This window comes from Chenopodium album, chromosome 6 (genome assembly GCF_948465745.1).
Source record: "Chenopodium album chromosome 6, dcCheAlbu1.1, whole genome shotgun sequence".
NCBI lineage: Eukaryota > Viridiplantae > Streptophyta > Magnoliopsida > Caryophyllales > Amaranthaceae > Chenopodium > Chenopodium album.
Window position 1 is genome coordinate 77468271 of NC_137839.1, and position 121896 is coordinate 77590166.

Genomic DNA, 121896 nt, shown 5'->3' on the forward strand with positions numbered 1-121896 from the left:
CTGTATTCGTCTCACTTTACTTGGATTAGTTAGCTAGGTTCTGTTCAGCTTTTAAACTATTAAGCAGAGCAAATCAGATTTCAGCAAAGTTTAATAATACAGGGTGTCAGCAAATCAGATCAACTTATTTACACTCAGCAAAACAAATTTTAAAGAGTAAACCTTAACAGCTTAAAAGACTAAAGGCTAATTCAATCATCTCAATTATACACATATAAGGGAGTGATTTCCTAAAATCCCAAAATAATGTAATAATATAAACTAATTCCTAATATACATTGGTTTAAAAACTATTTTCCATAATACTGTTCACATGGTATTTGCAAGTATAAATGTTAGTTAATATAGAACCTCTACTAGTACCTATAGAATCTTTATTATTATTAGCGGTTCTTTACGTAATACCTTTTATACCATTAGTGGTTCCCCTATATTATTAGCGGTTCAATTTAATTTGGATTATCATTAGTGTTATTAGATAATCTAGCAGAAGTGAAAGCTAAAGTGAACGAGATAGCTTCAAAGTAGAACCTCTAATGATATTAGCAGTTCTATACGTAGACCCTCTAGTGGTATTAGTAGTTGTATATGGCCAAATTCCAAACTTAGAAACCGATCCTACATAGACAGTGTTGTGGAAATAGTTTGTAAACCGTCTTATATAGCAAATTAATTTGTATTTTATCATTATTCAGGAAAGGGTATGTTCTCATACGTTTATTTCCAGTTCAGTTCAGTTCAACTCCTAATTTCCTTCTCTTATAAAATATGCATTTCAATTCAGTTCAGTTCAATTCAATTCAGTTCAGTCAATAAGAAAAGGCCCTAAAGAAGGTTTATTCTCGATTTAAAAAAAAAAATGAAGATTACAATAATAATAATTAAATAATGGTGATGGATAGGGACACCCTAAAATAAGCAAAAAGCATTGAATAATAATCTCACTTATTAAAGCTCAAAATTTAGAATTTGCAGAGCTAGCTATGAAGTTGAGATGAGATGAGACCACTCTCACTTCTCTTTAATTTTCTTTTGCACATTTTCTCTCTCCTCTGCTACTGCACTCTTACTCTTTTGAGCTGGCCATAATTTAAATTACACTACAGTATTTTTATCAGGTAAAAAATGTACTAGAAACTGAGATTCTCTTCTTAATTCCCATCAATTTTTTTGCTTTTTTTGGGTTTCATTGGATCTAATTTAACCTCCCTTTCTTTAAATTTAATTATTTTAGTGTTGAAATTTTAAAATTAATTCAAATAATTTGGTTAAAGTTTTTGTCTTTTTGCTCTGACTTTTGCTCTGAAAACTCTATCTTCTTCTTTGCAGGAATCAGGATTGATCAGGCAGCTTCTACTTCTCTTGGAATCCGTGATTTTTTTTGGAGCTATTCATTTACTTGAATGCCACGTATATCATCCTCGGAATTTCACATTTTTACTCAAAATTAATTGGAAATTAAAGTGGTGAGTTTCAGGTCTTATAAGACTTTGTAGCTGTGTTTGAGTATAAATTAGTAGTATATTTTAATTTGTACTTCGTATGTTTTTTTAAAAAATTTAATGCATTTTATATTCATACTAATTAAACACTATATGAACAAGTATTCGTGAATTTTCTTCGATAACGTGTGTATTCTATATTTATGAATTTTCTTTGATTATATGGTGTCTTATTTGCTATATATACTCGTAGATATGATCTGACCCTCAAATTACATGTTTTCTTTAAATCTTATTTAAGCGTTAGATAAACTCCTGAATTTGAAGTTGTGTTCGAGTATAAATTAGGTGTATATTTTAATTAGTACATATTTTTACAAAAATTAACGTTAGCATTCGATACTCATACAAATTAAACACTATATAAACAAATACTCGTGAATTTTCTTCGATAACGTGTGTATTCGATATTCATATTAACAAAATTTCGTGAATAATTTCGTGAATTTTCTTTGATTAAATGGTATTTAATTTGTTATATATATCATATGACCCTTGAATTACATATTTTTCTTTTTATTCTAATAAATAACAGATATTGTAAAAAAAAAAATAAACATTGATCAAATTCAAAACATGTTAATTTGAACTATGAGAAATTTGTACTCCATATTCCATAATGAACTTCAAAAATATAAATACAGGTAAATAAATTACTGAACAACTAATTTTCAGATATATTATGACTTAACATTAATAATACTGTTGTTTTAATAGGGGAAAAAATCTTGTTTTAACAGTTACCTAAATACCTAGGTAGCCCAATTTCATTTCCTTTATTTGGAAGTTCACTTTGCATTAACTTCCCTAGGTTTTTGTTTGGAAGCATTTGCCAGCTAAAAGCCAACGGAAGATTCCTGGTTTTATTCCTTTTCACCAAAACAACCAATTATGACTACCTAGATTTCAATCAATTTAGCTCATATAGTTAATGTGATTTATAGACTTACTTAATTTTGTACAACAAACCCAATTCATTTTTCCTTGCATCAACCAAAAATGACCACAAAAAAAATATAATAAATATGTAAATACTTAGTATATTATATAAATGATTTTTTTTTTAATTTAAATAAATTAAGTATGATGAATATCATGTTTTATGTGATTGTGGTCATGGTCGTTCATTGCTAAAAAGAAAAGATATAAATTACACCAACACACGCTTTTTTGCAACTAATACGGTGTACTCCGTAGTATATACTTATGGATAATGTGATCATCTAACAAATATAAAGTACTCTCCTTATAGATATATGTGACCACTTTATAATAGTTCACTAAAATCTTCAAATTAAGTTGTTATTTTAAAATTAAATTAATCAGTATCTCCGTATATACCTCTGTAGTGTTTATTTTATGCAATAAAGTGAGCAATTTGTTTATTATATGCAATAAAGTGAGTGAGCTCCCACCTATTTTATCTTTAATAAACCCACTTTATAAATCATCACAAGAAAAATACTTGCAACATAGAAGCTGTACTTGTAAGTTGTAACCCTTAACCCCAAAAAAAAGAAAAAAGAAAATTAAAAAAAAAAAAAAAGAAAAAAAAAAGTCATTTTCTTTCCTATATAGAGAGTGTATGAACTCTCATTTCCCATTAAACTTTACTTTCTGTTGCTCCTTTTTCAGTTTTTCCTCACACCCAATTCATCATTTATATAATTTCCTTCAAATTTGTTTAATTTAATTAATTTCTATTTGTATTTTCACAGATTAAAATTCCAGGAAAAAAAATATGGCAGGGAGAGTAGGCAGAAAATTTGCTAAAGATGAAGACTTTGAAGAAGGAGAAGTATGGAATGTTCTAGAAAGCAGAGAAAATTCAAGTCCAAAACTAAGAAAATCATTGAAAAATTCATCTTCTGCTACAAAAAAATTTACTGCTTCTGCAAGAATGATACCCAAATCATCATCATCAACAACATCATCATGTGAGAAGATGTCATCAGCACCATTGGAGATTCCTGATTGGTCAAAAATTTATGGTGTGACATCAAAAAAGAAGAAGAATGGTGGTTCTGCATCATCATGGGTTGATTATAATGCTGTTAATCATCAAGGGTATTATGGTAATTGCAATGGTAATGGTCATGGTCATGGTTATGGTTATGGTTATGGTTATGATGATGGTCATGTGAATGATGATGGTGATGGGTATGTGTATGGTAATGATGGTGATGATGATGATGTGGATGATGATGATGATGATGACATGGTTCCACCACATGAGTATTTAGCAAAGAAGTTAGCAAGAAGTCAGATTTCATCTTTCTCTGTTTATGAAGGAATTGGAAGGACTCTTAAAGGAAGAGACCTTAGTAAAGTAAGAAATGCTATTTTAACTAAAACTGGTTTTTTAGAGTGAAAATTTTCATGGTTAGTATGTTTTTACTTTAATTTTTATGGGTTAGTAATATTAATTTTATTATTAGTAGTTATTATTATTATTATGTGGTGTGTGCATGGATATATACCATGCAATGGCATCAAGGAATCATAGGTTAAAAAAAAGAGATTAAATTAGGATATAATTAAAGATTAATTAGTGCATTATCCAAGTAAGACATCATCAATTTTGTATAATTGGGGATAATGAAATCAACATCAACATGGGTTCATCATGAACAATGGATGTCATCTATTTTGTTGCATAAGGGGTCCCATGTAAGTTGTTTTCAATTTTTTAGTCCTTAAGTATGGTTGATTAGCTTGATTAAGTATGGTTAATTAGTTATTTTTCTTAGTTGGTGAGTTTTATCAGAGGAACTGCCTAATTTTGTTAAATTGTGTTTGGCAGTCCTCTGAAATTTTGTTAGGGAGGAAGTTCAATATTTAATTATATAATATGAGAGATTTTAATGTGACTAGTTTGTTGTTGTTTCTACTGTAATTTTTTTTATATGTTCTTGTTTTATGCATCTTTTGTTCTATGAGTAGCCTATATCGTTGTTGTCCCACTACACAGTTGGTTAAAGGCCTTTAAGCCTTTAGAGGGCCATACAGGATTACAGGTGCATTTTACATTTTTCGAACTTCTCGTGAATGGAACACTTGGCAATGGACTAATGGCCAAATGACGTACTATCTCTACCGTAAATACTTATAATATTCAAAAGTTACACATAATAGATAACGGAAGTAGCATATATAACATAAAAGTTTGATATCAAATAATTACATTTTTAAAACGTTTAAATAAATATTCATTGCATAATCATCTGTTATTAATTTTCGAGTCAGATTGGTTCATGTCAATATCGATTCTAGTCTAGATCATGGTATCTACATGTCAATATGTCATACTTTTGTTTGCTTTAGCTAAATATAGTTTCTAACGACCCTTGGCTAAGATAAACTATTTAAGGTATCTTGAATTAATGATGCTAGCCCAATTTGGATAAGCTACCAATTATTTCAATTAATTATGAATTTAGGAGTATAGAATTCAGGATATCGAGTTTAATGGGTGACAGATGTTTTCATTCCACTCAAAAAGAGAATTTCGATTCAAATTCAAAATAAGATGAAAAAGCTATTGGATGTTGGTTATCAAAAACAATTGTAGGGTTTTGGTTAATGTGATAAAGCCTTGAAGTTTTCTTTTGATTTTGTTGGACTGTAGTACAAAAATAGTAACATAGTCCATACCATGCATGATGCACATTCTAAAGTTCAAGAAGAACCAATGCTGGGATAATCTATGTGACTAGTTGGTGTAGACAAGAACTATGACGGAAGATTAGGGTTCAATTCTGTATCCAAGAATATATACTTCGTACATGTGAAAATTACACAATATGTGCTAAAAGAAAATATTGCATAAACTATTCTCCCTCATTCTTATCTTGTCCAAATTGAACATGTGCAAAATGTGTATAAGCACCGACAAACATCTCAATCAACAAATTGAGAATTTATTTAATTTGTTTTTCACTAATTGAATCCAAACTTTTTTAGCCGTATATTTTCACAATTTTCGATCTCATAAACTATTACAGAATAATTCTATAAGCTTTAAGCTATGAAAGTTCCTAATAGATCGAAGCACTAATTACCTTTTTCATTTCAAAATAATTTAAATGTACTCATGCTAATGCATAGCATTTATATGTATATATATTAGGGTTCAATTCTATATTCAAGAATATATACTCCGTATATGTGAAAATTATATGTAGTACAAGAACCTTTGAACAAATAAAGTATACTTCATACATAAAGAAAATATCGCCTAAACTATTCTCCCTCATTCTTATCTTGTCCAAATTGAACATGTGTAAAATGTGTACGCACCGACAAAAATCCCTATCAACAAATTGAGAATTTGATTTTTTTTTTTTTTTTCAGTAATTGAATTCAAACTTCATTAACCGTATATTTTTCACAATTTTCGATCTCATAAACTACTACTCCGTACAGAATAATTCTATAAGTTTTAAGCTATGAAAGTTCCTAATAAGAGCATTAATTATCCCGTCAAAAAAAAATAAAATAAAATAAGAGCATTAATTACCTTTTTCATTTCAAAATAATTTGAATATACTCATGCTAATGCATGGGATATATCATATATGTATTAAACATAGAACATATGATAATAATCTTAAACTTCATATGTAACATCTTAGACGTTTAATCTATCTCAGCGTTAGACGTATAATTTATCTCCTCAAAGATGGTATAATATGCTACTTGCATAGAAGATTATTTAAAACGCATCTAAAGGTGTATACTATAATCTAAACCAAACCAAAACCACAAAGTTTGCAAGAGTATTATGGATTTATGGGTTAAAAACCCAAAATAAGAAACGAGTATTGGATCATTTAGCATAGCTCATCTATAAAAGGGGCCTTTTGAAACCCAAAGCGTGAAAGTGTCTATACAATGGTCAATGGAACAGAATCTTTATCAAGCGGCCTTATGGCCATATAACCGTATACTATCATACTCGTAAGTATCAAGAATAAAATATAATATAGTCATATGCGTCATGATTTTATATTTGTAAAATTTAAGACCGTTTTATAATTTAAAATTTTACGAAATGATTTCATGTAATGATAAATATTAAATTCGAAACATTGTAATTATAAAAATAAAAAATAAAAAAATAAAAATAGATAAAGTATGTAAAAGGCGAGGCAAGACTTGAATTAGATAATTTTGGGCACAAAATAAGCCTCACGAGGCACTTTGAGACCTCACGAATGGTTTCAATCAAGTAAATGGTCTCACAAGATTTCATGGGATACATAAGAAATACATTATCATCTTTTCTTTTCACGCATGAAAAAATCAGAAGTTGTCAAAAATTAAATGTTATAATCTGCGTTTTTAAAGTGTTAAAAACACTCATAAATTTAGTCACAATAAGTTTAATCTAGATAAGTTGAAGATCTAATGGATTGTCACAATAAGTTTAATCTAGATAAACGAAATTTCTTACTTTTGAATCCATGGTAGTAGATCTAATGGATTGTCGTGAAAATATTTCGTTGGTGAAAAAGTTATCAAGTTTTCAAATACGAACAGATGAATCAGAAGGAAAACATCCTCACGACTACAAAAGATCGTTAGATTGTCTCTCCAACAAGACTGTAATTTTCAGCGATATAAGCGGGAGATGCTCTGCAATGCAAGATCTACTTGACGATCGTAATTTTTATGAAGGAAAATTCTATTTGATTCAATAATATCTTATGTATTTGTTAACGTCGAATCTCTATTGTAGATGTCGTATGACTTTTAATTCATGAAATATTTTTGTTATTAAAAAAAAAAAAAAAGATAAGTTGAAGAGAATAAATCACAAGACTTTTAAAATTAATTTAAAATCTTGGAAGCTCATGTAAAGAAGTTGTAAAAAAAACAACTTTCAAACCTACAAACTAGCTTAGGGGAGCATTTTGTATATGTAATGACACGAGTTTGTAATTTGGTTATCTGGTATGAGGTCGGAATTTGATTATTAATACCTTGTGTTTAGAGCTAGATTAGCCCTAGGTTTAAAATTCTAGATGACATCATCATTTTCAAATTTTGTGGTTTTAAGTAGATTTGTCAATTCGGGTAAACGGGTCGGGTTTGGGTCAGGTAAAAGTGAGTCGGGTCAACTCGAGTCGGGTCAATTTAGATTAATTCCATAACCTATGCAGGTCGGGTTTGGGTTGGGTCATGCTTGAGTCAGGTACGTCGGGTCATACTTCTTATCGGGTTTGGGTAGGGTTTAGGTCGGGTTAATAACAGGTCGGGTTACATTCGGGTCGGGTGAACAATAGGTCGAGTACGGGTTAAAACAGGTTCGGGTAATTCTCGGGTTCGAGTCGGGTTCGGTTTAAGTCAATAATTTGCGGGTTAGAATCAAGTCGGGTCATTCTCAGGTTTGAGTAGGGTTCGGTTCAAGTCAATAATTTGCGGATTATAATCAGGTCATGTCATTTTCAAGTAAGGTCATTCTCGTATTTAAGTCGGGTTCGGTTAAGTCAATAATTTGCGGGTTATAATCAAGTTGAGTCATTTCCAAGTCGGATCATTCTCGGATTCAAGTCGGGTTATGTTCAAGTCAATAATTTGCAGGTTACAATCAGGTTGGGTCATTTTCAAGTCGGGTCATATTCGGGTTTAATTAACTATAAAGAGATAATTATCATTTTTATCAAGCTAATTATTTCCTTTGACTATAATATATGACAATATAGTCTATAATTTAGGAAGATAATTATCACCTTTGACCATACAACAAATATATACTATTTTTAACTCTTAAATTTGAGGATGATGCTCCTTGTTGGCCTGGACCGACTTGGTCTCTCTAGCTAGACAAAATACTTTGATCAACACTAATAAGGTGGTCTAAATTGCATTTAAAGTGATTTGAAATCGGGTCAGGAACAATTTGGGTTGAATTTAGGTCGAATCAATAACAAGGCGTGTTAATTTAGAGTCGGGTTAGTAATAGATCGGGTTGAATTTATGGGTTGGGTAAGTAATAAGTATGGTAATATTCGGGTCGGGTCAATAACAAATCGGGTAGAATTTGGGTCAGGTCAATAACAAGTCAGGTTGATTTCGGGTCGGGTTTGTAACAGGTTGTGTTAAATTCGGGTCGGGTTAGGAACGGGTCGGGTTGAATTAAGGTCAGGTTAGTAACAAGTCAAGTGAAATTCGGGTTTTGACGGGTTTGGGTCAATTTTGGTTCAAGTCGGGTTCGGTGCAAGTTAATTAAATTGGGCATTGTAAACCGGTAAATTGGTGCAAGTTGTAAACCGATAAATTGGCTGTTTAAAAGCAAATTAAATGGTTCAACACATCTAATTGGACTCCCGAAGGATATTAGGGACCATGATAAGCATTTCGTCAATTTTTATTTCTGGGCGAAAAAAAGTCAAAAAATTCCAAAATTGAAGGTTAATATCCATGTTTTTTGAGAAATTTTGGAGGTTTCATGGCCCGATGTCGAAAAGTCTTGAATAACTATGGGATACATCTCAGGGTCATATATGCCGTTTGGAACCATATATGATCATTATTTGTTGTCGTAAATGTTCGTGGTAGGCTTGAATTAATGAAATCGGTGCAAGTTGTAAACTTGTAAATTGGTCGTTTAAAGGCAAATTGAATGGTTCCACCCACCCAATTGGACTCCCGGAGGGTATTAGGGACCATGGTAAGCATTTCGGCAATTTTTATTTCCAGGAGAAAAAAATCAAAAAATTTCAAAATTGAAGGCTAACATCCACGCTTTTTGAGAAATTTTAGAGGTTTCGGAGCCCAGTGTAGAAAAGTATTAATATTTTAGGGGATACTTCTCGGGGTCATATAATACCGTTTGGAACCATATAGGATCATTATATATTGTCATAAATGTTCGTAGTAGGCTTGAGTTAATGAAATCTGTGCAAGTTGTAAACCGGTAATTAAATTGGACGTTTAAAGGCAAATTGGATGGTTCCATCAACCCAATTGGACTCCAGGAGGGTATTAGGGACCATGGTAAAAATTTCGGTAATTTTTATTTTCGGGCGAAAAAAAGTCAAAAAATTCCAAAATTGAAGACTAATATCCACGTTTTTTGAGAAATTTTGGAGGTTTCGGGGCCCGGTGTCAAAAAATCTTGAAATTCTAAGGGATACATCTCTTTGTCATATAATGCTGTTTTGAACCATATATGATTATTATTTGTTGTCATAAATGTTCGTGGTAGGCTTGAGTTAATGAAATCATTGCAAATTGTAAACCGGTAAATTGACCGTTTAAATGCAAATTGGATGGTTCCACCCATCTTAAGTGACCACCGGAGGGTATTAGGAACCATGGTAAACATATCATCAATTTTTTTCGGGCGAAAAAAAGCAATAAAATTCCAAAATTGAAGGCTAATATCCATGCTTTTTTTTTTAGAAATTTCGAAGGTTTCAGAGCCCGGTGTCGAAAAGGCTTTAGATTTAAGGGGATACATCTCGGAGTCATATAATGCTGTTTGGAATCATATGTAATCATTATATGTTGTCATAAATGTTCGTGGTAGGCTTGAGTTAATGAAAACGGTGCAAGTTGTAAACCGGTAAATTCACCGTTTAAAGGCAAATTGGATGGTTCCACCCATCTAATTGGAATCCCAGAGGGTATTAGGGACCATGGCAAACATTTCGGAAATTTTTATTTACTGGCAAAAAAAAGTCAAAATTTTCCAAAATTGAAGGCTAATATCCACGTTTTTTGAGAAATTTTGGAGGTTTCGAGACACGGTGTCGAAAAGACTTGAGATTTTAGGGAATATATCTCGGGGTCATATAATGTCGTTTGGAACCATTTATGATCATTATTTGTTATCATAAATGTTCGTGGTAGATTTGAGTTAATGAAATCGGTGCAAGTTGTAAACCGGTAATTGGCCGTTTAGAGGAAAATTGGTGGTTCCACTCACCCAATTGGACTACCGGAGGGTAGGGGTGTTCAAATCTGGGTACCCGGGTTTTCGGGTACCCGAAAACCCGGGTACCGTACCCGAAAACCCGGGTACCCGGAGTTTCGGGTACTTGTTAATTTGTCCCATGTCCCGACCCGGAGTTTCGGGTACTTGTTAATTTGTCCCATGTCCCAGTTCCGGGTACCCGAGATATTCGGGTCGGGACATAGGGTACCCGGATCTTTTTTATTTTATTTTATTTTTTGATAAAAAAATTCATGAAATGAAAATAATCCAGTAGAATAACATATCAAAGACACTAATCTTCATCCTTAATTCTGTAATCAAATAATTATATTTACTAATTTACATATCATAAAAAGTTAAAAAAAAAAAATGATTATGGGGATTTAGATGAAAAGAATTCATTCAATATACAATTTGTAGAATAAAACCAAAAATTAATTACTACTAATTGAATTGTAAAACACTAAAACCCAGATTAAATTGGGTAAACATATTCATCCCTAATTAACAAGTATACTCCATCAATATATTGAAAACTTGTAGATTTGAGCATGAGAAGTCATGACCATTGACCAGCCACCTTATCGAAGCAAGCACATCACCGCACCTGCCACAAAGTTGCTTCCATTTGCTATGAATTATAGTTGTTGTTTGGGTTGTTGTTGCTTCGATCTGCTGGACGAAGAAAGGGTGACGGAGAGAGAGATGGGAACGGAGAAAGAGAGACACAAAGGAGAGGGACAGAGATGAAGGGAGACGAAGGAGAGGGACGAAGAGAGAGGAATAGACACAGGAGTACAGGACATAGAAGATGGAGGAGAGAGATAGGGGGGATGAAGGAGAGAGAAGAAGGTGGCTGCTAATAGTGCTAAGTGAAATGCAAAAAACCCTAGCAAGCTGTATTTATATTTTATTTTTTTTAAAAAAAAACTTACCGGGTCAGCGGGTACCCGTCTAACATACAGGGCGGCCCATGTCCCGACCCGGATAACATGCATTTTTCCCGGGTCGGGTACCCGTTCCGAAAAAACAGCATTTTCCCCCAAATTTCCCATCGGGTATTTACCGGGTCATCGGGAAATCGGGTCGGGTTTTTTTGAACACCCCTACCGGAGGGTGTTAGGGACAATGGTAAACATTTTGGCAATTTTTATTTTCGGGTGAAAAAAAGTTAAAAAATTCCAAAATTGAAGGTTAATATCCACGCGTTTTGAGAAATTTTTTAGGTTTCGGGGCCTGGTGTCGAAAAGCTTTGAGATTTTAGGAAATACATCTCGGGGTCATAAAATACTGTTTAAACCATAAATGAGCATTATATGTTGTCATAAATGTTTGTGTTAGGATTGAGTTAATGACATCGATGCAAGTTGTAAACGGTAAATTCGCCAATTAAAGGCAAATTGGATGGTTCCACCAACCTAATTGGACTCCCGGATCATATTAGGAACCATGGTAAACATTTCGGGAATTTTTATTTACATGTGAAAAAAAGTCAAAAACTTCCAAAATTTAAGGCTAATATTCACGTTTTTTGAGAAATTTTGGAGGTTTTGAGGCCCGTTATCGAAAATCCTTGAGATTTTAGGGGATAAATCTCGGGGTCATATAATGTCGTTAGGAACCATATATGATCATTATATGTTGTCATAAATGTTCGTGGTAGGCTTGAGTTAAAGAAATCGGTGCAAGTTGTAAAGCGGTAAATTGACCGTTTAAAGTCAAATTGGATGGTTCCACCCAGCCAATTGGACTCCCGAAGGATATTAGGGACTATGGTAAACATTTCGTCAATTTTTATTTTCGGTTCACAGGTTGGGTTAAATTCGGGTCGGATTAGGAACTGGTCGGGTTGAATTCAGGTCAGGTTAGTAACAAGTCGGGTTAAATTCAGGTTTTGACGGGTTAAAATGGGGTTGGGTCAATTTCAGTTCGAGTCGGGTTCGGTTCAGATCTCGAAACCTTAAGCTATGAACTTTGGTTGTACAAAATACTCCAAACTCAGGAAATTAGTTCAATACAACAAACTGGTACACACCAAACCCAACCCAAGTGACCAACCCATTTGGTATTTGAAGGATATAATACTGTTAAGACGTCATGTGGTTGGTGTTGTTGGTAGGGTATCCATTAATTCTTGATTTTGGATCTTAATCTCCCAATAATTGTCTTGTTGGAAAAAACAAGAAAATCCACAAGTAGAAAATACAAGTGTTAATTAAATACTCAAATATAACTCGTTTTCTTATAATGTAATATTATCTCGTATGAATTGGAGAGAGAAATTTTAAAAAACATCACCAAACCAGATCATCAATTTGGTTTTTGACTTGAGAAATAAGTACCAAATTACTTACTTGCAGTGTCATAGTTTCACTAAAATAAAGTTGCAATCTTTTTCCTTTGTTCTTTGTAAATGAGCTTATTGAGAGAAAACCCAGAACAAAAATGTCGGTGAAAAATAGAGCTGGATTTGGTGGAAATGAATCATCTTCAAGGAATTTTTTACCACGGAATTTTGTAATCTTGCTATGTATTGGTAGCTTTTGTGCTGGAATGTTCTTCACAGAAAGGTAACTTTTTTCCTTTTTTCTAATTTTTGTTCCTATATTTGTGATTATTTTTTCTGTGTTTAATTTATTGTGCATTTAATTAATGCTGTAAATTTTATGATTATCTTAATTTGGGAAAGGGTATTGAGATTTGATTTTAAATGGGGTTTTAAGTGATCAAGAATTAATTTTTATAATTTGATGAGTTGGAAATTTGGAATATTATGTGGAAATGTGTTGTGGATTGAGCAGAGATCATTGCAGTAGAAATTGTAATAATGTTGTTTATTGTGTTTGTTATTTTAGAGCAGAAGAGTTTCTGATCTAGTAGTAGATAGATTAGCACTTTCTTAGTTAAAAAGTAGGATTTTGGGGAAATTTGCAATTTGCGGGAAACCAAAAACCTAGGATCAATTAATGCTCCCTCTATCTACAAACTGGTGATTATTGAGCAATGATTAGAGAGAGTGTCAATGCCGCATTCCATGGAGGGAGATCATTGGCGAACCGGTCAAGGAGGTGTGAGAGTGAAATTTATCACCCTTTGCAATTGCAAGCTGAAGGAGTAGTTGAATGATGTCTACTGCTGCAGCACCCTGGAGGATTGCCAATTGGGATAGGTTTGCTATGGCTATTGACTCATTGGTGGATATCATGGGTTCTCCGAGGTTGTGTAAGGAGGCGCTATGATTTTTTTTGCTTGAGAGTGGTTTGCTGGTTGGGTGGCTGAGCTCGTAGAGTCGTAGGAGATGGAGATTGTATGATTAATGTGAATTAAGGTTGAGATGCCTTTTCTTTATGATCTCTTTCTCAATTGCTGTGTGCAGAGGATTAACAGTACTATCTTAATGTGATATCACTGGTACTATAATAGGGAAAGTTGAATCAACTAGAAGTGCATGAGGAAAACCTGGTTAAGAAAATCCTGTTCTAATGCTGCAGTTGCAAGTTTATTGTTGACTTATTATGATAACTATTGGATTGGTCCGCTGTGATGTCAGTCACTCAGTCCTTAAGGCAGTATAGGTGCCAACTTGCATCGCATATGCGTTACTTTAAGTTTTTCTTGGGATGCTTCATGCGTGGAGTACCATTAGCAGTCTTCATACTCATGTTGATTCTGTGTTCAAACTTTGAATATCTGGGCATTATTGGAAGTCAAGTTTCTGTTGAGAAGCGGTTGTAATGGCCTGAATATGTTTGCCAGATCTGAAAGCTATAATATTCAAATTAAGACCATTATTGGAGATTTTGGGATATGGTGTCGAGAAAAATCAAGTGATGGTAAGGATGTTTCCTGTGGTCATATTATGTTGTTTGGAACCATATACATTAACATAAAAGGTCCTTGGTGTCCATGAGTTAATGTAGAGAGATGTGCTTGTAACCGGCAAATTGATAGTTAAGAGGCATAGTGGATGATTTCAACCACCCAAATGGCCTCTTGGGGTCTCGTGGGATGTATGGGAAGCACCTCATTCTCTTGTATTTTCCAGATCTGGGAAGGCTGAAAATTGTCCAAAATCAAAGGCTATAATCTACACTTTCAGAGTCTCAGACCAATTTTGGAATTTTTCCAAAATTGAAGTGGATGTGGGGTTGTCCGCGATAGTCATAAAATGTTTGGAACCACAGAAAGCCCATCAATAGGGCAATATAGCCCTGAGAATGATAAATATCTCATTCTATGTTTTGATTATCTCCATAATAATAAATGATAAATTCTTATGTGTTTGGCTGAGTATATAGGGTAACCACTATACAGGGAAAAAAGGCTATGCTTTCTAATGACACTGTATTTATGCTTATTCTACAATATCACATTAATGATTGATTTTGGTTATTTTTTCTCTAAGTATGCTTTTGTAAGATCATCTAAGGTCGATTGATTTTATTATAGCACAAGATAACATATAGAGCAACATACGAGTACTGAAAATTCATGTTATTACATGAAATCTTAATCCATGTGGCCCTATATCAATGTTCTAAAACAATTTTGTGTTTTCATTTGTGCAATATTGTGCCTGAATGTATAATTAACCCTTACTTTACCTTAATGGGGTATTCAATAGAAAAATTAACCAAAAATTTATCATCATTGTCATGCTGTAGAATATCCGTTAATACAGGGTCATTTAAAAAAGATATACTAGTATATATATTTTTTTCCTTTGTGACTATATATAATCAACCAAAATACAGGGCTACAATGACAATTTAACTAAAATTTTGTTGCTTTGTATCTGAGTTTCACATTGAGCATTACATTCTCATGTTTCGAGTGGCCACAAGCCCACAACCACAAGCATCCTTCTCTCGAGTAAAATCATGGGCCAAAGTTTGAGTAGATTCCAAATCGTTTCTATCTTTCTTGATGCATGTCAATTACTATGATTCCAACTGTCCTTTCACTGTTAAAGCTCTCACCATGTTGGTACTGTCACTAAGCTACTCACTTATAGGCTGCTTGGATTTGTAAAAGCAAAAGGGCGAACCTTTTCAGTTAGCACTTCATTTTTGTTGTCAATAGTCCAAGCAAGTTCCTTCATTGTTAGTACTTGTAGTTATACTAGTTCTAACTGCGATTGCACAAGTACAATGCTTTGGTGAATGATACCAAGAGATTCATGTAAAATTGGTTTGTTAAATGCACACTGCCTTAACCTACAATTGTGAAAGAGGTTTGTGATAAACCTACATGTGAATTTAGTTGAATGGTTATGCATGATTTAAGGGCTAAGAAAGGTTTAGTTTCATGTGGTTAAATTATATGCATCTGTTACGATATAATTATGATTTATGAATTTATGAGTATAAAAATAAGATTCAACAATAAGCTAAATAGTTGCCTTTACAGTTTCTGGCATTGAACTTTTAGTAGTTTCTTGTACATTCTTGTAGAACTGTTGTGGCGATTATAACTCTTCTCGTGATGTATGTTTCCTAACAACATTGGTCATGTCCCAGGATATGGATGATGCCTGAAGAAAACGATACTGTAAATACAAGGAGTAGAGGTGAAGGCATACGGACAAAACAAGAGCAGAAACAGGTGTCTATCCTCTTAGGATACTATCTTCCAGCCCCAATTCAAATATATGAATGAAATTTGCTTTTGAAATCTTCATGCTGATAGAACTCACCCATTCTTCTAGCTCTGCCACTAGAAAACTAGACCTTTTTCCTGTTCCACTGACTAATTCGCAGAGCTTTGGCTCTCCTGTTTTGTAGAAAAGTTCAGTCATACCTTGGCTCTTGTAAATTATTGAGCTCTTTCAGTGTGGCTTAGACTTGGACTGATTTATTTAGTAATAGTTTAGCTTATTTCAATTATCAGTGCAATGATGACTTGCCTTTGATGTTATATAAAGCGCATATCTCTAAAGCATTATCCAGATATGCTGTGAAGGTGGTTAAATTCGTATGCAATCATCTTAGCTGCACAATATCTAAACAAACACCTAATATATTAGTATGGCATCATAAACTATTCTCCTCATCAAACTACTGAGTGACTCATGCTCATATTTACAATTTTCACTTGTCAAGTTTTAAGTAATACTTGCCTCTTTATTCCAAGCTTATCCTTCTTAATATGTAAATTACCATTACATCTAACCCAACATTTCCTATCACAATATGAAGGTTTTTCGGCATGAATCTAATCACGTCCCTAGGGAATCCTTGGTGAAAGGCAACAGCATACAGTAAGCTCTCTAATGCTTGAATAATCTTTTCACTTATGCATCTTTATTTTTGCTCATAACATGCACCTTTATTTTTGCTCATAACTCCTGTGTAATGAACTGGATGACTTATTCTGATACAGTTCATTGGATAAAACAATTTCAAAACTTGAGGAAGAATTAGCTGCTGCAAGAGCAGCACAGGAGTCAATAATGAATGGATCTCCTGTAACAGAGAGCTTGAGAATTGCTGACTTCACTTCTAAACGAAAATATTTGATGGTCATAGGAATTAACACTGCTTTTAATAGCCGGAAACGAAGAGATTCAGTTCGTGCAACTTGGATGCCACAAGGTGCTTACAATAAACTTGTGGTTGGGCATTCATTTTGTAATATTTCTTCTTTTCTTCTATAAATGTGCTAACCTATGGATCTATTTTGTGATATCAAGGTGACAAAAGAAAGAAGTTGGAAGAAGAAAAGGGCATTGTTATACGATTTGTTATTGGCCACAGGTAATCTTGAAGGTTATGCAGTTTAAAGAATAAATGTTATGCTGTACCTTCATATATTTTCTTCACTTCCCCCACCGTGGACTTTTATTCCCATGAAGTTTGATCAATGTATAGGAAGTGGTTCTTTAGCCGTTGGCTTTGTTTGTAAATGGGTACAGATTTTTGCACTTGCAGGAACACCAGCTGGTGGTGAAGTGGCTTTTTTTAATTTTTTTTATGGGGTGGTGCTGAAAATAGATCTTTGAAATGGCCACATAATTGAATCAAACTCATTTTGAGACTTTTTAGACCTTTTGGTAGGCTTAGTATGGTTCTAAACCAACTTTTATGACGCCATTAGACACCCCCCAATCCACTTCAATTGTAATTTTTTTTCTTCCTAAATGCATGGATTATAGTCTTCGGTTTTGGAAAATTTTCACCTTTTCTGGGCCCAAAAAGGAAAGAAGACGAGGTGCTTCCCATGGACCCCACAAGACCCTGGGAGGCCACTTGGGTGGTTGGAACCATACGCTTTGCCTCTTACTGTCAATTTAACGGGTTATAAACACGCTATCCTTCATTGACTCAAGGTCACCTCAAGCCTTTATAATGTTATGTTTTCGTAATCTGATGCTGACCTTGGCTGGTTTTTCCTTCTGTTTTTCTCAAATGATTAATCTATGAGAGATTCTTTTGTATAAGAACAATTGTACAAAAAATGTAACTGTGTGAAACATCTTTTGTCATCAGTTCAACATCTGGTGGAATTCTTGATAAGGCAATCGAAGCAGAGGATAACAAACATGGAGACTTTTTGAGATTGGTGAGCTCTGTATCCTTTTTGATCTTAACTATGATACATGAAAACCACTATTTTTTTCTCTTTTAAACTGTAAATGTGTACTATAAGCAGGAACATGTAGAGGGCTATTTGGAACTCTCAGCCAAGACAAGGACATACTTTTCCACCGCTGTTGGCCTGTGGGATGCTGACTTTTATGTAAAAGTAGATGACGATGTTCATGTTAATCCAGGTAAAGAGTTTATCAAGTACTTTCATTCTTTAAATCCCTTCCATAGGCTTTTTCAAGTGCCCACATTTTCAAGCCAATTTTTTTTAACTAGTATCTAAAATCAATGCATGATGTAGCATCTAGCATGATGTGTTACTGCTAGAAGAGGGAGGGTTTTGCAACCATTTATAAATTTTAACTCTTTTTGTCTGGCTCTCATAGTAGTTTGTGCAGTTGAAGATGTTCATGAATAGAATAGATTTTATACAGGAACATAATAGAAGTTTCAGCCATTCTTGTCCAAGCATTTCCCATAATTTTTTTTACACAAAGAATTAATGTACTTTGTGTAGTACTGACTGAAAGACCCAATGGCCTCTTCTTTAATGTATTCTGAAAAGTAAATAAAGTGGAGTTCAAGGTAACCTTTTTATCTCTAGCTAAACATTTTGTGGCCATAATGATTAATTGTTTAGAGTTACAATGTTCAAACACAAGGATAATGTCGGCTGAAGGCAGCTACTGTAGTCTAAACAAATTTTGATGAGGGATGTCGGCTGTATATGGATTATTCTTACTGGGAAAATGTGAAAATTGTGCTTTGAATCTTAGTTTTTTATCGCTTCATGGTCGCCATGTTTTATACAGAGTACTTCGTAATGTATAGCTATATATTCGATTGTTTTAGCTAGGTAGTGGAATTCATCTCATCCTCTTGAGTCTTGACCTCTCAAAGGAAAGCCTTTTTTGATACAACCATATTCTTATTTTCAATAAAGCAAGACAGTTTGTTCTAATGATAATTTAGTTCTCATAGCAACAGATTTATGCGTCTATACTTTGAGGTTGTGTTTTTTACCTAGATTTTGTTGATGCAGGCACATTAGGGAAGATTTTATCCAGCCATCGCTTGAAGCCTAGAGTATATGTAGGTTGCATGAAGTCTGGTCCAATCCTTGCTAAAAAGTAATTTGAGTTGTCCGTCATTTTTGATATACTATAAGGGACCATTAATTTATAGCTCCTAACGGCTGCTTATCATGAACAGGGGAGTGAGATATCAAGAACCAGAGCATTGGAAATTTGGTGGAGAGGGAAATAAGTATTTCCGACATGCTACAGGACAGCTATATGCTATTTCAAATGACTTGGCAACCTATATAGCCATTAACAAGTAAATCCACAACTTTAAGCATCTTTGTGAGTTGTCATTTTATATTTTGAATGATTTGGCTACCCGCTAAGTCCACAACTGCTAGCTATATGATATGCTAACTCTAAATGTGTTTGGACCATAATTACTTAAAAAATGGACAACTCAACAGAACAATGTTTCTTTTCCTAATTAGTAATGTGATTTGTTTTGGTGATGTTTATGATTTGCCAGACATCTGCTGCACAAATATGCGAATGAAGATGTTTCTTTAGGAGCATGGCTTATTGGTCTGGATGTAACACATGTTGATGACAAGAACCTATGTTGTGGTACTCCCCCAGGTAGGATTTTTTCCCATAATTTTAATTTTTACAATTTTTTTTTTTTTTTTTTTTGAGAATAGAATAACAAATGTTTGTCTATGGAGATGCACTTCTAAGACAACTATATTAATGAACCATTCCGTGAGTAGTCATATTCTCATATACAATCTTCATTACTATCCCATACAAATTTTATTTCTAGACCAGTAGAAGTGTACTTGTAATCTTGGTCTCCTTCTGATAGATAAAGAAGATACCGACCTCAACTTTATTTTTTGTGCTTATTGTATCACTACAGATTGTGAATGGAAAGCTCAGGCAGGAAATGTTTGTGGTGCTTCATTCGACTGGATCTGCAGTGGCATTTGCCGTTCTGATGAAAGGATTCATGAGGTTCACCAGCGTTGTGGGGAAAGTGAGGATGAACTATGGAAAGCCACTTTTTGAAAAACTCACGCACAAGCTCAATAGAATACAGCAGTGGTATCATTCTTTTTTACTTTGCCTATGTATATGAGACACATATAGAGCAATTTTGTGTAAACACGTCCTGCATGTGAGATAAAAATACTGGTGGATGGGTTAAAGGAAAACTTATATTGGTGGTGCTCCATTTTGAATTAGTGAGGAAGCGACAAGCAGCATTTTGGGGAGGCAATAAGGACTTTCTAAGCTATTGTTCAACTGGTTAGAGAACCAATATTGAGAGTTTCTCTACCATTAATTGCCCTTTTGTTTTCGTTCAGTTCGGATCAGTTAGCATGTTAGAATTTTTTCTTTGTACATGTATTATATCAACGAGAGCTTCGGATGGTAGTCTTGTGTAAGTAGGTGTGTTGTATCAGATGTTATCTCAGGTTGATTCATTCTTTCTCCACCTTGTTGTATGACCTCTGCTCCGCCGATTTTGGTAAGTATGTTGGAGGTCAAACTGTACTATAGAAAGATTTGTAAACTGTTTGTATCTTTTGTACCTTTTTTTTACACATCAAAGGAAAAAGGCAATTCTCTATTCCATGCAATAAAGATCAGCTCAACACCAACTTCTGGTTCCAGTTGACATGGTGATACTTCTATTAGGACCAACCTGTTCAAACATGCATCCTCCAGGAGTGAATTTAGCACTCGCTGTTCGATAGACGGGAATAGATTCTGTTTATGGCAATATGTTAGTGATTAGCATTGCAAGGGAAACCTCAAACAGCTATCTTTGATAATACAATTTCATCTCCAATATGTATGTGTTCTTTTCATAAGTTTCCATTTCCAATCAAAGCATCTATAAAATAATCTCTCAAACTCGATCATTGTTGAAGATAGTTCAAGCTTCATTTCTCTTAATTCCAACACTCTCCTCAACTTTGAAGCTTCAAGTAGTAACGAGTGGTCATATTAAGTCAATTTGATGCCAATTTTAATGACTTTCTATTCTAGTGAAGTTAAAGTAAAGATACTTTCTTACCTTTACCTTCTCTTTGGGGGTGACTTTAGCTCTCAAAGAGATTACATTAGCATACAAATTAACTCTCTCCTCACTCCTTAAAACATGTTTAGATTGAGCATAATGCAAACAAGATAAAGAGAATGACAATGAGTTTAGGTGGTGGTCCGAAGTGCTATGCACTCCCTCTGTCTCAATTTAATCGTTACAATATTCAAATATGTATGTCCCAATTTAACTGTCACACTTTTTTTTTTTTATGACGTTATTCAAAGTTAGAATCTCACACATCCTCTTTTCTAATATCTCCCATCACATCTACTTTGTAATTAAGTTTATATACAACTAGAGTATTTAATAAGCCAACAACCATTACGTCTTCACTTTTTACACATGTTATTCCATTACGTTGCTCCTTAATACGTTACCCTCATTCCAAGCATTTTTATCCTAGATACATTTTAGGGACAAAAAATCACCTATCTTCTCTTTCACTAGATTAGTAATAAGTGCCCAAAGAAAGAAATAAAGGATCAACCCATTTTCAATTTGCATAGAGAAACATCTATCAATCAAATTTGGGTCCACAAGTAAAACTTGAGCTCAATATGTTGGACATAGCTTTTATAGTCCTTACCAAATTTACTTCTAGATCAGTGAGTACTAGTTATTCATTGAATTCATCTTATTAGGATTTTTGTCAAACTCATGATAGTATACTCATTTCAAACTGCTCTTACATCAGAAGATTGTACTTAACGGAATTTAAACTCAATTCACCTCCTTATTTATGTTATGGTTGTCTTGCCTTTCATCTAGTCCGTTATATTTAATAAATAAATAAACCCAGTGCATTAGCAACTTTGATGAACAATTTAACACAGATACTAGTTCATAAGAAGACGTATCATGTTTCATTTTTCTTTGCAAGTTTGATGTATCACGTATTCACATGACATGCATTAGCAATTTAACACGAATACATTCTAGTTTATAAGTAAGATAACGCTCAAATATAACTTGATGAGAATGAGTTCAACAAGGTCTTGATAAGTTCAAATCATTTTAAATAGATCTAGCTAAAAGTATATTTGATAAACTCAAATTAGTTCTAAAATACAAGATTTACTTGGCCACTGATAATAGACATTTCTCTGAATTAAAAGGTTGGTGGTTCACTTTTTATTAGCCATCTAAATCTTAAAAACGACTTTTGTGTGTATCACATGCGCTAATACACCATAATTGCATCACTTGTTTTTACTTCGACTTGAATTAGTTGAATATGTTGACATAAGAAGTGTTCTTATTATTGTAATTGTCAACCTTGTTCGTCAATTAACACTCTATTTGTTTAATAAACTTTTCCACATTTCGACTATAAGTTATGTTATGTTATTATTTCTTTTTTGATTTCTTTGCCAAATCATAATACTATTATTACCTAAGAATCAGTCATGATATGATATCAACAAGAATTAAACATCTCAATCATACACGATTTGCTAAGATCCCATCATATAATCCATAGCCCTTTGAAAATAGAAAGGGTGGTTAGTTAAAAAGGTGACTAATTCCAAATCAATTTCAATACATTACCAAATCTTAATGAAAAAATCAAATCATATAGAGTAAAAAGCAATAATTTCTGACCTCAAAAATGGACCATAAAAACTCAGCTGCCCCCATTTAAATCAGTGTTTTATTAGTTCACCTACCAAAAATATAAATATTAAATCAATAAATAATTTTTCATATCAACCCAAAATAATTATTTTGAATTTCAAAATTAAATACAATAGCATCTTTTTTGACATTCATCTTGATTCTTGCCCCCCTCTTCCCATCCTTCCCAACTCATCCTCATAAATACCAAACATTTAGAGGCTTTTATATCATTTCCTTTTTGCCCTACTCATTTCATTTTTCCTCCCCTCTCTTATTGTTTTTTTTTTTTTTTTAATGTATTTGGTTGTTGGCATATTAATTCAATGAATTCACTCTCAAAACTTTCAAATTTCATTCTTCCTCTTTTCTCTCCCCCTATATCAACATCCAAAATTCTCAAAACTCTTTAACAACAACAAACCATTAAAAAAAAAAAAAAAGGTTTCGCCTCAAGTAGGGTTTCTAGGGCTGTGTCAGATGTACGCAATTTTATCCTTAGGATTCCCTACACATCCCAAAATTTAATTTCTTGATCTTCAATAAAATGAGCATTTCCCTTCTTCCCCCCTTATGGTTGGTTTTGGTTCACACGTATTTTTTTGTTTAAAGTCATGCATGGGATATTGGTACGATTCAATCAGAAAACCGGGTTCTCGTACAAGAGAACCTTTTGTATTTGATTGAGCCGTGCCAATATCCCGTGTAGTAATGAATATTGGTGGTGCGTAGAGCACATTAATTTTGTTGTATGCAGGATATGGGAGAGCAACACAACACTGCCTTTTTCATGTTCTCAACCACCGGTAAGTCATCTTTTATTGGAGTATGTTTCTTTTGGTTTTATTATTATTATTAATAAAATAATAAATAAAATAAATAGGTGGGAAGTAGAGTAGGTTATTAATGTTTATTCATCCCAAGTAAATGTGTAGTAGCTTTTCAATTAAATAGGGAAGTCGGGATAGAAAATTGTACAGAATTTATTTAATGGTACTAACATTTTTATATAGGAAAATGTTAAATGTGAGTATAAATTATAGAGTAAGTAGATGTAAATAATGCATCCATGCATAGTACTCCGTATTATTTAATCTTGATTATACATACTTAGGGTCTGTTCTCTTACGTTGAAATTCAGTTCAGTTCAGTTCACCTCAGCTCATAATTTCCTTCTCTTATAAAATGTTCAGTTCAGCTCATTTCATTTCAGTTCAATTCAGTTCAGTTCAGTTCAGCTCAATTCAGTTCAGTTCAGCTGATTTCAGTCAATGAGAATAGGCCCTTAGAGTAATATTTTTGTTTTAGGCTCCATACTAACAACCCTAAAGGTTGTATTGACAAATTTGTCATGATAACATATGTATATCATCACCCAAAAAAAAAAAAAAAAATCAATTAGGGCTATATGTGAGAAATTGTAGTTGTATACTCTTCATTTCCATATTCATGTTAAAACATTAAAAAAACTTTGACCTATAATTCTCATTAATACTCCGTATATAAAAACATATAATATTATATTGTAGATTCATTGTGTAATTTTATACTGATAATTTTTTTTTTAAATAATAATTCATATAGTATTGTTAATTTGTAAATAAAGAGAGTAATATATAGTTAAAGGTATATATTAAGTTAATACGAAAACAATTATATCATTAAACCATGATTTTTTCTTACCTTCAATCAATATTAAGGAAATGGATTAAATGATTTATGTAGCAATGAGGAATTGAGGATTGTATACCTTGTACATTTGTACCTTCCCAAAATGGAGTTCATTTGGCAATGCGCATAATAAAATCAAGCATTGGTCGATACTCCGTACTATTTATGTTTAATTTAAGATTAATAATTTAACTTTTAGGCTAGTTATATACCTAAAAGAAAAAAAGTACTCCATAGGAAATTGATTTTAGCATATTTGTTTTATTGATTTTTGTAAACGGATGATTTTGACCATATTCACCACGAGTGTCCACTATATAAGTCCAAGTGTTTCACCTCAAAATAAACCATATGGCAATGAGGGAAGCAACCCCTTAACCTTATAAATTGAATGCAATTTCTTTACTTTTTTTAAAAAATGTGAGATACAATTCTAATAGTCCTCTTCATTTTCACATTCTACATACATATATATCGGGTGTGTCTACTTAATATTGGTGTGCCAAAATCAGTTTCATAAACCATAACTATGTGATAGATTGTTAAATTTGTCTGGAGAGTATAATTTATAGAATTCAAATTAACTAGTGATGTTGTAACATTCTTATAAAATGAAAGATAAAACTTAACTTTTTTATGTTTTATAATTGTTGCAGTGTTTTTAATTTAATTGTTGCACCGTTTTTTAATTAAGAAAATACTTTCTCCGCCAGAATAAGCAACTAAACACACAAATAAAGAGATAGGGTAATGAAAGTTGGTTACAAACTTTTACAAGATTAAGAGAGACACAAATTAACAAGTTTAAGTTTATAAATAAAATTATGTTATTTTCATATGATAAAAAAAATGGTTTGTTTGGTTGATAAAGTTGTATTTCTTAAGTGTTAATTAATCATTATTAAAGAAAAAAATAGTAATATAATTTCATATTTAATAAATACTCCAAACTATAAGTATTGGTAATAATTTAGTTGTATACTACTTGTATGTGATTTGTGAAAATAGGTATACAATAATGTTAAATTTGACATTACATCATAATGAATTAATCATTTAAATTATAGTGTAACTACAAGAATTACTAAAACATTATATTATAGAAGATCCCTCTTTGATTATAAATTAATTCTATAAATCATATAATTAAATTAGATGCGCCTAATTTGTTCAACACCATTTTTTTTACAACTTGTTTTATGTCAATTTGGGAAGTGCATTAGTTTTGTTAGTAATATAAATAATAACATTTGATTTATACTTAATCATTACAATGTTTAGATAGATTTATGTATACCATGTTTGTACGGACTAGTGTATTTTATCTTTGAAAAAAATTACTCTATAATTTTTTTTTCAAATTTATGTTATTTTTGTAATTTTGCATTTACTAAGAAATTGAATGCATGCTATATATTTAATGTATTTGGTATATCGAAGTGACGTGTAATATTGTATTGATACTATTCAATAAAAATACAAAGTATATTGTAACGTTGATTTATTATGAGTGAGGTCTATTGGTATCGTAGATCAACATATATGTATTTCATCTTATAATTATGTACGAAGTAGTGCCTATTTCAGTTTACGCTATCTTCAAGACGTATCATTGAGATCAAACTTAAGATGAAACTAAATTTCGATGGACATTATATTATGGGATGACTGAAGTAATAACTTATCGATATGACTTGTGTTTTGGATATAACGTGTCGTAAAAAAAAAAAAAAAAAAAAAAACATTTTAAGTTGTTATTCTATAATTGTTGCTATTCAATTTCATTTACTCGTTGTCCTGACAAACTAACACATATTCTTTCGTTGCATTTTGTGTTTTTTTAAGCATGTCAAACTTTTTGTTAAAACCAGGATCAAGATAATGTGCACAAACAGCTAAATCCAATGTAAGAGGCAATTGTTTTTTTTTGGTGTTTAGAGAGCCATAATGGCGGGGGTGAGAATCGATCCCAGGATTTCCTAAAATCAGGAGGGAAGTTCGAACCACTTGAGCTATCCCTCATTCTCATGTAAGAGGCAATTGTTAGAAATCAAGTATTTGTATGTCTTTGATGCTAAATAAAAGGAAGTGGTAAAATTGACATTTGATTTGATCCCTAATGTTAATTATCACATCCCAAGATTTAAACTAAACTATTCATCATTCACATTAGTCCCTCCGTATTTTAATAAGTATTACAGTTCGTTTGACTTTTTTCACTATTTACATAATGGTTTTGAATTGATTAATTTACAAATATATATATATATATAAAAAAAACAAATTTTATCATACAATAATACATTTTTTAATTCGTTATAATGTATAATTTTATAATATTAATTTTCTTATAATATTACTAAGGATTTTTTTGTCAAAACTACCTAATAAAGCCCAAATTTTGTGAGAAATTACTTAATAAAAAATGTTGTAAAATGCTACCTAATAAAAGGTAAAATGTTGTAAGAAACTACCTAACAAAATGTTAATTGTTGTAAAATACTACCTCCGCCAAAAATCCACCATTGACCCACCTCAAAGCAGCCTCAAAACCACCGCTTTCACCCTTAAACCAACACAATCTACTTGAATTGCCTTCACCATGCCGAAATCACCGTCCAATCCCAAAACCACCACCACTAACCCCAAAAATCAACATCCCGGATCACGAAATTAAACCACCCTCACCAACTTGGAATATCTTCTAACCACCCCCAAAAATAACCTTACCATCTTGAAAAGCAACCTCTGTGGTGGTTTCGGTGGTGTTTTGAGGAAGGTTAACGCCTTAAAATTAAATTAACGGTGGAAATTCGGCCAAAATTAGTACCTTACAACATTTAACCTTTTATAAGGTAGTTTCTTACAATTTTTTTTTTATTAGATAGTTTCTCACAAATTTTAGGTTGTATTAGGTAATTTCTGACCAAAAAAAAAACCTATTACTAACACATAACTAGATAAATTAATGGTCAAAATCATATCTCGACATGTGTATTTGGTTAAATTGTAACACTTATTAAAACACGGAGGGATTCACTTATTCATTAATAATACAAAAACTTTTGTATACATCCGGTTTACACTAATATTAGTGTACATCGAGCAGTATAAGAGTAACTTTTAGCTAATTTTAGGGTAACTTTTTGCCTGTTTTTGAGTAACTTTAAACATAATACAATTTTTATATAAATAAACAGCAAGAAAAGTTTTATAAAGGTAATTTAATTACATTCAATCATTAATAATTGATTTTTAGTCATTTAAAATGTGATTCTTTACTAATAAAGTGTAGATAATTTTTATTTGAATTGAGTTACTTTTACGCATATTGGGGTAACTTTTATTCATTTCAGAGGTAATTTTTAATCACTTTAAGCTATATTTATAATGGATGTACAATAATTATTGCCCACCTGATTTTTTTTAATGTTTGTGTTAATAATATTGCATCATATTGCTATACTAACACCAACGAGTACTACTTACGTCGTCAGCCCGTCAAGCAAATAACAAGCACTTTAGTCGTAGCAGATTTAATCTTTGTTATTTCAATAGTTAAGCAATACCAATCCACTAGTAGTTTGACTTGCCACGTAAACTTATCAATTTTTTTTTAATTAGATACGTCATAATGTGAACTACTTAATAATTTATATCAACCATCCAAAGTTCTCTAATAAGAGGTACAACACTTGCATTTTGAATGATTTAACCTCCACATTAATTAATACGAAGTATAACAATTTATCTTTAAATTGATAAGATCACTTGTGCCCCAATCGAAGGCTTTTATCACAGGAAGTCTGGCTGGCAATACCTTAGGAGAGTAAGGGGATGAGATTTATGTCTGATGAGAAGAGAACCTCGTACAGTCGTACCTCAAGGATGCGAGGCAAACTCCGGATCACTGCTCCAAGAGGTCATTTATCTTGCTTGTTTTGGTAATTATTGTTACACACTCAAATTTAAATACAAGTTAATAGGGATTATATCGATCGACACATAATCTTATCTCGGTTCATCGGTTATACATAACAGCAAGGCAACACAAAAGATTTAAAGTCCAAATGTTTACCAAACACCAAAGGGAGAGAAATAGAATTAAGAATAGCTTGATTACTACGACAATCCAACAAACAATCCTTTTGATCACCCCGCAATTCCGTAACCCTTTTCCCTAAAATATAAAATTATCTCCATATAAATACATAAATAAATAAATAAAAATCAGAACACTATATAAATATCCACAAAACCCTTGTTTCTCCCTTGTTTTTTCTTCTTGATTGCCTTTTGGATTGCGACGTGCTATTAAGAGTTCTTGGTGAAAGAGGTTTTTCAATCCAAAAATCTTCCCTTTTCTTGTTCCGGGTAATTTCAATTGCCAATTTATGATTTTTTATGGAATTTTATTTTTATAGTTGATTTTCCTTAATATTGTTTGATCGTTTTTTGCAGATATCAATTCTAGCTTATTGAGTGAAGAGATGGCTAAAAGTTCATTCAAATTCGAGCACCCTTTTGGTTTGTTACAATTTCTTGCCCCCTTTAAATTTTGGTTTTGTTTGGTGTTATTTGTATGTTTGATGATCAAATTTTGTGAAATATTTATCTGGGTTGGTTCTAAATATGAATCTTGGAAGCAATTTTGGTTGTTTCTAAATATTTTGGTGATCAAATTATGTGAATTATGCATCTGGGTAGTTTCTATATATGAATGTGGAACCAATTATGCTTGATTATGTTAATTATTGCAGTAATTTGTATCTTATAATTTGTAATTTTAAAAGGTTTTGCTTGCAAAGTTAAAATTCTTGTGTTCATAATAATAAAATATAGTGAAGGATATTGATTTGGTTGATGAAATAAGGAAAAGGGGAATTTTGGTTGATCACGTCCTGATTCTTGTACTACGTATTATTTCTTTAGTAAACGTGTTATTGAATAAGACTCTTTCTTTGTATATTTTCGCGTCGAAACCCAGGTAACTTACTAGAGTGATAATTGTTGTAGTCCTGCTTCAGTTTAATTTGGACCATTGGCTTTCTAAAGTATTGGATATGATAAACAATAAGTATTGCATAAGTTAAGCAATTTTGCTCTTTTCTTGAAGGAATATCCTTAATTCATTGTGAAGGAAACTAAAAGACATTGAAAGTTTCAATTGGTATTGATGAAGTTACATTGCTAAGTCTAGTCGAGAAAAGAAGATAAGATTTTCGCTAAAATTCATCAAATTAAGCATCTTGCTTGTTTGATAAAATGATTTCTCTGTTTTTTCCTGGCTTGTGCATTGTGTTTGTAAGATGCTGTTCTAAATGTGAAATATGTCATGGTTAGATGCCTTGCTTGGAAATTTTCGAGACAAAAGTTTTTCTAATGTGTATTAAAGGTTGTTGCTTCTTTTAAACCATGTTACAAAAATGTGATTTAGTGTAATTATTCCCATGTTTGTTGTATTGACTTAGGGTAAGTTTATCCCCAGACCAAGACTCTTAATTCAGACTCTACCATGTCAGCTTTCCACTAAAGTTAAAATATTTTTTAACTATAAGACTCATACCAGACTTTCTCCACTTTTAACACAATATCCCAAGACTCACTCCAGATTCACTATTTATATATCTATTTGTTTTATAAAAATCAACAAATTTTTTGAGTTGATGAGTTGGCAGCTCTTTATTGGCCAACAAAAAAAATCAGATTGCCTTTTGTAAATTTGTAGAGTCTTAAGATGAGTTTTAGAATCCAAAACTCATCTCAGACTCTACCATGTCAGCTTTCCACTAAAGTTAAAATATTTTTTAACTATAAGACTCATACCAGACTTTCTCCACTTTTAACACAATATCCCAAGACTCACTCCAGATTCACTATTTATATATCTATTTGTTTTATAAAAATCAACAAATTTTTTGAGTTGATGAGTTGGCAGCTCTTTATTGGCCAACAAAAAAAATCAGATTGCCTTTTGTAAAATTTGTAGAGTCTTAAGATGAGTTTTAGAATCCAAAACTCATCTCAAGACTCCCCATAATGTTGCACCACTTTATTGCAAAGATTATATAGTCTTGTATATGAGTTTTGAGTTAAGTCTTGAGTTAACACAATAGCTTTGTTTTCCATCATGTATCCGTTTTTTTCTGTTCTGTTTTTTTTCCCCCTGAAGAATGTATTATTTGATTGCTAAAGTTGCTGGATGCAAGCATTGAAGCTGTTTCTTTTTTTGTTCAGAGAAGAGGCAAGCCGAAGCTTCTCGTATCAGGGAGAAATATCCTGATAGAATTCCTGTAAGACACTTGTATTTGTTAATTAATTCTGATGATGAGCAGATTGCGTCTTTGGTTTTCTATCAATTGGTTAACCTCGCCTATTTTTCCAATTTATGCAGGTGATTGTGGAGAAGGCTGAGAGGACTGATATCCCTGACATTGATAAGAAAAAGTTAGTCCCATTTCTTATCTGTCTTCAATTTCCAATATTTGAGGCTAAGTAGCATGATATTATGGTGATATTGCACCTGTTGAACTGGTTTCATGGCACATGCACACTGTTGTCTTGATTTACAGTTTGATATTAATGGAACTTCTCTCATTCGTTTTACATTGACTTGTAATTATCAGTTTATAAAAGTCTGCTAAATTGCAACTACATCTAACTATTCGTAGATTGGCACATCTGAATAATATTCGTATCATATCATTGATTTAGTGATTTATGTTTGGGATACCTGTTGTAAACTCTTGCAGGTACCTCGTTCCAGCTGATTTGACTGTCGGACAGTTTGTGTATGTGGTGAGGAAGAGAGTGAATCTAAGTCCTGAGAAAGCCATATTCGTATTTGTCAAAAACATTTTACCTCCCACTGGTAAGTTAGAACAATCGGTTAAAGTTGATTGATACTGTACAATTTTAGCAATCTTACATGCCTTTTCATTTTCTGGTTTGTAACTTGGTTGTTTGGTTGTGCTATAGCTGCTTTGATGTCAACAATTTATGAGGACAATAAGGATGAAGATGGGTTTCTTTACATGACTTACAGCGGGGAGAATGTGTTTGGATTGAGGTGCATTGGCGACAGCTCTGACTGATGTGCTCGTAAATAATCAAAGTTGACCTAAACTAGAAATGTAAATCCTCCGTTGCTTATCATACTGCTGTTTTCTTAGAAGCACAATTTGTGTTCCTGACTGTCAGGCTTGACTCTGTTGATATTATTAACTACGTATTCTAGAGATTCTTTAGATTGAACAGCTTGCTGGTTTATATGTTCTTTTAGTTTGATGCTTTGTCGCTACTTCACGGTCACTGTTGTTCATCTTTTTGCTACAACTTACAAGTCTGTTCTTTTCGTGCTAAAGCATGGGCGCATGGCTATGCTTCTTGAGTCATATTTGAGTTTTGTTTTTGTTTTTCCCTTTGAACCATTTTAGTGAACCTGTGAACTGTTTGGCTCACCCAATCGATCGGAAAGAACCATAAGCTAACCTCTCTTGTACTTGCCATAAATTATAGTATCAGTCCAACAATCCCTACTTAATGATATTCAAGTACAAAGAATGTATACTGCCTTTAAGTTTGCCATTATTGTGGTACTAATCTTATTGATTATTCGAAGTTGTGTTCAGTGGGTGATTGTTAAGTTAGTTTGCAAATGTTTATAACCTTAATTTAAGAAGTAGAATCATCTCCGATATCTAATTGAATAGGAATCACAACATTCTTTAATACTTTGTATGTTATACTACCTCCGGATCGTATTATATGCAACTTTGAAATTACGATCCGGAGGTAGTATATAGAAGTATAGAAGCGGGAATGGTTTTGAAAATATAACATAGTACAAGTGTAACTGTATTAGGACATTGTTCGGATTAGTTTGGGTCGTATTTGAGTGATTGACCATTTATGCTGGGTTTGGGGTTGTATTATGAAAAATGATCAATATTAGTCACACTAATTTGCAATTCTAAGAACAATTCGCGTTAAGGTTGGTAATCATATATGGATTTTCATGTATTTTGAGCCCTGCAGTTTTCCAGTAACCTTTGAGATGCAGATTGTTCTCCTAACTATCTTATGTACACCAAGTTTTTACACAAATTGATCAAAAACTTCATTCATAATTAAGCTGATTTCTCACAAAAGGAAAAGAGATTAACAAGCAAAACATTGAGAAATGAAAAAAAAAAAAAGGAAGCAATTTTGTCATTTAGGAATAGAATCCTTCTTATCAAGTTGTTGCTTTGCCCGCTTGATTCCTACCAATGCCGCGACCTTGGCCCCGAATCCTCCTAGGAAACTCTTCTTCTTCTTCTTGTTCTCCATCTTATCAGTTGGATTTACGTCGTCCATAGCACCAAAGCCTCCTTCACCCCATTGATCAGCCCACGTAGGCGCCTCCGATGCCATACCAACCTATGAGGAGAGATTTGAGGTGTAGTAGTGCTTTCTCTAGCAACAAGAAACTAAGAAGCAAAAATATGGTACAATGTCTCTTAGAAAAATGGTTTGATTATGCATGTGGTTTGGCTGTTTTATGCTGCTTTCAGTGGACATTAGACAAGCCAACTTACTTTTCTTACATGTACCTTTTCCTTCTTGTTAAGCAAAGTGTTATTGTATGACAACACCTTTATTAATCTTTCTTTCTTATTTGTTGTCCAATCATTCTTCCTCATTTGGAAGTTGTTACAATTATTGGCTAGTTTTATAGATAATTCCTATTTTCTTCTTGATCTTAAATAGCTAATTTAGTTAACATCTTTAAAAAGATAAATCCATTTTAACTACTTTTTGTGCTTATGAGGTAGAGATGGCCATTATAGGCCTTAAAATGGGCTGTGTAGCTATCATAGTGTTCAACCATGTGTTCTGGTCGATCCGTTCGACCCAATTGCCCCTAAGGCCCTGCCCTTTTGAGGTTATAAACACTCCTAGGACTATTAGTGAGCTATTGAGCTCAAGTTTAGAAGGTAAGTGTATTATCATCCTAACTAAATACTCGACCCTTTAAAGTAATCCTTTCAACAAATCAAATATCAATGCTACTGCTACATTACCTTTCACTTTAGAATAACAATTGATAGAGTTTTTTGCTTTGAAATTTCAATACAATACTAGAAGTACATGTATGTTATTGCATGCAACTATCCTTCATAGCTTAATGTCCACTAAAGGAAAGAACCAACTCATTAGCCACCCAAAACTAATTCATATAAGTCGTTTCTTGTAATATTGAATCTGCACTGTTATATACTTACTTTGTTTTTAAATACACGTAACAAACTGACTTACAATTTTAATCATCAATATTGTAACATGTGAAGTGATATAAGATAGTGACCGAAAGAAAATTAGCATTAAATTTATCATTAAAGTTATAATTAAATCATACTTGGTATATGGCAACCCCAAGTTCATAGGATACAAGGTCTCTTTCCTTGAGACTGATTATTCACCCGTTAAAACAGTTACCCTTTCCTTAGCTTGCTGAATTAATGTGACATCCTGGATGTAGTTAAGGTTTGGTATTTCTATTTAAGAATCAGATTTAAAATTCATATTCCAATATTTTTATTTTATTTTTTTATATTCCAAGGTCATAAGAATGTTAAAAACAGAATTTAACATGAATCCTGCAAAGAAAAAGCAAAAAGAAAAAGATACAAAGAGAGAATCACTTCATTGAAAGGGAAATCGAGAGCTCCAGATATTCAAAGCTAAATTCAGCAGTATTTTTTTTTTTTTTTTTGGAAAGATATTGCATTTTACTCCCAAGTACAATATTTTGGAACAAATTTTCAACCTTTGAACGCTTTTAGATAGCTGGATACCCTGTTCAGTACGAAGTTTAACATATGACAATTTTTTTTTAGTGCAAAGTCTTACATGAGACGATCTCACAAATAATAGACTGCTCGTCTTTATCATGGATGTGCTAGAGGAATTTATACAAAACCTACTCCGGTTAAAGTACTTCATGGTTGATTGCGCCAACTAAGATTAGCATCTAACGAAAGAGTAGCTTTGAGCCTTCGATGTTCAGCACACCCAAAGAATAGAGTGAGCAATTGCATAAATTTTTACGTCCAAGGATGAAATGGATGTAAATTCAAGAGACGTGCTTGGGCCGTAGAATTCGTGTTTCTTTCATTGCTCTCATTCTCTGCAGCCTATGGCTGATAAATATTTGTTATATCTACAACGTATGCAAGTAATGCAACTTGGACAACAAAGAGGAAGAATTGGAAAGCAAAATTAGCAACTACACTACAATTCTGTACTTGCCTATCTACTTTGCTTTCCTAACTGATTTAGATTTTTTCATTTTACGGTTTTTACTATCAATACTTTCCCAGCTGTATCCGCTGGGAATTGCAAATGGGTCTGAAATCAATGCCTCAGGACACTGCTGCGTCTTGTTAGATGATCGACTGCTGTTACTTCGTCTTAGCCACGAAGAAGTTGAAGATGCAGGTGTGGTGCGATTTTCTCCCTCTTCGGAAGCACTATTTCCGTTGCTCAAGAATCTGGGACTTGACAACGGAGTGTAGAAAGACTCGGTTGGTTGCAACTCGACGAATTTAGAAAATGTAATCACTACTCTCACAGTTGGAACCACAGGGATTGCAATCTGCGTCATCAAGACAACATTGCATGCATTAATTCAGAGTGGTAGCAATAATTATACAGATGGCAGAAACAATACAGGACCACTAGATTTATACAGCAAAGATGCATACTTGGTTGTTGAGATTGGTACCACCAAGAAAGAAACCAAAAGAAGAAATTCATCACATTAAGATTCATAACATCCGTGAGCTATAAAGTTCCGAGTCTTTAATTTAAAGCAAATAAAAGAGAAATTAGGTACATGATCACAATTCGTGACCTAAAAACTCCCATCCTTCCGAAAATGAGTTACTTGTTGCAGTATGACAGGATTGACAGCAGAATGTAGTTTGATCGCTTTACATACACAAATGACATACTGAAACAAACTAGATTCATTTCCATTATTCAATATTCATAGCATCTCAAGCTGTTCACAGCCAAGTTTTGAATCAGATCAACTAAACTGTCAGAAACCATTGCAGTTCATATTAATAAGCTGTTCACAACCGGTTTTTCACTTTGACACATAGTTATAAATTTATGATTAATTCCAGTTATGATAGATTCCATAATAACTGGTCTGGATCCACAATAGTTATAGCTAAGAGTTGGCCGAGCCACACCCAAAATGGCCCAGATGCCAACCTGTTCTAGTCATTTGTACAAGGCTGGAAATCTACCTCCCAAATCTAGCAATAGCAGGCCAAACCGCCTAAGACAAAAATGCATTCCGGCCAGGCCACACCCTAAAAGATAGTATTTCACTGCCCAAAATCAAGATGGGCAGGCTTCATCAACACCGGGACAAAAGAAAACTATGGTCTCTAGAGTCTAAACGCCAAATTTTGCTTCTTAACAATGTTTGCAAGATTTTAGTAAAATGAAGAGTCCGAGTACCATATTATTAAAAAATACAGAGTACTATTTTAAATGTTTCAAAAGCATCACGCAAATCATTAAAGTCTGATGCACTCAATTCCCCTAGATCCAGCTTGATGATGAAGACAACTCCTCTCACAAGTCATACAAACCCCCCAATACACCAACAACCTGGAATACCTTGAAAACCAATCTCTCATAAAAAGACATAATCTACATTGGTTGTACAAATAATTACTATAGAGAATGCCACATGCCCACATCATTCCTTAATTTTGGTAGACTATTTCACTCCATCTCAATAATCACAACACACTAAGTACAATTAACAATGGATGGCCCCACATACTTAAGGGGTGACCCACATGCTTAAGGGTGACCCAAGTCCGACATTAAAAAAACAATGGTCCTACAAAATAAATTCCTTAATTATACTTTAATATTTTTTATTTTTTTATTTTGTTTAGGTAAAATTCAAAATCAAACGGTCACATTTCCAAGACAAAAACATCGGATCAAGTGGACCCATTTGGAAAGCATTGTTTTGATCCTTCTATATCAATTCATCCACACACACACCCCCACCAATATTCATTCTCCCAAATCTCAACACTCCAAATATTGTAAAAAGTTCCAAACTTCAATTTTACCCTAAAAAGCCTCAAAACTATCCCACATTTCCCAATTATCAATAAATCTATATACTATTTCTATAGATAAAGCAAACCAACACTAGCAAATAAAGAGTATAGTCAAATTATCAAGTAGGAATTATGTAACATGTCCAAAATACCCTCCAAATTTCACATTTTATGAAAAATATCTTTTAATACTAATAAAGTCATAATATCTATTATATAATCGTTGTATTATACGAAGTATTATGGACTCATTGATTCCTTGTAACCTCATTTGGATTACAAAAAAAATAAAAGTATTATGGACATTGATACTTATACTCCCAAAGCAAACAAGACTAGCAGTGGTAATTGAATGAAGTTAAAAAGTATACTGTATATAGTTGTATATTGGATAATAATTGAGTGAAATGCCAAAAATGCCCTTTTGTTTTAAAGGAAAGATTTTGGCACCCCACTCTTCCCATTTTTCAATAAAAATTAAAATATCTGGTGAATAAAGCAAAGTAAGACTAGTAGCCAAAAAAAGAACAAAGTTAAATATCACTATATCAGCCATCAGGTACTATGAACAGGGTAAAATACCCCCACTGCCCTTCATCTTTACTGTAACAGAACAAGGAGGAAACCTTGCAACCCCACATTTGACATTTCCCAAGTATCAATAAATCTATACTAGTAAGCTCTTTATGAACAAAACAAGGAAAACTAGTAAGCAATGAAACTAAGAAAATTTAGGTTAAGAATTACAGTAAATACTTAAAAGTTCCCTGTAGAGTTCTATCTATCTATAAATCGTATCTTCAAATTATAACACCTAAGGTAGAAGAATAATAACCTACAAAAACAACCTTAATTTTCCCTTCACGCATTACCAACCATCCGTCGAACAAGGGGAATCCCAATCCTGGAGGAAACTTGGAAAGTGAAAACCCACAATTTTTAACTAGACTATAAACCAATTGATCAAAATCCGAGGTAGTTACATTTGCTTCAATCTCGAGCTTGTTTGTTAGGTTGCTACAAACTTGCACCTCTATTTAGTTCGAAAACACGACACATCATACACACCACTTGATATACCCAAATATCAAACAATGCAAATTTCAGAGATGATTTATCATTTCTTTTAGGTTTTAAGAAAAGTTAAAGCAAGAAAACCTAGCAAAATAAATTGAAATCAATTGTCACAATTGAGCAATTGAAGTGTAGAATCAATAAAAATACCATTTCCCAGTAACACATGACATGACACTGACAAAACTTGACAACCCCAATATTTCCCAATCATCAATAAATCAAATCCACATTAATTAATTTAATTTATGAAAATTGATAAAGCAAGCAAGAAATACCAACAATAAAAACTAACAAAAGTTTAAAAATTAGGTAAAATTATTGTAAAATGCCAAAAATGCCCTTACCTTAACAGGAAATGACCCTGGTGGAAACTTGGTAGTGAGCAACTCCCGCAACCTCCTCACAGCCTTAACCTTATTAGCCAATATATCAAGCAACGGCAACACCTCCTCCGTCTTCAACGGAAAATCATCCGTCAGCCACACCGTCGGCCGCAAACTCTTCACATACTCTTTCTCCTTTGTCTTCACCTCAGCCGAGGATGCCGCCACTACCGGTATCCTCGACCCCTCATTCACTGATGAAGCTCGCCGCCTCTCCGGCACCACCGGAATCCTCGACGCCTCATTTACACTCGAACCTCGCCCCCTCTCCATTACCGGTATCCTCGACGCTTCATTAACACTCGAACCTCGCCCCCTCTCCAATACCGCTATCCTCGACGCCTCATTGACACTCGAACCTCGCCGCCTCTCCGCCACCTTAGACGACGGCGCGAAATTAATATCGACGCTTTTCCTCCCAACCGACACCCACTCTCTCTCCTCCTTAACAAAACTACTATGCCTCCTCTTATCATCAAAATTCAACTCAAAATTCTCTGCCACAAGAAAATCATCTTCTTCATCAAGCTCTAATGGCAGAACTTGTTCATCTCTAGAACTTACTTTCCTCGACCTAAAACTAAACACTACATTCTGTACGTCGAAAACCTTCGCCTTCCATTCTCCGACGCTTTCAATCTTCTCTTGCCGACGCCAATTTGTGCGGGGAATTAGCTCCGCCTTAGTGACGTCCATTCCCGGTCGGTAAACGCTTGTTTGAGAACAAAACGCCGCCACATCATCATCCGTCATCGGTGATCCGGCGTTTTCAAAAGCGTCGAAAATTTTGCCGTCGTCGCGGTTGAGAACGATAAGAGAACCTTCTGGAATGTCCTTTTCAGGGTCTCCATCGCCGAGGAAGAGGAAGCTTTGATCAGCTCGTTGGATTTTCATTCCGTCGAATCCGGCGAGTGTTGTGTCGGCGCGTAAGTTTCCGTCGCGCTTCCATATTCTGTCATTATCAACATTAATTTAGCGTTATTAGTACAATCTTTATGAAATTTTAAAGATTAATGCAATCAATTATCTAATTAATTAGTTAATTAATTGTAACTTAATGCTGGTTCAGTTGAACGTTGAGTAATTAAAAAACTTAAATGTTGCAAACCTGTAATTAGGACGAAACTTAAGCTAAATTTGATTGATTATATAAAATTAAAAATTAAAAAATTTGAAATTTATATTCAGTACTTTTTTGTAACGAGATGAAATTGAACCTTAAATTTTCAAAAATTCAAAATTATTTTCCACCAAACTTCATAAAGTCTTGCATAATTGCATTGTTTATAGAAATGTCGATTAAAATAGATTTTAAAATCTAACATGGTAAAAATGTAGATTGACTCTAGTTACTTTCCACTACACAATTCATGACATTTTTGGTCGATACCATTTAAATTTAACATGGAATACATTATACTCCGTACTTACGGAAAGAATGTGAGAGGGTGTAATTTTATGACCCGGGGTGTAACGTGACAATAATGCCCGGGTGGTGCAACTAAAATGTAGAATCGAGGAATAGTGATGGAATTACCGGTAAGTATCAGAGGGGGCAATTTTGCCAATAAAAGGAACAAAAGAGGATTCAAAATGAAATTGAATCTCCAAATAAAAATCCCTCATTCTCCTAAGAACAGCAAGTAACCTCGGGAGACGACGGCGCCACTTAGCCCAAGCAGCAAGATGATGATGCTGAACAAGAATCCTAGCAATTTCAAGTTTCCGGCGACACACGGCATCCTGAAGAGGGTTCCACCCGGAGGAGTTTTGAAGTGACACGTCAGCGCCGGCGGAGGCGAGGAGTTGAGCGGAGACGGCGTCGTTTAAGCGGACAGCGAGGTGGAGGGGAGTGTCACGGAAGGGGATATCGTCGCGGCGGTCGAGGAGGGAGGAGATCTGATCGGAGAGTTTTTCTTGGAGGAGTGAGTCGGATTCCGAGGTGACTCGGGTCGGGTCAGCGAGTTTGGGGAGGGTTGAGAGGAGGCGGGTTAGGGTGGGGTGGTCGTGGAGTGCGACGGCGTAGTGGGCTGGGCTGTGGGAGTAGGAAGCTGGGTTAATGGGCTGGGCCTGGGCCTGGGCTGATGAAGGGTGAGGTGGTGGTTTCGACATTGGAGAGGAGTGAGTGAGAATGGTTAGGGGGTGGAGAAGGGGAGGAAGAAGGAGGTGATAAAGGGGAGATGAGGGTAGTTTGGTAATTTCAAGAGGAGAGAGAAAGAGAAAGGGGAAGAGAGTGTAGAGAGAGAAGTGGACAACACGCAAGGACAGAATGGAAGAACAAGAGAGTAGAGCTGGGCATGGGCCGGGTTAGCACGCGGGCGGCCCGGGCACGGCACGAGGATGGCCCGGCACGGCACGGCCCGAAGGCAGGCCCGGCCCGGCACGACGGCACGCCCCTCGTGCCTCGTGCGGGCTGCGTTTAAAAAAAACCCAAAAATGGCCCAGCACGGCACGAGCCCGTGAAATGGCCCGTGGCACGGCCCGCGTGCATGGCCCGCAGGCACGGCCCGCGGGCTAACGGCTATAAACGGCTGCACTTAAATTATGAATGAACAATAAATATTAATATAATTTAAACAATATTTAATATAACTTAACTCCATAAAAAATTTAATAATTATTAAATTCAAATATTAAATTGTATAATTATTCAATTCAATTTTTTCTTTCATAAAAAAAATTCAAGTTTTATTAAAGTTTTTTTTAATTTTTTTTAAAAAAAAAAAAAAGAAAAAAGGGTAAGCCGTGGGCCGGCACGACGGGCGGCCCGGCACGGCACGACCGGCACGGTGGGCCGTGCCGTGCCGTGGACAGGGGAAGCTTGAAGGCCGGCACGGCACGGCACGGCCCGCCTCCACCGTGGGCCGGCACGGCCCGGCACGACACTGTTCATGGCCCGCCTAGGCACGGCCCACGGCAGGCCCGGCACGGCCCATGCCCACCACTACAAGAGAGGGAGAGGGAGAGAGAGAGAGCGCGTCTTTTGTTGAGGATGTGAGAATATCAAATACGGACGTCTTGGATTTTATTTGTCTCTTTTTATTTTTCTTTTTGGATTTCTTTCTTTTATTTTATTTTATTTTATTTTATTTTATTTTTTATGTTATTTTTTTAGTTATACATATTTTTTAGAGATTTTGTAAACTAGAGTCTAGAGGAATAAGGAAAAAGTGATTTGTTTGCCGTTTTTAAGGTTAGCATATTTTTAGTTTCATATGGACTTTTATAATTTTTTTTTTTTAATTATTTTTGGTTTTGATAAATAGTAGACATTTAAATTCAATTATCGAAAGATAGAGTTAACTACTAAGAGCTTGTTTGACATCGCTTTATTTTAATTTTTTAATTTATTGAAAATAAAAAATCATAAAAAAAAAAAAAGAAAAATTCCGATAATAGTTTATCAAATAGGAGTAACATTTAATTATTTATATTGAAATGTGAAACAATTGGCCTCAAAAAGAATGTGAAACAATAATTCCAAAAAAAATAATAATAATTGAATTGAAAATTTATTATAGATATTTTTGGAGTCTCAACTAAACTAATAAAAGGTTTAAAGTCTAATCAAAACGAGATCTAATTTATTGAGAATATTATAAGCGAATATGAATATATAACTGTACAATTAATTACACACTAATTTGAGCTTTTATGTTTTGTGGAAATTTATATTGTTCATTAATAACGATTAGATAATGGATACCCTTCGATACACCTAACAACTTGCTTGTGAGTGTACGTCTTAGCCTATTTGTTCATTAATAATAACGATTAGAAGAAGGGTACCCTTCGATACATTAACAACTTGTATGTGTGCGGTACGCCTTTGCTTCTATGTGTTTATCAAGCTTAGGTTAGTATTAATTAAGAACAAAACTATTCAACGAGGTTAATAATTAGATTATGATGAAAACATAATTATATATGTTAATTTTCCATTGTACTTTAATTGTTTACACTTCTTTATCATTTAATACAATTTTCATCAACCAAATTAGTTGAAAGAATTTTAATAAAGTGCAATTATTTCAAACTTTGAAAGATTGAAGAACATAAATAATTTCTCTTGTAGAATATGTACTCTTAATATTTGTTACACCTCAAAATATTTAAAATAATTGCAATTTATTAAAATTTCCTCCGGATGATTTCTTTAACCAACAATATTTATAATTTTTTGCTACTCTCTTTTTATTAATTAAAACATTGTTCTATTGTGTCTTGATTTACCCTCTTTCAAAGATGTACGTACAGAATCACTTGATGTGAACTTTTCAATTACGTAAAGTTTGACCGAAGAATTGAGATAATCTAAAGCAAAATAATCTCATCAGGTCAAACTCGTGCAAAATAACCTGTAAATTGTCCTCTAAAAAGAAGGTCTCAAATATAATCAAACAAGATAAGTTCTAATGAATAACACTCCATTTCAGTTAAAGAGTTTGTTATATTTTTCATTGTTCTAAAAATTTACATTAATATATACAAAAAAAAGGTACTCCGTATATATGATCATGTGAGATATCATTAGATTTGTTATTTTGTTTTCACGTAATGTTATATATGACTAATATATTCAAAATAGCCGGAATGATGAGCTATTACTTGGCACGATTATAAACTTAGCTTCCTGTATCATCAATGATTTAGTGCACACAAAACAAGTGAAATAACATAAGTTTGTTGAGTAGTTAAATTCCCAAAAAAAGTTTGTTTAAAACGAGTGTAGAAAAATAATTGAAAGGAGGGAGCAAGAGAAAGAGGCCAAAACCTTTGAAAAGAAAAGGAAAAGGAAAGGTGAGGAGGAAGAAGGGGTTTGTCAGGTGGAATGGTAACCAAAGCCAAAAAGAGCCAAAGTTTAAAACAGGGTTATTTGTCTCTGATTACCTAGACCATTTCTCCCCTATTACCAATTTCACTCCCTACTATGCTTACACTATAAACCCATTCTCCTTATTTCACTCTTTCAATTGCTTACTCTTACAATATGCAATTTCACAAAATAACAACACGCGTGTATCGTGTCTCTCTACACGTATCATTTTAATTTTCATGTCTGTTAATGTATAACTTCAATACCCCAAGGTTTTATATAGTTTGTAAATATATGTACTCTTTATGTTGAAACTTATCCCATAAAAGTTTGCTTATTAGCATTGATTTTTTAAATATTAACCAATAAATGATGCAAAATTTTAAATTATTTAGTATGTATGTACTTTATATTGTGTATATATCAAAGCCTCAAAGGTAGTTATATCCTTCTTTTCTTCAAATGGTATGAACTATGAAGTACTACTTATTTTAGGTATAAAACAATTACAAAGGCATGAAATCAAAAATAATATGAAAAATTAATCGTCTATTGGTACGTACTTATATACACAAAAAAAAAAAAAAAATAAAATAATAAATAAATAAATAAATAAAAATAAATAAAAAAAAATTATGTTAGTAAATCTTATAGATTGTTTTAGCAATTAGTATCCGGATATGAAAATTTCATGATTTACATTAGTACGAGTATGAGATTAAAATGTAAAATCAAGTCAAACATCTGTGTTGAAATTAACTCAAAATGTATGTCAAAAAAAATATAAAAATAAATGTGACTCTACTTTTGAAATGGCTGGCCCTATTTGGACTTATAATGGTGGGCCTAATAACAAATATGTACTGGGCTGGGCTTTAAGAATACCATTATTTATACTTCATATACCACGTATAATAATGTTTTTTTCCACAATGCACATACGTAGTACGGAGTATTAAAAAACGAAGGAAGTAATTATTTTAGGATAAACGTCCTAAATATGATACTCTATAAAAAAAAAAATGTGACTCGCTTGTGTGTAGAGTCTTCAACACACACATTTAACTTTTTGAAGAAATATAAAAAAAATTTCATATGACAACTGTTTTTAATCGTATGTATTTATTTTACAAAATACTGTTAAATCCACAAATTATACCCGATTAATATACGAGTAGTTGGTCAAAGAATCCTGAGTATAATATAGATAACATGCAATAAGACGTCCAAAATATGAAATTTTATCTCAAAATTTCCTTATTGTTTTAGTGTTTTATGTTTTACTACATTTAACCGAGTGGAATTACATGATTGGTTATTTTGCATCACACTTTCATATTACTATTTTTGGAGTAATGCTCCTAAAAATTTCCACCTAATTCAATACTTGAACTAACATACATGCATGCAATATGACATAAACTTTTTTACTTGTCATCATTGGTATGCCTAAATTTACCTTTACTCAACGTCTATTTATAAACTTGAAAATCAAAGCATATTTGCAACAATTTACTTATCATTTTTCTTTTCTTGCTAATTTGTCAAGCTAGCTTATATAAACACTACTTGCAATGTACACAATATATTTGAAAATTGCTAAATTGTAGAGAGAATATGATAAATTGAATAAACTCAATCACTTGATTCCCATTGATACGGCCATAGCCAATATATAATACAAGGTTTCCCTAATGTGATAAAATTAGGAAATATCACCAAGATCTCAAAAGATTATATTCTAGGCACAAAATATAGCAACTAAATATTATCATATAATTTCCTAAAATATAATATTCCCAATACCCCCCCTCAAGTTGGAGCATGGGGATTGTAAATGCCCAACTTGGAAAGAAGATGATCAAACTGAGACTTCCCAAGCGCCTTAGTGAAAATGTCTGCAAGTTGTTCCTTAGTGGAAACATAAGAAGGATCAATTAAGCCCTCTGTAATGGCATCACGAACAATGTGACAATCAATCTCAATGTGCTTCGTACGTTCATGAAAAACTGGATTTCGAGCTATATATAAAGCAGATTGATTATCACAAAACAACTTGATCGCCTTAGGGTGTTCAACACCCAAACTCAAAAGCAAGGCCTTCAACCATTTCAACTCATGTGTGGGTGAAGACATGCAACGATACTCAGCCTCAGAAGAGGATGTGGCAACTGTGGGTTGTTTCTTGGTCTTCCAAGAAATAGGTGATTTACCAAGGAACACAAGCCAACCTGTCAACGAACGACGAGTAAGAGGACATGCCGCCCAATCTGAATCACACCATCCCTGCAAAGTCAAGTCACTATCTGCACTCAACAAAATACCCTGTCCTGGGGTACCTTTTAAATAACGCACCACCCTGAGAGCTGCTTCCCAATGCTCAACCCGTGGCTCGTGCATAAACTGTGAAAGAATATGAACCGAATATGCCAAATCCGGTCTAGTCACCGAGAGATAAATCAATCGCCCTACCAGTCTACGATAAGACTCAGGATTCTCAAATAACTCACCACTAGCAAGACTTAGCTTGTGGTTCTTCTCAATCGGAAAACCACTTGGTTTCGCACCTAATAGCCCTGCTTCAGAAACAATATCCAAGGTGTATTTTCGTTGACACAAAAACAAACCTGATTTACTACGAGCAACTTCAATGCCCAAAAAATATTTCAAAGGACCAAGATCCTTCATCTTGAAACAATCACCAAGATAAGCTTTGAACACATTTAATGCAGCGGAATCATTCCCAGAAATAATAAGATCATCAACATAAACTAAGACATTAATCTGAACGTTGCCTTTAGTGTATGTGAAAAGAGAATAATCAGAGTAAGACTGAATAAAACCGTACCCTTTTAGGGCCGTAGTGAGTTTTTCAAACCAACATCTCGGAGCTTGTTTCAACCCATACAAAGACTTTCGCAAACGACACACCAAACTTGAATCCGAGCTCTCAAAACCTGGGGGTAATTTCATGTACACTTCCTCTTCTAGATCACCATGTAGGAAAGCATTATGAACATCCATCTGCTGAATTTCCCAGTTTTTTGAAACTGCTATAGCAAGAAAAGCACGAATAGTAGTCATTTTTGCAACCGGAGCAAAGGTCTCACCATAATCAATGCCTTCTCGTTGATGATTACCAAAAACAACCAATCGAGACTTTAGACGCTCAACTTCACCATTAGACAAAAATTTCGTCTTGTACACCCATTGACAACCTAGAGCTTTCTTACCGGGAGGAAGATGCTCTAATGTCCAAGTCCCATTATCCTCCAAAGCCCTTATTTCTTCTTTCATAGAACGTCGCCAACCTTCAGATTTCATGGCTTCTCTAAAAGATTTTGGATCCTTTCCCAAAACAACAGCTGCAAGAAATTTGCGATAATTTACAGAAAACATGTCACAATTTATATAGTGTGCCAAAGGATAAGGCGTACCTGAAGGAGTATTGGATGACGGAGAGGAAGAAGACGGACTATTAGCAAAAACAGAATGTGTCACATAATCACGCAACTTGACTGATGGAATTTTCACACGATGACCTTTACCTAACACCTCCGGTTGAGGCTGCTTGGAGGTATCAAATTGCTGCTCGGCCTCTGTGTTGCTGCTGTCGGGCTGAATACGAGACCCAGCTGTCGCTGGAATTCCGGCGCTTGAGGCAGCAGCTGGGTTCAATGGCTGAGGAGTATACCCTGCGCCCGTAGGAATTGCTGCGGGGGAAGCTGGAGCAGTCTGCTCAGCCGCAGGTGCACCCGCGTGTGAAGGCTGCGGGGTGGCAGTGGGCACTGTGTTGGGGGCAGACTGTTCGAAGGTCTGAGCTGCCTGTTGCTCGACATACATACCTCCATTAACACCCAATTCAAACTCACTGTCATATCCCAAAAAATCCTCATGTATGTCATCATTATTATCAGAAATTGGAGAAGTTATATTTACATCTTCCGGGGAACTAAACGGAAACACCCCTTCAACAAACTTCACGTCTCGTGACACAAAAAAAACTTTTGAATCAAGATCATACAATCTCCATCCTTTCTTCCCAAAGGGATATCCCACAAAGATACATTTCCTACTCCGACTGGCAAACTTGTCCCCATTTGTTTTCTGATTATGAGCAAAACAAAGACATCCAAAAGTACGAAGAGCATCAAACAAAGGTGGTTTGTTGAACAAAATTTCAAATGGAGTTTTATTTTGTAACAAGGGAGTGGGTGTGCGATTAATTAGATGAGCAGCGGCAAGGACACACTCCCCCCAAAAATAAATAGGCAAATTGGCTTGAAACCTCAAAGCTCTCCCAACTTCAAGAATGTGTTTGTGTTTTCTCTCAACCCTCCCATTTTGTTGAGGAGTCCCCACACAAGAGGCTTGGAAAACAATACCGGTAGCACTAAAATAATCATGCAAGCAATTAAATTCCGTACCATTATCACTTTGCACAACTTTAATATTTTGAGAAAATTGCCTATCAACCATTGCAACAAATGCTAAAAACATTCGAAACACCTCAGTTTTATCAACCAACAAGTAAATCCAAACAGCTCGGGAATAATCATCAACGATAGTCAAAAAATAACGAGCTCCGCATGATGAGACATGTCGATACGGACCCCACAAATCACAATGTATTTTCTCAAAAATCCTAGAAGCTCTACCATCACTTAAAGGAAATTTATCTCTAGGATGTTTAGCACGCATACATACCTCACACCCTTTAGCAAGATTATGTTTATTTCCACTGACATGAGGAAGTAACTAAACCACTTTTTCAGAGGGATGACCCATTCGACGATGCCACAACTCCAAGGTCGACCTAGCTTCACCCACATCAACATGATTCACCGAATCTGAATTACTAAAATAATATAGTCCGTCTCTCCTAGCTCCCGTTCCAATCAACTCCTTCGTTTGATCCTGTACAACACACATATAAGAGTTAAATTGGACAGTACAATTAAGCTCATCTGTAATTTGGGACACATAAAGCAAATTACAACTCAAATTAGGAACATAAAGAACCCCGGTTAGGGTGAGCTTGTCCGACAAACGAACAGAACCAATTAAAGAAGCCAATACGGTGTCACCATTGGGAAGACCAACAGGACACTCAAAACCCTGCGTATCAAATAACCAAGATTTGTCTCCGGTAACATGATGAGTTGCCCCTGTGTCAATGATCCAAGAGGTAACATCAAATTTTCCTTTCAAACAATTTTCGGGCATATGAACATTACCAAACAATCTTGTTATTGTCTCAACTGTAGTACTTGAAACGACATTAGCACGAATCAAATTTCGTGGGTCTGGATGGTGCTCGGCCATGTATATGGTATTGTGATGTGTTTGTAGTGGAGGGAATGCATGAAAATCACAATTGGCCACCACATGGCAGCTTTTGTTGCAAATTTTATCTGATTTATCATTGAAATTGGTAGCTTTGAGTTGGGTAGAAGTTAAACAATTCCTAGGTTGACCTTGCAACTCAAGGGACAACGGTTTATTGGTTGTAATATCGAGATAATGAAGTGACAATAATGGAGACGTGTCTCCGACCATTGTGGGAAAAAAAATTCAACCTGCTCTTGATACCATGCTAAATTGTAGAGAGAATATGATAAATTGAATAAACTCAATCACTTGATTCCCATTGATACGACCATAGCCAATATATAATACAAGGTTTCCCTAATGTGATAAAATTAGGAAATATCACCAAGATCTCAAAAGATTATATTCTAGGCACAAAATATAGCAACTAAATATTATCATATAATTTCCTAAAATATAATATTCCCAATAAAATGCCTTCACTATTTTCTAGCTTGTTTAGTTGCTTCTCAACTTCCACCCATCAAGTTGCTTGTGAAGAAGCATCAGCAAGCCTAAAGAAAACTAGTGAGTCCAAGAGCAACTCTGAGATCAAGAGATCTTCGGTGCCAATTGTGGTGCCTTATTTTCTCGTGGAAGCAAGATTATCTTGCTTATGATGATGAGTGATGTTCCAACAATTTCTAGGTGTTTAATCGTGTAGAGATATATATCTTTCATGCAAATTAAGTGTATAGACACCATATCGCGTGTTCTTATATATAATGTGCAACATTATCGATTATAAAGCTTTTACATTAAGCACACATACGTGCCTACATAATAATATAATATAACGCTCTCCTACATGGCAATACGTGGAAATAGTACTGGGCTGGGCTACAAGAAAACCTAATATGTACTGGGTTGGGCTCTAAGAAAACCTTTATCTAAATTTAAAGCCATTTTAACAAATCCATATAACTAGAAACCAATTCCTTGTCATTGCTCAACCCATTACTAGTACTAACTGATGTGTGCATTGTAGGCATTTGTAGCCCACTAGATTGCTGATAGTTGAACCATTACATGCTACAACAAACATAATCATATATAGTTTGAAATAAAATATAGTGCATTAGTGCACCTTCCGTTCTTTTTGAGTACTAACCTTTTTTCTAATATTGAATTATAAAATTAAATTGGCTAAAACTTAATACAAGTAGCTATATTCAAAATATGGGATAGAACGTCCAAATTTTGATTTTTTGTATATTATACTTAAAATTACATTATTTGTTTATTACTCGATTGATACGATTGTGCAATCTATAACATACGGAGTACATGATAATTTGGGAAAGCTAGGGGTACATCTGGTGTACAAGGGAAAGAAAAAAGAGGATGACCTAGTTCAAAATAAGATTCCTTTTCTGTCACTAAAAAGATTGGTGTTTAAAAATTTTTGGGTTTTTCTAAACTATACCCCCAAGTTATTGAATTTCTAACCTGTACTCATGCTTTTTCAAAGTTATAAGATGTGTCATTCACGTCACGATATTTTATCAACAATACCCTTTGACAGTCATTTCCGTTAACGAAAGTTAAATCATTTTATCAACAATGGTGTCGTGACGTTATTAATTTGACATGTGTCCCGTTAGTTCGAATTGGTTTAACGCTTTAAAAAAAATTAAAAAATCAGAAAATAAAATTAAAAAAAAAGTTATTATTGTTAACGTCAAAGGTTATTGTTAATAAAAAATTAGTTAGGTTGAGGGCACAACTTAGACATTAGAAAAAGTATGGGCGCAACTTAGAAACCAAGCAAATTTGGGGGCATAACTAAAAAAAAAAAAAAACTTTTATTTTACACCAATTGTACCCCTAATAACTCCCAAAACAAAAAAAAAAATACTCGTAACAAAATTTCATATGATAATTGTTGGACTACTTTTATTTCAGCCGGCCCTTCTATTTCATGATTCACCAACTTTGTTTGAGGTTGAAATTTGACTTATCCAGGTCAACTTCAAGAGCATCAAGACTTAGTCATCTTAACCGAGTGGAATCATATGATTGGTTGTATAACATCACACTTTTCATGTTACTATTTTTGAAATATTCGTTTATTTTCCAAGAAATTTCTACGCAATTCAACAATTCAACATATATACATGCATCATGCCACAATCTTTTATTCTTGGTCCCCACGTATTCCTAAATTACCTTTCCTCAACATCTCTATATATAAACTTGAAAATTGAAACATAGGTATCATTTGCAACAACATATCCTCCTTTTCTTACTAATTACTTTGTTAAGCTATCTCATACTCCGTATTAAAACACTACTTAATTGCAACAAAAATATTATTGAAAATGCCTTCATTTTCTAGGTTGTTTAGTTGCTTCCCAACTTCCACACACCAAGTTGCTTGTGAAGAAGCATCAGCAAGCCAAGCCAAAACTAGCGACGAGTCCAAGAGCAACTCCGAGATCAAGAGATCTTCAACGCCGATTGTGGTGTCTTATTTTCCGGTGGGAGCAAGATTTTCTCTCTTATGATGAGCAATTTTTTAACAATTTTGAGGCGTTTAGAGATATCATATAGTTTTGGGTAAATTAAATATGTTTTGACACCTTAGCGAGTGTTTTTAAAATAAGGCAACATTTTTCCATCTTAATTGTTGCATCATCACATAGCTTATATATTTAGGTGCATATGAATTATGAAGTATAATATATGATTTGAAGCTCTCCTTACATGGTGACCCATGACGTTTCTTTAATTGGCTAGAGTATTAGAAGTATTACATTTTTTAGCATCAATAATTTTCTTATTGCTACGGTTTTGTTAATTGTTACTCTATATACTTGTATGTAATAATATCAGGCCTTTTATAGTGTAATGAACTAATGATAAAATTGTTATGCTGTACCGTTTTGAGAGAGAGAGAGTTATGTAATACTCGGTACATAAACCTGCTTACATAAATAATCGATACAAACTAAATATATACTCCGTATATGATAATAAGCAAACAGATACGAATTAAGAAGACAATACATCATATACATGTGATATAATTTTGGTCTAATTACGATAAGAATAAGTAATAAGAATATGATAAAGAGAACAGAGCTTAATTTAGCTTATACACTATATTTATTTGTTGCCTTAAGAAAAATGGGGAGTAAGGGCATGGAGATAATGCATAGGGTCATGAAAGTCGATTTGAAAACATATAATAAGTCGTACGATATGCTTGTAACTACCATTAATCCATTTTTTTTTTTACATTCTTATAACGTATTCTTATATATAGACCTATTAGTGGGCCTTTTATGGGTCCAAATCGAATTATTACCCATAGAAACCTCTCGCATTAAGTCAATTAATTTTCCATCCAATGCACATCATACATTTATATATTTTCATTATCTTTGTACTCAATAAGGAATAGATAGATTTGCATAAAAAAAATATAAGGAATAGAAAGATAATTACCATATTTAATGGTCTAAATGCATGCATATTGGACTTGGTGAGCAAGGCTTTCAATTACTCATTTTTCTCTTAGTAACGCTCTAACTCATCCAATTATAAATACACCTTAAAATAAAATAAAAGCAATATATATGTACAATAATTTATCCTTGCTATTAAGAAATATATTCTTGAAAATGTCTTCATTTTTTGGCTTGTTTGGTTGCTTCCCAACTTCCAAATACCAGGTTGCTTGTGAAGAAGTAGCAAGCCATGCTAAAACTAATGAATCAAAGAACATCTCCGAGATCAAGACGAAGAGATCCTCGGCGCCGCCGATTGTGGTGCCTTATTTTCCCGTCGAAGCAAGATTTTCTCTCTATTGATCTATGAATGATAATAAGTGTAGGGCATATTAGTAGAGTACTATGGTCTTGTGGGTATTGTAGTGGAGAAGGATTTTTGAAAAATTTTGAGATATTTATTTTGTTGTTTGGAGGAAATTACTTTTCGCACCTTATATAATAAAACTCTAAATATATTTAGTTTGAGTATTTAGTTTTTATAGAAATTGATAGATTTTAGAGATATAAGATAATCTATATATTATATATTATTATTACTTTTTCTTGAGGCAAAATTGATAAATAGTGTTTGGTCCACAAACAAGGCTTAAGAGATTTCATATTAAGGGCCCGTTCACATTTACTTAATTTCAGTTCAGTTCAGCTCCAATCAGTTCAGTTCAGTTCACTCTTAATTTCTCTCTCTCATAAAATATTCATTTCAGCTCAATTCAGTTCAGTTCAGTTCAATTCAGTTCCAATCAGTTCAGTTCAGTTCAGTTCAGCTCCAATTAGTTCAGTTCAGTTCAGTTCAGTTCAGCTCCAATTATTTCAGTTCAGTTCAGTTCAGTAAATGTGAACAGGCCCTAAAACTAATTGACAATAGTAGAAGTGACTCATCTACCTAGTGGAACTACCTCTCCCTCTTTCTCCAATGCGGTACACTCACAAGTTGGCTATAATGAGTTTCAACAAACCAATCCATTCGAGTGATTATACGTATAACGTATTGTCTATTATTTGATATTATTTTAAATTCATATATTTGGATTGCATTGCATGCAAATCGTGCTGGAATCAAACATACTTAGGGCCTGTTATCTTTAGCTTATTTTCAGTTTAGTTCAGCTCCAATCAGTTGAGTTTTGTTCAGTTCCTAATTTCCTTTTCTCATAAAATATTCATTTCAGTTCAATTCAGGTCCAATCAATTCAGTTCAGTTCAATTCCTAACTTCCTTCTCTCATAAAATATACAATTCAGTTTATTTCAGTTTAGTTCATCAGAATAGGCCCTTAATAGATTACGTTTTGATAGAGTATAAAACATATTCCTGGGCCTCAACCATCAGTTTAAGCTTTTGGTTGAGATGGTCCACTAACATGATATCGGAGCCAGCTTGACACAAAAGTCATGGGTTCGAATCTCATCCGCCCCTCCTTCAAAGTGGAATTAATTCGCACCAGCTTAAACTTTTGATTGAGTTGGTCCTCTACTTGTCCAAGGTCTCACAAAATACACTACCGTAGTAATTAGGAAAGCTTCAATCGTAGGAACACTCAATATGTGACATAGTACACTAGAACCTGCTAACAACCTATACCTTTTTTTTTATATATGTATAAAGTCAAATTCTATACCTATTATTGTTTAGAAAAGCTTGTTAATAAGAACTTCAATTGTATGTAGGAAATCGTGAGGTATACTTAGTAGTTCGTACTCCGTACTTTATAATTAAGGACTGGTTGATGAGCTAACCTCAATTAAAAAAAACGTTAATTTTTGTTATTTGTTAAAGGATTCAACAATTTAGCCCAATCAATAACATAGTCAAAAGATTTGTCTCTTAAAAAGACTTCACATCACAACGTCGGTGTCATGCATGCATGATTCATGAATTTTAATTTAAGAATAAAAGACTTTTCAAGTATATATGCTTTGGCTTGGAGGCCAAGTATATATTTTTTAGTTGATTAGGACCTAATATCATAGATTATTAGGCACTTCAACATACATTAATATATTAGGAAGTTTCGGGGGTTTGAATGGTCAGCCTATTCGTGCTCATCACTCCTCCTTATTATATAAATACTACTAACCATTTCATTCTTTTGACCAAGATTACAATTTTGCAAAAATGGCTTTATTTTCTAGGTTGTTTTGTTGTTTCAAAAATCAAGTTGATTGTGAAGAAGCAAGCCACAAAAAATCCAAGTCAAAGAGCAATTCCGAAATCAAAAGATCCTCAGCTCCTATTGCTATGTCATATTTTCCTGTTGGTGCTAGATTTTCTCGCTTGTGATAGTGCTCGTACACATGATTGATCAAAGGTCGTTATATGGAGAGTCATTGAGAGAGGCAAGGCCCGCCTTTGGAGAGTTATAATGAAACTCGTCTTAAAGGTGGGCAAAATCATCAAATCTAGCGGTATTAATTGAAACTTTTTCTTTCGAGAAATAATACTCGTATCTCTCTAACTGTCTAGCTTAGGAAAATGGTCCATGAGTTTATCTGTTAGAGTATATAACATATTTCTAGGCCCCAACCATCAGCTTAAGCCTTTAGTTGAAATGATCCATAAACATAGTATCAGAGCTTAAGTTGATAGTTAAGGCCCAAGAATATGTTAGATACTCTATCATTATCTTTAGACTATTATATCCTTCTACCATTGTGCAGGAGAAGTTGAGAAAGTGACATAAATGATCAGTGCTTAAAATTATAAGGAATGGTTATTAATGTTAGATTTTACATTATTAAGAGTTGTGCCTAATAATTGTTTGTAGATGGTGTGCTAAATAGCAACCAAATCAATGGCACACGTTGATAGATCACTTTAATATTGTAATATTCGACGAGATAACTAGTATTATATACTTTGTAATCGTGTATTGTACCGGCTTATGTACTATCAAAATGTAAAATTTGTTAAATTACTATGATCACTTTCTCTCTTTAAATGTATTGATCCATAATCAAATTAAGGGAGTTTTACGCATTAATTATCACACGAATGAGAGATTGATATCGATATCATGTTACTCTATATACGTAGTATTAACTTTAAGCTTAATTGAAAGTGAGGGATAGCTCAAGTGGTTAGAGCTTTCTTTCCAATTTGAGGAGATCAATTCTCACCCTTTGGATTTTATTTTTTAATTTTTTAAATTCTTATAAAAAAAAAAATAAAAAAAAAAAAAAGAAAAAAAAGAAAAAAAAAAAAAAAGAGGATTAATTGTCAAAATGATCATATCCTCATATTCTCCTAAATATGTAGGCATTGGATGAGTGAAAGTTGGACATTTGTAAGTTTGAACCCCTAAGTTTAAGCCATCTAGAAATGATCAACACTCAATTATTAGATCTAACGTTTCTTTGTCGATTTTCCTCGTCGTTTGGAAAATTCAACATCAAGATCGTGTATACTTTTTCAGCCTGTATAGTGTCTCACCCTTATATATACACCCATAAAACTCAAAGTCAGAAATAAACCAATTAGGGTAAGTTTATCCCCAGACTCTGATTAAGACTCCAGACTCTGCCATATCAGCTTTCCACTAGTTTTTAATTACTTTTTTATTATTCAAACTTACACAAGACTCTCTCCATTTTCACACATTATCCCAAGACTCACTCCAGACTCACTTACCTTCCTAAATACTAACATTAATTTTATAAATCTATTTATTTTATAAAATTATTTTATATGCCAAGTGAGTCTTGAGTAGAGTTTGGTTTTTAAAGACTCACTTCAAGACTCCTCCAAATTTCAAGCAAGATTATTGGTAAGACTTACTCAAGACTCTCCACAAGACTCCCAATAAACACACCCTTAAGCTTTATTTAATTTCTCCATATAAGTAGGTTAAATTTCTTATCATTCTCACTACATTCATACTCCGTAGTAACATTGATTAACGCGGTGTATGTGTTAAGGTTTTCTTATGGCTTTATTTATGAACTTGTTTAGATGCTTTTTGATTTCTAAACATGCTACTTGTGATGAACAAGCTTCAAGCTGCAAAGTTGTTGATCAATTTACAAAAATAAAGGCGGACGAATCTAAGGTGAAAATATCAGATCCGCCAATCCCCGTATCTTATTTCCCGGTTCAACATAGATGTTTACTCCAGTGAGCAATTATAGGATCTACAAATGCTTTTAATACATTAATAGTAACTATAGTATTTTGATTTTGCGTGAATTTTTCAATAATAAGACAATAGTCCTCCTTTATTTTGTTATGTTCTTTCTGACTATTATCATATTATGTATCAGAATGTTGATGTTTTAGTATTACAAAACAAGTAATTTTAATGATTGTATTTCTTATTCTAAAATAGCAGCAAAATGGGCAAAGGATGTGTACATAATTTTACATATAGATTACACAAATTTTGTTACAGAAGAGAAAAAGAAAAGGAAAGTGGGCTTTAGGAGTTAGGACTGTTCAGCTCAAAGACTAATAAGTCGGATTTACTACTTTGTTGCTTTTGGGTTAGCCCAAAATAAGATGGGTCATATTCCTACCCTCTTCTCCAAAACTATGAGTAAGGTCAATGGCCCATATAATTTGGCCTTTGGACTTTCTTAACCATTGGGCTCTTTTAAAAAAATTGGGAAAAAACATGTATTCTATATTTCTATTTAACCGAATTCTTCACAACGTGTCCTCGTCTGTCGAATAAGACACTTTTTAAGGAACATAGGGAGTAACAATGTGTTAGATTTCTTAAATTTATCATGTTTGTGTTATCATTTTTTTAAGGGGTACAAAACAAAACTTGTGGAAATTGTTATTGTAAGGTCTTTATAGTTTTTCAAAGTTTTTACTTTTACTCGATTAGTAATTTGTATAATATACTTTGTATTTGTTTATCAAACAATCTAACAGTTAAAAACTTTAATTTTTTATTCTTGTTTTTCTACATATCTCTACTATATAAATTTTTAGTTAACCAAATTCAATTTCCAAACACATTGTAAGAGTTTAAAGTTTTCTAATTAATTCAACAATTGTCTTGTGCAAAGCATCTCATTTAAATCATCCCACGTAGTAGAATGTCAATATTTTCATTAAGTATATGTAATAAATTAGGAGAGTAAGTAAATAAACTGTAGGTGTAACTTTTAAATTTTAAAACGATTTTAATGAAAACAAAAAAAAATTGTTAACATGTAAGATTACGTAGTATTATACTCCACCAATTAAATGTTGGTGTAGTGGTGATTTAGACTACACTTGATAGGGAAGACCTGTGTTCGATCCCCCGCAAAAACAATTGGGAGAGGATTGAAACCTAACCACCCACAACTGATCTCCGATTCCGAATTAGCCTAAGGGGTGAACCGGATTAAACACCAAAAAAATAAAAAATAGTATTATACTCCATATTATGCAAATGCGTTTATAATGAGCAGAGTAAGACAAATGTTCTTTTTGGTTAAGACAAATGTGCATGAGTTGCCTTATTGGTAAGCAAGACAAGTACAGCATAACGGCAACTATCAATGATTAATTGATTGTCATTAGTTGCTTTCGACTTATTACTAATTAGAAATTACTGTACCAATCATACGTATTAAGTCATCATGTTTCCTGCATAAATCGAATATATAACTAAGAGATATTATTGGACCGACAACTTTCATTTATTATTTCCTTTACACATCAATATCATACCATTATTACCATGTACGTACTAACTTATTAGAGACTTTATAGTAGTATAGAATAGTACAGTAGTAAAAATAGGTTAATTATGCACTCAGTTAAAAATAATACTAGCGTTAGTTAGAATTGTAGATATCTGACAAATTTGGGGTGAAAGAGATAATAGAATGAATTTGTATTGCTTGATTATTACTGTATTCATTAGAGTATTTATACAAAACCTAAGTTCTTAAGATAGGAAATAATAATATTCCTAGAAGATATACTAATATAACCATATATCTAATGATATATTGATCACTGAATATTACCTTCACATAATAAACCTAAATAATATTAGTCTCTTAATGATATCTACGCACAAATATATTTTCTGATATCTCTAACACCCTCATGCAATCGTAATGGCAATAACAAGAATGTTGCGATTGAAAATTCTTCACTTTGTTGAAGTCAATACTCTGCCACATCTTATATTTATAGTTAAAAACTGATTTGATCAACCTTTGAAATAGACCCGACTCAATCACACCAAATTTTTCGATCTAAGTATCTGAATTGACACCTCTAATTATACATATAGTTTTACCTTCTTCTTCTTCTTTTTTTTTTTTTTTTTTTTTTTTTTTTTTTGTGTGTGTGCAAATGAGTTCTAGCAATATAATAAGGGGTTTTCCATGACATAACTACAAAGATTTCATGTTTGCCACGAACGTCAGCAAAATCAAATATGTAGTAAAAAATTTCGGATTATTATAAACATATACTTCGTATATACTTTGTAGATATATGTATTCCTTATTACTAAATTTGAAATAATTAGTATGATTGTATGACTATGAATACTACAATTATAGTATAACTAGTAGTCATCTCAACAACATACTTGCCATGTTATAATGTAAAAACACTATCTTGAAAACAAACAAGTGCGTTGTAAATAAAACCTACTCATGATCCTTTAAATAAAAATTATTCTATAGTATACATTATTATACGTAATAATCATATATTATCATCGTGAATAAAACTAATATACTACGTAAATGCTTTTAATAAGACCATTAATTTGATTCAAGAAGGATCTTTGTATTAAAGAATTACTAAACATTTTTTTTTTGAAAGAAAAAGGATTACTAAACATTTGGTAATACACTTAATGAATCAGTGAGACTTAGCGAAGTCATGCGAATTATACTCTGTCAAGAAAAGGCAAGAATTATTACGAATATATAGAGACTTTGGCACATGAAAAATGGTGAAGTAATAAGACTAATAACATCAATGTTTTGTTATAATTCCACAATTTTTCCTTGTCCACTCTAATTTTCTAAAGTTCATCTAGAAGAAAAAGACAACTCATTTTTAAAGTCCTATGTTTTTTTTTTTTTTTGGAGAAAAGTCCTATGAATTCTTTAGTCATTTTCTTTGTATTAATAATTGTCTACATTGTATGACTAATAGTCTAATATTCTATATATGTTTACCTTTTGTTGTCAAACACTTTACTTTTGTACCCCGTTATAAACAGTAACGTACTACTTAAATTCTTAATTTATTTAAGACTGTTGAATTTTCTCCATACCCTTAAATGTATCTTCATAATTTCAATTAACAAATTGTTGAAATAATAGGCTTCTTAGCTAAGATGATGTATTTATTATATATTGTTGATTACAAATACATTTTGTTTAACCGCAATTTCGTAAATAACTAGATGTTCCATAACTTATAGAATTTTTTTTACAGAATAGCATACTTTGTATAGGACTGATTCATCGAGTACATAGTACCAACCAAGTTTGGTGAAGTTTATAGGGAACTTATCTTAACCCTTTGAGGTCACAACTCACAATGCAAAGTTGAGTCACACTACTAATTATATTTGCTCGGGTATACAAAAAAATAAAAAAGAGACTAAAGTTATTTACTTATTTTTCGATCATGAAATACAATATGATTTTTTTTTGAAGTAAATGTTAGGTAGGCTTATATTTTATCAAATCATTTTCCGCAAAAGTAATAATTCGTTTTTGAGGAAAAAAAACGTCCATACAAACTAACTATGATCGAGTTTCCACGAAAGGGTATCCCATAGGAATTTTGTTTATTTGACATTATACATGTCATACTAATGCATAATTTTCGTCAATATTAGTAAGATGGTATTATATATAATCTCAATCTACTATGCATAAAATAATAATGGTCACTTATTATGTTATTGAAATTACAAGTTATATGATTAAAAAAAAAAATATGTTGGGAAAAGTGTTGCAATATTTGTAAAACTGAGGAAGAATGAACTTTTTAATTTAAAAATACTTTACCAATGTAAAAATTAACAAATTCATACGATATTGATTGAAAGTTGTAATTTATTTTATAAATGTGAAATATTCTAGGTTTATCAGAAATAGAACTCTAAAACAATTTACTTCTTAAAAATAATCTATTCAAATTTCGTTGACTTAGCATTATATGTGTCAATGTGTAAACATCAACAATCGGTGAAAAGTTAGCAAATTCATAAGATATTTATTAAAATTTAAAGATATATATTGAAATTTATAATTTGATTTATACATAACATATATATTTAAATTTCACTAAAAATAAAACTCTCAAATTTAATCCTATAAATCTATCCAAAATTTATTGAAAATAAAACAATTAACCGATTTTATCCTAATAATTATCATATCACATACAAGTTTGTACCAGCGCGTTTTCTGTGCCCCCTGCTGCACCGTACGGCAGGGTATCATATTAGTAACCCCTAAAGTAACCCCCAAGTAACCCCATTTTAGTAACCCCTCTAGTAACCCCCAAAGTAACCCCTGACCGTACAAAGTAACCCCTAAAGTAACCCTTGACCGTACCAAGTAATCCCCAAAGTAACCCCTGACCGTACCAAGTAACCCTCAAAGTAACCCCTGACCGACCTAGTAACCCCTTAAGTAACCCTTGACCATACCTAGTAACCCCCTAATAACCCCTAACTAATCCTACAACACCTCAAAGCCTTAAACTCCACCACACCATCACCACCTCTCGTACTCACTACCCCACGTCACTAGCCCCAATGCCACCAGCAACCACCAACCACCAGCAACCACACCCAACAACCCACACAACCAACCACCACGCGCAGCAACCCTAACCAACCACGCGCAACAACTAACCCTAACCACCACGCGCAGCAACCCTAACCACCACTCGCAGCAACGACAAACCCAAATCCAACCCACCCTAACCACCACGCGCAGCAACAAACCCAAATCCAACCCACCCTAAATCCACCACGCGCAACAACAAACCAAAATCCAACCAAAACACAACCTAGCCGGAAAAAAAAAAAAAAAAAAAAAATCTAACAAATACCTTAATTATTAACAATGGCTTCAAATTTCACTTCAAATAGGCTAAAAAGGCCAAATTCGACCAAGAAAACACTAGATCTAGGGTTTTCATGGCTGAATTTGGCCTTAAAAACCTCTATCGGCGACGGAGTACTACGAAGAGCTTCACAACGACCACGAGGGTGAGAAAACGAAGTACGAAGAGCTTCAAGGGTGAGAAAATGGAGGAGAAGAGGTCGACGACGATCTGAGTTTTCGGTGCTTCAAGGATGAGAAAATGGATCGGAGGAGATGAGAGGAGAGAGGAGAGAGAGAAGAGAGAGAAAATTATTTTTTTAAAAAAAAATTGCGGCTGGCCGTACGGTGCGGCCAGCCGCATATAAAACTTTGTGAGTTTGTACCTGTTCACATTTACTGAACTGAACTGAACTGATTGGAGCTGAACTGAACTGATTGGAGCTGAATTGAATTGAACTGAATTGAGTTGAAATGAATATTGTATGAGAGGAAATTTAGGAACTGAACTGAACTGATTGGAGCTGAACAGAACTTATTGAGACTGAACTGAACTGATTGGAGCTGAACAGAACTTATTGAGACTGAACTGAACCGAAATTAAAGAAATGTAAACGGACCCTAACTAGTAACTATCATAAATACGAAGTAAAACTCATATTCAATCTTAATTACTCCATACGAATACATGTAATTTGGGTGTTATAGTTTGAAGATCGGAAATTGATGAAAAGACGAGCACTAATCGGAAACGATTCTATTTTACAGGAAAAAAACAAGGCGTTGGTTAGCTGGTACAGTAGTATATTTCTTCCTCTGCTATCTCTTTCTCTCTCTCTTCCCCATCTCTGTTCACTGTTCTTAAGACTCAAATTCAAAGTCATATCCAATATTTTAATGCCAACACATTCTACAATTGAAGTATAAATCTCAATCTACTCTTTCTGTAATTCATCTTTGATTACTTGTTAACTTAATTAATTCATTCTGCTCACCTACCCACATACCTCAGGACATCTACCCTCCAAAAAAGATTATACTTTTCTGAAACCTTTTTATTTCTTCATTACCAAATTAATTGCTTGATTATAATCACCCTAAACAAGAACAGATTTCTTACAAAGTGGGTCCAATTTCAGTTTTCTCCCCACATTTTTTTTTCTGAACAATGCTGAATTGGGTACCTCAAAACCCCACCAAAATCAATTCTATTCTTTCTGGGTATTCCAGTTTAAGCCTTTAGATTGAAGATTCTTTGATTTTTTGACCTAAATTATGGCTCTAAAAGCTGATACAATCATTTTGGGATGTGGGGTTCTTTCATCATCTCATGATTTGGGCACTATCCCTTGTTTTGGAGGGTTGAAATTTAGGAAAGATCTTAAGAAATTAGGGAAGTGGGAGTGTTGTTGTAGTGTTTCAGGACAAAGGGCAATCACCCCTGTTGAAGATGAGAAGCCATTGAAGCCTGGGCCCACTGCTGCTGAACCTCAATCTTCTGGGGTGGTTCAAAGAACTGAGCATACTGGCTTTCATAGGGATTTGAATTCCCTTCCTAGTGAGTTTTTCTGCTGATTTTTGCTGTAAATTGTGTCGCTTTTATTGAATTTGGTTTGATTTAATTTGATGTGTATTTAATTTTATTATTATGGTTTTGTACCTGTGGATGAGAGTGTTGTTAGTTGAGATCTGGGTAGGATGAAAAATACAAGCTTTTTTAGGTTTTGCAATGTTATTGAATTTTGTGTGTTTATTTGAATCAATGAATGGTAGAAATTGATATTTTCCTGAAAATTTTGGTAATTGTTTTGCATGATGATCTTGCATTGTATGTGATTGTGATGTTACCTATTATAGATATAACCTGTTAGAGGTTGCGTGATTAGTTCTTGATAAACTGTGAGATATAGCTTGATATGGTCCGAATGAATCCTAAAAATATGGATGATTGAAGTGGCCATCCAAGGGTTAGACAACATGGCTGTTTCAAGGAATTGTTATTATTTTGGTATAACTTTAACATTCCACATATCTGATTGCGGTGCGTTTAAAAGGTTAGGAAGTGAATGCTTTTAATTGTGAGAGCCACATTGTGTTGCATTGGTAATTTGGTAGAGGATAATCTATGCCAACGAACTATGAGGTTTTCATCTGGCCCTGCAGATTAGTGCTTTTAATTTCATAAAGTGAGGGCAATGGTTACGAATTTAAAGGATCATTGGTTGGAATTGGCCATGCAATATCCCATGGCAATACATTTCTGCTATTAAGTATGCTCTTTACTTCATTTATTTCGGTTGACTAAATCTCAGTTGGTACAAGTTGGTTTATTAACTTGTCGAAGTAATGTTTCTTGAGTCATAAGCTTTAAAAGTTTTGAATTATTGTAAAATCCTTTCTTTGAAGCAATTAGTGGCTTAGTGCTATAGAGGTGGCTATCCTTGAGCATTTGGGTGATATTCTCTATAATCTATCCTCGTATATAACCCTGTTTACCTTATTGCATTTTATGTGATTGTGATGCAAGGAGTGTTTCCTGTTTTATTAACCCCGTATGATCTAGGAGTTGTGTGCTTATTCTAGGGGTGAGATATAGCTTTGTTTGGCCTTGGGTACAAGGATTGGATCAGTGTATCCATTCAAGGGTTAGACGTGGGCCCACATGGCTATATTTAAAAGTAATACTAGTATTAGTATTGGCATGGTGTCTGTTCTAAGGTTTGAAACTGAATAATTTTGGAGTGGAATGCTGTGTGTTGTGAAAGCCTTTTTGTGTCACATTGCCAGAGGCTACTTTGTTTCATTTCCTAATGCCAAGTGCCGTGCTTCTCTCCACCATAGAATTTTGTTTTGGACATTTTGTAGTTTTAGAAAATGATGATGTCTCTAAACATAAGGTTTACACCACCAGTTGGAATGCCCGTGATAAATTATTTATGCTACTTAGTCCTCCATCAAGATATGATTGAAATAATTTACTTTGTTGTCTGTTTTAACATAAGTGAAACATTCCTTTCTTGGGATAATATTTGGTAGTAAATCATAGTAATTGAACCTCCTTCAAGGTGTAAATCTCGCCCATTATATTAACTTACCAAATCAAATCAATTGATATTTTCTGAGTTGTAGAAGGCCTGGTACATATTGATCAATAAGGTTTATAAAGACCCAATGATGAAGGGCCTATATGGAATGATGGAAGGCCTATATGGACTGATGATGGACTGCTATGATTTGATGCCGCTTAAAACTACCCTTTTGTGATGCCCAACTATCACCTCAAATCCCCAATCGCTACTATACAGCAATTTAAAACCTTTTTTCACCTTCTCACACCTCTACAAGGAATGGGAATCAATGAAGATAACATACATACCTGGTAGTGAAGTGCCACCATCATGGATATTCCTTGTTAATTTACAATCTCATTGTCATTTCTTATATTTGTAATTTTTTTATAAAATAAACCATTAAATGATTACACTTGGGAACCTTTAGGGCAGTATAATAAGTTACCATAAAGTTAAAATTTTCAGAATAGCCAGTATATGACAATGTAACCTTAACGTGTTATCCAGTGTTTTTTATTCCAAGAATATCTCATTTCTTACTTGACGTAAATGATTCTAAATTAGACTAACAATATAAAATGGAGGGAGTAATAATTTAGTTAAAGCTAATTATGTATGATGTGCAATTGCTATTTATAAAGCAAAATTCTATCAATTCTACTTACGAATAAGTGTGCAAATATAGCCCTTTTGTGATAAATTTGCTATATTTTTCCACAAATTATAAGTTTAACTAAACCCAAAAAAAAAAAAAAAAAAAAAAAAGAAGCAATGAATATATCCTAAAGTAAATGAAACAAATGTTGCTCTAAGTGGTCTGATTTCTTGAGGTTATTTGTGAATTGTATAAGTAACAATGAATGAACCTACATTGTTTTTACCAGTGATATTTACTGCTCTTGTCTAGTTACTGTAAATCTACAATATTCTCCCTCTCCTCTGTGTATGCGTAAATAATTGGACGATTGTTATTAAATTATTTTCCCTGCAATTTAGTGGCTTCACTCTCATGGTTCACACTGATAAATTTCTCATTGCATACATGATGTCAACTGCAGAACCATTGTCTGCAACTGATCTCACTTTGTCTCGCAATGGTGGCGCAAAAGTCCGGGTTGCTTATCAAGTAAATGGTCATTTATTGTATTTTCATTTCATAATTAAATGTTAAGTTTTTTTGCTGATATTTCGATTTGTATACATTAACTTAGGGGATACCAGGATCGTATAGTGAGGATGCTGCTCTAAAAGCATATCCAAATTGTGAGACTGTTCCTTGTGACGGATTTGAAGCTGCTTTCAAGGTTCAACTTGTGTTCTTACCATTATATGGTCTGCCACTTGCAATATTAGTGATTTCTGTGCTGTCTTATCTGTTTTGCAGGCAGTTGAACTGTGGTTAGTGGATAGAGCAGTTATACCTATTGAGAATTCTGTGGCTGGTAGTATTCACCGCAATTATGATTTACTCCTCCGGCATAGGCTACATATAGTGGGCGAGGTTCAGTTAGATGTTAACCATTGTTTGATGGGATTGCCTGGGATCAGAAAAGAGGATCTAAAGCGTGTATTGAGTCATCCTCAGGTGCTTAGGTTTTATTTACTCCATACTAAACACAAAATGTAGTGGACTTATTTGAACATGTTTGCTAAACTCTTCCGAGAGGATCATTAATGAGGCATTCTTCAATTAGCGAGTATTCCTTCTTGCAGGCCCTTGATCAGTGTGAAAAGACTCTAAGCGACTTGGGCCTTATTAGAATTAGTGCTGCTGATGCTGCTGGTGCTGCACAGGTGGTACTCTAAAACTTTAATGGACTCTCAGTTGATTTAAGGCTGAAGATGTTCTAATGCTCAGCTTGCATTTTCTGACCCAGGCTGTAGCTTCAGAGCGTGAAAGAGATACAGGGGCAGTGGCTAGTGCTCGTGCTGCAGCTATATATGGCCTTAATATTCTTGAAGAAAGAATACAGGTGAATCCTCCCCCTCTCCACAAAAAATTACACAGTGAACATTCATTTAAACAGTTGTATACTTGTATATAATCTGTATCCATCATATTGATGTCAGGTAATTACATTTGTTTCATGTAGATTCAATGGTGGTAATGGTAGACTGGTAGTCTTCTGTCAACTTGGAATTATTGGATCCTTTTACCATACTTGCTTGTCCTCTATGCTTATCATACTTGATTGTATTTACTTTTGTTTTTGGAGTCATATAGGCTATGATTTTGTTTTGTAAATATCTGATGAATCATTGCAAACCTTATGGATGTGAAACCACCACTCATGCTTTGAATTTACTTTATTATGTACATATAGACCTGATTATGTAAAATAAATACTTTTAAGAACAGGACCAAGATAAGCTTAATATAAGTTGAATGTTGAACAGTTGGAGTAAGGTTGCAATGCCTGAGTTGCGGCATCAATTATGATCGTTTTCCTTGTCAATGAAACCTGACTTGTTAAGAATAGTGTGTTGTTGCAACTTGCAAGTGGTTTATATAAGTATATCTAATTAGCATGTCACGAGATTTGTATGTGCTGAGTTTGAATTTAATTCACTTTGTAAAAATGCTATCTTACTTCTGTCCAAACAACGTAAGTGTCCTAAGTTTTCAGTTTCATGACACACTTTGCAGGATGATGATGATAATGTTACCCGTTTTATGATCCTTGCAAGAGAGCCTATTATTCCGGGCACAGACAAGCCATATAAGGTATAGTTCTATCTCATCCTAATTCAGAGTAAACATAAGCTGTCTTTAAATTATGTGATAATACAAATTGAAGAAAGGATATTACTCCTACTGCCATTATAAAATCTTCAATGGCCGATTCGTTTCTTTTTTGAGTTGTGGTCTTGTTATCCAAAGTTACTAGTCAGGAATCAGGATGTTGATTTATTTATTTATTTATTTATTTTTTACCAAAATTCAACAAGACTACAGAGGTTGATCTTATGAATTTTCTTGTAACATGTGTGCTTCAGACAAGTATTGTTTTCTCTTTGGAGGAAGGTCCTGGTGTACTCTTCAAGGCCTTGGCAGCATTTGCCCTTCGTAATATCAATTTAACAAAGGTAACGGAACTTTTTGCTGTGAGTCTAATCACTGTAGCTCAGTTTTTACTCAGCTTGTTTATTTCCATGAGTGTTCAGATTGAGAGCAGACCGCAAAGGAAGCGTCCACTTCGCATAGTAGATGACTCAAATAAGGGGAGTCCAAAGTAAGTGATAAATTAAAGGCTTTAGATTTGCAAGTTATATCTTTGTTTGGTGGCCAACATTGTCATGCTGCAACAAGTAGGATAAAACTCATATATTAAGAAAGTTTACCCTATTTGAGTGTTTGACATTTTGAGTTGATATCCATATCATCTATTGCCTGTGGTGAAGTATAGAATTTGTTTGTTTTCCATCTGCAAATGACATAAGGGAATTCTCCCATTTTTCCTTGTGTGTGTCTGCAAATGACCAGATAAAGTTGATTATACTTTATGCCTTTATGGGGTAGTAATTAACTTCAGATCTCTAGAGCTTTGCTTTAATATGCCATCATTAGCCCATGCTGCAGTCATTGAAGTGCTCTAGCCTCTAAGTTAATATACTTTGAATTGGATTCTGAATAGTGGGTGCTATTGAAGCGTCTACATGGCTTATCCATTTTTTTGGCCACAAAATAAGTAAAGTTAGTGTCAAACTGGGTTCTTAGGGGTTTTTCAGCGGAGTATTGGATGAGGCTTTAAAAAGTAATACCTGTTAGAGTTATCTAGATGTAGAAATCAGCCTATTCTGTTCCATCTTAGACATCTTATTTTTCATTCAAGACCCCTAGTCCTCACTTTTTATTTGTCCTTGTCTGTAATAATAAGTAGGTGAGTAGAAAATAGGACTTTTATTTTAGTTCAAGGAGTGTATCCCTGGAAAGATATGTTGTGTGGAGACACGGATATTGTATGTGTCCAAGAGTTACTACTCTGCTATTTTTGAAGGATTTCCTTGTCTTTGGTCCAATATGAAGTGTTGGGTCGCAGTTTCCTTATCCATATGGCCATTTTTTAGTGTTGAAAATCCAATACGTTACTTGTAAAGAGATCAAATAACATTGGTGCTGGCAAGTCACCTGGACTAACTAGACTGGTTGTGAACTTCTGGGAAAAATTAAGAGTATTGCAAGCAAAGAAATGGAAATGAGAAATCTGCTTAGAGATACGTTGGAAAGAAAAGTAGGAACATTGGTGCCTTTGAGCTCAGTGGAGGAGATTTAGTAGTGTGAACAATGAGGGTTTTGGGGTAAACTTGTTTTAAGAGCTGCAAGGTAAGAAAGAATCCTGATATTTTCCTGGAAAATTGAAGAAATCTCAACAAAGTAGAGAATCGAAAGGATTGATATTTGCTTTAGAGGTAGCACCCTGGTAGAGCGTGTAGGCAAAAAAAATGTTCAAGGGTCTCCTGGGACGTGGGATGATAAAGGTCATCTAGTCATCTTCTGTCCCATTCTGTATCTCATCTAGTCATCTTATGTTCTATTCTCTATCTCATCTGGTCATCGTATGTCCCATTGTCTCTGATTCTACCACATCATTGGCATTCGCCATTAATAATAATGTCTGGTGGTGTCAATAAGAGATGAGATACAATAAGATAGGTGAGACAAGAATACGAAATAGAACTGGATCGCAATCAATCAAATAAATTTATGATTTGGTTTATAGTGTTGCTAGGATATTATTTTCCTGGGGTAGAGATGGAGGGTTGTGGTTGCCTTCAGACTTTCTTCAGCAATACTTTAGTTGAGCATTTTTCATCGTTGTCATTCTCTTGACTGTCTAATTGTTGTGCCAGATACTTTGACTACCTTTTCTACATCGACTTTCAAGCATCGATGGCAGCACCTGAAGCCCAATTTGCTTTGGGGCATCTGCAGGTCAGTTCTTATTTTGCGTTGTATTTATCAGATCATCATTTTCTACACTATTGACCATATTATTTCTGCTTCTGTTGCTTAAATGAATTAGCAGCTTTAAAATCCAAAACCATACAAATACTTATATGCTTCTGTTATTCATAATATCATGTATGAAGTGAGATAGGATGGAATGCTTGGTATTTATGCTTGGCTGTATTTCAATGATGTGATAAAAGGTCCTTTCAGATCTGAGGCATATTGTTCTCTCTTGTTGCAGGAATTTGCTAGCTTTCTTCGAGTCCTTGGTAGTTATCCTATGGATTGCCAACAACAGCCTAATTGATTAGTCATGCGAGCTAGATAAAGGTCGCCAATTCATTTTTCACCGCGTACATATGTTTCTCCTCATTGACGTGAGCTAGAGCTTGCTGATGCAGCTTATTTCTTGTCTCTGTGTATTCACTCCATTCTTTTGTTGCTTTTAAGGTTAAAAGCTTTTTTTTTTTTCCCTAAATTATTCTTATTTATCTATGTTTTAAAAAAAAACAAGTCCATAAGCTGCTGCAGGTCATGTTCAATGGGGAAGGCAAACAGGACTCCTTTAGAACAGGAAACTGTTATTAGCTTCCGAATATTTATTGAACTACTAATTGTACATTATTAGTTAATGACCACAGTAAAAAAAAAATGCAAATTATCTTTCTGTGAAGGTTTATTTTATATCCTGCTCAGAGGCTCAAAATCTTTTCTTTTTGGAAAACTGAAAAAAAAAAACAAAAAACAAAAAACAAAAGCTACTCCAGATGTAATAATTTTTTCCAGTTATATAAATAAATTTCAAAATCTTCAAATGAATTGATAATTTAAAGGAAAGCTGATGGTTTTAACTAGAGCTGTAAAAAGTTGACGCGACCTGAAACACCGACTCAAACCCGATTATTAACCAACCCATTTGGACCCGAAAAAATGGTGACCCAAACCCGACCTGACTCTACCTGAAACAAACCCTAGACCCGAGTTGACTCGAGTATGTGAGACCCGAACATGAACTGACCTGGAGATGACCTGACCCGAATGTAACCCGTAAATTATCGACTTGAACCGAATCCAACTTGAACCAAAATTGACCCAAACCCATTTTAACCCATCAAAACCCGAATTTAACTCGACTTGTTACTAACCTGACCTAAATTCAACCCGACTCAAATTTAACCCAACATGTTACAAACCCGACCCGAAATCCACCCGATTTGTTATTGACGTGACCCAAATTCAACCCGACTTGAATTTTACTAGACATAAAACTAACCCGACCCACAAATTCAACCCGATTTGTTACTAACCCGACTCGAAATCAACACGACTTGTTATTGTCCCGACCTAAATTCAACCCAAATTGTTCCTGACCCGATTTTAAATCACCTTAAATGTAATTTAGACCATCTTATTATTGTTGATCAAAGCATTATGTCTAGGGAGACCAAGTCGGTCCAGACCAACAAAAGAAATGAGCATCATCAAATTTAAGAGTTAAATATAGTATATATTTGTTGTATGATCAAAAGAGATAATTATCTTCCTAAATTATAGACTATAGTTCACTAGTGTAGGGAATAATTTCAAGCCTTAATCCCACTAGCTCGAACCCCACTGTGATCATACACTAAAGTACGGTGGCGTCCAAAAGGGAAGAAGATAGAGCAAAAGAGTCGCCAACAAGTTTTTAAGTAACTTGTAAACTGTTCACGAGGTGAAGGTTACACCCCTTAACGATCCAAGAGATCGTCAACTCCATAAGGTCATGAACCAAATAAGGGTCCGGGGATGATGGTACAAATCCAACCTAAAAAAGATTGAACCTGCCCTAATAATAGGCCTCTACTTTATTCTGCTCGTATTCACGTGCGCTTTCTGACTAACATACAATCAATAGGATTAACCCTAAACCTGTTTAATCTATGTTGGTTGATTATTAATGCACAAATAAACTATTATTGGCGATCACTTGAATTATAATCACAATTAACCTAACAAGATTATTAATACCTTATTAAGCGTGATTGCAAGTACCAATTCCCTTTAAACATGCATAAAAGGTGTGATCAAGCAATAAAGAATAAATATAATCAAGCAACATAATAAATAATCAACATCATGAATAATAAAATAATCATCATCAAAATAATAATAACAATAATATTCACAATCATCATAAATTATAACAATTATAATCATAATCATGTTCATGTTAATATTAAAGCATAATAAAAGTAGCAAGATCCTAGGCATGATACTAACAAGATTAATAACAAACCCTAGCATGTCACTAAGCAACAAAAATAAAATCTTTAACCCTAACATGATACTAACATGAATAAATATTAGGAAGAGAATAAAAGGCATCATAGCAATCATATTTAATATTAAAATTACCCTAGACATGATACTAGGAATCATAATAACAATATAAACATGATCTCTACATCATAATATCAATTAAACCATTAAAGTACTTACTTGGATGCCTCGTACCTCTTTCTAATAACAAAATACACGCGTTAGTAACTTCAAGGAAAATAATAATCAAAGCAATTAAATTAAATAATGGAAAGAGAGATTTGGGACCAAACCCTCAAAAATTAAAACCTTTCACGTCTAGGGCGAAGGCAACTTCGAATATGGCTAGGTGTTTCAAGATCTTGCGAATGCGGAATTTTGTATTGAAAAGCAAGAAAGAATATTTATTCTAAAGAATGCAAAAGAAAGAATGTTATTGAGAATTGATGAATGAAAACTTGTGAATGAAGAGAGTTGATTAAAACTAATTGTTGATGAGAATTCGTGAATGATGATTGTAGATGAATGAAAACGGAGTTTTTAATACGATATTTATAGAGAAAATCAACCAAAAAAGATAATTTAACAAAACAGAGTCTGAAGATCACAAAACAGAATTTGGCGCCAACCCTGGCTAGCTGGCGCCAAGCCTGGTTCCAGGAGCCAAGGTCTGGGGTTGGACGCCAAACTGGATTTCAATGCGTTTTCGAAAATCTGATAAATTTCCCGTACTGGTAGATAAAATAATATAATTTCTTCGAAAATGCTATTTGATCTTGATTAAAACTCTGAAAAGTCCTAATTGAATTAGGAATGAAAAGAACCTTCTAGAAGATTCTAGAAGACTAAAACCATTCCTAATTGCATTAGGAATGATAAATCATATTAGGCCCTCCCCTAGATCATTGGGTCGTACATAAAGCTCAAACCAGGCCCAGTTTAGTAAATTGGCCATAACTTCCTCAATATTCATCGGAATTGGGCTTATAATATATCGTTGGAAAGGTCTTTGCAATCCCCATCCAACTACACCATTATTGGACCCATATCATGGACCAACCAAACTGGATTGACTGTTTTCTTAAAATAAAGTTTTCCAAAAACAGAGAGAAAAGAAAAGAAATAAAACTTTCCGCAACACTAGACCTTTCCACACTTTCGTTTCATTAGATTATGATTCGATGTGAAAGGTACTCATCACCGGGTTTGGTTTTGGGGAGACACAAATGGGTGTCTACAACTAGTATATTGTCATACATATTATAGTCAAAGGAAATAATTAACTTGATTAAAATGATAATTATCTATTTATAGTTAGTTGAACCCGAATATGACCTGACTTGGAAATGACTCGACCTGATTGTAACCTGCAAATTATTGACTTGAACATAACCTGACTTGAATCCGGGAATGACCCGACTTGGAAATGACCCAACCTGATTATAACCCGCAAATTATTGACTTGAATCGAACCCGACTTGAACCCGAGAATGACCCGACTTGAAAATGACCCGACCTGATTATAATCCGCAAATTATTCACTTGAACCGAACCCGTCTCAAACCCAAGAATGACCCGACCTGATTCTAACCCGCAAATTATTGACTTAAACCCGAAAATTACCCAACCCATTTTAACCCGTGAAAACCCGAATTAAACCCGACCTATTGTTCACCCGACCCAAATGTAACCCGACCTGTTATTATCTCGACCCAAACCCGATAAGAAGTATGACCCGATCACCCGACGTGACCCGACTAAAGCACGACCCAACCCAAACCCGACCTGCATAGGTTATGGAATTAATCCGAATTGACCTAACCTAAGTTGACCGAACCACTCTTGCCGACCCAAACCCGACCCGTTTACCCGAATGGACAGCTCAACCCAAAATCTCCAAAATTTCTCAAAAAGCGTGTATATTAGTCTTCAATTTTGGAATTTTTTTACTTTTTTCATCCGGAAGTAAAAATTGCTAAAATGTTTACTGTGGTCCCTAATACCCTCTGGGAGTCCAATTGGCTGGGTGGAACCATCCAATTTGCCTTTAAACGGCCAATTTACCGATTTACAACTTGCGCCGATTTCAATAACTCAAGTCTACCACAAACATATATGACATTATATAATGATCATATATGGTTCCAAACGGTATTATATGACCCTGAGATGTATCCACTATAATCTAAAAGCTTTTCGATACTAGGCGCCGAAACCTCCAAAATTTCTCAAAAAAGTGGATATTAGCCTTAAATTTTGGAATTTTTTGACTTTTTTTCGCCCGAAAATAAAAATTGACAAAATGTTTACCATGGTCCCTTATACCCTCTAGAAGTCTAATTAGGTGGGTGGAACCATCCAATTTGACTTTAAAGGGCCAATTTACCGAATTACAACTTGCACCGATTTCATTTATTCAAGCCTACCACGAATATTTATAACAACATATAATGATCATATATGGTTCCAAACGACGTTATATGACCCCAAGATATTTCTCCTAAAATCTCAAGTCTTTTCTACACCGGGCCTCGAAACTTCAAAAATTTGTCAAAAAACGTGGATATTCACCTTCAAAAATTGTCGAAATGTTTACCATGACCCTTAATACCCTACGGGAGTTCAATTGGGTGGTTGGAGTTATCCAATTTGCCTTTAAACGGCTAACCTACCGGTTTACAACTTGCACCGATTTCATTCACTCAAGCCTACCACGAACATTTATGACAACATATAATGATCATTTATGGTTCTAAACGGCATTATATGACACCGAGATGTATCTCTAAAATCTTATTTCTTTTCGACACCGCGAAAACTTCAAAATTTCTAAAAAAAGCATGGATATTAGCCTCCAATTTTGGTATTTTTTGACTTTTTTCTAACGGAAATAAATATTGTCGAAATGTTTACCATGGTCCTTAATACCACCGGGGAGTCCATTTGGGTGGGTGGAACCATCTAATTTTCCTTTAAACGACCAATTTATCGGTTTACAACTTGTACCGATTTCATTAGCTCAAGCCTACCATGAACATTTATGACAACCAATAATGATAATATATGGGTCCAAACGACATTATATGACCACGAGATGTATTCCCTAGAATTTCAAGAATTTTAGACCCCGGACCTCGAAGACTCCAAAATTTCTCAAAAAGTGTGGATATTAGCCTTTAATTTTTGAATTTTTTGACTTTTTTTGCTCGCAAATAAAAATTTCCGAAATGTTTACCATAGTCTTTAATACCTTCCGGGAGTCCAATTGTATGGGTGGAACCATCCTATTTGTCTTTAAACAGCCAATTTTCCGATTTACAACTTGCACCGATTTCATTATTTCAAGCCTACCACGAGAATTTATGACAAAATATAATGATTATAAATGGTTCCAAACATCATTATATGACCCCGAGGTGTATTTCCTAGAATCTCGAGTCTTTTCGTAAACGGATCTCGAAACCTCTAAAATTTCTCAAAAAGCGTGGATATTAGCCTTTAATTTTGGATTTTTTTTTTTATTTTTTTCTCCCGAAAATAAAAATTGACGAAATGTTTACCATGGTCCCTAATACCCTCCAAGATTTCAATTATGTGGGTGGAAACATCCAATTTGCCTTTAAACTTCCAATTTAGCGGTTTACAACTTGCATCGATTTCATTAAATCAAGCCTACCACGAACATTTTTGACAACAATAATGATCATATATGGTTCCAAACGGCATTATATGACCCCAAGATATATCCCCTATAATTTCAAGAGTTTTCGACACCGGGCCCGAAATCTCCAAAATTTCTCAAAAAGTGTGGGGACATTAGCCTTTAATTTTGGAATTTTTTGACTTTTTTCGCCTGCAAATAAATATTGCCGAAATGTTTACCATGGTCTTTAATACCCTCCAGGAGTTCAATTGTGTGGGTGGAACCATCCTATTTGTCTTTAAACGGCCAATTTTCCGATTTACAACTTGCACCGATTTCATTAATTCAAGCCTACCACGAGCATTTATGACAACATATAATGATTATAAATGGGTCCAAACAGCATTCTATGACCCCGAGATGTATCCCCTAGAATCTCGAGTCTTTTCGTAAACGGATCCCGAAACCTCTAAAATTTATCAAAAAGCGTGGATAGCCTTTAATTTTGGATTTTTTTTTTATTTTTTTTTTTATTACTTTTTTCTCCCGAAAATAAAAATTGACAAAATGTTTACCATGGTCCCTAATACCCTCCTGTCCAATTATGTGGGTAGAACCATCCAATTTGCCTTTAAACTTCCAATTTAGCGGTTTACAACTTGCACCGATTTCATTAAATCAAGCCTACCACGAACATTTATGACAACAAATAATGATCATATATGGTTCCAAACGGCATTATATGACCCCGAGATATATCCCCTATAATTTCAAGAGTTTTCGACACCGGGCCCGAAACCTCCAAAATTTCTCAAAATGTGTGGACATTAGCCTATAATTTTGGAATTTTTTGACTTTTTTCGCCCGCAAATAAAAATTGCCAAAATGTTTACCATGGTCTTTAACACCCTCCGGGAGTCCAATTGTGTGGGTGGAACCATCCTATTTGTCTTTAAACGACCAATTTTCCAATATACAACTTGCACCGATTTAATTAATTCAAGCCTACCACAAGCATTTATGACAACATATAACGATTATAAATGGTTCCAAACATCATTCTATGACCCTGAGATGTATCCCCTAGAATCTCGAGTCTTTTTCGTAAACGGACCCCGAAACCTCTAAAATTTCTCAAAAAGCGTGGATATTAGCCTTTAATTTTTTTTGACTTTTTTCTCCCGAAAATAAAAATTGACGAAATGTTTACCATGGTCCCTAATACCCTCCGAGAGTCCAATTATGTGGGTGGAACCATCCAATTTGCCTTTAAACTCCCAATTTAGCGGTTTACAACTTGCACTGATTTCATTAAATCAAACCTACCACGAACATTTATGACAACAAATAATGATCATATATGGTTCCAAACGGCATTATATGACCCCGAGATATATCCTTTAAAATTTCAAGAGTTTTCGACACCGGGCCCGAAATCTCCAAAATTTCTCAAAAAGTGTGGGGACATTAGCCTTTAATTTAGGAATTTTTTTACTTTTTTCGCCCGCAAATAAATATTGCCGAAATGTTTACCATGGTCTTTAATACCCTCCAGGAGTCCAATTGTGTGGGTGGAACCATCCTATTTGTCTTTAAACGACCAAATTACCGGTATACAACTTGCATCGATTTCATTAACTCAAGCCTGCCACGAACATGTATGACAACAGATAATGATTATGTATGATTTCAAACGGAATTATATGACCCCGAGATGTATCCCTTAAATTTTCAAGGCTTTTCGACACCGGGACTCGAAATCTTCAAGATTTCTCAAAAAGTGTGGATATTATCCTTCAATTTTGGAGTTTTTCGACTTTTTTTCGTCCGGAAATAAAAATTGCCGAAATGTTTACCATGTTCACTAATACCCTCCAGAAGTCCAATTGGGTGGGTGGAACCATCCAATTTGCCTTTAAATGGCCAATTTACCGATTTATAACTTGCACCGATTTCATTAACACAAGCCTACCATGAACATTTATGACAACATATAATGATCATATATGGTTCCAAACGTCATTATATGACCCCGAGATGTATTCCCTAAAATCTCAAGGCTTTTTGACACCGTGACCCGAAAACTCCAAAATTTCTCATAAAGCGTGGATATAAGCCTTCAATTTTTGATTTTTTTGACTTTTTTCGCATGCAAATAAAAATAACGGAATTTTTAACATGGTTCCTAATACCCTCCGGGAGTCCAATTGGGTGGGTTGAACTATCCAATTTGCCTTTAAACGGCCAATCTACCGGTTTATAACTTGCATCGATTTCATTAAATCAAGCCTACCACGAACATTTATGACAACATATAATGATCATAAATGGTTCCAAACGGCATTATATGACCCCGAGATATATCCCCTAAAATTTAAAGGCTTTTCGACACCGGGCCTTGAAACCTGCAAAATTTCTCAAAAACGTGGATATTAGCCTTCAATTTTGGATATTTTTTGACTTTTTTTCGCCCGGAAAGGAAAATTGCCGAAATGTTTACCATGATCCCTAATACCGTCCGGGAGTCACATTGGGTGGGTGGAACCATTCAATTTGCCTTTAAACGACCAATTTACCGGTTTACAACTTACACCGATTTCATTAGCTAGAGCCTACCACGAACATTTATGACAACAAATGATGATCATATATGGTTCCAAACGGTATTATATGACCCCGAGATGTATCCCCGAATTTCAAGACTTTTCTATACCGGGCCCTGAAACCTCCAAAATTTCTCAAAAAGCGTGGATATTAGTATTCAATTTTGGAAATTTTTACTCTTTTCGCCCGGAAATAAAAATTGCCGAAATGTTTATCATGGTCCCTAATACCCTCTGGAAGTCCAGTTGGGTTGGTGGAACCATCTAATTTGCCTTTAAATAGTATATTTACCGATTTACAACTTTCACGGATTTCATTAATTCAAGCATACTATGAACATTTATGACAACATATAATGATCATATATGGTTTCAAACAACATTATATGACCCCAAGTTGTATCCCCTTAAATATCAAAACTTTTCTACACTGGGCCCTAAAACCTCGAAAATTTTCAAAAAAAACGTGGATATTAGCCTTCAATTTTGGAATTTTTTGACTTTTTTTCGCCCGTAAAATAAAAATTGCCAAAATGTTTACCATGGTCTCTAATATATTTCAGGAGTCCAATTGGGTGTGTGGATCCATCTAATTTGCTGTTAAATGGTCAATTTACCGGTTTACAACTGGCACCGATTTCATTAATTCAAGCCTACCACGAACATTTATGACAACAAATAAGGATCATATATGGTTTCAAACGGCATTATATGACCCCGAGATGTATCCCATAGAATTTCAAGACTTTTCGACACCGGACCTTGAAACCCCCAAAATATCTCAAAAAGTGTGGATATTAGCCTTCAATTTTGGAATTCTTTGACTTTTTTTTGCCCGGAAATAAAAATTGCCGAAATATTTACCATGGTCCTTAATACCATACGGGAGTCCAATTGGGTGTGTGAAACCATCCTATTTGCTGTTAAACGGCCAACCGATTTTCCTGTTTACAACGGCCAATTTAATTAACTTGCACCGAACCCGACTTGAATCGAAATTGATCCTAACCCTTTTTAACCCGTCAAAACCCAAATTTAATCCGACTAGTTACTAACCTGACCTGAATTCAGCCCGACCCGTTCCTAACCCGACCCGAATTTAACCCAACCTGTTACAAACCCGACTCGAAATCAACCCGACTTGCTGTTTACCTGACCCAAATTCAATCTGACTTGTTATTGACCCGACCCGAATTTTACCAGATGTATTACTTACCCGACCTAAAAATTCAACCTAATCTGTTACTAACCCGACTCGAAATTAACACGACTTGTTATTGACCCGACCTAAATTCAACCCAAATTGTTCTTGACCCGATTTCAAATCATCTTAAATGCAATTTAGACCACCTTATTATTGTTGATCAAGCATTTTGTCTAGGGAGACCAAGTCGGTCCAGGCCAGCAGAAGAAAGGAGCATCATCCTCAAATTTAAGAGTTAAATATAGTATATATTTGTTGTATGGTCAAAGGAGATAATTATCTTCCTAAATTATAGACTATAGTTCCCTAGTATATTGTCATATATATTATAGTCAAAGGAAATAATTAGCTTGATAAAAATGATAATTATCAATTTATAGTTAGTTGAACCCGAATATGACGTGACTTGGAAATGACCCGACCTGATTGTAACCTGCAAATTATTGACTTGAACATAACCTGACTTGAATCCGAGAATGACCCGACTTGGAATTGACCCAACCTGATCATAACCCGCAAATTATTGACTTGAACTGAACCCGACTTGAACCCGAGAATGACCCGACTTGATTATAATCCGCAAATTATTAACTTGAATCGAACCCGACTTAAACCCGAGAATGACCCGACCTGATTCTAACCCGCAAATTATTGACTTGAAACGAACCCAACTTGAACCCGAGAATTACCCTAACCCGTTTTAACCCGTGAAAACCCGACCTATCGTTCACCCGACCTGAATGTAACCCGACTTGTTATTATTAACCCGACCTAAACCCGATAAAAAGCATGACCTGACGTGACCCGACTCAAGCATGACCCAACCCGAACCCGACCCGCATAGGTTATGGAAATAATCCGAAATTACCCGACCCGCATAGGTTATGGAAATAATCCGAATTGACCCGACCCACTCTTAATCGACCCAAACCCGACCCGTTCACCTGAATTGACAGCTCTAGTTTTAACCAACTAGAAAACCTGTTGAGGTATAATGCGTTTTCAGGTCCGGAAAAATAAAATAATTGTCGAAAGCTTTTGGTATGTTAGGGGGTGTATTCCATGACTTACAATGTTCTTTGGAACCATATATGGTGAGCTATGACTACTAATCGATCACATAAAAAGGCACATTGTAGCCTTGAATTAATTGAGGAAGATGTATACGTAAGCAGTTATATCGACAAATTAAAGGCAAAGTGGATAGTCCAAAGTCCAAACCATGGATATAATTCCGACCTCTTTTTTTTATTCCAGGATAGAAAAACCAAAAATGATCTAAAACTGAAGTTTATAATACATGAAATCAGATCAATTACGATATTTTGTGGTTTGGACATTTGGTGCGGAAAACTCTTAGGATTGTAGGGAATGCATCCTTAGATCACATAATATTGTTTGAAACCAAATAACCATTTATGTGCTTCATATGTGGCATCAATCTGATACACTGACTATGCAAAACATAGCTCATATACATTAACCCACAATTGTGGTAGGCCATATGGTACTCAAGTCCAACTTATTTGCATATTAGCATATGATAGTTGGCACTAGAATTCTCATACATATATAAACCCTTAAAGATCAGATACATAGCTAAAGTGGAGAGACATTTATTTATGCAAGCCGGCTATCCATAGAAGAAACTGCTTGGAAGTCGATTTCGATCACTTCAACTCCTTGAGGAAATCTTGATTGTCAACAAGAACCTGCAAAAAATTAAAAATCAAGGAAACGCTGAAATCAGTACCTTCCCTTCTCACTTTGCAAATTTCTCATTTCATGTCATCAACCAGAAAGGTGCAGCTAAGAAACAAGACTAAGGTGCCTAATTTTGCCTGCCATAGTACTTTGTATATATTTATTCACCAAGCAGAAAAAAAAAATATAGATGAGCAATTCATTATCAACTACATCCATAGTAAATTCTCTTTTAACAAAAAAAGGATAGTTGTATAACAAATCAATCCAATATGATTTGCAGTAAGTAGGATTTTTCGAAGGTAGAAAATGATTTTAAAAGCTCAAAACTTACAGCTACAGTATACAACTTAATGCAAGTTTGGATTTGGAATTCAGGTGTATTCGTCAAAAAGTTGGATGTAAAACAAATCAATCCAATAATCCAATATAATACTACCAATTTTCTGATCTGCTAGTTCAGGTGGAGACATTTTAGGCCCATGTCATGATTGATACGGAGTATATCTAAATTTTGGGTGTAGTTAAAGTTATGATAGAGTTATTTTGGGTCGGGTATTACTTTGGGTCTGCTTTCCAGGTATAAGTAAAATAAAGGAGACGGCTTACTTTGAGACCTTGCATTGATGTGCTTACACAAAAATCAAAGATGACTACGCATGCATATATTGAGTTTTAGAAACAGTTCTACCCTACTTGCTTGTAAGAACAGAATAAGGGCAGTGGCACTCACAGTTTTCCAGCCATCTGGGTCCAGAAAAGAGACAATCTTAGTGTTAAGCCCGGGAACAGGACCAGGTTGTCGGGTGATCTTTCCTCCAAGTTCTTGGTGAACCAAGTTGACAACCTCAGCACTTTTGTAGACATCATCAGTACCAATAGCAACCTATTCAGGATAACAGATTCAGAATATCAATAATTATAGTAAAATCACAAATAACATGATAACTATGAAGGCGTAAATTCACACAAACCTGTGCGTATGCATTTCCCTTGGTATACTCAGTCACACCATAATTGTAAGTCAACTCCAGAACAGTTGTCTCCTCTTCAGGGGCATACCCCATCATAGCTATGGTGTACTTTATAAAAAAAATTATAGAACAAATTAGCAAGATCCTAACAGGAATTCATGAGTAATAGGACTAGAGCTGCATTAGAGATTCGTGAATAAATAATAGGACTAGAGCTGCATTAGAGATTCGTGAATAAATAATAGGACTAGAGCTGCATTAGAGATGTGTGACTAAATAATAGGACTAGAGCTGCATCAGAGATTCATGAATCATGAGTAAAAGCTTAGCATACCTTTTGTTCAGGTCTATCAGTTTTCTTAACTACCTTCATCCCCAGGGCCTGCAATTATAAATTTATAAGAACAAAAAGTTCCTTAGTAAAGATTGGTAACCAACTAGCAAGTAAAATCAAACTAAACCATCAGATGCAACACGCTTTGTTTGGATAGCAAAGAAGGAAGGAAAGGAAGGGGAGGGAAAAAGGAGGAAGGGAAGGGAAAAGAAAGGGAGGGGGAGGTAAGCTCCATTTTCCCTCCAAATCTCTCCATATTTGGAGGGATTAAGCTTATCAAAGAGAAAGAGAAAATGGATCCTTCCCCTTCCCCAAACAAGAGAATTTGTCTCCCTCCCATTCTCTTCTCTTCTTTTCCTTCCATTTCTTTCTATCCAAACAAGTGAGAGTCTATTTTTATGTGTGTGGGCTATATGGCTATATGCATCAAGCTCTTTCTCAGAGTGGCCTTACGTTGACACAATTTAAAGTTGTAAAAAATATAAGAAAATACAAGGATTCAAAAAACAGCACAAATAAAAAGGATTTAAAAACGACATACAGAACTTGAATGATTTTATGTTCAGTGCATTGCGCACAAGAAACAAGAAGATAATTCACAGTATGTAATAGTTGGCCAAAAGTGAGGGATAGATACTTTGAGTTTTTGACATCTAGAAACAAAAATTCTTCACGATGACGTGATTTTGAAAATTCTTGCAAGCACAATGAAACCAGCACAAATAAAAGCCTTTAAATACCTTTTCATAGAACTTGATAGCACGCTCTAGATCACCAACACGAAGCATTACTTGGCACAGTGGTTCAGGAGTTGAACTTCTCTGAATCAGCTCAAAGACGTAACCAGTAGGATCCTTCACGAAAGCTATCACAGTTGATCCTCCTTTCACTGGGCCAGGTTCTCTGGTGATGGTACCACCCTTGGCTCGGATGTCTTCAACCATTTTGTAAACCTGGAAGAAAAGAAGGTTATAAATCAGGTTCTAAAATTCATATTGAACCTCCATGTAGACAAATGTCACTTACATCTGGTGTAGCAATTGCAAAATGTCCAAACCCTGTCCCAATATCATAATGATCCACTCCATAGTCTGTAGAGGCCAATATAAAACTACAATGTTAGTATATAGAGACAATACATTCATCTAAGAGTAATAGGTTTCCTACTTGGACACATGGTTAACAATCTCTATACGATAACTAAGGATTCACAAAAGGAACTTCTAGGTGCTAACAGCTAAGTCTTCCTTCAATAAATTGACAAGGCAGGCTGTGATCAGAAAAATACAATTCCAGCTGAAGAATAATATCTAAAAGGATTCTAAACCTGAACCCACCTCCTCTGAAGTAATCCAGAGTTACACATAATAGTAGCATGGAAGTAAAGGTTTATAAAAATCAGACATATAGTTCACTGTTTAGTGTTTACTCACTGTATGTTAGTTCCACTGCAAAGTGGGACTCCTCTGGGCCAAACCCAAGAAATGCATTGGAATATTTCTCCTCTGGAACATCTCGCTTCCTCAGCAGCTTCATTCCGAAACATTCTGTGTAGAACCTGACATGTGAAGGGAAAAAAATGAGATCTTAATTACACGAGACACTTGTATCACAAATAATCACTGCTGGAAGTCTGTCAAGTGCATACTTAATGGTTTTGTCAAGATCTCCGACACGGTACACAACATGCAGAAATCTCCTCTTATCTTTCTTTGGGAATTCCAACAACTCTACATTAGGTGCAGCAGCTCCACCCTCGGCCATTTCCAAATTGTTGCAACTTAGCTGGGAAAAAAGAAAGACAATTATCAAACAATCATAAATGGCAACCCCTCTTTCCACACATAAGAGAAAAACAGATAAAAAGCCTCCAATAAACTCTAGCTTATTAACTTGATAAAGAATCTAGACCAACAATAGCATATAATTCTTGATATATAAAAACTATCAGCAATGATAGAAAAAAAAAAAAAAAATATCACAGAAAAAAGTCCAATCAGTATCTAGTGGATTCTCTAATATAAAGCTAAATTAAGCTATTAGCACCACGAACATACACTAAACTAGTAAACCATGTGAAAATTGTGAACAGAATCGACGACTACTACAGACTCAATTTGCAATGCTAACAGATTTCTTCTTATAAAATCTAACAGATGGGAAGATCATCTTGTATGCAAAGTATTGAAAAGTATATACATCAAGAGAAAGTTTTACTCAATACCGAAACTTTATCATCAATCACACAACAATCCAGCATTCATTCCATCATTCACCAAGTCTCAAGTGGCAAATAAGTAAACGATGTTACGCGTAACTGATAAGTTGAGAAAATGCCTTCCAAGTCCCACTTAGTAAAACCACAAGCTAATTCAAAACACATAATACTACAAACCAACTTTTCGTGCAATAGAACTGAAATTGCACAGCATCTCAAGACTAAGACATCATCCTCAATCCAACACAAGAAGCCAGAATTAAAACATCATTCTCTAGTTCTCAAAAAATTAAGAGATGAGCAATATACCGAACAACACAATTACTACAAACACATATCTCAAGCGATTTCGATTAAATCGTCATGTCCGGGGTCTCAGGAGGTCAAGATGTACACAAATTTATCCCTAATTGATTAAGGCTAATTGCGATGATCCCAACATAGGATTATGTAAGGTTCCTTTAATGGCTATAACATAATTTTCCTAATGTGTTTGTTATAAGGCAAGGTGATCGAAGGAAAGGAAATTACATTTAAAACACCCAAGTCATTTAATTTCACCCAAAAAAAAAAAAGGGTATGTGTAATAAAATGTGCTTTAACCTTGAATCAATTTATAGGCTTGAAATCATATAATTTGTACTAAATTAAATTACTAAGCAAAAATAAAGTGAACATCCAAATGCAAGTTTGATTCTTTATATCAATTTGTCAATAAATTGAACCTAGCATTCTAGCAAATAATCCTAAACCCAGAAATATAAACAATTAATTAAGAGACAACAATGAACAAGAATATAAACCCAGAATTTCTAGGAAAAAATGGTGTCACAACTTTACAAGGTTGAATTTTTACTACTATAAATACATGCAAATGCATAAAAAAGGATTTTTACACAGAATACAACGAGAGAGGAGAGAGAAAATACCTGAAAATTGGGAGATGAGAAGCAGTGACAGAAGAAGAAATACTATGATCAAAATTACAGTTTCAAGGGATTTTATACACTTCCAGAAAAAAGCAGATATGCTCAAATTTTCGGTAAGACAGACGGGTGTATTAAGGATGAGTCAACATTTGGATTTGTACCATTACCATGATAGTATGATGGTATCCCTCCGTTTTAGAATAATTAACATATCCGTTATTAATGCGGAGTACTTTGTAATACTTCCTCCGTTTTTAAATACTTACTCAATTTGTATGCCGATGCTAATCTTTGATTACTAATATTTTTAATTATCAATAAGTATAAATTCTAACAATTGAAAATTAATAATCTATTAATTGAGATTATTCCAACAACAAGACTATATTTTTTCTTATGTATAAATTACAAACATTAGTCAACAAATGAATAGTGCAAAAACTAGAAATGGAGCAAGTATTTAAAAATGGAGGGAGTAGTGATTTACTAGTCGTTGTCAATTATAATAGTGTATTAATTATCTAAATAAAAGAAAAAATATTAATTATTCTAGAATGAAGGAAGTAACAAAATACAATAAATATTGAACAAAGTTTCATATATATTAGAGATTTTAGAAGAAATGTCATGATATGAATTATATACCCTTCATGATTGTAATTCTAAAAATTGAATAGAAAATTAGAAATGATGTTTCATGTGGTAATTTTTTATGTTGTTTTTATTGAAAAATGAAAAAATTTAAACGACTGTTTCGAGTGCTTGCTTTCGGTCGATATTTAGACTTATGTGTGTCGGTTATTTGCTTAAGTTTCTTGAGCTAAAGGCCTACAATTTGGCCCAGAGTAAGGAGTAAAGGACCCACCACAAAAACATGATTTTTTTTTTTTTTTTTTTTTGAAATAAAAAACATGTGTTTCACAGTTTCGTAATATATACTACGTATATATTTTTTTCACCAAAAATAATTCTTTTGGGTGTTTCACTTGGCTCATCCTTTAAGCTAATCTGAATTTAAGGATCAGTCTTAGGTGGTAGATTCCAGTTCAGCTGAGTAGTACATACGCTCGGGTGCTCTTACATTAGTAAAAATCGTTAAGTGAGGTGTATGATAGAATTTGCGACTATTTTGCAAATTTTATTATTTTGTATAGATAAATCGACAATTTGGTCTAAAATCCTATTATACAGTAGTACGTCAACTGAAGTGTATGACAGAAATTGCGAGTCTTGTAAGTTGTAAGGACTAATAAGGCTTTTTGTGTGTGTGTGTTTTTTTTAAGGGTATTATTTGCCAAGAAAGAAATAAAAGGTTTTTTATTTTTATTTAATCGCAATTTACTGATTTTATATGCTCTATATATGTCCAAAACCCTGATGAGTCTAGCACTTTTGGAAAAGTTACATTTGAATGAGCATCTTGTTCTTTTCGTAGCGTCTTGCGTTTGAACTTTGTGGTTAAAATCGTGTTCACTTATACCCGAGTCAAGTAGTGAACCCTCGCATCAACCAAAAAAAAAATTATACTTTAATTTGTATGCAGCATCTGATTCCAAAAGGCCATTATGCTTGTTGCCACTTCTGAAGAAATATACCTTATGCTTATGTACATAATTGTTCTACAGTTCAGAAAATCTATCAAATTTGGCTGCAATATTTCAAAAATGCCATACTAGAACTCTTTCCTTTAATCACAATAATTTGATTTATGCACTGTAAGTTGCATCATCTTAGAAAACATGCTCACGGGCGCAGGATTCCCATTGTGGCAGGTAGACTGTATAATTTGTGGTATGAGTTAAAACCTTGGGATTTCGATTTGATATATACTGTCATTTTAAAAGCACAGGCACCTCACCTCTCCAGCTCCACCAACCCATCCTCAGATAATGAACTCAATTTCAGAATACAGTTAACCTCAGCACAGAGAACAAAAATGCTTCATCCAAACGCTAATCTCTTCACACAAAAACACACCATATCCAATCATAAACGAAGAAAATTTCGATACAAACATCCTACAACAGAGTTTCAGAATCTAATACTGTCTACTATTTGCTATTTATCAGAAAAGATTCAGTACAAAGACAATTTACTACAAAGAATATGTCTACCAAGCGTGAGAAAATAGTAACTGCCAATTCAAAATCAAAACAAGGAGCTTAGGATTTCCATATACTATGATAAGGAAGAGGTTGTACCAAGCATCATCTATAGAACCTGTACACTGCCACCACTTGGAAAGAATAAAAAAGGTTACATGTTCCTCCAACAGTGGACTACAAATGTAAACACTTCCTGCCTTTGGATTCAAACAGGCACACGTTTCCCACGGTATCGATCAAACAACTGCACAAATGAAAACACTAAGTTCAGACTAAAAGAAAATATAGTTTCTTTGAACTCAACGAATACAGAATATATAATAATCAAATGCCAAGATTTTAAGAATCCTAGCCTAGCAATTTGAAGTGTAATACGAAAAGGAGGCACGGTCAAACAAAAAAAAAAAAGTCATTTAAACCTAAGGTTTTTCCCTTTTTTATTTACTAAAAGGTTTTAATCCACACCAAATTCTGCATAACCAGTTAAAAAGCATCTCATACAATAACTTAGGCTTCACAAAGTTGATATGAGTAAAATGGCTAACTTGTGCTTCTGAAGAAAAAAAAATAGTCTGAGAAAACAGCACAAGACAACCTTCAAGACATGCTCCTAAAGCATGATATAAACGTACTGCAATTCATCGGGTATTGATGCCATTCTTTGTCAATTAGCTTAAATAGCAAGAGTCCTGATTTGCAAGACAGATAACCTAACTACTGGAGCTCTTTCAACTTGTCCAAATGGTGAATTAGAAAATATAAGTAAAATTCTATAATATATATTGCAAAATCATGAATTGAAAACATATTGCAAAATGCAAGCAACATGCCTAAAAAAAGTCAAAATCCCAATGAATAGAATTCATCATTCTATGGCTAATTCCTTCCCATCCCAACAAACGAGATGCATCTATGACAAATCTAGTAATATGAAATAAATTAGTCATAAAATAATGAATATGTATAAAATCTGGGGCAACAAAACCAGTCCTGATGTCAGATAATTTAGATGCAACGTCCAGTATTAAATGTACCAGCATGGAGAATTAAAGAACTTCAAAGAACATACATAAGAAAAACTGGCAAACAACATGGCTTCAATATGTTGGAATAAGCACAGTCTAGCATCACAGTTTTCCTTAGATACAGACATAATGTCTAAAATTATTACTCCCTCCGTACCTAAACAACAGCCCCACATTTTACAGGGGAGTACAGTTTAGGAGAAATTGTAGTGGGTATTGTTGATCAAAGTTGAATAGATAAGGAAGGTAATGGGGATATTTATTATCTTTATGCTTTGTTTGGATGAAGGAAATGGAGGGAAAGGAAGGGATGGGAAATGGAGGGATGGAGTATCTTCCATTTGAATAGCAAATGAGGAACTAGGAAGGGAATTAGAGGGGAGAGAAATGGAGGGATTAAATTGTAAGAAACTGATCTCTCTAACATTGGAGAGACTTGGAAGGAAAACATATCATTCTTCTTTTCCCTCCCCTTTCCCTCCCTCCCCTTATTTTCCTTCCCCTTTCTCTACCCAAACATAGTGTTAGAGGAAGTGAGAGATAATATAGTGGCGTTAAAGTAGTTTTGTTAATTTTGTGATAGAAAAAGAAGTTAGTGGATGAAATTATGGGATGATGGAGTCATGGAGCCCACCCAAATGAAAGATGGGGCTTTTGATAAGGGGTACAGATTTTGGAGGAATTGGACTTCTATTTTGTACATAGGGAGTATTCATTCTACCAGTCTCCATGATCAAACAACAGAATTCAGTGACATTCTTTGTCACAGCCTTGGCTCCCAATAAGTCAAAACTAGTAGAGAAGTTTTTCTCTTGAGAATAATAGTGGAACATTTCAGGTAACAATGGTAGTATTTGTGTTGCTCTTTAGTAAACTTATAATGGTATGGAGACAGGTTATGCTCAATATCTTGGGCAAGTATATCTTTCCACAGTTATTTCAACATTTTTTAATGGCCTTTGACTCTTAAGGATAAAACCATGCCCATCTAGTCTAGAATCTAAACACAGGAGGAAAATTTTCCATGAATTATGCATGTGATTTATTCAACTTAATTTATTTTTCCTTCCATCAATTGAGTCATACTCATGTAAGACCCAAGAGTGCTAATTCATTGTCTCTAGACAGCTCATTTCTTTTTTCTTTCTTTTAGGAAATAAAAACCACCCATCAATTGAGTCATACTCATGTCATCAAATTCTTGTTAAGACTCACTAAGACTTCCACAAATTTATCACTTTAGCCCTAAAACTTAAATATTTGACATATTATATGTAGAAAAGTGTAAAAAAAAAAAAAAAAAGGATAATAAAAATATAAGTGAAGTGGGTCCCAATCTCAAGTCTAAAGTTGAGTCTTGAAATTTCAAGACTCAACTTGAGACTTGCTTGAGATTTTTGAAGAAAAATGGGAAAAGTCGTAAGTATAAATCTTAAGACTCAAAATGATGATGTCAGCCCAAGTCTTAGGGCTAAGAGCAAATTAAGCCATTGAAAATGATGCCATTAAATTCTTGTTAAGACTTACAAAAAATTATCACTTTAGCCCTAAAACTTAAATATTTGACATATTATATGTAGAAAAGTGTAAGAAAAAAAAAGGGATAATAAAAATAAAAGTGAGGTGGGAGTAGTGGGTCCCAATCTCAAGTCTTAAGTTGAGTCTTGAAATTTCAAGACTCAATTCGAGACTTGCTTGAGATTTTTGAAAAAAAATGGGAAAAGTCTTAAGCATAAGTCTTAAGACCTAAAATGATGATGTCACCCCAAGTCTAGACTTGGGGCTAAACTTGCTCTAAGCAAGGCAAAAGTACGCCACAATTACATCCTCAATGGCCTCCATGCCACACCCAACCCAAAATCCCCAACTAGTAGAGTAATCATCCGGATTGATTTCAACTCATTTTTATGAGATGAAATGTAGCGTAAAGAATAAATTTAAAAAATAAAAAAAAAGACTAGTCATTTTCTGCTTTTGGCTTCCTTTTCATCAAAACATGATATTATTTTATATCCATTGTCAATAATTCATTCTCTATAAGCCAGCCTAAAGAAGGGAAGTACTCACGCCTTAAAATGAGGATCCCAAGGCTTATAAGTAGCCATAGAGGAGGTTAGGCCAATATTTCATTATCGAGGTGCCTTATAGTGAGTTAGCACTGACTAATTCATAATAATTAAGCAATCAAACAATACCAGATAATACAGCAATCATAGCAACTGCAGCCATTAAATATAATAAATTTGTATATGACCACTCCTTCTGAGATTAAAGGGGAAAAAAAAGTTCTAGATCTGACTTAGAATAACCAAAGATTAACTGTGAAAAAAGGAATATACACATACCGATCTGATATAGGGCTGTTGGAATATCCAACCAAGAACAGGAATCCTCTGGACAAAAACTGACAATGTAGGCCAAAAACCACTGTGCAAAATAACCAATCCTCAGTAACAGGAAACACCATATACAAGAAAGTAGAACATCTATTTGAGAGTAATTAAATACCTGAAGAGTACAAGAAATCCATAAGATTCCAAAATCATGCCCACTATCGGCCAGCCTATCACAACAAAAAAGAAGCCAGCACCAAAGGAGATTGTTCCCTGAGCATCGCCAAAAAATAGCAGTAAGTATAAAACACTTAGTCACCTAGAAATGCATAAGCCAAAAAAAAAAAAAAAAAAAAAAAAAAAAAGGCAAACAATGTTGAAGAGAAGTATGCCTTATAATTTGAAGGCTTCATGAAAAACTGCAGAGTGGACGTAAGTCCAATGGTTAGTCCCAACCCAGACAGAAAGAGTATCTGTGAAAAGAAAGCATAGAACAACAAAATCGTGAATGAGGATAAGTACTAAGTGATTGGAGGTATAAAAAGGGTCAGAGTCATGGGATAGTGATATGAACAAAGCGCTTACATTTCCCATTGCAAGTAATCCTTTGTCAAACAAGAGAACAACTCCAAGGAATGTGAAAAAGACGCCAAATCCAGTCAAGCCTAATCCAATCTCTGTATTCAATTCAGAAAACATCAAGAAAAGCATGACCAAAATCACAGGTATATGAAGGGATGGCGCACTACCAATTTTCTTTGTCAAATCTAATTATGATGAGATATATCCCCATTTAAGTACAAGCAAAATAAGTGTATAGACAATATCCAATAATTGACAATACTTTGATAAATCTGGGATTCACAAAGTAAATTCTTGACTGGTGCACCAAAAACTGAAACCCATACATCATACCAATTTTACGATACTATTTTTCAAATAATGCATCACCACACTTACTGGGCCAAACTAGCTCTAAGACTACTTGCTACATATTCTCGTAGCTTATTTTGTTCTTACACATTCTAGAAGGCGTAGTAGCCCTGGTTAGTCTTTTCACCGATGATTGCGGTTTGGTGTGGTTGTTAGACACTTAGAAGTTAGTTCTTAAACCAGTTATTAAATGTATGCACTGACAAAGTAAATAAATAAGACATTTATACAGCTATTTTGGAAGCTTTTAAAAAATATCCACTCTAAACTCTAAATAGCAGTGCTCGGTGGCTCGGTGCTCACCAGGAGTCATCACTAATTCGCTGTCACTATACTTAAAATTAGAGTAGTGTTATGACTAAAAGCTACTCAAAAAACTATTATCGACCTTGCACAAAGTGTCCACTGTATATGAAGAGGGAGGTACATAACACAAGGCCAGCTAAATATTTTCTCGGTTGAGTAGAGGGCTGAAAAGGGCATAGAACACAGGATGGATACCAATGGATAGAGTCTTAAAGATGCTTACAAGCGCAAACTTAAGCCCAAAAGCTTCTTAGTTAAGTTAAATAATAGAAGAATGACATTCAATAACCAGGAAATCAAGGCATTGGCCAAAACACAACAGATTTATCTCAAAATCACTTGTAGTCTCATCAAATATCAATCAATTAGAATCCAAAAATTACAGGAATGTTACACTTGTAATCAGAAAAATACCATGGATTGAAAAGAAATTCTGCCACACACAAATATCACTACCACTTACTATCCCACAACATCTTGACAAGAATGTTACTTATTCATATTGTATACTACGTTCTAGATCAAAACCCTTGTTGGTCTTTATGTCATAAACCTGAGTGTGTACTCCGATTCATAAAAGTCACTTATCCTATAGTCCACTCAAGCTATCTCAAAATTGCTATCACCTTCGAAAACAAGGCAATGTGTCCAAAAATCACTGATAGGTTTTCTCAACAGTAAGTTCACTAATACTCCTTTAACTAACAAAATAATGGTAAAAGAAAACAAATAGTCTTACAAAGTACCATTCTTTCTAAAAAAAGAATAGGACTATTGCATTAGTTCAATACCCGAAAATCAACAGAAAAAATTGCAACCTCAAACCAAATTGTATGAAAATCAAATTTACACAATATAAATCAAATATAAGTCTATTCTCGATCATATTTGTTCAGATTAGTCAACAAGTATTCTTCATAGCCAAAATGTGCAATAGATAAAGATCAAGAAAACAATAAATTTTACTCACTTTTTCTGTCATTCATCTCGAACGAAACCATTTTTGCCAACTGAATAAAATGCAATGATCAACTACTCGCAAAACCAGGAAATCACTGCAATGTAAGCTGCATTAGAAAAATCAATAAGAGGAGAATCAGATCAAATCAAAATTCCCCAATTCGTACAATTAGGTCATTCATTTTCGATTAATTCCAACAAAACCTGTGAAATTCACTTCAAATCTGTCCTCAACACCTCCTAACAAAAACTAATTTCAATCAAAGAAAAATAAAACCTAATTTCAAAATTCACAAGATTTCCACTGCATTTGACATCAATTTAACTCAAAAAATCAGAACATGGTACAATAATGAACACAATTGAACAATACCTGCTTCAAATAGTTGCTTTAAATTCGCCTTTAAATCCTTCTGCATTGAAATTGAACCAACAAATTTGAATCAGATGAAAACAAGAATCGAAAGATCACAAGAATCATCATCGAATTTCACTCGCATAATCAAGAAATAGAAATGATGAGAGAGAAACCTCGCCGGAAAATTCGACGGAGATGAAGAGGAGAGAGAAACCGGAAAGTTGGTTGATAGGCTTCTTTGTTCGGTCGCCGGTGAACGGAGAGAATGGTGTAAGGCTTTCTCAGTTACTAATCTTACAACTACGAGTAGTATTAAAATGTGAATGGGTTTTGGTCTGAAATTATATTTTTGGTACATTTTTTCATGGACCAAATCTAGTCCAATAGAAAAGCAAATCTAGCCCAAAAATAATGTGCTTAACTGCTTATGCAGTTTTTTGGGCCCAATTGTTTAGATACTATTGAATTTATTTTTTTTTTTTTTAAGAACCCAACGTTGATACATGGTACAGTCTACAGTGTTTGGAAAAGAGCTGGTAAAGTTGACACGACAGTAAGACATGAAACAGATACAAAAAATTGGGTTAGCTTCTAAGGTTATTTAATGCGTTTAATTAAACATATTTCAACACTATACGACACGTATAATTAAGCAGGTTGGGTTAGTGTTGAGCTTTCCAACACGATATTAACATCACCTAGGAAAAAAAAACAATAATTTATTGAACTAAAGATTAATATTTTGAATGAGCCTAACCATTTTTATAAAACACAACCGGATAAGGGAAAAAAGGGGGCAAATGTCAAGAGTTTCTGGCACAAGTTATCAAACAAGTCATGGCATGTCCTGATTTACTGAACTAAGTTGAAATGAATTGAACTGAATTGAATAGAGCTGAAATGAATATTTTACGAGAGAAGAAAAATAGGAATTGAATTGAACTGATTGGAGTTGAACTAAACTGAACTGAAATTAAGCCGAAGAGAACAGGACCTCAATGGTACATTGATTATATGGGTCGGATTAGTGCTGATGCTTTCTAACATGTTTAACTAATAACACGAAACACGACCACGAATATTTCACAATACAGATTGTTTGCCAACATTACTTTGGTGTTAAAAGGAGGAGAGATTAGTATCCAACATTTAATCCACACTCTATTTTTACCTAACAGTATTCAGGTAACTACTGATGTATTGTTAATAATCACTCGAGTGTATGCAAATAATATAATTATATTGGAGTAAACAGTAAAGAAATGCATAGCGTACTAGACGAATCAAATGCATCATCAGAACCCCTTGTTAATTTTGTAGTACACATCCATACAAATCTACAATAGGAACAATGAGGCTAATTAGGACATTTAAACCCATCTAATACTTTATTTAGCCAGTTTTGGTATGACATAACTATTAAAAATGGAAATGTTATTTACAAGTGGTGATTAATGAATTCAAAGTATAATTTGGTGGTCATATTTTATGTTCGCATTAAAATGAAAAGGAAACGTCCAAGAAATAGACAAAAATGTGAATCTGGCTGAATTTGCATACACCATACAATATATAGTAGCGTGGTCCCTTCTAAATTCTATAGCCGGCACTCACTTATTCTACTCTTCAGTTGTTAAAATGTTGACGTAAAACCACTAAAAAGCTTTGGTATATTCTCTTAACATTTTAATTAAGTGGTAACACTTTAACCCTTTGCCAAATCCAAAGGTCGGGTCTTTTAGCTTAGATTTTTCAAACTCTAATTTGATTTGATCCTCTCTAAAAGTGGATGATCGGTACTTAGACTTGACTAGTTACCTCATTATGAACCTTATGATTACTCATATATCGTACTGTTTTTATTATTAGCGTTATTTATATTATTATTATTATGAAGAATCATATATATTGGATGACGTTTTTTAAATTGTTGGTGACTTTTAATTTGAAACGTTGCTAATTTGGTTATTGTTGTTTGTCAACTATGATTAGCATCTTCTTTCCAAAAATTATGATTAGAATCAATCAAAGATTGTTTTTAGCTTTTGGAATAGTGTTTTGTGAGAATTAACAAAGCAAGCTATCATAAATTATTTCTTTTACATATATAAGGCCTACTTGGTATATTAATTTTTATTTCGATCTAATGCATCAAGTTATGAGTCCATGACAACTAGTCATCTAATATGATACAACACAATTAATAAAAACGAAAAGTATAAGGTTATAGGTTGAAAAGGAAAGTTAATTAGAGCTTTTTTAACTCTTAATTAGTGACCATTATAATTTATAAACACTACTCGTAGCATGGATTTCTTGTCCATTAAAATATGTATGGTCATCATCCATATGACTATAGTACAAAACAAATCCATTGGAGACTAAACTTTAGTGTCCATCATAAAGTTTAGCCATTTTTTTTAAGAATGTGAGTTTTAGACCATTTAATCCCTTTTTTTTTGTTACTCCGTACTAATTCTAAGAGATTCATAAACCCCCTACAATTGGTACGTGAATACAATATTCAACTTAAATCTTTAAGACCAATTTTAATTTCTATCCAATTAGTACTATAGTGTACCTTATATGATCAAGATCGAGCGAGGACATCTGACAAATGCAATATGTTTTAAGGACTTGGGAGTTGGGAGACATTCCTATAATGCTTGATGAACATTTAAGCAATCTTTTGGACAAAATTCCAATCCATATATCCTCTTCAAGAACCATATTCATATGCTCTCTAGGTCCATTCGAGTTTTCAACCATCATTTGTAACCTTTCTCTTTTTTCTTTTTTTAAAAAAATCCATACACTTGATTCAAGGACGCAATTCATAATTATTTATATACAACTTTAAATTTTATATTGTCATGCAAATGTTGCAATAATCCCTAATCATGTGATAACAGATACGAAGTATATACGTTACAAGACAATAAGTAAGTGTAATATAAAGAAGTAAAAGTATTGTGTAGAACGAACTCACGTGAGTCCGATTATGAAACAGAAAAATATCTAATTCCTGACGAAAGTTAACTTATTCCGGACTAAAATGATTTTAAATCATGACTAAAAATATCTAATTCCTGACGAAAATTAACTTATTTCTGACTAACAAAATCTTATTTCTGATTATAAAAAAAAAAAAAAAAAAAAAAAATTACTTTATGTTTTTTTTCGGGTTTTAATTGTCAGAAATTAGATTATAATAGTCAGATATTAGATTATAATTATCAGATTTTATATTGTAATGGTCAGAAATTAGATTATATTTATCAGGTATTAGATTAAATGTGTTAGAAATTAGATTATAATAGTCAGATATTGATATATAAGTATCAGATATTAGACAATATTGATCATACTAAAAAGATGAAAACAATAGCTGGAGAACAAAACTAGAAATGAGCACGGAGCACGGAACCCGAGATCAAATTTGCAGGAAGGAAAAAAACAGCTAATGGAACCCATTACCACACCAATTTCAATGACAATATACATTATACAGTAAACTAAGTACTTGTATAACATTATACATACAGTAGCCCTCAAACATGATGCAAATATAAAGCAACTGTAATTTCAAAAGACAAATTAGTACTCCAACAACTAGCCTCGAGACTTAAAATGAACAAATTTTTAGCCCAGCAACAAAAGAGAAGGGAATGAAACACTGAGAAGCGACGCAACAACACTGAGAATATCCTTGGTTATTTCCCTCAAAGAACTGAGCCTTAGAGGTAGGAATTCGGGTCTTTCATTGATGGGTTGTTCGGGTTTGAATTCGGGTTGCTGGGTTTTCTTGATGACGGAAAAGGGCATGAAACGATGGGGGCGAAGGTGGTGGTGGTGGTCGAGACGCCGGAGATCGGCGGAGACGACTATGAAATGGGAGGGGATGGGTGTGTGCATTATAATCCGGACTCACGTGAAACGGTCTCACACAAAACCTTCTCTATAAAGAATAAGAAATTGGTGCTCATAATTTTTTTGTTTCCGTCTACTAATTAACACTCTGTAAGGCATGTTCATATTTACTTAATTTCAGTTCAGTTCAATTCAGTACAGCTCCAATTAGTTCAGTTTAGTTCAGTTCAGCTTCAATCAGTTCAGTTCAGCTCCTAATTTACCTCTCTCATAAAATATTCATTTCAGCTCAATTCAGTTCAGTTCAGTTCAACTCAATTCAGTAAATATGAACATGTCCGTAGTACAGTATACTAATTGCTCACTTTTTGACTAGGTATACAATAATCAAGCAATAAGTTATGTGTTCTCAACCATACATAATATAATGTAGAACGAATGGAATAGAGAACTCCTTCATATTCTAGTATATCCATATTAATTATATTCCAAGCTAAGTTTGATTAACCATATTAGCATACGATAATATGTTTGTTTGTGGACTACATGCATCGACTATATTATTTCAAAAAATTGTTTCTGATACGTATATTATATGATGAATTATTTTCATCATTGATATGTGGCCACTGACCCGTGTTATTTCAACATCAGTAGCTTTCAAGTTTCAAGCATTAATAATATGAGAAAGACAACATAATAATTGTACTTTGAGGTCAAGGCCAATAACATCCATAGCTTAGTATCACTATATCACGCCCTCTTACACGAGAATACAACATGGCCCTTTCTCATAACCAGCGCTTAATATTACACTTAAATCAGGGGGTAGAAGAGATTCGAACTCATAACCTTTGTGTCAGGCTGACTCTTGATACCATGTTAGAATATCAATTCAATCAAATGCTTAATTGATAGTTGAGACATATTCTATATTGTACAATTTATATTTTTCAGCATACATGTTGTCTTATTATTTAGGGAGTCTACAAAGGCAAAAAGTTGCAACTTGCAATTCAGTTGAGGCAATTCCCATCACTTAGCTGCCCACAGTTCATGTCAAACACACGACCTCTTCATTTGTTAGCCAAGTGCTACTTCTAATAAAAACAATATTTATAGATAAATAAATAAATAAAATTCCCTATTTATAGTCCGTACGAAACATATAAGGTGAGGGAAATTCCTAAAAAGGAGGATAAGAAAACACTGCAACTAAACATTATTCGAAATTCCATATATTTTCCCATTAAAAGTTTTGTTGCTTGTATAACAATTCCCCACCCTCCATTTTGAGCGAGTCAAGTCACAAATCATCCACTTGAATAGTTGTATAATGGATTACATGATTTTTGCAAGTGATCGCTTTAATAAAAGGTGTACTTAGATCATCACCTCTTACCACATGCTTGTAAGAAATTGTAGCTCAACTAAGCTAGAAGTTTGGAAATTTAATACCTTATTTGATTTCTCAAAAAAAAAAAAAAAAAAAAAACCTTATGTGAAATTTGACCCTAATTTTGTGATGGTAAGACAATATTACGTTAATATTTTGTTAAATATAAGTTTGGGCCGCATTTGTCACCAAGAGAAGTGTCCACTTTACAAGTTCAAAGAAATTTTATCCTAAAATCCCAAAATAATATGATTAGCCCATTAACCTTATAAAATATTTTACTCTCTCTGCTTTTTTAAAAAATACATTAACGTGGGACAGATACGTGTGTTATTTGGAAAGACATATATTAGTTCAACACTTCTCTCATCTAAATTAATCTAATTTCATTAAACATTTTTATGAGAATTTGTTTTCATTGCTTTGTTGTTAATGGTTAGTGACAACCTTTGCTTGCAATAATTGAGAGCAAAACTACCAAATTTGAACTTGATTCTTGGGTTCATTATCACTCCCTTCATGCCCCATTCAAAGCTATATACATCCTAGCATCAATATTGTTACATACACTTAAAATCAAAATAACCATAATTGCCAAATATCAAACACCATTTTTTAAAAAATCACCAAATTAGTACTCCATATTTAAGTTGATTATTGTATTAATTCATAAATGTATGATAAAATCACAATTAATCTAGCTTAATATTTTCAATTTAAACTCTTGTTATTCTTAAGGATTTTGTTTTTGAAAAATATCTTAAAAGATTTTGTACATAATTTACCCTTTTTTTTTAAGTAAAAAGATTAGAAATTTTAGGCCCGGTTCGCTTCACCTTATTTTTGCTGAACTGAAATTATTTTTACTGAGCTGAAGTTATTTTTATCGAGCTGAAATTATTTGTGCTTAACTGGAATTATTTTTACTGATTTTCTATTATAACTCTTCTTTAAAGTTACTGAACTGAACTTATTTTTACTTAACTGGAATTATTTTTGTTGAATAATTAATTCAATTGTACTTTGTGCACTATTCATAAATTAATGTTGATTATACTCTCCACATATTATTTTACGTAAAAAATTGTAAAACAATTTACATCTTTACGAACTAGGTATAACACAAGGACTATATGGTACAAGGTTTACAACCTATTACCTATACATATACTTGTACTCCTAATGTATTTATAATTTTATAACACGGGCAAGTCTTGTATGTGGCTAGCCACACGATGTAGCCATATTGATTTATAAGATTAATCTTCATTTATATGTATGAGTAACCTAATTTTTTTTCATAAGAGTAACCCCATGTAGTCCATTTAAGTAACTCAAATTCATTATACGAGTGAAATCAAGTCGTTTTAGAAATAAGTAACTCCATTTGTTCATTTGATTAACCCCTATTTTTTTCGTTTTAAAAAACGAAAGAATAATTCCACTAATTTAAGAAAGCAATCTCTTGTTCTCATTTAAAAACCTACATATGTTACAGTAATCCCATTTGATCTTCATTGTAACCCTCTATTACTTAATTGGCTTCTATATGATTATGTGAAATGACCACGCCACATATAAGACTGTGTGATAAACAAAAACTTGAATTATTTTAAACTCAATTTTTGATAATTATAATAATTAATAAATAGAAAAACCTTAAAAAAAAAAAGAAAAAAAAAAGAGGGTGTCAAAAAACCAAGAGGACAGGATCTAGTACAAAGGAGAAAGAAAGCCACGCGCCAAAAACCGCCACGTGACGACAGCGCTGAGACAATCCTTCAATACCCTTCAACCAATAACTTTCTCCCACGTAAGCAAACTCTTAAAATTTTCTCTCTCCTCCCAAATTACGTCCAGGTTCAATGAACCCTGTTTTCACCCTCTTTTCTCGCCTCCCATTTATTTGTCCCTCTCATTCTTCTCTTTTCTTCAACAAACAAACCACAATTTTCACAAATCAAATTTCCAACCTTTTTTTACAACCCAAACTCAAAAACCTCATTAACAAACGTTCTTAACATTTTCAATAACAAATATGGCATTGGCTCTTACATCTTCTCTTTCATCCGAGCTCAAAGGTCAGTTTATTACACCAATCGACCCGTGATTTTATTTTGTTCCGTATGCCGACTACGGCATTTGTTTGATTGTATTGATTTAATTTTAATGTGGGTTATGCAGCTCCAAGCGTCGGTGCATTTCAACCGTTGGATCGTCAATTCAATAATTTAACGGCTACGATTAATTTATCAACAAGACGAGCTGTGAAGCCGTTACGAGCCGCCGCCGAGTCACGGCGGAGTGACTCGGTTGCGCCACTCACTGCAACCACCTTCGCCGCTCCTACGACTGGTATTTTATTAATTTCTGATTAATTTTTTTTGAAAAGTTTTGGAAGGAGATTTAATTTTGAATGTGAAATGACGGAAATGACCTTGGTTTGAATTTACAGAGGAAGGGGTAAAAGAGGAAGTGAAAATTGTTGAAGAAGAGGAAAATTTCGAGGAGTTAGCGAAAGAGCTTGCTAATGCTTCTCCTCTTGAGATTATGGACCGGGCACTTGCTAAATTTGGAAATGATATTGCCATTGCTTTCAGGTATAGTTTTATTTCATTAATTTTGATGATTTAAAGTCTTAATTTTTATTATTTTTATGGTTAATTCACTTGTTTAAGATGAATTTACTAAATTTTTAGCAAATTGATTAGGGAAATTGTATAATTAATGAAGCCATAATTACTTTGTTGCCCTGGAATGAATGTAGACTTGATTATTAGAAGGTTCAAATGTGTAAAATGTGCAATTACAGTTTTGCCCCTAGAATGTATATAGACAGGATTTTTGTAGGGTTCAAATTAATCAAATATGAACTAGTCAGAGAAAATAATGAATTAAATTAATTTAACATAATAAAAAAAGTGTATCTTTCAAAAAAAAAAAGTGTAAAATGTGTAATTACTGTTTTGACCCTAGAATGAATGTAGACTGGATTACGAGAGGGTTCAATGTTTTTTATTAGTGGTGGATATGAAAGGATCATGTGATATTGCAATTATTTTAATTACCTTTTTCTGGGATAATTTATTATTTTAATTACCTTTTTCTGGGATAATTTATTATTTTGATTACATTTTTCTGGGATAATTTATTGAATTTATTTGATATTTGGTACACTGGTGTAATATTATTTGTTATAAACCAGATTTATTGGTGTTGATAGTAAATTATTAAAATATTTTAAATTCATGAAATTATGTTTAAGATCTCAAATTAATCCATATTGTGAAAAACATCATAAATGGTGATTAATACACAATGTTGCAAATTGGAATACATTAATAGGAGCTTCAAGAATTTTAAACTTGGAATCACAAATATTTGATTTTCAGATTCATGCTTGTATTTGATCTTGTAACATTTTGTATATATGCTTTTCCATAAAGCAATGTCTAGATTTTAGTATGTTAATTAGCTCTTAACATGTATCTGTTTGATCCTCAGTGGTGCGGAAGATGTTGCTTTGATAGAGTATGCCAAATTGACCGGCAGACCCTTCAGAGTCTTCAGCTTGGACACTGGAAGATTGAACCCTGAAACATACCGGTTTTTCGATGAGGTTGAAAAGCACTATGGCATCCGCATTGAGTACATGTTCCCTGGTTCAGTAGAAGTTCAGGGTCTAGTTAGGAACAAGGGGTTGTTCTCTTTCTATGAGGATGGACACCAGGAGTGCTGTCGTGTAAGGAAGGTGAGGCCACTTAGGAGGGCTTTGAAGGGTCTGCGAGCCTGGATTACTGGGCAAAGGAAGGACCAGTCTCCTGGGACTCGCTCTGAAGTCCCTGTTGTTCAGGTGGACCCTGTTTTCGAGGGTTTAGATGGTGGTGTTGGTAGCCTTGTGAAGTGGAACCCGGTTGCCAATGTTGAGGGTGACAATGTGTGGAACTTCCTTAGGACTATGAATGTGCCTGTCAACTCATTGCACTCCCAGGGATACGTCTCAATTGGGTGTGAGCCGTGCACAAGGCCTGTTTTGCCTGGACAGCACGAGAGAGAAGGAAGGTGGTGGTGGGAAGATGCCAAGGCCAAGGAGTGTGGCCTTCACAAGGGTAATATTAAAGAAAATTCCGAAAATCAGAATGGTAGTGCTCAATCAAATGTAGAGGTTGCTGACATTTTCGAGTCAGATAACTTAGTGTCGTTGACTAGAGCTGGAATTGAGAACTTGATGAGATTGGAAGACAGGAGAGACCCATGGGTTGTCGTCCTCTATGCACCATGGTGCCAATTTTGCCAGGTTAGACACCGATTTTCTTTTGCATCTGTCTGCATTGATATCCATTGAGCAGAATTTTGGTTATACTAACTGATTTTTTTTTTTTTTTTGAACAGGCAATGGAAGGTTCATACCTAGAGCTGGCTGACAGATTGGCTGGAAGTGGTGTCAAGGTAGGAAAGTTCAGGGCCGATGGTGATCAGAAGGCGTTTGCCAAGAGTGAACTGCAGCTGGGAAGCTTCCCAACTATCCTTCTCTTCCCAAAACACTCATCTCAGCCCATCAAGTACCCTTCAGAAAACCGGGATGTGGATTCACTTTTGGCTTTCATCAATGCTCTCAGATGATGATCAGCGTTAAACAGTTGTTATACATTTCGTAGATATCAGAGAAGAAAGCTAAAACATAACCGAATGATGGCAAACCGGAAGATAACCCGAGAAGCTAGTTCAGTTTTACCGGATATGATCCCCCTTATTATTCCAAGGGAGGTTCTTTTGTAGTCAAATAGTGAGCTATATTATGACTTGTTAGTTGCAAGTTGGAGATGTCATGTTTATATAGTTTTTGAATCTCTGTTTCTTTTTTTCCTTTTTTTAATGGGATAGGGTAAAAATTTTGGTGTTAAATGGGTGAGGCTATATGTACATTGTGAAAGGCTGTGTTAGAATCTCAATTGGTGTATCAGAAAATTCCACCAAATAAATCTGAGTTTTTCTGGAAATGGTTTATCAGCATGTTGTTTCAATTTTGTTCATTCATTTAACATTGATTAGTCTCTTCCTAATGGAACAGTTTGTCTGGCTGCACTGAGCACCGGCACTGATTCAATCACTGGAACAGTTTGTTATCTCTAACCCGAAATTGATTAACTCCAGTGTGTTAGTTTCGATCACATTATTATTAGTGGTTCAAATTTTGTGATCATATTAAATCGATTGGTCATTCATCAATTTTATACATCATATTGTAGGAGAAAAATATAAGGTAAGCGAAATTGTTCTTGTTAGATGTGAAGGGACGAGTTCTAATATGGCGCGATTTTCGTGGTGATGTTACTTCTCTTTAGGCGAACACTTCTTCACCACTCTTGTCCAAAAACCGGTCTTCTTTTCTTGTTATTTAGATTTATGATTTATAACATGCTGATCATTTCAAATTATTGTGTGGTCTAAGACCGCCAAAATGACCAATCCCTTGTTTTACAGCATTGTGAAATATGGCGTTGGTACACGTGATAGTGTGTGAGTTTATTACTAGGTGTTCGTGACTTGACAACATTTTCTAAATTGGTTTATGATTTTGTGATGTAAACTGAGTTTTTTTTAAAAACACTTGTTACATTTGCTAAGTACTTTGAAATATTTTTTATTTTTTTTCATGGTAAAATCTATTATAAGTGTAACACGATTTATAAGTGTGATCATGATAAATTATGTAAAAGAATGAACAAGGAACAAAACTAACGAATTTCTTTGATATATGAATAGAGGATGATGTCATCTCTCAAGGGCCAGTGGTACATGAGAAAGGGGTAACATACATGTTTGTGCAGCACAAAAATCTTTATTTGATGGCAGCCTCTCGTCAGAAGTGCAATGTTGCTAGTCTTTGTTGACTCGAATGAACAATACAAGAGGGGGGGTGAATTGTATTGTAGAGGAACTAGGGTAATTTTTGCGGAATTTATAAAGGAACTCGAATAAAAACTAAAAGTGCAAAGGGAGATTTTACGTGGAAAACTTTTTGGTCCTAATCAAGAAGAAAAACCACGACCACAAGGGATTTTAAACTCAATTCTTAATAATAACAGGGCAAACAACCTATTACAAATTAAGACTCTAAACTCAAGTTCCTCTATGAACTTAAGCTCCCTTCAACTGATCCCTCAATCAGTCGAACTTCTCAAACTCTCTCTTTCTCCTTGCTTCACTCAAAGCAATAAAACACTCTTAGAGTTTCCCCAAACTCTAACCCAATACAACTCAAAGATTAAACTCTAAATTGCTAAGTACAAAGACACTCAAGGACTTAAGTGGATTATGACTCTTTTTAAAAGCTAAAAGACTGTAATGCTCAAGTGTAATTTTCCAACTGAAAACCGATCTTATTTATACTATAGAAGGGAAGTTTAAACACTGTCGTTTGCCTCAACTCCCACTAAGTCATTACTTCCATAAAACTAGGAAGTGCAGTTCGTGAGTGCTTGGGCAGCAAGCTAAACGTTTTAAGGAAGTGGTTTACTGCTTCCTATTTTCTCTCAACTTCCTTGACCAAGTAAAACAACCTTTTTTAAAGAGTATTTTCCAAATCAGATTTTCCAAAATAATAGGATAGAATCAAAACAGAAAATCTTTTTAACTAACAAGATATTTTAACTCAAAAGATATTTTTCGAAATTAAATTAAAACAAGTTAAAATATGGAAAATAAAATCTTTATCAAATAAAATTAAATCCACTTAAATCCTATCAATTGACAATGTACTTAACATAATTACAAGTAGCCTAAAGTAAAGATAAAATACATTAGACCCCTTAATACTCTGAAAAGCTTCTACTTAAGCTTCAGTTCCTCACCCAAGGAACTTTCCTTTGAACTTTCCTTTGAAGCTTCAATTCTGGAGCTCCAGTTTCTTATATAAGGAACACGACTTGATTGACTTCTTTATCCTTCCATGGCTAGCTTAGATCTTGTTTCATGCTCCCTTCTTACTCAAGAATTTCCTAGCATAAACCTGTCATAAATCAAAGCTAAAACCGAAGGTTAAACTTGTTATAGGTTTGCTTAGGTTCCTTGAGTCATCATCAAAACATAAGGTCAACAGTCTTCTTCTTTTCCTCCATTGCGTTGTTCAGGTAAATTTTAACTAATTGATGATTCCTTGGTACTCTATTCGTGTTTTGAAGCCTTCAGACCTTGAAAGCAAAATGTGTAGTTTTGTAGCACTTTGATGATTCCTTGGTACTCTATTCGTGTTTTGATTCTGGATACAAACTTACGGGTGTATGGAAATTCTGTTATAATCACGGCTTGAGGATATCTGTTTAAGCTGCTTGTTCTGTATGCAGGTATTCAATCATTATTTCGAAGAATTTGAAGAGGAATCCCTGAGGGACAACTTTGTTGTTGTGGTAGGTACTAACAACAAACTTTAAAAACAGGACTTTACATATTACTCATATTAATCGTTAGAGCAAAAACTTTGATTGAATAGCTAGCATTTATGATATCATCCTTTTCAATACTTTTCCCTTCAGTGTGAACTTCTTGATGAAATGATGGACTTCGTTTACCCTCAATACACTGAAGCCTTAATCCTCAGTGAGTTCATCAAAATGAATGCTTATAAGATGGAAGTTGTGTAGCGGCCACCCATGACTGTGACAAATGCAGTTTCTTGGCGCTGTGAAGGGATTAAATACAAGAGAAATGAGAAACTGTATCTTTTTCTTATTCTTAGAGGCTACTAATGACTTTGTGAAGTATGACTGTATGATGCTTTACTCATAGCCTCTATTTTTCCGTTTTTCGTGATTCAGGATTTCAAGTCTTCTTGGATGTGGTAGAAAGTGTAAACATATAAGTATTACTCCTTCTATTTTTATTTAACTGTTCTAGTGCGACTAGCACACATGCGAACATGCCAATGCGTAACTTTTAACTTTAGAGTTGTCCAAGGTAATCCAGTATTCCGGTCTGATGTGCTCAAATAGATGGACAAAATGAACATCTCTTGTGATTTTGTCTATAGATTGCTATTCATAGTGTGAATAATAAAACTTGGGCCTGAACACTAATGGGCCTCTTCAACATTAAATGAGCCAAACTGCACTTGGACCCGAAGTCTGAATGGGCTATTATATAACAGGTCCAAATGTGAAATTCATTTGGATTCCCAAACAAATACAAATTATAATTGAATCACTGATAATTCCATTAAGCCTTAGATATTTGATTTAATCAAATTGGTTTTCTAACCAACATTCTTTCTTTAATTGTACTGGTGCTAACGCTAATCCTTCTGTCTTTAATTGATTAGCTTATGATGGAGTATAAACTTAATTTTCTCGTCATTTGATTAAACTAATTAATATGTAATTATGTTGAGAAAGAATATATTCTTGGACCATATCTTTTGCTTCTTTATCACTTTATAATTAAAAAGTATTTAGCAGATAATTATAACATTATTTGATTGGACCACCGTGCAATAGCAGAAATAAATCATAAATTCTGAAAGGCCCTCAACACTTGTATGAATTTTGAAGCCACATAAATTAAATACGGAGTATAATGTTAGTTGCATAAAGGAAAGTTCACATAAAACCCAAAATAAATACTTTATGATCAAGGTAAAGCTGCAGCAAATTTACAAAACATTGTCCTCAAAGCACGATATTTTAGAAAAAAAAAAAGGACATTTTTTTTTGTTTTTATATGAATGGACCCAATTGCAATTTTTGTTCATCTCAAATTAATAAAACAAAATGTTTTTTTTTCCTTTTCTTTAATTTTTCATGTTCGAAATATTGTATTTAGAATTACCATGGTTATAAATTATAATAAATGCATATATAAGAGTGAGGGATAGTTCAAGTGGTTAGAATTTCCTTCCCGATTACATGAGATTCTGAGATCAATTTTTACTTCCGACTAGAGCTGTTAGTTTCTGACCCGAACCGTTAAACCCGACTGTTTCGAACCAATCCGAAAAGGAACTGAACTGTTTAAAACCCGTTTTTTGGAAACCGGAAACTGACCCGACCCAATTTTTTCCAAACCGAAACTGAACTAAACCGAATGTGTGCAAACCGTTACTAACCCGACCCGTTATCAAGCCAAACCGTTACAACCCGAAACTGAAAGCAACCCAAACCGATTACGTTTAAACCCGATAGTAACCCGACCCGTTTTAAACCGAAAATCGTTAAAACCCGATAAAAATCCGATAAACCTAAATCGTTCCAACCTGTAACCCGTTGTGACCGAACCGGTTATAATCCGTAACCCGTTGTGACAGAACCGTTTACGACCCGTAGCCCGTTATGACCAAACCGTTTAAAACCCGTAACCCGTTATGACTGAGTCATTTACAACCTGTTACCCAATATGTTTATGATCTAATCTGTTTCAACCCACTACTCGATAAACCCAACTTATTTATGACTTGACTTGATTATAACATGACTCGTTCCTACCCATTATCTGACTAATTCGACTCGATAATCATCCGACTCAATTTTAACCCGATATGATTTTGATTAGAAACCCGTTTCAAATTGGGTAAACTCGTTTTCAAACCAACCAAGTTCAATCTAAACCGATTATAACCGAAACAATAATGGTTGGACCCGATTTCACCCGATCTATTTTGAACCGAAACCCATTTTCGAACCGACCCAGTTAAACCCAAACTGATTATGACTCGAACCAATTACGACCCGTCCTGATTAAGACCCGAACTGTTTTTAACCGAAACCCACATTAAATGGGCTAAACCCGTTTTCAAACCGACCCAGTTCAACCCAAATTGATTATGACCCGAACCGACTAGAACCCGACCCGATAAGGACCCGATCCGAATAGAAACTGCAATTAAAAAAACCAAACCGAACTGACCCGATAATTTTTCAAAACCGACCCAAACCGACCCGCTTATTATTTCAATCCGTTATAAACCGACCCGTTATAACCCGAAACTGATAAACCCAACCCAAACCCGAACTGTTTAACCGAATTGACACCCTATTTCCGACCCTCGTGTCTCTCTAAACACTAAATACATATATATACTGTACAAGTTTTTATTTTTATAAGGGTCAAATTGGGAAATACAAGTGCCATAGAAACTTGAATATTCTGTGGAAGATGGCCAGAGTGTAATCCAGGAACCAATGCCTGAGCAAACTACTGTTTACGCTCAATGATAAATGTGGCATATGTTGTTTGCCAGCTGCCCATTTTTGTTGCTTCTACAAGGCATCCCTATGAATTTTATTATATCCCTAGTTTATTTTTAGAAAAAGTTTTTTAAATTGTACGGTTTTAACAAATACAAAGTATAGTAGTGCAAAAAATGCAAATGGAGCAACCGAGCAAGTAATAAAATATAATACTACGTAATTACAATTGGTTAAGATGGTAAGAAATGATATTTTATATCCATGAGGTTTAGTGTTGTAACTCTTGTGAGTAGGGCATCATACTATTTTTTTTTATTTATTTATCTTACCTATTTTTTTAAAAAAGTAATAAATTGCTGTGAGAGTATGGGTCTGTTCTCATACGTTTATTTTCAGTTCAGTTCGGTTCAGTTCAGTTCAATTCAGTTTAGTTCAACTCCTAATTTCCTTCTCTTATAAAATATTCAGTTCAGCTGATTTTAGTCTATTAGAAAAGACCCTACTTGTATAGTCTTACTACATATTAACTTGCAAGATACTCTCTTTCAATGAACAATTTAAACTCATCAATATGGATCCAAACATCCAACAAGATCTCATTAACTAGTGTAGTAGTCTATTAATGCAATTAAATCATAGTTATATTAGATCAAATCATGCCTGACTTTAAAAGTTTAGAAAAAGCATATGAGAAAACCTAATTTGAGATGAAACACATGACATCCTTAATTAGGTTCAATATTTCAGGGGTTTTCTACACAGTAACTTTGTAATATAAGATTTTTCGAGTTGTGCTTCATGTTTTGGAAGTTACACAAAGTAACCCTTAGGTGCAATTAGTAGTAAATCTATAGTAATCTTGCCGTTTTACAACCTTACAAGGTTAGTATGGGTTAGCGATTTCTCTCTATACTGTTCCTTACACATTCCAAACAAATATTTTTCTTTATACACTCAATATCAATCTTACTAAAAGTGAGCGTAACCAATAAAGATTAATTGAGATAGTACTGTTTTTTTTTTTTTTTAAAAGGTAATCATAGATTAAATTGTAAAATTTAACCCGATAGGTGACCAGTTTCGACCCAATGTGTCCCATCAACCCAAAATATTCCTAAATCAAGTTGACCGGGATAGAATTAATTATCACCATTGGCAAAGTTGACCACATGCATGAAACAACATAGTATACCAATTACCAAATGGCAAAGAAGTGCTTAATTTTCAATTTCAAAATTGAACTTATTTATCTACAAGACTCTTCCTTCTTTTCTCATCAAATAATGATGTAAAACTTAGAAAGTGATATTACATTACTATTTACTACTACACATTTTATCTTGTCAATTAGTATAAAAACACATCCTACTACCAAAATTTTGCATCAAAATCTCTCAGAGATACTAGAACTAGAATAAACTAGCAAGAAAAAGTGACAGATTACCAACAATATTAACCAAATTAATATAGTAACTTACTAAGCATAATCTTTATAAACTTCCATTTATAATTTCTTTCTGAAATATCCCTGTCAATCAAATGTCCTGTAGCTTCACTACTTGCTCAAAAATAGCAATTCAAAAAAGAAGAAATCCAAATATGAGGAGAGAGAATTAATATGCACACTTCTTCTTCTTCTTCTTCTTATAATTCTGTAACTGAGCTTGAGACTGAGGATGATGCTCTAAAGCTCAAGCTTTTGCTTTCATGGCGGCTGCTTTCTGCCTCTTTCTTTCACTCATCTTCCTCTTTTCTCCATTTCCAGGTATTTTTCTCACATTTTGGCTCTTACCCTCTTCGTTTTTCTTCAATTTTTGCATACCCTTTTTCACCATTTTGAAGGAAAATTTAAGCTTCTTCAGTTTTCAATAGTTTAATTGGTATGTTAAAACCTAGTTTTTGTCACCCATTAGCTGGTGGTGTTTTTTTTGGTAAATTTTCAGTTTGATTCTGCTATGTTGAAGTTGAAATTTTTTTTTGAATTTGATGATTTTAGTTGAATTTAAGACAAATTAATGTGTTAGTTTACTAAATTGAGTGAAACCCAGTTTGGAATTGTGCTAATGAACAGTGATATGTTCTGTATGAATTTCAGCTCAAGGGGAAATAATAGCTGAAATTAAGCAAAAACAAGGGGAAGATGAACCCTATATTGGTGTAAACATTGGAACAGATGTTTCAAATTTTTTATCACCTTCAGATTTGGTATCTTTCCTTCAAGTACAGAAGATTAACCATGTGAGGCTCTATGATGCTGACCCTGATTTGTTGAAAGCCCTTGCTAAAACAAAGATTAGGGTCATAATTGGTGTACCTAATAACCAGCTTATTGCTATTGGATCCTCCAATGCCACTGCCGCGACTTGGGTGGGCCGGAATGTGGTTGCTTACTACCCTGAAACCACCATCATTGCCATTGCTGTGGGTGATGAGGTCTTGACCACAATGCCTTCAACTGCCCCTTTGCTTTTGCCTGCTATTGAGTCGCTTTATAGTGCACTTGTGGCTTCAAATCTTCATTCTCAAATAAAAGTTTCAACTCCACATTCGGCTTCACTGATTTTAGACCCTTTCCCACCGTCTCAGGCGTTTTTTAACACCTCTATGACTCAATATTTGTTGCCAATTGTGAAATTTTTGTCTAGGACTCAATCTCCTTTGATGATGAACTTGTATCCATACTATGTTTTTATGGAGAACAAAGGTGTTGTGCCTTTGGATAACGCTTTGTTTAAGCCTTTGACACCTTCCAAGGAAATGGTTGACCCTAATACTTTGCTTCATTACACTAATGTGTATGATGCTATGGTTGATTCGGCTTATTTCTCTATGAAGAACCTTAATGTCACGGATGTTGTAGTGCTGGTTAGTGAGACTGGCTGGCCTTCTAAGGCGGATTCCAAAGAGCCTTATGCCACTATGGACAATGCTGATACATACAATTCGAATCTCATCAAGCATGTTTTCGACAAGACCGGCTCCCCGTTTCACCCTGAGACCACATCTAGCGTGTATCTATATGAGTTGTTCAATGAGGATCTGAGGTCACCCCCAATCTCTGAAGCCAATTGGGGATTGTTTTATGGAAATACTACGCCGGTATATTTGTTACATGTTTCGGGAAGTGGGACTTTCTTGGCTAATGACACAACGAACCAGACTTACTGCATTGCCATGGAAGGGGTAGATACGAAGACTTTGCAGACAGCATTAGACTGGGCATGTGGTCCTGGAAGGGCTAATTGTAGCAAAATTCAGCCAGGAGAATCTTGCTATTCGCCCAACAATGTCCAGAATCATGCTTCTTATGCGTTCGATAGCTACTACCAGATGGAGGGAAAGTCTCCTGGATCCTGTGATTTCAAAGGCGTTGCCACGATCACTACCTCTGATCCTAGTAAGTCTTTCCACTTTATCTCAGCATCTTATTCTACGAGGAAATCTAATATTATATTTCCATTCTTTCCTGTGTGTAAATTAACCAGAAAGACCATCATTAGGTACCTAATAAATTATTTTTGGCTTTAAACATGATTTTCGTCACTATCTTTAAGAAGTTTATGCTTGAATAACCTTGCTGTCTGAAGTCCAAAAGGCATACAGGATGGAATAGGAATTTGGTTTGCCACCAGTTCACTCTTCTATGCATAAAAGGCAGGGAGATGTTAACTGTTAAGTGTAAAGTTTAGTGAACACAATAAAGTCACTATGCATAACCTCTTGGTGAAGAATTGAAGGCACACTCTTTGGTTATTACTTTTGTTATTGCTTAATTTTTATAGGCGTCTTATTACAGATTAAAAAATGGCTTTAACTATGTCGGTAAATCACTCGTAGCACGAATGTGTAGGTGTAAAGTCTAAAAATAGTTCAAATCTTTTAAAGCATGATTCATGCTGCTAATCCTGTCTTTTTATTTAAAAAAAAGGAAGAATCTTTTCAGTGATGTTGATTTTCTAACATCATGAGCACATTTGTTCTTCAGTGAAATTCTGTTTGATTTTTCCAGTCTTTCTTTATCACATTATGTTTACCAAATAGGGTGACAGTTTAAAGAATAAGCTGCATGATGACAATGCAGAAAATGAGAGATGTTGGGGTCTATAACAACAGTCGGGCATAGGAAAAGTCCTATGCCTTAAAAAGTTAGCTAATGAACACTAATATGCCCTCAACGAACCAAACTACGGTTAGCTTTTAGTTAAGGAGAGAATAAGAGCATTGTAGGATTTTTCGCCCCCTTGTATAATTGTTAGCCATTTAGCCTAACTTGAACCAAATTTGCATAACAACACTACAAAAGACAAGGAATAAAAGTGGGTTCCGCCATACGATATTTTTTCTTAAAATACAACATGCCCATCCATTATTATTTCTCGTCTTCTACTTTATATAATATTGTTTAACATATTGCTTGAACATGTTTAGTAACCTAGTTAACACACATTTGCTAAGAAAACCACACAGTTATGGTTGCAACTTGCAATTTTGCAAACAAGAGTCTCCAAACTATCGGACTAGAATTTGATTAGTGAGAACAATTGCAAAAGAAGAGCAAGTTTTTCTAGCCTAAAAAGGGGAAGAAACACTGCTAAAAGTTTAAACTTTATTTCCCCCCGAGTTGAGGCCCAATTTAGAGGGAATTGGGTGAAAAAAGATTAAAGATGACACCTTTTCATAATCTGGAAATCTTAAATATAAACCAATTTAGAGGGAATTGGGTGAAAAAAGATTAAAGATGACACCTTTTCATAATCTGGAAATCTTAAATATAAAAAACTAGTATTAATTTGCTGATGCTTTGTACTGGAAATACTTGACAAATGGAGCCCAATTATAATTTGTCTGAGTCTGACTACATCTTTTATGGAGTGCATCATGCAAAACAGCAAAAATAGTCTGGCTTTTTGTTAAGTTGGAATGACCTAATATGTTTTATTATATGTTGGGCATCTTGCTACTGAAAATGTCAATGTAACTAGTCCAATATTATGCTAGTATTTTTTTGTTTTTATTATTATTTTCATTTTTTATTTTGGCACTTATACATTTCTATTTATCTGAAATTTTGTAGGTCATGGGAGCTGCATATTTCCTGGAAGGTGAGTGAAAAGAAATCTGGTTTACCTTTGATATTGAATGTTCCCAACTTGAGAGTAATTTGGTATTTGTGAAGGGTGCTTTTAACGACGTTCTATTAAGAAATCTGTCTAAAAACATATTTGAGGTGATTCAATCCAATAATAAAAATTTACTGATATCTTCCTTGGCTGTACAAACTGAGCGAGCCTTGGCTGTAAACTCATTTAACAAGTGACCAAAGGGCAATTTGCCATCTATGTCAGAAACTCTGATGATATTTTCTATTGACAAATTACGAGTAGAAGTTCTACTAACAAGTCTTATTGTATTTCTTCGTGTGCAGCAAGAAGGAAGGAAATAACACAAGGGAGGTGGTAAATTCAACTCAAGTTACTAGTGGATCATTTTTGAGCTATGGAAGCAATCGAAAAAGTTTAATGGATAGTTTCCTGATATCTTTGTGTACTATTATGTTTCTGCGTTACTTATCCAACTCATATTTCTAGTAAAGTAGCTGAGGATCTTTAGGTACATAATGATAGAAGGTAATTTTTTGGGCAACTGTAATATCTTGTTGTAATTTATTCGATATGGTGTAGGTAATATGGTATTAGTAAGGATAGTTATTTATGATCCTGTCGAATTAACTGAACTTTAGAGGAGCGTCGTTTGGAGGTTTGCCGAGTTTATACTTGTGATGTTTTTGGTATGCATAGCATAGTACTCTATTGAAACAATAATACTCATTCGGTATAAACTTGGATGGTGGGTGCTAGATGACTAGATGTCTAAACATAGATATCGCCCAAGGGCCAAGGTCATTAGTAATATGGTATACATAAAGCGAGCACTTCGTTATAAAGGTTTGCTAAGAAATCCATGAAATGCCAATCTCTCATAACATATTTACATCATCTTTTGGAAAAGGAAGGGATCGAAAATTGACAATCCTCATGGCTTCTGATTCTCACAAACACTTTTTATAGTTCTCCCTCTATATCGGAGTGGCTAAAAACTAAAAAGGTAGTCGAAGAAGAAAATTATATGTCACACCCTACTCATTCGACTATTTGCAAATCTACAATCGAAAAATTTGATCATATATGGATTTCACTTCAGCTTAATTTCAGTTCAGTTCACTTCAACTCCAATCAATTCTATTCAGTTCAGCACCTAATTTTCTTCTGTCATCAAATATTAGCTCAGCTCCAATCATTTCAGTTAAGTTCAATAAATGTGAACATACCCTTAACGAATACTGTATATGTTAAATTAAACCATACAAGTACATTTTTTTCTATCAAGTACATAATACTTGCAATTTTCCATTATATAGCCCATGACCAAAAAATGCCTTTTTAATAAAAAAAAAAAAAAAAATCCCATAATTAAAAACATTCAAAATTCAAATGTTGTTCACTCTTCTTCGACCTCAACTCTCTTCTTCTTCCCTCCCTCATCTTCTTCAAATTCAACCCACCAAAAACCCTAACAAAACCCTTAAAATCCCTAATCTCAAATTCAAATTGCTCTTTCCTTTTTCATCAATCATGTCTTCTTCATCTTCTTGGGCTTGCTCTAAATGCACTTTTCTCAACCCATCTTCCCAAAAATCAAACTGCCAAATTTGCCAAACCCCATTTTCTCTCTCCTCTTCTTCATCACCCTCCAAATGGGCTTGTAAAGCTTGCACCTTTCTCAATTCTTACAGTCTTTCAAACTGTGAAATTTGCGACACTCGATCCAATTTACAACAATTGGATTCTATTGACCCGGATGATGATGATCTTTCCGGAGTTTCTTCTGTGGGTTCAGTGTTTTTTCCATTGCGCCGGTGTAATTCGGGTCGGGTTCAAGAACCGGATGATTTGGGTATTAAAGAAAACGGTCAATCTCAAATGGGTGTTGCTCAATTTGCTGATCAAGTTGTTCATTTGGGTGGGCTTCGGAATTCGGGTTCTAATAAGCGTAAATTTCATGACCTAGGTTCTGGTTAGTATGAACTAAACTTTGTGTTAGTTTTTTACTTTATTTTTTTCATAGTTTGTATGTTTGATTGATTGTTAATGTTTGCTTTATTGGCATAATATTGTGCATGATATAATATTTTAATTAAAGTGTCATATTGTATCAAATGAGATACTTGATAAAGTATTCTGTATTCATTATGTTTTTGGTAAACTGGAGAGCTTTGAAAGACGATAATGTATTGTACTTCGTATTATATAGTACACGTGATTGAATCCCGTGACTTACGCTCTCAAATGACTTAACTAAGAGAGTTGACATCCACAAAATATTTACTTATGCTCCATTGGTCCCTACTAATTATAAAATGATATAGTAGTAAGTACTAAACATGTGCAATAAACATTGTTTAATTTTACTCGCTTAGTTTTTACTCGTAGTTAACTTCATTTCTTTATTTTGATTGATAATTAATAACCTAATCATCAGTACGTGATAATAGTTTTTTATTTTGGCAAATTGAATTCATTCCATGCATTAGCACAAGTATACTCTAATGTTATATACGGAGTAACACGGATTATTGCCGGGTTATGGCAACTTTTGGCGGGCAAAACCCTTAACAAGCCAAAACATTTGTACCATCAACAAAGAGAAAGAAAAGATAAGGAAAAAGAGGGTGCCTTGACTAGTAGCAAAGAAAAAAGAGAAGAGCATTATGACTTTATGACCAATTCACGCGGTTGATATGGGTACCACTGTACCTAAAAACCCTAGCTTTCCCTCTCTTCTATAAATCCAAGCTTTCAATTCATTTTCTATCAATGTCCATTATTTCCTTCCAAAATTCCAAGCATTGGTGAAATGAGCAAAGAGAAGTAGTGGGAATGGGAGATTAGTCTACAGGAAGTAATGGGTATGGTGTGCTTGGGAAGGAGTGTGGAATCCAATTCCCTCATTTTTGGGTTTTGGAATGAAATTCCTTCCCAAGACCCCCCATACCAATGATTTTCTGTGGGTTTTCCCTTTCCCAGACTTTTCACATTATTTTGTTTCTAAAGGTTTAAACTTTTTCTGGTTTTCCTTATGCTAGTATTTATTGGCCTAAGATCATATATTTTGGCTGATTTTGATATTTCTAGTCTATGATCAAATATGGGTTATTTGCAGTCTAATGTTAAATTTCATTTCTGGCTATTGGTGGATTTATTTTTATTTATATTTATGTGATTGATCTCTTATATTAATCTGTCATATACTATATTTAGCTCTAAGTCTGTGCTTTTGTCTTTTAAACTTTGTGGTTGTTTGTACAAGTGTTAGCTGCTATCACAGGATCTTAATATTGTCCAAATTTAACTTTCTTATGACACAAATTGGACTCTCTGAACTCATACTAAACTTGTAATTAACCCCTACTAACTTCTAATGGTATCTTGCTTGACTCTTTTGAGCATGATTTATTAAGCCGCAAAGTAATATTCTGTTATTGTTATACTTAAATTTTCCTGTAAACCTTGAACATCTGTTGTAATTGTAATCCGTATTTGCTCAGACTTGGGACTTTGGGAGCTTTTATCAGAAATATGAAACATTAGTGTCAGTATTTGACTAAGACTTGGATATTTGATGAATATATTCCTTGATTTTGGGTTAAAATGAAGTAAAGTGTCCATAAGTTCATACCTGTGTTTTGGTGTCAACTGTCAAGACATCGGCACTTGTCTACTTGATGTAATTTGAATAGTCTGAGTAGCATTGTTGCATAGGTAGAAACATTGTTAGTTCGTACTTGATGTTTTCAAACTCACACAGACTGATGTATACTTGGTATGATTTACCTTTGATGGACTTCAAGAATTAGTTTGACTTGAAGTAGTAGGCTACTTGGTATATTTAGTGAATAGCTACTATTAGAAGTTAGGGGGTTAATTTCAGCAATCAACATAAATCGTTTTGCTACCCTTAAGCTATCCAAAGGTCATGTAAATGTTTTTTTTTGGGTGGATGGTGATTCAAAGCCTCCTTATATGTTTAAGATGTACTAGGTATGACATGGTTACTTAAAGTCAGACTACTTACGTTACTTGTCATGATTTGGAGCAACTGAATCATAGGGCCCTTCATTGCATGGATTCCCTTTATTCATATTTTCAGCGATATCAATTAAGACTGATATTAGCTGATACGGGTGTATAACAGAGGATTGATTCCAGTGTGCATTGTCTTGTAGTTCACAGTTTACTTGTCAAAGAGAAATGTTAAATTATACCCAAGCAAACTGTTTTATACAAAATGTAGTAATTAACTTTTTATTACAGTACTGTTTTATACAAATTGTAGTAATTAACTTTTTATTACAGTGTTTACTAAACACTTTGTTTGATCCAATGAATAGGAATAGTTCCCGCAATTGTGTACTAACTGGAACTTCCAATTGATCTTTAAATAATACATAGTTAGGTCGGTGTCTTATCTCATCTTCGTATACACTTAAATATTGAATGGCCAAAAGGTGAGCTTCAACTTTGTGCGATCCAATTGATTGCCTGTAGGCTGTTGCTAACTCTGAATCTTATATATGGATGGCTCAAAGTGCTCTAATCCGCTCTTTGTCATACTCCTCTTTTTTTTATTCTTATCTTAGGCCACTTGCTGCTTGCTCCAATTCATCTTTATGAATTTTAGAGCTAACACCATCCTTCTTGATCCCAGAACCAAAATAAATGGATAACATAAATACACGCATGCAAATTCGGAAAAAGATTTTATCTGCATTCAGATGAATCTTAGGGCTCATACTTGCACGTTTATAAGTTTCTCATGCCTTCCATGTTTAAATTATTTGTGGAATTTAAGCTGTGCATTCCATAAGGTTTTTTAATGTTAGACTATTTAGCTCCATATAGAAAGTTTAGGAAGTTCCACATGGACTACATCCTTCAGGAAGTTTCCCTTTACCTGTGGAATTAGGCAAGAAACTTGTTCCATACTGCTGAATGCAGAACTTCATGTATCTTTGACAATTACTCATTTCCTTCATTTTTTCTTCTCTGCCAAACCACCAAGTCTGTCGTCTAATCACTAATTTTCATATATGTAGGTGTTTGAACAACAATTGTTTGTTATAGGATCCTGTAGAATAATGTTGCTGAGCTTTTTGTTATGAATAATCACATTGCAAGATATAAATCAATATATCTATCTAAGACTAGTTTACGGGCATTTATTGCAATGATTTCACAACTTACAACAGTGGGAGGATAATGGGGGAATGTTTCATTCCAAACGAGGTTTTATGATCATGAATGCACATAATTACTGGGTGATTTGTATGGCAGATAACGCTGATGCCGTCAGTTGTCTTACTACAAAGAAAGAAGAAAAGACTGTTGCAACTAAGAGTTCAGAGTTGGCAAAGATTGCTGACAGTGCTGTGGGCAATGACTCATTCAAGAGGAAACTCTGTGATTTAGGTGGTTTTATTGAGAAACCCATCATATTAGATGGCTTTCGCGGAGTTAAATCTTCCAGGAAGATTGTTTCAGTTGAAGGTTAGTGCGAAACTGCGAATTCTGTAGATTGCTTTGAAACTCATATAAATTGCTTCTTTTAAATTTCTAATTCCCAGTTGATTTCTTATATCCACTTCTGAAGCTAAACCAACTCAAATTTCAAATACTTCCACAGAGTTTATTGATTAATTTGATAGTGTTAACAAATTTGTGTTGTTTTCCTTTCTGTAGTGATTTTTTTACCCGCCGCTTAGTTGTTCTTCCTATTCATTTGATGAAATTATGGCTCTCTACAGTTCTTACTATTCAAGTTCTTTGCAGAATATAGTTCATTTTGGGATGTGATTAGATTCGGCTAAAAGTGATGTGATTTTAATTTGTGCTTCAGATTCTGAAAATGGCTTTGACTTAGCGAAGGTTGGAAAGGCCAAAGCAGGTACTTCAGATTCCAAGGAAATAGCTGAAGATACTGAAATTGAGGAAGTTTCAGGTGTGATAAAGATCCTTTCTTACAATGTGTGGTTCAAAGAAGAATTAGAGGTGCACAAAAGGATGCAAGCAATTGGTGACCTTATTGAGCTACACTCTCCAGATGTTATTTGTTTTCAGGTTTCTAATTGTGGCTTTACCATTTCATGAGATGGCTGCTGTTTATTTCTATGATTTCTAGCATCTGTAAGTTAATTCTCTATGACTTTTTAGGAGGTCACTCCCAATATCTATGACATTTTTCGAACTTCTGCGTGGTGGAAGAAGTATCAGTGTTCTGTCACCTATGAAAGGGCATCCTCTGAGATGTACTATTGCGTTCAGGTGATTAATTCCAGCTCCCCTCTTATATCTTTTCACCAGGAATCATTTTACGTAGCAAGTTGTGATTATGCTAGCAGAATTCCCACACAATTTTTTCATCTTTTCTTCTTCACAAGTTCGATTTTATTGTGTTTCTGTTGGTAATCTAATCCCCCCCTCACCCCCAGACATCAGATTTTGAGCTCTTGAAGACATTTTTTACCTAAAAAACTACTTTTACCAGCAAAATTACTGAATGATGGGTTTCGGATCCCAATATGACTCGAAAAACTGATCTTATATCCTGAATTTGCCCGTCCAAACCAGACCTGGACTATGACTTGAGCTTTGACTGGTCTATGTGACTTTGTGACTATTGTGGTTTGTAAGCTTTTTTAGTCTTATGTCTACTGATTGCTAATTGTTGTGACTCCTAATTCTTCCATTGTCATTTGACCATATCAATGTCCCTGCATGTTGAACCTTTTTTGTCAATGATCCAATTAATGAATTCCTCAAATCTATGAATATAGTCCAATGATTTCCTCTGCAGTTCTAAACTAACAGCCCAATTATTTCTCTTCATCTGTAGCTTATAATTTAATTATTTTTCTCTGCAGTTGGCCAAACTTCCTGTAAAATCATTCCGCTGTAAACCATTTAGTAACTCACAAATGTGCAGAGATTTGGGTGTAGCTGAAATCATAGTGAATCAGAACAAGTCGCTGGTGGTTGCTACTAGCCATCTTGAGAGTCCTACCCCAGGACCCCCAACATGGGATCAAATGAACAGTAAGGAAAGGGTTGAACAGGCAAAGGAGGCCATAAACCAGCTTAAAAGACATCCGAATGTCATATTCTGTGGTGATATGAACTGGGATGATAATCTTGATGGCAAATTTCCATATTTGGAAGGATGGTTTGATGCTTGGGAGAGGCTGAGACCTGCTGAGATGGGATGGACATACGATACTAAGTCCAACAATATGTTGTCTGGAAACCGTAAATTGCAAAAACGGCTTGACAGATTTATTTGCCACTTGACTGATTTTAAGATCATCAGCATAGATATGATTGGAACTGAGGCAATACCAGGTGTGACATTCAGCAAACAGAAGAAACTGAAGAACAGGATTCAAGAATTGATTCTTCCAGTTTTTCCTAGTGATCACTTTGGTTTACTTTTGACCATTACTTGCAGTTAAGTAGTACGATGGCCAAAATTTTGTATAGGACAGCAGGGTTATATCTTACTACGCCAATTTTTCCCTTTCTCCATGAATGTTGGCGTTGCTTAGGCAGCTTTTTTGTATAGCCGGAATGGATGCATTTTTGCAGAGATTTGTGCTCTGAGATCTTGTACATGAATCTTCAGAGAGATTAAAATGAATGATTTTAATTTTTTTCAACTCTTTCATTGTAATGAAATATGTTTTGGATACAAGATCTATTTGCTGCAGTAACTTCTTGCTATTAAGAGTATTAACGAGTTTTAAGGATCGCTGTCTTTAGTACAGCCTCTCCTAACTCGTGATCCAAATACTAGAACAATGAATTGTGGTATAAGTTCATTAGTTACTGCGTACTATGGCAATGTAGCTAATTTAAACTAGCTATTCACTTCATAAGTTCATACATTATTATGTACACTAGTTAACTGTTTCAATTTAAAAAAAAAAGGTGTAAAAATGCGGTGAGCGTGGATCGAACACGCGACCTTCAGATCTTCAGTCTGACGCTCTCCCAACTGAGCTATCCCCGCAAGTTATTAAATATTGTAACGCAAAATATATAATGAATTATAATGCATTATTATATTGTCCCAACAGTCTCCTTATGTTTTAATTGTGCTACGGAGTACTTTAAACATTATATATTTATATCTAATGATAATTAAATATAATGTGCTCATCTCTTGAATATATTGAGCTTCACTTAAATAGTTTTCGAACTAGATAGACTCATTAACACCTATATCTTCAATTTTGGAAATTTTTGACTTTTTTTCGTCCAAAAATAAAAATTGTCGAAAAGTTTACCATGGTCCCTAATACCCTCTGGGAGTCTAATTGAGTGGGTGAAACCATCCAATTTACCGGTTTACAACTTGCACCGATTTCATTAACTTAAGCCTACCACGAACATCTATGACAACATATAATGATCATATATGGTTCCAAACGGCATTACATGACCCCCAGATGTATTCCCTAAAAACTTAAGACTTTGCGACACCAGACCCCGAAACCTCCAAAATTTCTCAAAAAGCGTGGACATTAGCCTTCAATTTTGGAAATTTTTGACTTTTTTTACCCGAAAATAAAAATTGATGAAATGTTTACCATGGTCCCTAATACC

The 121896-nt window shown here is 34.1% G+C and overlaps 11 protein-coding genes, 3 long non-coding RNA genes and 1 other non-coding gene across 17 annotated transcripts; 10 read left to right on the top strand and 5 right to left on the bottom strand.

The window, feature by feature from the left end:
• The first annotated feature begins 967 nt into the window (after positions 1-967).
• On the top strand, positions 968-4390 carry LOC145635391 (uncharacterized). Of its 2 annotated transcripts, XM_081686674.1 has the most exons (3): positions 968-1118; positions 1330-1466; positions 3221-4390. In XM_081686674.1, the coding sequence occupies exon 3, from the start codon at positions 3244-3246 to the stop codon at positions 3871-3873; it is 630 nt and encodes a 209-aa protein (XP_081542800.1). In that variant the 5' UTR covers positions 968-1118; positions 1330-1466; positions 3221-3243; the 3' UTR covers positions 3874-4390. The 2 variants fall into 2 exon arrangements, with proteins under 2 accessions (XP_081542800.1, XP_081542801.1); XM_081686675.1 differs by lacking the exons at positions 968-1118; positions 1330-1466 and adding an exon at positions 2991-3085.
• An 8187-nt stretch (positions 4391-12577) lies between these two features.
• Positions 12578-20639, top strand: LOC145636437 (putative beta-1,3-galactosyltransferase 2). Its single transcript, XM_081687999.1, has 11 exons — positions 12578-13016; positions 15966-16050; positions 16644-16705; positions 16828-17039; positions 17138-17201; positions 17934-18006; positions 18097-18217; positions 19075-19162; positions 19245-19370; positions 19584-19693; positions 19974-20639. The coding sequence occupies exons 1-11, from the start codon at positions 12892-12894 to the stop codon at positions 20120-20122; spliced, it is 1215 nt and encodes a 404-aa protein (XP_081544125.1). The 5' UTR covers positions 12578-12891; the 3' UTR covers positions 20123-20639.
• Positions 20640-22965: 2326 nt separating this feature from the next.
• LOC145635392 (uncharacterized) lies at positions 22966-26565 on the top strand. Its single transcript, XR_014113837.1, has 2 exons — positions 22966-23587; positions 26298-26565. It is a non-coding gene; the product is annotated as an uncharacterized LOC145635392 (long non-coding RNA).
• A 2106-nt stretch (positions 26566-28671) lies between these two features.
• LOC145636439 (autophagy-related protein 8C-like) lies at positions 28672-31752 on the top strand. The gene is made up of 6 exons (XM_081688001.1): positions 28672-28826; positions 28914-28979; positions 30690-30745; positions 30847-30899; positions 31205-31323; positions 31431-31752. The coding sequence occupies exons 2-6, from the start codon at positions 28943-28945 to the stop codon at positions 31544-31546; spliced, it is 381 nt and encodes a 126-aa protein (XP_081544127.1). The 5' UTR covers positions 28672-28826; positions 28914-28942; the 3' UTR covers positions 31547-31752.
• A 2484-nt stretch (positions 31753-34236) lies between these two features.
• LOC145636438 (uncharacterized) lies at positions 34237-40332 on the bottom strand. The gene is made up of 3 exons (XM_081688000.1): positions 39590-40332; positions 38014-39004; positions 34237-35091 (listed from the first exon to the last, which is right to left on the bottom strand). Exons 1-3 carry the CDS (start codon positions 40162-40164, stop codon positions 34750-34752), a joined length of 1908 nt encoding a protein of 635 aa, XP_081544126.1. The 5' UTR covers positions 40165-40332; the 3' UTR covers positions 34237-34749.
• Positions 40333-44867: 4535 nt separating this feature from the next.
• On the bottom strand, positions 44868-48193 carry LOC145637334 (uncharacterized). Its single transcript, XM_081688794.1, has 4 exons — positions 47633-48193; positions 45751-46975; positions 44976-45444; positions 44868-44889 (listed from the first exon to the last, which is right to left on the bottom strand). The coding sequence occupies exons 1-4, from the start codon at positions 48191-48193 to the stop codon at positions 44868-44870; spliced, it is 2277 nt and encodes a 758-aa protein (XP_081544920.1).
• Positions 48194-53716: 5523 nt separating this feature from the next.
• LOC145635393 (uncharacterized) lies at positions 53717-54739 on the top strand. Its single transcript, XR_014113838.1, has 2 exons — positions 53717-54158; positions 54411-54739. It is a non-coding gene; the product is annotated as an uncharacterized LOC145635393 (long non-coding RNA).
• Positions 54740-61538: 6799 nt separating this feature from the next.
• On the top strand, positions 61539-69488 carry LOC145635395 (arogenate dehydratase/prephenate dehydratase 1, chloroplastic-like). The gene is made up of 11 exons (XM_081686676.1): positions 61539-62340; positions 64912-64979; positions 65065-65157; positions 65238-65438; positions 65567-65647; positions 65731-65826; positions 66501-66578; positions 66851-66940; positions 67019-67086; positions 68705-68786; positions 69046-69488. Exons 1-11 carry the CDS (start codon positions 62058-62060, stop codon positions 69109-69111), a joined length of 1206 nt encoding a protein of 401 aa, XP_081542802.1. The 5' UTR covers positions 61539-62057; the 3' UTR covers positions 69112-69488.
• Positions 69489-79949: 10461 nt separating this feature from the next.
• LOC145636440 (lactoylglutathione lyase GLX1-like) lies at positions 79950-84902 on the bottom strand. The gene is made up of 9 exons (XM_081688002.1): positions 84715-84902; positions 83216-83352; positions 83001-83125; positions 82594-82658; positions 82308-82520; positions 81568-81615; positions 81234-81341; positions 80993-81145; positions 79950-80267 (listed from the first exon to the last, which is right to left on the bottom strand). The coding sequence occupies exons 2-9, from the start codon at positions 83329-83331 to the stop codon at positions 80226-80228; spliced, it is 870 nt and encodes a 289-aa protein (XP_081544128.1). The 5' UTR covers positions 83332-83352; positions 84715-84902; the 3' UTR covers positions 79950-80225.
• A 1772-nt stretch (positions 84903-86674) lies between these two features.
• On the bottom strand, positions 86675-93045 carry LOC145635396 (vesicle transport protein GOT1-like). The gene is made up of 8 exons (XM_081686677.1): positions 92908-93045; positions 92750-92789; positions 92387-92483; positions 90763-90854; positions 90570-90650; positions 90353-90450; positions 90190-90271; positions 86675-87063 (listed from the first exon to the last, which is right to left on the bottom strand). Exons 3-8 carry the CDS (start codon positions 92415-92417, stop codon positions 87025-87027), a joined length of 423 nt encoding a protein of 140 aa, XP_081542803.1. The 5' UTR covers positions 92418-92483; positions 92750-92789; positions 92908-93045; the 3' UTR covers positions 86675-87024.
• Positions 93046-99921: 6876 nt separating this feature from the next.
• LOC145636442 (5'-adenylylsulfate reductase 1, chloroplastic-like) lies at positions 99922-103000 on the top strand. Its single transcript, XM_081688003.1, has 5 exons — positions 99922-100081; positions 100185-100355; positions 100456-100600; positions 101505-102297; positions 102393-103000. The coding sequence occupies exons 1-5, from the start codon at positions 100039-100041 to the stop codon at positions 102621-102623; spliced, it is 1383 nt and encodes a 460-aa protein (XP_081544129.1). The 5' UTR covers positions 99922-100038; the 3' UTR covers positions 102624-103000.
• A 1828-nt stretch (positions 103001-104828) lies between these two features.
• Positions 104829-105917, top strand: LOC145635397 (uncharacterized). The gene is made up of 3 exons (XR_014113839.1): positions 104829-105133; positions 105347-105409; positions 105536-105917. It is a non-coding gene; the product is annotated as an uncharacterized LOC145635397 (long non-coding RNA).
• Positions 105918-109607: 3690 nt separating this feature from the next.
• LOC145636443 (glucan endo-1,3-beta-glucosidase 1-like) lies at positions 109608-113893 on the top strand. The gene is made up of 4 exons (XM_081688004.1): positions 109608-109946; positions 110277-111578; positions 113256-113283; positions 113607-113893. Exons 1-4 carry the CDS (start codon positions 109889-109891, stop codon positions 113767-113769), a joined length of 1551 nt encoding a protein of 516 aa, XP_081544130.1. The 5' UTR covers positions 109608-109888; the 3' UTR covers positions 113770-113893.
• Positions 113894-114456: 563 nt separating this feature from the next.
• LOC145636444 (uncharacterized) lies at positions 114457-120947 on the top strand. Of its 2 annotated transcripts, none has more exons than XM_081688005.1 (5): positions 114457-115255; positions 118573-118785; positions 119135-119355; positions 119449-119559; positions 120159-120947. In XM_081688005.1, the coding sequence occupies exons 1-5, from the start codon at positions 114673-114675 to the stop codon at positions 120741-120743; spliced, it is 1713 nt and encodes a 570-aa protein (XP_081544131.1). In that variant the 5' UTR covers positions 114457-114672; the 3' UTR covers positions 120744-120947. The 2 variants fall into 2 exon arrangements, with proteins under 2 accessions (XP_081544131.1, XP_081544133.1); XM_081688007.1 differs by lacking the exon at positions 114457-115255 and adding an exon at positions 116034-116292.
• A 280-nt stretch (positions 120948-121227) lies between these two features.
• On the bottom strand, positions 121228-121300 carry TRNAF-GAA (transfer RNA phenylalanine (anticodon GAA)). The gene has a single exon. It is a non-coding gene; the product is annotated as a tRNA-Phe (tRNA).
• Positions 121301-121896: the final 596 nt, after the last annotated feature.

Bases quoted from the DNA above. Each gene is read 5' to 3' on its own strand.
- LOC145635391 (XM_081686674.1), top strand. From the start codon at position 3,244: ATGGCAGGGAGAGTAGGCAGAAAATTTGCTAAAGATGAAGACTTTGAA.
- LOC145636437 (XM_081687999.1), top strand. From the start codon at position 12,892: ATGTCGGTGAAAAATAGAGCTGGATTTGGTGGAAATGAATCATCTTCA. The intron at 13,017-15,965 runs GTAACTTTTTTC...GTCATGTCCCAG, and splicing joins GGAATGTTCTTCACAGAAAG to GATATGGATGATGCCTGAAG. The intron at 16,051-16,643 runs GTGTCTATCCTC...CACAATATGAAG, and splicing joins CAAAACAAGAGCAGAAACAG to GTTTTTCGGCATGAATCTAA.
- LOC145636439 (XM_081688001.1), top strand. From the start codon at position 28,943: ATGGCTAAAAGTTCATTCAAATTCGAGCACCCTTTTG. The intron at 30,746-30,846 runs GTAAGACACTTG...CAATTTATGCAG, and splicing joins AATATCCTGATAGAATTCCT to GTGATTGTGGAGAAGGCTGA. The intron at 31,324-31,430 runs GTAAGTTAGAAC...GTTGTGCTATAG, and splicing joins AAACATTTTACCTCCCACTG to CTGCTTTGATGTCAACAATT.
- LOC145636438 (XM_081688000.1), bottom strand. From the start codon at position 40,164: ATGTCGAAACCACCACCTCACCCTTCATCAGCCCAGGCCCAGGCCCAG. The intron at 39,005-39,589 runs GTAATTCCATCA...TGATAATGACAG, and splicing joins GCCCCCTCTGATACTTACCG to AATATGGAAGCGCGACGGAA. The intron at 35,092-38,013 runs GTAAGGGCATTT...TTGATGACGCAG, and splicing joins CAGGGTCATTTCCTGTTAAG to ATTGCAATCCCTGTGGTTCC.
- LOC145637334 (XM_081688794.1), bottom strand. From the start codon at position 48,193: ATGGCCGAGCACCATCCAGACCCACGAAATTTGATTCGTGCTAATGTC. The intron at 46,976-47,632 runs GTTTAGTTACTT...GCTCATAATCAG, and splicing joins GTCATCCCTCTGAAAAAGTG to AAAACAAATGGGGACAAGTT. The intron at 44,890-44,975 runs GTTGAAGGCCTT...CTTTATATATAG, and splicing joins CCCACACATGAGTTGAAATG to CTCGAAATCCAGTTTTTCAT.
- LOC145635395 (XM_081686676.1), top strand. From the start codon at position 62,058: ATGGCTCTAAAAGCTGATACAATCATTTTGGGATGTGGGGTTCTTTCA. The intron at 66,579-66,850 runs GTATAGTTCTAT...TGTGTGCTTCAG, and splicing joins GCACAGACAAGCCATATAAG to ACAAGTATTGTTTTCTCTTT. The intron at 66,941-67,018 runs GTAACGGAACTT...ATGAGTGTTCAG, and splicing joins GTAATATCAATTTAACAAAG to ATTGAGAGCAGACCGCAAAG.
- LOC145636440 (XM_081688002.1), bottom strand. From the start codon at position 83,331: ATGGCCGAGGGTGGAGCTGCTGCACCTAATGTAGAGTTGTTGGAATTC. The intron at 83,126-83,215 runs GTATGCACTTGA...TTCACATGTCAG, and splicing joins GATCTTGACAAAACCATTAA to GTTCTACACAGAATGTTTCG. The intron at 82,521-82,593 runs GTAAGTGACATT...CTTTTCTTCCAG, and splicing joins TTGCAATTGCTACACCAGAT to GTTTACAAAATGGTTGAAGA.
- LOC145635396 (XM_081686677.1), bottom strand. From the start codon at position 92,417: ATGGTTTCGTTCGAGATGAATGACAGAAAAA. The intron at 90,855-92,386 runs GTGAGTAAAATT...AATTGAATACAG, and splicing joins CGAGATGAATGACAGAAAAA to AGATTGGATTAGGCTTGACT. The intron at 90,451-90,569 runs GCATACTTCTCT...GGCGATGCTCAG, and splicing joins TGAAGCCTTCAAATTATAAG to GGAACAATCTCCTTTGGTGC.
- LOC145636442 (XM_081688003.1), top strand. From the start codon at position 100,039: ATGGCATTGGCTCTTACATCTTCTCTTTCATCCGAGCTCAAAG. The intron at 100,601-101,504 runs GTATAGTTTTAT...TTTGATCCTCAG, and splicing joins GATATTGCCATTGCTTTCAG to TGGTGCGGAAGATGTTGCTT. The intron at 102,298-102,392 runs GTTAGACACCGA...TTTTTTGAACAG, and splicing joins CATGGTGCCAATTTTGCCAG to GCAATGGAAGGTTCATACCT.
- LOC145636443 (XM_081688004.1), top strand. From the start codon at position 109,889: ATGGCGGCTGCTTTCTGCCTCTTTCTTTCACTCATCTTCCTCTTTTCT. The intron at 111,579-113,255 runs GTAAGTCTTTCC...GAAATTTTGTAG, and splicing joins GATCACTACCTCTGATCCTA to GTCATGGGAGCTGCATATTT. The intron at 113,284-113,606 runs GTGAGTGAAAAG...CTTCGTGTGCAG, and splicing joins AGCTGCATATTTCCTGGAAG to CAAGAAGGAAGGAAATAACA.
- LOC145636444 (XM_081688005.1), top strand. From the start codon at position 114,673: ATGTTGTTCACTCTTCTTCGACCTCAACTCTCTTCTTCTTCCCTCCCT. The intron at 119,356-119,448 runs GTTTCTAATTGT...ATGACTTTTTAG, and splicing joins CAGATGTTATTTGTTTTCAG to GAGGTCACTCCCAATATCTA. The intron at 119,560-120,158 runs GTGATTAATTCC...TTTTCTCTGCAG, and splicing joins AGATGTACTATTGCGTTCAG to TTGGCCAAACTTCCTGTAAA.